A 144,179-nucleotide genomic window follows, 5' to 3' on the forward strand; every position below is an offset into this window, starting at 1 on the left:
TCTGCTATAAAGTAGAGAATTTTCAATCCTATAGGACTAAACCTATTTAAAACATACTTATGAAAACATTTATGCTCTATAACTCCACTACTGATCTGTAAACACCTTTCTCAGCTCTCAAACTATTTTTTTCTGATTTTTTAAAATCCAATCATTTTTAAAATACTTTGCAACCTGCACTCGTCAATACTATTGTAACAACACTACTGCAGCATCAAACTTATACATGTGGATTATGGATTGCCTAAGGATCTTGTAATTCCTACTTAATTAGACACCAGAAAGTGCATATTAGGTTGGCCATTTTCTTGGCTCTGAGGAACAACCATTCTGTGAAAACACACACAAAATAAACAGTTCTTATTATGTAAACAGGAAGCGTCGCAGCAGAAGACGCCAGCAAATATCCCTGAAGAGTTTTTGTAAACACAGGAGCAAAAAGCCCCTTTACATCCTGAAGTGTGGAGTGGAGTGGCAAAAAAAACGTAAACAGAAACGCAGCACTCAACATTGCAAGAGCACAGAGGGACTAACGGCCGCAGCTCAGCACCGAACACCTGAGAAGCACAAGGAGACCGGATGGACCGTGTCAACTCTGTGACCTGATTACTCTCAATTCTCCGAAACGCAGGTGTATACAACATATGCAAATGATTTAAGATCGTTTACTAATAAACATGTGTTGTTGACCTGTTATTACTAGTATGAGTATTTTGACACGGTCACAGATAAAGAATTTCTCATTTTACGGTAGTTTATGACCTTGACATTTCAGAGCAGTGATCTTGCAACCCAAACCCAATGCACTTACCATGTGTTACAAATCTATTAAACGCCAAACATGCACTTATGAGAGCACAATGGGTCGAACGGCCTCCTCTCCTTTGTAAACTTTCTTATATATGAACTAATACTAATATAATGCTGAAAATCATTTGAGAAACCTTTAAAACTACAGAAACACTATCCCTCGCTGAATAAAATATTGTATAAAATTGTATAAACATTTCTCAGTATATATATATTTAAAATGCTTCTCAAAGCTTGTGTGAGTCATCAAGGGCTTTTCAGGACACCCCTTCTTTTATAAATGCTAAGTGACAGAGCCATACAGTTTCACTGAACTTTGTAATTGCATTTTCTGAGACCATAGGCATGTTTATCAAATTCTAAGCCCTTAATGTCATATCCGTAATACTGAATGAAATGCATTTTCCAGCAAATTCACAGCAACTTTCTCATGTGGCAGTAAAATAATGAAGATATTATTAATTATCTTTACTAAATTGTTTTGTGAACTATCATTTAATTAGACTTTTTGTATTGAAAAAATACATATTGTGCTCTTTATCTGGGCTATACACCACAGGCAGAGGTGGTATATATATTTTTAAGTCAGATTTAACTTCCAATACCGACTCAACAATGTATCCTGTTCAATGTGGTTGGAAACATGAAAATTATGTTTTTGTGTCTGACATCCTAACTGACTAATTATTTTTGTCTGAAGCTGACGGTGCGTGGCATTGCTATAGTTGCTACAAACACATCTTACGGTTTGTGCTTTTAGTGGGCAAATTTTTATGCAGACTTTAAGAAAATAAGTTAACACATGTAAGTTACAATTCTCCAAAAAGACGTACAGGTTTTGCAAAGGTAATATAAATCCCAGCAATTGCTACCACCAGCAGAATATTTCCTAATACTACCTGTTAATAAATTGAGAATTAAACTTGTAATAACTACTACAATCAGTTGTGTTTTTGTCCTCGGGGAATGTTAATTATAGAAGCTATGTCATTCCAAATGACATAAAGTGTTTATATGCAATTACTCCCTCACACAACCATGTCTGCTGAAACAAAACTGGTGCTTCTAAGAGTTTATGTATTTAAAAAAAAGGAATGTCTACAAAATTGCCTAAATGATATTAAAACAAAAAAAAAAAGATAATGAAGGCTAGCAATCATTTACCCAGTCTTTCTTTCTTTTGTGTTTTATAAAAGGGAGCATAAAAGGAGTCTGATTGCCAGGAAAAAGACATTGCAATGTACAGGACTATGACTGATCTCAAGTGGGTCTAAGTGGGACCCATGAAAACCGCAGTGTGGTGGAGATCAAACCACAAAAGGTTCCTGACCCCTCCCTGGTCAATCACACTGCTGAGACCGAAGTCGTGAGGGATAATCAGAGCTCCTTCCCTGCCTTTGCAGGTTCGCCATTAATCTCACCGAGTGCAAATGAGGACAAAATCAGCAGTAAGAGTCGTAATGACAGCGAGCAGATCACGGTGATAGTTTGGAGGCTTTTGAATCACACAAGTTTTCTTTCTTTCCAGCACATTCTAGATTGAGCATGTTTCCCTTAAAAACGTACCCATGTGTGAGCAACTTTTACATGTTACCAGATAGCAGTGACATGGAATGCAAAGTGTCCTGCAAAAACATGGTCCCATCCCAAAATACAATCAGATAATACCTTAAAAAACAACAATCTTAAATCTTCTTCCAGTTGCAGGGAGAGCTAAGGGTTATTCCCCTAGAATCTTAGTCTTGATTCTAACAATCTGATGTGGTTTAACCACAAGTCATTAACACTTGGTATGTTTCCCTTTTTGAACAGTAAACCAATATTATACAGAAATTCCTTTGGATCAACAAAATTAGAGAGTCACAACAGAAGCCAATTAGAGGCGTTTTGCAGAAATGATCCAACTCCCTAAGGTGTCAGCATGTTTCTAATGATAGTGCGCTCACGTTCCCCTTCATAACAGATGCACAACACGGAGATAGGTTGGCAGTGACTCTCAGTGATACACAAGTCTCGTACAGTGTAACACACATAAACAACAATACAAGTAATATAAATCCCTGCTTATTTTGCATGATACATCCATGGCACATGCGTGGAAGACAAACTGATGGATATTCCAATGCCGACCTTAAAAGTTGCTAAAAGAATTTATAAAAGAAAGTATCTAAAAGATGGTACTTGCTTTGTAAATTAACTTAATATTTGATATAGCCTGGTAAGAGTGCTACCAATAATCACTAATTGTTTAAGGGCACTAATTGATACGCTGCACTTTTTGCTGTTACTCATTAAAGAAAATACAATAATAGTAATATATATATATATATATATATATATATACACACACACACATGTATATATATATATATATATATATATATATATAGTGTTTTATTTGGATTGATTAAGCTTAAGCATTGATTAGATATGGAAAGACTGAATACAATAAAATGAGGCTTAGATTACAAACATCTACAATGGTAAGTGAGGGGTAAAGATGAATGCCTGTAGTTTTAGGTCGTCCGGCATAATATGAATTTATAGTCAGCACTCTCTACCGTTCTGTGCTGTTTACACGTGTGAGCTTGTGGGCATACTATGCCAACTATGATCTTTTGTGCCAAGGGCAGTTAAGAGATTTGAGACATTGATCCAATTATAAGGTAGTGTGCCGGTCTCGTGAACGACAACATCTTAACGGATTGTCACCCTAATACTGCTTAACACAAAGTACTTTAGAGGAAACAAAAGCTGATCGACCTTAAAGCAATTGCTTGTCCCACTTGTTTACAATGTACATGTCTGTGTCACACAAGGCTGTAAGGTCATGTGCAGGCAAAACCCCTTTTACGTATTTGAAGCTTACACTGGAGGGACCACAAAGTCAAGCCACCATGCACCTGCATTACTGCTGTGCATGCAAAACAAGACTGCATATGCATGAGGAGATAAACACATACTCTTTATCAGCAAAACAATGCGAGTTCAAACAAAAAGCAATATACAATTTAAATCACAAACCAATGACCAATTGGGCTCAAAGTACATTTCATTTAAACATTTAATATGAAAAGACTTAAGGAAAAACCTGCAATCTGAGACAGAGAGAGTGAAATACAAAATACCAACGTGTTAACAAGACCAGTGTAACCTAATCAAAACTTTGAGCCAGCCCCAATTGCACAATAAAAGCAAAGTTTGGACAGCAGTTTCACTGGTACACTATATGCGGCTGAGATAACGACAAACATTCCTTGGCTCTCTGGCACACAAGTGACTGGCAAGCAGATGGATCCCAGAAAGCCAGGTATGAGATCAGGGCTTACAGTGACGTTACTGATCTTCAGTGAAACAGCTGCCAGGTGAAAAAGCCTTCCGACAAGATGCTCTTAGTGCTGAAGCTGTCCGATTAAAGGCAACAGCATTTTAGCTTGGTTTTGGGACACCTGAAGAGGATTATGGAGTTCAGAAGTCTCGAGTCCTCTGTCCTCTATAGCTTTGATGAAATGTTTCTCAACTGTAAATCTAGATTTGGCTTGGTTTGGAGCCCCTTCCTTTCCGAACCAGCAATTTTACACTAACTACTGATATAAACACTGTACATTGATCTAACAACAAAACAAACAAAATAACTCATCAACGCCAAGCATGTAACCTCTTATTTTCACAATGTCCAGATCTGGACAGTCCATTGAAGAAGCATAGTGTAGTAAGTGGATAATACATAGTGAGTGGATAACTGAGCTTTAATGTATTGCCTCACTCTTTTAAGGCACTATTGATTTATGGTATTTCACAAACATTGCTTTTTTATATATGAAAAATTGAACCTTTACTCCCAAAGTGTCATTTCAAATCATCTGTAACTTTCATACTATTCTTTTGTTAAATCTGTTACTGGGCTGCACACAGATGCAAGGCTTATGTGCTCTGGGCCTCAAAAATACATTAATTGTAGATATATTGAGTTTGACAGGTCCAGCTACCTTGATCTGTACAATAATATACTAAGAACATCACAAGAAGAAGCCCTGTAGGCCGCTGTGAGTATAACTGAATTACCCATACCGAATGACCATCATCCGCTCAGAGAGGCTGGTTTTAATAATAAAAAACAACATCACAAAATATCTTGGGGACACTCAACTCCTGATGGATGACCGCATTCACCCTGGTACTCTTTATACAATAATGAAACCTAAATTAGCATTTCCATCATGTCCCCTGCCAATTATTCATACTTAGTTCAGAGAAATTCGGAACACTGACAATCTGATGACTAACACTCAAATTAATGAGACGAAAGGGTGAAAGACAAATATTAAAACAAATTGAGAGTAGTTTGGGATGCCACCCCACCTCCTCATTTTTAAAAATCAATTCCTGATCTGTGCTCAGATGCGTGCGAATGGAGAAGTTTGGATAGAGAAGTGAGTTTGTGTCTACACACTGAAATGTGCAGTATGAAATGAAAGACATCTGCCAAAGCTATTTAAAAACAAAAGTTTTTTGGAGGTGGGTGGGGAAGCCTGTGTTATATTGCTTAGGGAAGTTAAACGCCAGGAAAGAGTCACTGAGTCTACACAGTGTCTCTCAGAGGGCGGGTCAGGCATCTAGTTGTTCTAAGAAATGTTGCCTGCTGTGTCCTTTCAGCCCTTTATTTACCTAGTGCTACGGTATCCGGATCTACAGGTCTTGGATTCATACACACACGTATCACGCTACACTGTACATGTAGTTCTGCCTTTTAAAAGCTGGGTGTGTCCATTAGCCCCATTGTCAATTACATTTCAAAAGCGTTGACTTCAAAATAGTACAGGAAAACAACCTACAGACAGCGGTTTTGTACTTAATAGAGTACTTCTTTTTAGTGCAAAGAAATCTATGGCATTATACACATGACACAAATAAACACAGATGATCATGTTCTGCGTAAAAGCCAATAATTGTCAGCAATAAGAAACAGTTACAGTCTACATTCAGCCATAAAATAGTTTCATAGTTAGCCAATCGGATGCAGGCCTAGGAACCTGCTGTTCTGCTGTTGACTGTTAACAAGGTAATTGTTCAGGTCAAGGAAGGCCAAAAGACAGCAGTTAAGGCATGTCCAAAATGCCCACAGCCCACACAACCGATAGCTGTTGTGTAAACAGGAATGTGGAAACTGAACAATAAGCCACAAATGTGGCAAGACATGCAAATGTGATGTCGTCTCCACAGCACCGGGTACAAACAATGAGGAAACGGATGCAAAACACCAATTTAAAGGCTGTGACTGTTTACTGTACTGGGTTACTAGGAACTAACATCAAGACTGCGCATATACTTTCATTTTCTATATTTACCAAACGGAAGAGACGCACCCACAAAACACACCAAATAAATTGTGATCATTGCAACTGTCTACCAAATATAAGCAGTGTGATTAATCAAAAGGAAAAAAATAGGTCTGTAGAAGTCTGTGCCAAATACCTATGGTAGAAAGACAGACATGACATGAAGGGGAGAGGTTTTGATGCTGAGATCTACCACTTTTATATATTTGAAAAAGTAGGATGGTTTACAAAAAGAGATTTCTGTGACTAGGATAAGACTAGTTACACACTAGTGCCTGGCAGGTGAAGGGCAGGTATATCTCTACCACAAAAAATAGAAAGCTATTGGAACAGAAATGGATCCCATGTAGTTAAGAGCTCCACCATTATGGATTCTTCTTTAAACATCTGAATTGGTAAATGGGGACAACTTCAATGGCAAATACTATATTCCTATGTAACCCCCCCCACCCCCCAAAAAAAAGTCTTCTGATTTGGTGGCTGCTGGTGACCCTGCATAGTCATTGCAGACGAGGCGTGTTTTGTAGGTGGCTATGATTTCCATAGCCAGGGATTGAGCTGTGAACCAAGTTGATTTAACAACTGGAGATTCAAAATGTTTCCAATCCAACATGGTATTTCTGTCACTATAATGAAATAGAAAAATAATTAACAGCCAGACCATTGTTTATGCTATTAGAAGGGCTGTCTATTGCTGAGCAATTGGTGGGAAGCAAGGCATCTGATAGGAGAGGCTCCAGGAACAGACACACTGGCAGATACCCCATGTGAACGGCTTGTAATCACTCACAATGGATTGAATTCCAGGCACATTCCTTACATTTTTTGAGATATATATTTTTTAAAGCCAGCTGCAATTCTTTGTTAAGAAGCAGCCACTGGAGCGGAAATATCTAAACCTATAGGATGAAATCTACAAATGACAGAATTGTATTAGTTTTCTGCTTTTTGTTGCAACACAAACAGCTCTCTGATCTTTCAAGTACTTCAACTTAAATAAATAAATAACTTTATAAAAATAAAGTATTAAAGTGGATGTCTTATTGAGTGTTGGCCTCCTGAGAATCACAAAAGTTTGCGAGGAAAAGCATTCCACTTCAGTCAGGTAGCGGGTGCACATTTCAAAGAACAAGCTTCCATTTGGGCTTGTCAGGATGCCAGGGTAAGTACTCTCACATTTCCTTTTCAAATGGAAACAGGGAGAAAAGGCATAATATTTGATCAGGAAATCAAACGGACCTACTGGACAATTTCTAAGGTATGTTGTTGATTCACTATAATGCATCTATTGTATTTCATAGCAAATTAGATGAGTTTCAAAAGGAAACACTGCCTACAAAAGAAAAAGCCCATTGCAAGTCTGTTCTCCCAGGCATAAGAAGTAACAGCACAACATGTAACCAGCATTTCAACAGACCCTGCACACGAAGGATAAACTCGTGCCTAAAAATTATTGTGAAAACTGATGTGGTCACGAATTACTGAGAACATCCTTGAGGATCTGAAGAGCACTTGTGACATTTTCTCAACAAGTACACGCATTTCCCACTCCGCAGTGGAGACTGTCAAAATGGGCTGGAAGCCTCTGCCAGCTGCCATGAGTCACTTTCATACAATTTTAAAGATGTTGGTTGGATGTTCATATTTTGGGAGGGTTAGTGCACTTTTTAATTACTTAATGAATACACAGTTTGTTAATGCATCCAAACTCATTCGCAGGACACCGGGTTTCATACTTCAAAGGAATTGGTAGCATTCTCGGTCATGCTTTTTGATTAGGCCACAGAAAACACTTGGAATCGGAGACTTAAGCAAATTGGTCACAGGTCCCACTCGGTGGATTAACTTTACACTTTGAAGACACGATGAAGACAAAAAAACAGAACAAACAAAACTAAAAAGGAGATTAAGTTGGAGAGATAGTTAAGTCATTGTTTACAAACTAATTTAAGTAGAAGATTAAACTTGTTATTTCCTGATTTGGGGGAGAGGAGAAAAGAGAATAGTTATGTTTCTCACCATCTGCTCTGATAACATCAGTTCTTTTTGTTCTGTCAAACCAATGCATTCCCAACAGGAAATCTTCTCAGGTGGCATAAAGACGTGCTCTGTATGACAGATAACCGTCTAGATCTGTTTAAACACCTTGCCCTTTGTTCATATTTATGACCGTCTACTCAGTCCAGTTCTCCCTCAGACCTATTCAGAACTAGTGGGGGAAAAACAACAGTATTAGAAATAATGTAATTGTAACAAGGAGTCTGATTTTAGTTATTGCGTCTGTGTTTGCTTTTTCGTACAACAGACACTGTACAGTACAGTAAGTGGAAAAAGCAAAAGCATGCTTCAGTGATTTGTAATACAAGTTGCTTTTAAAAATTAAATTTCACCACCAATAAAAAACAAAATCGATTTATCCTGATTTACCACTTTTGGTCTCTCAAGGAATTATTCAGGAACATTATAGGTAGCAGGATTTTTATCACTGATTGTACATTACATTATAATTTCTGTGTGGTGCTTAATTAGTTAAATTAGAGAACATCTTGTCCAAACACAAGGTACAAATAAAGCTTAAAAACTCACTCATATCCAACAAAATGTGCTTCCATTGATTACATATTGTATTTTAATTTAGTTTGGAATAATACAGCTAATGAATTGTGTCTTTAATAAATGTGTGTCCATGAACCAAGGGGATAATTAGGCAAAACTCCTCGTCTATCCAACAATATCGGTTAGCAGATATTTATCCTTGGGGATTGGATTACAAAACAGAAAGGAAACACAGGGAAAAGAAAATAAATCCTCAGGAATGCTTGTGAATTAAAAAACAACAACAACAAACTGTGCAGACGTCTTTGTTTAAAAAGTTGTCTCTCCATAATCTGAACAAAGGCAGCCCAACCTTGACTGCTGACGCTTACAGGAAGGGAAACTGGATCTTGCTCAACAACACTAAATGCTTCTATTAAAAACGGAACCGGTCCTTTGTCGGACACTTCCATGCCATATAATAAGACATAAGCGTGCTAATAATATGGCTTTGTCCCTTTCCACCTACATCTGACTTGACAAAGCAGTTTACACTCGCTTTGAACCTCTACAGCTTAAGCCGCCTGTGAGATTTTTTTTAAAAAGCTTTGAGCAAACAAAAGCCTTCCCAAACACACCCTCACTGCGAGTGCGTTTCATCTCTGCACTCATCTCCGGGCCCTGCACAGGTGTCATTAAAAACAGGATATCCGCAGGCCTCAGGTCTCAGCAGCTGAGGACAGGAGAAGCTTCAGTGAAATCCTATAGGGCAGGGCAGGCCATATTTATTCCTCCTCTGAGGCCACTTTTCCTTTGTTCTCATCCGTCTTTCTTGACTATTTCAATGAACAGGCGGCAGAAGGAGGGGGTGTGGGTTGGAGGGAATTTCCTAGGAGATTAAAACACGCATTACTGTTTCAACAGAAGCCAGTACAAAAAGAACAGGACCTCGACCACATAGAGCACACAAAGATAATGTTTACCGTTCAGGCTTGCGGTGCGAGCCGAGTGATAACGGATTTTTCAAACAGACCCAATCGTTAGAAAATACTTTCTTTGTTTGCCATTCACCCAATAACAAGTGTGGTCTGGGGTGAGCGTTATTTTTATCTTCAAAACCATCTCATAAATAAAAAAAGAATAATGTTCCCACAAAATCCTAAAAGGGAACAATCATTTCTATGTTTTTGTTCAGCACAATGGCTTTTCAAACACACCTGCAAGAACTGACTTTTTTTTATAACAGGTTTGATATAATTTCATCCTTTTTGATTTAGTATTTAGTGATGTAGTGAGGAGGTTAATATAAACAGTGTGTCAGCATGCAAGGTCTTATCAGAAAACTTTTGAAAGGAAACTAACATGAAACACTTTCCTGCAGGGCAAATTCTTACCGAAATCCTAAAGAAAACAGGTGAATCTAAATCCTAAAATAGTTGGCTTTTGCTGTCTATCCCCAGGGCTTGAGGTTGCAGATAAGATCGAGAATCTAGACCTCCCATGTGCGCTGCTACAGAGATTAACTAAACACAAGCCATGGGAATATGAAAAGAATCGTAATGGTTTTATGCCAATTCAAAAAATATTACAAAGTTTAAGTGAACCCACACATTCTTAACTAAACTACCCAATGAGACGTTACTGTACAATGAGAATACACTTTTCAGCCATAAACCAATTCAGTCACAGCTTCCCCCTTCACAGGACCCACTGTATTTATTTAACTGTTCCACTATGTACAATTACCGGTACTGGGTGTAGATCCTGGACCCAAAGAACATCCTAAACTGTCACCAGTGATTAAAGAGGAATACGCATCACATCCTCAAATAAATGCTCAGTCTTCCATGAATGTAAGATAACCGAGAACTGGATTAATTATTATCCAAGTTAAACAGCTGCCAAGAGAATTTGTGACTCTTTGGGGCAGTGAAAACTAATCATAAGGCTTATAAATGGACAGTTATGGTTTAATTTGTTTATGAAATTTGGATTTCAGTTACTTTCAGGATCTATAAAAATATCCGGAATCATATTTTTCAAAGACATGATCTATTAACTGTACAAAAACCTTGAATGTCAAAGATTATTTCCCTGGTAAACAGTCTGTTTGACAAAAGTACAATTTGTTCTTGAGATTATGGTTAAACAAAAAAAAACAAAAAAAAAGAAAGAAGCAGAATTATGTTCCTCTGCATTGAAGAGAGGAAGGATGTGGTACCTTGAAAAAGCATTTGTAAAAACACTCTTATATTTTTTTAAAGCTTCCTCTTAGCTTCTTAGATCGGAAACCCATACTTTGGTGGCTTGAGACGTGTTTGGATTCTTTCATGGGTGATAAAAGATACATGAAAACAAAAGTTGATATAGTTCTTTATTTCTTAAATAAAATATAAATTAAAAAAGGACAAGTAAATAGTCCCCAAAAACCCTGGGCAATGCAACATAAAACTGTTACACCTACACCGAGGGCTTTGTTTTAGATGCACTGTTGAAATGTGAAGAACCAGTTATACCTGCCTTTGTTTATTCCAGCCCTGACTGCTGTTTGTTTTACACCATCGGGAGAATGTTTTTGCTCGCCTGGCTACAGCCGTCTTCCGCCAGGAGTTATCTTATTGAGTTTTCACAACATTATCCCACCTCACCTCAGACAGGAATCGGGCACACTTGCTTTTCACAAAACAGCTGAGTAGGAAGATTTGTTTTTCATGATTGAAAGGAAGGAATATGCCCCCAATGGACACAAAAATAATAAAATCCTGAGTCGAGGCAATGCTAAGAGCACCAGGCAGACAGTTCAGAGGCCCAACAGCAGGAAGGGCTACAGTGAAGAGCTGTGAGATTTGATCTCTGCATCCCTCTCCTCGGCCTCTCGCACCTGCAGCACGATCCGCGCCTGATTGGCTAAACACTCCTTCAGTTTGTCCTCAGTGAGAGTCAGCCGCTGCTCCAGCACCGAAACCGTCTAGAAATGAAAAGTTTGTTTTTACAACAAGTGTAGGAAGAAAACAAAAGGAGATCGTGATATGGGGTTGAGGTTGATTGAGGCCAAATCAACATTTATAAAGTTGTACATATGGGACCACAGAAAGACTCTGAAATGTGATTTGGTTGTTAGAGGACAGGTTTCCTGCAGGGTTTGCATGAGGAAAAATAATGACTTTTAATGATTTTTCAGTGTGTTAATTACTGACTTTTTAATGATCCGGACCAAAGCGACCATTACAATTACAGTGAATTGCTCATTAAGTACGAGGCTCATGTGCAAGAGGATCATTCATTGGCATTTTACTTCTTCAAATATTATGTTACAGCAACTTTCACTGAATTATTGAAGTATATATTACTTGAATGGCAACTGAATTCAAGAGATTCTCATTAGGCTAAACAACACAATAACATAAATGGTATTGTCTCTAGTGACCAGTGGTATACATTGTCACACACACATGATCAAGTCTTGTGTAGCATGCTGACACTAGCACTAGAAATTATAATAGTGTTATGTTGAAAACTAATTTTGAAAACTTAAAAAGTAGTTGAAGCATATTTGGTGCCATCATTATGCATATCATCAAATACTAGTACTAGTCTAGTGAATCTTCTTGAGTTTTAAGGCAGTTTCCCCCATATTGCCCAGACTGTAAGTTTTCAGACAAATCATTAAAATACTAATCGTGGTGAACGCACTCGATGCAGGATGCAAACTCCTGATTGGTTAACCCATTCCTCTCGAAATTCACACTTGCTCATTGCGCATTGAATATTGATCTACTAACAAAATAATAAATTGTGCATTCCCATGATGCACTGGTCTATGGTATGCTCGGCCACAGCCACAGAATTAACAGGCCGATATTTTAGTTCAAGTGGGCAGATTATTTCAGCATTAATTGCTTTTAATGACAACCAATTGAATTTTAATTTTAATTTTAAGGGGCTTGATTTTTTTTTTTCCCAACTTGAATGATTATAATGATTTTTAATGATGTGCGGAATCACTGCAGTACTTGTGTAGCACAAAAGTAATTTCCGTCTCTTCTGTGAGATCAGTCAGTCGCACTTCTTTCAATCATAAAGATCACAGGGATCAGGGAAGCCCACAATGTAAGCATGTGTCTTACCTGGTCCTCTGCAAGAGTGATTAACCATGTGGGGCTGCAGAGATGAAAAACTTGCTCACAAGAAGTTTAACAGGGCAAGGAGATGAAAGTACCAAAGAACCGTGGTGCTGCTGCCAGTGGGGAATGTGAGTCTTCCACTGCAGTCTTTTCAACTGTGCCAGATGCTGACCAACCACTGTGTTCAAAGGATTTAGAGGCCCGGTTCAGAACCCGAGATTGAAAATGGTGGCATAGCATGTGATCCCCCTCAAAACTAAAATGGTCTGCGCCACCCACTTATACTTCCCCTCTCAGACAAACCTGTGTCAAGACATCCAGTTGTTCCACAATCTGCTCCAGAGTCCGGGCAAGTCCCGACGGGAAGCCCGTGCGCTCCTCCAAGGGAAAGGTCACGGCACACGTCTCCCCCTCTTCCTCCTGTCCTCCAGTAGACCGGTGCGGAGGTTGGAAAGTGTTACAGTCGGGCCAGCCACTAGGTCCTGGATCTCCGTTCTCACGCCTGCTTCCTCCCTGCGGCCATGGAAAAAGAGAAGGTAGACTTGAACTCCTTTTAGAGCGGAAAGGCCTGACTTAAAAGTTATATTTCCTGCTATTCTTCACTTCCCCACAGATAAATGAAAGAAAGTCAATCAGTGCTTTCCCTTGTTTTATTTTGAAATTAATTTTAGACTTCAATCCTATATAATACACTCTTCTCATACTGTGGAAAGAGGCATTAGCACATATTTTGAATAGTTGCCTTTATTAGAGCTTTCAAAAGTATTCTATGGGAAATAAATAAATAAATGTCCTTCTATTTTCAAGCCCCTTTAAAGCAATACAACTTTCTCAGTACCCACTTCAGAACTGAGCATATTTACCTTTAAACATTTGTATATTCTTTTATATTCTGTATTATAATGGGATTCATGTTTAACACAGTTGAACATACTTAATTTCAATTAACAGATTTGGGTGTATAAGTAGAAACAGGTGTACAACTTAAAACACTGCCCTCACTGCACAGCATGCATGTCCGTGATTTGCAACGCAGCTATAACTTACAAAAGGTCTGTTCACAAATCAGTGATGGTACCTCTGTACTCTTTTCTGTTTTGCAATATTGACACATATACGACCTTGGAAGAAGAGACAATTCACTTCATTTTGTTTGCATCAAATCTCAATTCATTGTTTTTCTCAGAGCAAGAAAAGACGACCTGAAACTTTCCATGGAAAGATTTACTATCTTGTGGCACACTGGTCAGACTGATTTAATAGCTCATCGCACCCATTGTGCAAAGCTGGCCTCTTTTCTCATGTTAAAATATATTGGTTTTGTTTTCAGCATGTAGTTGGTCAAAGCAACAGTTTTACAGCTTTACTTATCACACACTAAACACAACCTCAAAGGGCAAGATGAAAACAAAGCTGACCCAAGTTTAGTCTCATAGAAGAAAAGCTATATTTATATTAAACACACCAAATATTAAGGAATGTAAAAACACTGTCATCAATGACACTAAAGAATGCTTTAGATGCAAAAAGGTTGGAAAGCACTGCCTTGGGATATAAAGTTAAAAGTAGACCCTTTTGTTGATCTAGCAGTTTTTTCTTCACATAAACCCATACCTAGCTCAACGTGTACCAATCTCCTGAAAATGTAATATGTAGCATTTCTATTATAAAACAGATCTAACTTTCATTGAGGTAACTTCTCATTAAAAGGGTTATAGAATGAAGATGTGATTTATTAAATTGCAAGTAAACACCCTACCAGATGCTAGGTGAACAAACGCATAATTTTTGCAACTTGATATCAGTTCTTAATTGTTACAGAGTGGTTTTATTTAGAGGAATTTTAACTTCCTTAAAGAAAACGATTCCCTCATGCTAGAAGGGACCTTTTTACCTCTCTTATGTGGAGAGCTCTGGAAATGATGAGTCACCATCAGAATAACCCTCTGACCTGAATCCTACAATGCATATCTATCTACACGTATCTGCATGGTACACCATGTTCTTTAACCACGCTGACAATGTTTCAAAATAAATAGCATCGTAAATATGTACATTCAGACATATATGCAAGAAAATGAATTCTCCTTTGCTTCCTGTGCAATGTCCGGACTTCAAAGGCAGTTCAAACACACGCCGCAATCTGGAAAAGACCAGCTCGGAAGTGAACAAAGCTGTCAGTGTGTGAACTGGGTCTCGCTGGAGCCAACAGTTGCTGCTTTGACACACAGACCACATCTGGAAAACATCTGGTTGGGCCATTTATCGTCCATGGACCCGACCATTTGTAAGCTTTAAAATATCCCCCCCAGAAAATCATCAAATTTAAAGAGCTGTGTATCTCATGCACCATTATGACAATCACTGTTTCACCAGAAAGACATTTTAATTGTTTGTATTTGGAAAGCCATCTGAAAGGAGCTGCTGGTCATGGCCCATTAAGTTACAATCTGAGCAATCAAATAATGATCCAAATACCTGTGGTTCCGGTATGGATACTGTTTCCAAAACTTTTACATTGAGAAGGAAACATAGTGTAGATATTATTCCACTGAAATCATATAACCACATGTATTAAAACTGTGTCAATGTGTCTTTAAAACTGTTTTTTTCTTGAAGAGATTAATTCAGTGGTTTAGTCCTTAATGTATGCAAGAGAGATATGTGCAAACAATGTGGTATTGTGAACAATGACAACAAATTCTGTGATCTTTCAGAGCCTTATGAGGTTAATTTATTAATTTGAAATGTATTCAGTCAGTGACCAACCACAGCCATTGTTTTCAACCTGTTTTCAAGTAGTCACAGGCGGGTCTTTAAAAGCTTTAACGATTCAGCCCATTGAACCTTATAATGCAAGCAGGCATCAGGGCTACTAAGCATGAGCAATTAAGAATATTTATGAGCTTCTTCAGCAGTACCACACAAAATTATATAATAAAATAAAATATCTTTGAACTTTCTGTTCTCTTATTATGGTCAATGAAGTATGCAAATCAACTGTGAAGCGAGATCAGAGGGATCTCATGTCACATTTTAGGCTCCAGGAGTACTTCAGGTTGTGTACTGTAAGGGTACAAGGGCCCCTCTTATTATCACTCCAAATCACAGATCCTTGGAACGAACCATGTCCCTGAAGACACAGCACACAGGCGGGTTTCATAAAGCAAGATCAAAGTTTCCCATTAATTTCTTCTGCGTAAACACATTATGAGATTAAACCTTACCATCCCGTCTTGTGACAAAGAACCACATTTCCTCGTCACAGGATGCCATGTAATGCCATTAAGTCAGTTTTCAGTAAAAGGAAATCATTATTTCAATCAAAAGAAGCATTACTCTGATCTATTACATTAACTTTGTTGCTTCCTTTCGGTCTTGTGTTCATTACCGTGAACTGGACAGTTCTTCAGTACCTGTGTGACGCGAGACAGACCGTAATGACTCTTCTTTGTCTGTGCTATCTATCTATGTGTCTAAACCTATTGGTACGTGAGACTCAATTTTCCTAAAGAGTCGACCTTTCTAAGAAAATCTGTATAGCTTCTGGAAATGGGTTTGATTATAGTTGTGTAATTTGATTATCACGTAATTGATCAATTAATGTTCAGTTTATTCAAAATACGCCGCTGTAATCCTTAACATTTCATAAGCATGAGATTTGCCTGCTATATTTTTGCTTAATTATCATTCAAATATACACTGTACCCTTTTATATTGCAGTTTTGACATGAACTTTCATGTCAGGGTAATTCCACAATATAATTGCAATTCAACAAAACATCACTGTAGTTTTAATTCAGATTCAATGCAACTGCTCGTCTAGAATGAAAAATCCATGCAAAAGGGCGTGTTTATTTTCTATTATCTTGAACTCAGAGCATTCAGAAATGATAACAATTTAAAAACATAACCAACCAAACAAAACATGAATATATCTGGCAACATTCCAGGGGAAATTTTGCTTCTTACATAAGAGAAAGGATGAGTCATAAAACTGTAAGTTAAATCTACAGAGTCTGGAATATGCAAACACTTGGATTAAGGGTTCGGCCTTAAAAATGACCTAAAAAATACAAACGACTCATTGTACGGAATATAACTTTGCATTTAACACTAGCTTAGCCAGACATTCACAATCAATTACAAAAAACAGAGTATAGATCTAGAGGATACAAATAAAAATAGAAACAAATGAAAGAACGAAAAACACAAATTAACAAAGCTGATCTTAACTTGACTGTTATGTCATGCTTTACTACTATTTAAAATTGTCTAAAGATCCTCTCTTTTGGTTTGCTAGTAATCAAGCAAAATACTAGTTATTAATCAAACATAATCAAATTAAACTATTGATCTGCCATGAAATGTGTTATCTCCTTGTTTTTGTAGGTCACAATGATTCCCAAGTGATTGACATCTAAAAGAGTAATACATATGCAGATATTAACTTTACAAAATAACAAACTGTGATTGGCTAAATTGGATGACCAAAACAATGCATATTTATAGTGTATTATAGCATGGCTCGCATATTAATGAGTCACTTCACACTCTGAAAATCACTCCACACCACAACTCTTCAGCATTCCAGTGCAAATGTGCCTATGGACTTGAAACAAAAGATCAACCAGGTTCTGGTTTTCATATACTGAATGTCTACACATAAAAGAGACCCCATGACCAGTGTGCTGCATCACAGACCAACAATATCAATGGTCATATATTAATTTTGCCATACATTCACTAAACGAGTCTCCCTGATGCCTCCTCAACCTAACACGATTAAGATTAATATAGTGATCCAACCAAAATAAATTAGGAAGGCTATCCTAGACATGGTACAGTACAGTCTCCCATCAACATCAGCTCTGCAAGCCAAGAGACTCCAGAGCCTTTTGCAGGTCGGCTCATGATAGTAGTTCATGGCAGATACAAATTAGCAAACAGACTCCGCGTTGAATGCATCAATACAGGAAACTATTAGCATGGCATTACAAGGCGGATGTAGGGCAGAAAATTACATTTTGTAGCCTCTGAGCAAATGATGTCACAGGCCTCCTTGTCAGTAATTGATTATTATTGCTTCCTGTCATTGAGGACGAATGGGGCTGGCTGGGTGGTGAGTGGCACAGTAGCCAGTATGGAAGACAGTAATCCATTTTTCACAGTGCAGCAGAATAATAAACCCTCCTTCAAGCTTTGCTTAACTCTCTTTTACTTCCACTTTCTGACTTTTTTCTGTTTTGTTAAATTATGCATGCCCGATTTCCGGTCACAGGTCACAGCACATTTAAACTTCACTCAGTTCATGTGATGGACAGCTACTGTGGTATTAAACACCCTTCCCCATCTCACCAAAGGATTATGTGGTTAACAGTTAACAATTAATCGCCATACACAAAATGACAGCCTTATGCTAACCTTTGTGTGTATATGAGGCTAATTTCATGGTGCCTTATTGATACTTATGCTAGACTTAAAAAGATAAATGTGCAAGTTAGCAAACGACATTAGTAAACACATTCAAATCTGTGGCTGGAGACGTTTGAGATCAAATGCATCATTCAGCATATTAGTTGACCCTAATCTATAACCCCACATAGGTATGATAGTATAATTGATTTATGTCCTATCACTTTCAGAAATAATCTATGAAGAGATACACAGTTCAGAACTATCACTACCCTTGTGCTTCAGAGCGGCCCAAGGGAATCCAGGTGCCATTGTTGTTACTTTTAAAACCACATGACAAATAATAAAGCCAATACACACCATAATAGGATAATGTATGTTGCAACATATTCCAACAGTTGAGTCACACTAGAGTGCCAGGTGATATGGATGATTTTACACATGGAAATATTTGAACAGAAAACAAATCCATAATAAATGTCAGCATTAGCTGGAAATGTTTCTCAATAGACACATTCTGATACTTTTGATTGTGGTAAAAGAGTTGCAGACTTAAGAGATACTATGTATATCGTATTACTACTTCATTTTCTTGTGAAAAACATACATTTAAACCTCAAAAATATCTACACTACAAAGCTACAAACCAACAAGAAAAAAAAAGGTTACTTAATTTAAGTTAGAATTTAACAGCTGGATAACATATTTTCAGGCGTTAATATCTATATTGTTTTTGTGAATCCTAAGCCAAAAGAGTAGATATTTCTACAAGGTCCACTGAGCTATTAAACTAGATGGACACACACACACACGCACGCACACACGCACTTTGTACACTGTGAGAACATCCATTACCAGTATAGCTGGTTAATCTATAAACCGAAGACTCAACTGGCAAATAATTAACTGCTATATCAATAAATTGTTTTGGCCGCCTCAGCTTTAAAGAGAGGAAAACATGTGAAACCCGGAAAGATATTTAAGTCAACTATTTATCTGATGTGTTGTGGAAAAAAACAAGCCCCTGATTTCCCTTTGTTGTTATATTTTCATTCACTTCGGTCTTCCTATTTAATCTTCCACTTTCCCTGCAGTTATATTTCACTCCACACCTGTCAGTCCCTGAACTGTACAATACCCTTCTTGTTCCACTTCCTTTTATCACCCACTTCTTTGTTTTGCACATTGCTGTGCCTTTTCTCTTTTTTTATATTTAGACATCTGGAACTCGCTTCCCATCATTTTGTTTTTATTTTGTAACTTTCTGTTCCCTTCTTCTCATGCATTTCCGTGAATTGTGACACATTCAGCAGTCTCGCTTCCTTTTTTTCTGGGCCTTTATTTTTGTATTCCTTTCTCCGCAGAATTCTGCTTTTCTGTTCTCTAAATGTACTATTTGTGGGGTAAAGTCAGACTCAGGATGTGTATCTACTCACATTACTTAAATTATAAAAGCAAAGTGCTGAATGACAGTGGTTTGCCAGAAGACAGGAAACACACGTGACATGGGTAGTTTACTAAGATACCAATTGCTTAAATCAAACTGTACATACACATAATTGTAAACCATTCATAATTTTACTAAAATTGTTTTCTATATGACATTACATAATAATGCATAAACTAGGCCACAGGTCTGCGTGTGCATTAAATCAGGGGGGGGGGACAATGTAGGATAGAATAAGAGAGACACTTATGAGTTTCAATTATTTTTGAGTGGGATGTTTACAGACAAACAAAAAGGAAGGATGATAAGTATAATACCTGGCTGAAATGTCCCTGGGGACACGCTTTGTTTTTCAAGTGAGTCGACAGAAGAAGTGGATTCGAGAAGCACCGACGTACAGGGACAATACAGTGAAGAATTATAATGAATGTTATTAGGGGTCTGTAGATGAACCAGTTCTTCTAGTAATCCCCTTAAGGTCTTGTCCACCTTGTGTGCATTTCTCGATGATGCCACTTCAGAGGGTTCACCTCACTTAATACTGCATCAATTAAAACATATGAAGTAATTTAAATTGCAAAAGCAGCTGTTGAAGTGAATGAGGACTGACACCTGGCTCAACAATCCCAAAGGACTTTACTGTGAAATACAAGTCCCTGTACTGAAAACTAGAAGTTAGCCAATGTTTCTGTATAATGGCTGGTGTATTAATACCCAGAGAGTATACTTTTTGCAACACTGCCCTGATTCAGGGTTAGACCTCATTATGTTGGTTCCTAATTTCTCCACAAAATTCACTGTTCTGTTCACAAGTGGTCGCTAATCAGTAAATAGAAATCAACATATTCAGATACATATTACGGTCCTCAAAAGAGTTCAAAAGGAGTCTGAGGAGTTGATTATAAATGAAGAAAGGGGAAAAAAGGATTCATTCAAATATATATATATAATGTTAACCACCATCTCTTTCATAGCTGCCAGTAAGGCAAAGACAATAAAAGGCCTGTACCTTTACAAGCACTTAAATCGGTGTCACGTTGGGTTTCTGTACAGATGGCCGACCTGCACTGCGCTTACTTAATACAGAAGAAGAAAATTACACAAATGTATGATCCGCTCACAAAAACCATGTAAAAAGTGGAGATATTTACATTTGTAAAGCTTCACTGGCCGTCTTTCATTCTCCCCCAGGTGCCCCAGGAAGTTATTGAACAGCCATTAGGAGTGCTAAGTAATTCAAAGTGGTGGGAAAGTTCAGGGCATTGATTGACAGGAAGAGCATTGGGTGCTGAATGCCAAAGATCTCAAGCAGAGTTTACACCTTCCTGCACATGCAGTCATACTGACCTTTAGGGGAGCCGTGAAACTATTCACACACACACAGATGTGTCTCCGTGCATGTCCTTCCCCATTTAGTAATGTCCAGTATTTTTGGGGGGAGTTTACAGTAGATTAGCAACTCTGTGTGTAAACAAAGGACACCACTGACTGATGCCTGGAGGAAATCATGGATTTAAAAAAAAAAAAAAGGTTTTGGCAATTAAACATTTGTTGGTTCCGATTCCTATTAAATCCAAGAAGTACTACAAGACCCATAGATAGTATGAATGGCCTAAGCACAGCATTCAGCTTTTATTAAGTTCCTTTGTTGTATTAACCATGACTGACAGGTACATTCAACCAAAAGGGAAGATCTGATGAGGGTAAAAATATGGTAAATATTGTAAATACTTATTTGCTTTATGGTGCCGAAACATGGACACCCCTGAGATGCCTCAATAAAGAGCTAACAAAAGTTGAGATCGACTACCGGAGATCTTTGACATCATACAGCAATTAACTCCTTGAAGTATCTGGCATTACTTGGCTTTGAAGGCCATGTAAGTTAAAAATTCATGGAGAAGATATGCCGCCAATTTCCAAAAAGTCTACAGGTGACATACATTGACAATTTTGTATGAGTAGTCATGTTCAAGTCATACAAATTCTTTGTAAAAAGCAGCAGAGAATTTATTTGAAAAGGTGTAATAAAGTCTGGATGCTACATTTTCAAATTCACACTGAATAACACGATAGCTCTACAAAATACATATGAAAAAAAAAAAGATCTGTTAGACTCCAGTATACAAACAGTCTTCAGTAGGAGAAGGCCTCTAATTCAAGAATGTATTTTAACAGGTACTGTGAACTTTGTTTGTTGTCTGAAGTTCAAATTCAGAGAGCGATTCGGGCAAGTGAAGATCCAGGGCTCACCCACATGAAATGCGACTTAACGCCATAAATGTCGACTTTGAGAAAAGTCAAACGCCTAACCTAATGAGTCACCAGCACTGTTTTAGAAACCTGTGTTTAACCCACCCCCAAAGCCTCATCAGACGGGTTGGTTGACACCGGAAAAACAGTTTAAAAGCCCTGGGCAATCAAATATGACTGGTCTTGAAAAGGTGAGAAATTACCCCCATGGTAGGACTAATAATACGCCTGCAGGAGGGATCGGCTTCACAGACTGTCGTAAATAACCGAGATAGTAAGTAATCGACAGGAGGTGGAAAATAACAGGAAGAAGCCGACAGTAAGAGTGAGGCATCCCAGGAATGTGATAAAACATCAGCATGAAGCCTGACACACTACTCCTCAACTGACACATGGGACAGTCTGCTACCTCGGTGATTGACAAGGGAGGGAGAGAGCACTGGTCCCCGGCTATGGTTGATTTGATTCGGTTGATTCTCAAAGTAATTCCAGAAATTCTCGACAACGAGGTTTGATCTCGTTACCGCGGGGCGACAGGTTACACAAGGTAGCCTCAGAGAGCCCTGTGGGAGGAATGAAGGGGCCATGATGAGAGCAGGAAGTCGTGGTGGAATTAATTGAGCAGACTTGACAGTTGCAGAGAGGAAGGGGCTTTGTAAAGATCCACAAGATCCACTGTCTTTAAAGAAATCAAACAGAAAAACAGTTCTGCTTTTTGTTCCTCTACCTCTACTAACAGTGCACAGAGGTCAATCAGGAAATGGGCAGAAGACATTATTCAATTCTACATAGAACTGAAAAAAAGGACTACTTTCATTTTTCTCAAAATACAGGATATTTTATCACTAGGGGGCAGAGAAGGTTATTCTCTCAAATCCATAGTGGATACAGGCCTTTATTTCCTTGTAACCAGGGGACTTAAGTAATAAGTGGGTGGATTGTGGTGTGGTGTGGTGTGATACAACATTGAAAACATATTGAGGAGATCTTGAACATTGTTTTTCAGGTACAGGCAATTTAAAATCTCATTGAGTTTGAACTCAAGACACAAGCAACATGTTCTGGTAGACAGTTGGTTTCATTGCAATTTTAAATCAAAACATCTATGGTCAGAACGTGCTGAATAGAGGCTACACAGTGAGAAGAACATCCATAAAACATGACCCAATACTAGATATTAACATGCTCTTGTTTTTACATTCTCTCAGTGACCTTCCACCCAGAGATATTGAATTATGCACTGTGGGGATATATTTGCATCTTGAGAAACACTTATAGGGATTAGTAGATTGATTTTCTGAGCTTTCCAAGGTTGCATCTATGCCATAAATACAAAACCGATACTTCTACTTGCTAGAATGAAAAGATTCCAGATATAAATATATCTATGAAGTTGCAAAACTAAGTATAAATATCCCCTGTCTGAAAGTTATTCAGAAATTACCTTTTCTTCTCTCGGTTTGAAAAGGGACATGGAAGCAAGATAGTTGTGAGCATCAAGCCCATCAGATATTAAGATATTACGATATTGTACATAACATAGTAAATTCCTTAGAACTGTCTATTGACATGGTTACTTTGATTTCAGATAATCTCCCTGATGTATCTGAAGCTCAGACCATTCCAAAAAAGTCATACTTCCTGAATACAACGCCTCAAAAGTAAGTAAAGCAATGTATAGCTACATTTACACTAAGACTTTTTTTTTATTACCCTAAGAAGAATGTCCAGAAAACCACAGAGGTGTGGAATTTATACTATGCTTATTGTGGACCTCTCTCTTTTAAATTTTTTAAGGAGTAAAAGGTGTAACTTGAGTAACAGCAACTCTCGTAAACACCACCAATTGCCGGGCATCAAAAAGAAATGGCATGGCGTTCTTTTGGCTTGTAAAGGAGAAGGACTGTTAGAAACACAATCAAGCCCTGGCCAAAAAGATTAAAGATTAAAAGATTGCAAAACAACACATTAATCTCCAAACAGGATGCCAGGAACTTTGAACAGTTTATCAGTTATATTGCTGTTGAGAGGCCTCTGCTTTGGATCAGACATAAACCTAAACCTTTTGCATGTCAAGAGGTTATTTGAATTGAAGTGGTTTATGCGAAGTACACTTCTTGTCTAGACCAACTGAATAATACTGCTTTCCTCTTATGTAAAAGCTGTCGTGATTCATGGGCCTCCTGTGCTCAGAGAAACAAGCTATCGCGTTCACCAGGGCTGTGGGCTTCTGTCATTTCGTAAGTGGAATTCAACACCTACCCAAAAGATATGGGAACAGAAAAGAGTCGACAAAATCAAAACTCATTAAGGTACACAAAGGCTGGTACAAAACGAGAAAGTGCCGTGGGAGAAAGATGTCGATGAAGACTGAATTCAGACTAAACACTCTTGCCACACAAAGGCAAATTAATCTCCTATAAACCTTGAGATAAGGCCATATTTATTCTTAAGTAATGGTGGGAACTAGCTACAAACAACACTGAACACACTTACTGCATGACTGGAAGTTCACACTTCCCAGCACAGTATTTTATTTTTTTGATTTTAAGATGTAACAAACAAAAACATGTATACTCTTTAATCCAAATTACAAAAAAGGAAACCATTAAAAATCTCCAATGTAGATGTAAGGAGTCCAATATACGATTCCTGCATTTTAGAAAAAAAAAAAAGCCCTACATTAACAGTTCGCTTTTTAAGAAAATGTTATTTAAAAGCTGGCCTAGATTTTCTGAGGTCACACATCAGGACGTAGAGTATACGATTTGCTCTGTAATCAGTTTATGTCCTGAGCCTTGTAAAGAAAGTGATTATAAAGAATATTGTGTTATTTTGAAGGAAAAGTATTCAAACTCTATTAAGGCTTAGACCATATCAACCTTTTGACATACATGTGAATTAGAAATTACTAGCTTGTACCCAGTCAGAGTTTCATTTATAAGCAGTATAAATGAAAGAGGCCCCTGACAATACACTAAACTAATCAGAAATCTTAATAAGGTAGAAGTAAAATTAACTATCATAACAAACCCTGAAAAGTGCCTTGAGCTGAGAAAGTACCAGTACAGTACAATACGTTACTAAAGTCTCTAAGAACCTCTGATCTGCACTTTTAGCAATGGTGATATCAGTTGCAAAATGTGGAGCTGTCTTGCAGGGTAGAAAAACAATGCCAAAATCTGGTGGACACGAAGGGCCAATAAAAGTAGATAATTGTCTAAACTGCACAGTTCAGAAGTAAAGAGACAACTCTGGAAAATATCCTTCTGGCCTCAGCAAGAGTCTTTAGCAGGAGTCACTGTAGGGTGATTAAATCTGCTTCGGCCATTTCTAATGTATGATAATAGCAGCCATCTACAAACAAGGACTCGTGACTCCACTAGCCTCAACAATGACCTTTGCCCTCTGGAACGAAAATGACAGGAAGGAAGGGGTTGTCAGGTCATTTTGTGATGGATGTGGGATGAGAGCTATGGGCAATCCCTGCATGCCTTCCTATCAAGTGCAGGGAACAGCTGACGCCAAATGTGCTCTGATCTCAGTCGAAACAGGAAGCGCGAGGTGTGTCCGTGGGAAGCAGTGGGGACTCTCTTGAAAAAAGGAAACGGAATTACGGGTTCTCTGGCGTTGCTGGGTTCCGCTATACAGAGAACCGGAAAAGTGGCTGTAGAAATATCGAAACCAAAAACAATAACCGCAGAGAAAGCAGCCATCGCCTGCCTAGGGTATTTAATTGTAGTGCCGAACAGGTGGCCTGACTGGAACTAGACTCATATGCCTGGCCTGTTGACCTGTCCAGATCTGGTTTCTTTGGGAAAGACACTGACACCCTCTCACCAAAGAGAGTGTGGGCATATTTTCTCTTTGTTTCACTTGGATAAATATAATACAATTTGATCTGAATATTAATTTTCAAGTACATACACATACATACATATAGATTGATAGAGATATAGACGTATATATAGATGAAAGGTAGGTCACATAATCCAGAACCGATATTACATATTAATTACAGAAGTATTCAGATATGCAGAACACCAATAAAAACACAGTTCTCAACACAAACTCTTCAATACATACAGGCAAATTGGAATAGATCAACACGGCAATGTGGTGATATGAAGGCTTACATCTGGAGCTTTTTTATTGATAAACCAAGGCTAAAACTGTAGTTTACATGGGGTCATAAATTGTGGTTACAGTTTTGTATTGCTATGAATACATTTATAAAATCTTCCCTGTTATATTAGGTACCTTGGAAAAAACTGTGCTGCCTAGCAACATGACTAAAAACTACCATAACTACTTCACAGGGAAGCGGAGGGTGTCTGCTGCTACGATGCCAGGTATCAAGCAACACAACATGGTGCTGTGCTTTAGAAAGTACAAATAAGACTTGAGGTTTGGAAATCCTATGAAACAGTGGAGATATAACATTGGATGCATGAGTTGGAACTAAAGTATGGAAGGACATGCACGCTTCTCCAAAATGCAGTCAATAAAAGAAACACACAATTCACAATTGGCTTTCTGTTTGTGCTTCTTTCTGCAACTAAAAAAAGACAATGCAGTTTACAATGGATGTCACTGGATTGCTGTATGATAGAAATAATTAGTGCACAATAAAATCTACAGCAATCAAAATGGATTTATGACAGGGGCGTTTTTAGGGTGCTTTGAAACGGTGTACAGGATCGGGGTGGGGTGGTGCTGACGGTGTTTTTTTCCAGTGTCGGAGCGGGGGGGGCGGCGGGGGTGGTGGTTGCTGACAGTGTTTTGCGGAGTTACTTCTTCATTCTTGTATTATGTTGTATTATTTTTAGGGGGGCTGAGAGCAAATACAAGGGGCGGCTGACGGTGTTTTATCTGACTTTTTCACCGCAACGTTACTTCATAATTGCAATATTTGTAGGGGGGCTGAAGCGATGGCCCTGATTTATGAAGAATTACTGAAAGGGCTACAGAGACAAAGACAAAATAACAGATTTCAGCGATATTTTTACTAACTGAAATGCATTGCAATTTCATTTTTATCATCAAAATATTTAAATTTCAGTATATATGTAAGGTGCCCACTATATCTATAATTCATTGCAACCTAATTTTAAGATGCAAATCTGTATATTCAGTAAGAAAATTAATATTGAATTGCTCTTACAGCCTTACAAACAAGAGGCAGTTTCTTAGAAACCGTTTGCATAACACTGAGAAGATAAAGAAAGCACATTGTTTGCCTGTGAGGTGTCTCCTTTACCTGCAATTCACTGCAAGTGTATTTTTAGCTCCTGTGTCAACCCCCGGATAGTCTATTTTTAGCTTCTCCTGCAGCCTGTACCCTTGGAAAAAGCAAATAACCAGAAGTCTATGTTGACATTATAAAAATAGCTCTGCTTCAAAAAAATTACAGTCAAATAAATGTGGCAATGAGAGTCCTTTGAAATGGTGGTTTTGAAAACAAAAGTATTGGCTTCTTTCATTTGCAGCAATGTTATTCGCCAGTTTATTCTGTTTATGCAATCTGAACTGGGAAACTATATTTATTTATCGCTTACATTTTATCACGTATTAGAAGAGAGACCAGATGATGAAAACTGAAGGGTGCGAAACTCCTGCTATACACATAACACCATCACACCACCAGCCTGCAATGTTGACATGCGGCGTGATGGATGCATGTACTCATGATACACACGGGAAAATATTGAGCGTGAAAAACCCTGCAGCGCTGCAGTTCTTGACACATTCAAACCGGTGCACCTGCCACCTAATACCATATCCCGTTCAAAGGCACTTAAATCTCTTGTGTCAATTGTGTCAAAGCTTAAAAATCCATCTTTATCCTGTCTCATCCCCTTCATCTACACTGATCGAAGTGGATTGAACATTTATGAAACAAATTGTCGTCTGTTGCAAGAGAATACAATGAGAATGCAAGTCTACAACAAATGACAAATGACATTTCAGGGTTCTCGTCTCTACTCTTGACAATGCCTCCATCAATGACTTTGTGCAGGAACTGACTACCTCCAAGACATATACCTTCCTGTAACAAAGTATTGCACATCGAGCTTTAGCATGAAAAAGAACACCCATAGAGTTTCTATCTTTAGATATTTCCGTCGTGTCATGTCACACTAGCCCGCACTGGTACTTAAACCTGGCATCCACACCTCGAGGCCATTCAATATCCTGTACTTCACTCGGCAGGAATGGTTTCTGACCGTTTCCTTACATATGGTATTATATAAAAGGCTACTAAGTTTACCGGACAGACAGGCGAAGGCTGACCTGTGGATCACAGCCACCGACAGCTTCTGTCATGCAGGAGCCGGCCGGATTGTATATCGAGAAGTAATAAATTAGAGACCCTGTCTGAAAAGAAAGGAAATGAGTGGTTCCTGATTTCTCTCCATCATTCCAGTGCCAGATGAGAGGCAAAGGATGAGGGCCAAATCCTATTCATAAGTTATGTGAACTGATACATTCCCTTAAAGTATAGCAAGTGCATATGGAAGTATCTGATATGGAAGTAAGGTTTTTGCATTCGTTGAGAAGATATGAAGGTAGTATGGCAGATGAAAGGAATAGAGTAGTGGATCAAAAAGTGATTCTATAACACTATGTAATGCCAGCATTGAGAAAAGTCCCCACACCTGCAAGAAACAATGAAAAACAGCCTTGATTCCCTTACAAACTATCTCTGGGCTTTCAAAGTGTAGACTCAACCAAAAGATCTATAGATAAGTTGACTAAGTCTGTGTGCGTGTGTGCGTGCTTTTGTTTTGTGAAATGGAGGAATTACTAATTTCAGCGCTCAAAGGTATGAGATACAGAGAGAGGTTAAAGTAAAATAATCTCTTTAGTCTTGAGGAGACAACATTATGTGGGAATCTGATCTTTGTTTTTCTCTCCTTTGTGTCTAATGGTTTATTTATTTATGTATTATTTGTTAATTTGTTTCTTTCTTTTCAATTCGTAAAGCACTCTGTGGCTACCCTGCGAAGGGTGCTATACTAATTAAAAATGGATTAATTGATAACTTCTGTCTATAGGTACACAATTGTAGGAAATATAAAGGTGAATGTGTACCAACATAGACTTTACTGTAGGTTCTGTGTGTGCCTACTGATCATATAGATGATTTGCTAATGTAATCAGCATTATAAAAGAAAAAAAAAAAGCTGTCTTAATGGAAAGCAGCCATGAGTGACATTTGTGCCATTGGCTTAAACTTCCTTAGGCCGTGCAACACTTCATTAGTTCTCACAATTCTGGAGAAAATGCTGCCTTTGTCACATGTGGAAGACTGTCACGTCAACCCTAAGAGTAGCTGATTCATAGCAGACCCACAAAGGAAGTGAAGGCAGCTGAACACACTGAGGGAAACATGGGAGAGAAGCCCAGCAGGCAACAAACAACACGCTAATTGGTTAGCTGGCAAGTTGAAGGCAACTAAAAGCCCCTAATCAGTGTTACTGTAGTTAACTTTCACTTTAGACTCTCCTCCTGTTTTGTTCAGCCATATTCAGCATATACACTAGATTACCATAATGGACTGAATCAGAAGGGTACCAACATCATGCATCGTGACCCAATAGCAGCCACTGCTTTAAACATGCTCTCAGATTAGCTATTGCACACACTGAGAGATCTGGCTTTGGCAAATTATTACAACAGATACAACTGTTTCAAATAAAAAGTGAAACACAAAAAAAGCCATTGAAACCTGCTCTTTACATCGTGGAACTTTGAGACAGGTTTTTGTATTTAGATCTATATCCATTTGGAACAGGTTCAGGAAAACATCCAAAAACATCTCCAGAAGAGACGATGATATGTAAACAATCTATAAAAAAAGGGCAGTCAAGCAACAGTAAGAGTAACAAAAAAAAAACTTCACTTTAACTGTATTTTCTTCAGGGCAAATTTCCACCCCTGTTCATCACAAGTAAACAGCTCCCTGTAGCAAGAACACGTCTAAACCAGACATTTCTGTGCAGCTCTCGTAATGGGACGTGACAGGCTGTGGCTCTGACTGCACCAAACTAGGCTGGCCCTTACATGCACACTAGGCTGTGGAATAGGAGGCTTGCAGCTAGCATGCTTCAGGAAGCCAGCGTGTTACGGGATCTATAAATAGGAAAAGCCCCGTCTCATTATGAAGTCACTAATGCCCATTAGAGCACGTGCCGTCCTGCTCTGCTGGAGGGAATCAGCTGATTCGAGAACTGTTGAACTAGAACTTGGATTGGGTGGGGGAGAACAATATGAAGGGATTAGAGGAGACATTTGAATATTTACACTGGCATGCAATCTACTTCGGAGTCTGAGTTATACCTGCAGGTAACCCTGAAAACATTATACAGGACGCCAAGACACTACAGTGGGATTATTTGTATTATTTAGAAGGAATGTTTAATCATTATTACTATTATTATTTTGTAAATTGATCACGCTACATGCAACAGTGCTTCAGAATAGTTAGTTTCACCCACCTGAAAGGTTTGGTATAATAGGGTGCAAGTAATCGGTGCTATTTTATAGGTGAAACTGTGATAGCGTGCAATTTTTCGACTCCTCAATTGCAGCATTAGGCCTACATCACTTGTCAATCTAAACTAAAACCTACTAGCCCTCCATTTTTTTCTGGAGGGCCTAAATATAAGAATTGTATCTACAAACAGCCATATCCAAACAGGTAATTAGCAAAAGACTAGATATGAAGGGAAACACTTTTTTAATTTCATTTTTATTTTATTTTGATGAGTACTTTCTTTAGCATAGTTGTCTGACTTCTTTCAAAACAAGAATAAGTGACTACATCAGTTTTTTAGTTACATCTCTTGTTGTAAAATATTGCAGTGTGGTGTGGAGAAAGGATGGATTTGATGCCTGAGAGGATTTCCATGCCCCATCCTTTCACTGCACAGTCTGTGAGGCTTACATATCAAGACACACTATTTATTGCAACTGCTACGGACAATTCTTAATCTGAATTAGGATCGGCTTCCGTCAAGGATAAGTCAAGCCGTCGATGGTGTAATTGCTGACATGGGAGGTGGCTGTGAGCTGATTTAGAGCAGTCTGTCACAATCTGATGCTGAGGCATTACTGAATGCCTTATAATTAAAAATTGACAGTGAAGAGAGAATAGAAGAACAATCTGATATTAAATTTGATTAAAGTGAATAGAAACACTGCACTAATGCTGGGACCCATGGGTTCATGTGAAGTTTGTGTTCTATGTCAGTTTATATTAACACCGGCACGCCTCATTGGTGCCAAGCTGTTAAAACGCATTTCAATTTTGATTAAAGTTATCACTACATGTTGGGAATGGCAGGAATGGTTATATACAAAATAATTATAAGGAAAACAGTCAAAATCAGATCAACTCTTTAATGCATGAGAGTTTTCCTCTCATTTAGCTCATTTTTCACAAGTCACCAGCAGCACTGACGTTAGCTGTACATATTTAAACACTGGCTAATGCTGCCACCTGCTGAATATGGTCATGTTAGCACTATTCTGCTGGCAATACCCATTGAAGTGTTGTTGTTTTTTTTTTAATATGCCATCAATACAGCTCATTCTATAGTGTTAATATGGTTGTATATTTATTAGTATGTATCTCTTTTTTCCCAATACATTAACATTATATTAATTTAAAGTCAGAGCCAATTGATCAGAGCACACAAAAAATGTAATTTTAAATATAAAAAAAGATTGAAAGAACATTAAAAAGCATGAGGACTTGGGCATCATCTGTAAGGTTTAAAATGCACACGTTACAGGTACTAAAGGTGTTTCACAATTTTACTATTAAATACGTTTTTTGGATTTATCAGTCCAAAAGCAGATCTATCCATCTAATCTATGAATATATAGCAAAATTAGTTTTACACAGTTATGCTGCCCCCTGCTGGTGTTTCATATATTGTGACTTCAAGAAGAGCAGAAATAAAAACCAAAGACATTATGCATATATGATATTTCCCCTTTTATCCAGGACTTACCGTGTTTGAAAAGAGAGACTGCCCTAATTCAACGACCCGCGGATCTGGAGTCTGTGTATCTGCCACGAAGGGACCAATCTGGTAAAGGAGGAAAAGAATATAAAAATGATAGTAATATGTACACACAATTAAATTGTTTCAAATCTCTGTTCCACAGAAGTCAGACAATCCAGAGAGACAAACTGGAGAGCACATGAGAAAAAAAAAGAAAAATCTTGACAGTAAAACAGAAAAAATGCCTCAGAACCTGTGGTCCCAGAAATAGTCTTAGACTATAGTCTATAGACTATTTCAAGAAATAGTCACATTTTAGTCAAGTCTGAATTTCCATACATATGTGCAGATGTGACTATATTACCTCGATGCAGGCGTCGCGCGCTGTGTGCAGATGGGGCATCCGGGGGTGGATGTCGCTCAGGTGTGGGGGTGGGTCTGGATTGATACGGCTGTTGTGCTTTTTTAGAATTTCCTTGTAGTTAAACGCATCAAAGTTGGTCTTCCACAACAAAACCTGTACAAATGATTGCAATTTACACCTTGTTTTACCAGTTATAGCATAAATATAAAGAGACCGCCAGCACATTCCTAAGCTACCAAATTTCAACTTTCATAGACTGTGGCATTGTTTCTTTTAACAAAGATGACCAATGATGCACTACAGCACAATTTACCAAATGAATACATATTGTTTTTTCTGGCAGGTATTCCACTTTTTAAATAAAAAACAAAAGGTTATTAACCTGACAGTCAGCGCCTCCTGAAGCAAAGTATTCCCCTCCACTAGAAAAAGTTGCAGTAAGGACAGGACCCTGAGACAAAGAAAATAAAGTAAATTGTTCACTGACAGCAAGGTGAGAAAGAAACAGCTTTTAATGAAATTGCACAAGAACGCAAGAGGCTGAGAATGAGTGACTGAAAAACAGACCTTTACAGAAATACCTTCTGTTTGGGACAGGAGAGTACTGGTGGGTTTTTCTCAGTCATAGTTCCTCATTTGAATGCCCACAAAGACCTTTTAGGAATGTCCTATCTTATATAATGATTAATAAAAGCTGCATTTGATATTTAGTTTCTAATTGTACAACTGCAAAGATAACACACAGAGCTCTTTCTTCGTACCTGGTGCCCGTGCAGGGTGTAAATAAGCCTCCCCTCCAGCAGATCCAGGATTTTTACGGTGCCGTCACTGGATGCACTGATGAGGTAGTTACCAGAAGGGTGGAAGGAAAAGCAGTTGATCCCAGCACTGTGAACTGATTAAAGCAAATATAATGAAATCAACATACAATTGGTCTCAGCATTTCATTTCATAATGGTTTTTCCAAAGACAAAGACTTTATAACAAATGATTTTCACTAAGAATAAATATTCCTTCCCACACTTCCCAAACATCACCGTAAGTCATTATAATTCAAATATATAGATTTAGATTGATCTATATGAAACAGCCACTAGAGGAAAACAAAATACTACAATGAAGGACAACACAATTAGAGAATATTCCCAATTTCTCATTGTTGTTATTTGTCATTTCCTGCATATTACTGAATATTAAATTACAGTGCAAAAGCATTGGCCACAATTATGTTAGAGAGCCCTTCACCTTGGTAATGCTGCAGGAGCTTGTTTGTACGTATATCCCAGATTTTCAAGGTGTTATCTGACCCTGAGGAGGCTATACAGGTCCCGCTGGAATTGAAGTCCACGTAGGTTGCTGACCTAGAAAGGTTTTTAAAATGTGACAGATAAGATAAGCTTCACTTGCTAGCAGTTCAATGGTATGATTCCACTTCATAATTTTCTAATACTCCACCTTAATAATACTTTTCTAATACTCCACCTACCCCCCATAGTCCGTAAAGGTGTTGACACACTGTCTGCTTGTCGTGTCCCATACCCGTACCGACCGGTCGTCACCACAAGAGACGATGAGCCGTCCGTCTGGTGAAAACCTCAGGGAAAAGAAACACAAAGGTAAGTTCTTTAGCCCATCTTATTCCGTGATGCTTTTTAACACAATCAAGCGCACATTTGCTGCATTAGAGTATCTAACTGCGGGGGGGGGTGCTTTCTAGTGCATCCTCAATAGGTTTAGTACTAATCAATCAACACAAACTCGGAGTTGTCAAAACAGTGTACATTACATAACCTGGCACTAGGTGTAAGTTACAAAGTGGGTAATTTACTGCTATTTCACATTTCTGACTCTTAGATTACTGTGAGTATAGGTTTTCCAACTTCGTGTTTTGTTTTTTAATAAAACTATGGTTACTATGGTGAACATGAATGTCTGACTAAATTAATACAAACTAAATCTTCCACATCAGTTCTATTGATCAAAAGAATAATGTGCCATTAAACTGAGTCATCCTACAACCAAACCACGACAACATTAGACAGTTAATCAGTCTAACCTCCCTCAGGTTAAGGCCTAAAGGGAATATATCCCATTGCCTGGGGTGTCTTACCGGGCACAGCGCACCCAGTTGGTGTGCTGGTTTAAAGAGAATAGGAAGCGCTGGCGATGGACGCTCCACACCTTCACGGATTTGTCATCGGAAGCCGTCACCAACTTCTGCCCGTCCTTGGAGAAGGCAACACTGCGCACTGTAGCCATGTGAGCTTTGAACACTGTTGACTCGCCTTTACTGGACAGAAATACATACATATTCCATGGAATACATTCTCTCTCGCTCTTTAAGAAGAGTTTCAAACCTTCGAAATGTGTCATTTCAAATGATCAACAACAGAGTTCATTTTCGGTTTCTCCCCTATCAAATGATGAACCGCTTTTCCCACAACTTACATGCTGGGCGTCCAAAGCCGCACTGTTCTGTCCCGAGATCCGGAGACAACCAAGTTGCCGGATGGAGAGAACTGGACACTGGTGACAAAATCTTTATGACCCATGAAACGAAATGCTCTGGCCTTTGGTTTCAGATTCCAAATCATCAGGAATGTATCTGCTGACCCAGTCGCTTGAAAACAATTATTACAGTGATTATGCTATATGGACAACAGACAATTTACAGTGTGCATTTATTAGTCTGTAATCTTACTTTAACATTGTTGCTAAATAAACTCTTGACAGTTACAGGCTTTTAACACTTTTATTAAAACACACACAATGTAGCCACTACCATTAATATATTTAAAAGCCAGGACTGTGTGTGCACACCAAAAATGTATTAATAATAATAATACACATTTAGAAAAACTAAGCTTACCCAACTGCTTGTTAGTTGGACTGAAGTCTGCGCAGGTGACAGCATCTTTGTGACCTTTAAAATTACGATCTAGAGAAGGGTCCTCCTAAAATGAGGAGGGTTTAATGAAACATACTGCACATGAGGGGTGCGTAATAAGAGATTTAAGAGATAATAAGAGAAGGAATGCACAGTGTCTTCAATAAAAGTCTTATTTTATAATGGTATTCAAATCCTTTCACATTTATCCTTGACCTATTGACACAATGCATCGTGCTTTACAATATATTGTCAAACTCTAATATACAGACAACTCTGTTTTCCCCCTACATACAAATATGTCAAATAGTAATCGAGAATGATGTGACAAAATACAAAACAAGTCATGCAGTTTTGTGAAGGGCAACAAAGCAGAATAAATGGGAAATCACTCCTCTCAGTGCCTGGACCAGTAAGTGTTCAGACTATGAATAAAAATATTCGTATATCAAATTTGGTTGTTTATTGAAGAGCAGTATAGAGATCAGTGTCATTATGGTGACTGGATGTGTTGTATTGCCGGATAAATATATGTGTGTGTGTGTGTGTGTGTGTGTGTGTGTGTGTGTGTGTGTGTATATATGGCTGTTTAAGCGGGAACATTGCATTTTATTGCATCTTATAGGATAAGCACCGGAGTATTTTTAGTTACAAGCTGCACCATGGTCCGCATATACAGGGTCAATTATTGCAGAGTCGTGTTGTGAAAGTAAAAAGTCCACCATCAGCTGCTTAGACTGACCGAGCGCATATTTTCAGAAATAGATCAGGTTTCACTTTTGCTGTCAGCTGCTGTAGGTTACATCGTACTTTGGAAGAGCACATCCATTAACACTAGCAATGTCACATGAGAGAAACCCCACAGAAATACTTCAGTCAAGCAGCTAGCGGCTCTCAATCAGTGTTATGACAGGCCGTAGTGTACTATATTTAAAAGACAGCATTTCCAAACACGACTTCATAAATATGCTTTTCAAAGCTAGAAGTAACTTTCACGTTTCTTACCAATACAGATGCCATGGGATGGCTTGCAACCTCCTTTGTATTTCAAGAAAACACAAGTTTTATGTTGAGATAATTTAGAAAATCCCCATCCCTCCGAGCTTCCCCTGTCAAAACCACCGCGCTGGGTTTACTTTACACAGACCCTACCAACAGAGCGCCGAGCTGGGTTCACAGAGCCCACACCCTACCAACAGAGCGCCGAGCTGGATTAACATTGCCCAGACCCTACCAACAGAGCGCCGAGCTGGATTAACATTGCCCAGACCCTACCAACAGAGCGCCGAGCTGGATTAACATTGCCCAGACCCTACCAACAGAGCGCCGAGCTGGATTAACATTGCCCAGACCCTACCAACAGAGCGCCGAGCTGGATTAACATTGCCCAGACCCTACCAACAGAGCGCCGAGCTGGATTAACATTGCCCAGACCCTACCAACAGAGCGCCGAGCTGGATTAACATTGCCCAGACCCTACCAACAGAGCGCCGAGCTGGATTAACATTGCCCAGACCCTACCAACAGAGCGCCGAGCTGGATTAACATTGCCCAGACCCTACCAACAGCGAGCCTTGCTGCCTCCAGAAAATGAATTTGCTCTGGCTTTAGGTTTCCCACGTTTATGTGGTGTAGCACAACACAAATAATTTATATTTTCTTATGGTAGTAGTGACACAATTTACATAAAGTTATATATTTTTTATTATTATTATATTTTAATAATAATAATAATAATAATAATAATAATAATAATAAAAGAATATCATTGTTTGAATTGGCCTGTTTGTTTTGTGTAAATATCATGGGCCATTGTTAGTAGCCATTACCCACCATGTTGGCTAGACGTGTTGGTGAGTACCTCTTTAGACAGATTAGTTATTCAGGTGTTTTAGAGCTCTTGAACTAAGATGTATTTTACCTTGCACACCCATCTAATCAAAATTAAATGAAGAGTGAAAATGGGAGGGAATGCATTTGGAAGAAAAATATTTGATCAATGCATACTACAGTGCTCACTCATGGATGTAAAACCAGGTCATTCAATGCCAAAATGTTACAGAAACTGCGGACAACAAAAAAAGCATTATTCAGCAAATAAATTGACCTATGCCTTTTCGGTCTTCTGTAACTTGTGAAAACTGTGTGGCATAAAGCAGTGGGCTACTTATCCAGCATCATATCAATACTTCCTTGATACTTAAAGTATGCAGTCCTCACGATATCAATTATACTGGACTACTTGAGTTCTGTAAAATAAGCCATTAAAAATATAAAATCATAAAAAACACATCTACTCACTGAGGTCAGAATCACAGTCCTTGAGCCCTTCTACTGAACAACTATTAAGACTGTACCTAAAATACCTCAGTCCTCCCCTACCTGACAATATGACAAACATGATTGCACTAAATCTGCAATCACCTACTCCTCACCTTGTTGTTCCCCACTATTGCTCTTATTTTATATGTATTTATTCTTGCACTTTTAATTGCATTAATTGTAATTAATTGTCCCCACTTTTGGTACTTAGGCCTGCCTGACCCATAGTTACTAATGTAACTATTTCCACATACCAAATACTACTTCTGAACTGCCCCAGTATACAAATCTTGAACTGTATTGTTTGTAAGATACACTGTCTAGTTAGCACTATACACACACACACACAAATTATATATATATATATATATATATATATATATATATATATATATATATATATATATATATATACATACATACATACATACACACAGACTTTATGCTGTGGTGTAAAATGTTTTTCGTGTTGAATTATGTGTAAGCCTATTGTGTAAGTCACCCTGTGTAACAATCTGCTAATAAATAAATGAACAGATAAACACAACAGTGATGACTGATAAATCTTGCCTGTAACAGTCTTTTTGGGGTCCTGATAATTAATGCAACTGGAAGTGCAAATTGTCCTCAATTTGCCTGGTAAGTACAGAGGAATGCTCCTGTGGGAGTACTAATTTGCATTACTGCAGCAGTCGACCTGGCAGGATAATTGATAGTCTAAAAAGTTTTCAGAGTAGGTATGATTCAGAGGGGATGTGTGATTCATATTTTATTTATTCAAGTTCAAGCTTTCAGTTTGCAATGACTTGGAAAAATACGGTGGCCCTTAAGTGGAAAATGCAAAAAATACTTTCCCACAACAAAATAAAAACTTTTCCACAACACACAAAAAAATGTCCACAACATAAATTAGTCATGGAAAAGGCCATTCCGCCTGCTGTGACAGGCAAATGCTATTTGTCAATGTCAACCATGGCACAATGTGAACACTATTGGTGCAAAAAAATATTATAATATTGTGATTGTGAATAACAAATAAACTGAACGTTCCAGTATGATGTTTGACAAATTAATAGTGAATTTCACACTTAAGTTGAAACCTTGCATATAATTTAGAGATGCTTTATGATAAAAAATGCTGAAATGTATGGAACAATGTAAAATGTCATTTTTTTTAGAAATAGAATCCTTGGTTATACTAAAGATCACTGCTGCTGCCCTCTGCAGGATACTTTTGACTAGTATGTGAATAGAGTCACGAAGGAATTAGAAAATCAACATTGCTGAACTAATTATAATGAATATGGGCAATTTTATATTTGTCATACGGGATGCCTAGAAGGGGTTTCCTTCTTGCAAACACACAATCGCTCTGCCCTCCTAACTTTAAACATTAGTGGTGGTAGGAATTGAATGGCTGGTTAATTAAAATGAAGAATAAAGGCCAAATTAGGAAAAGACAGTCAATGTGTTGTATGGGACAAAGTACAAAATACTGTTGGAGACAATATCAGTTACATGTAGCTTCTAAAACAAGACAAATTTTGCATCCATGAACAGAACTTTACCTTACCTTAGCCAATACCTTTTATTTTGTACTTTTCTTGGGACAAATAAATACATTGCGGGGGGCTCTCTTTCTCTGTCAAACAGAAGGATGAGTTATATCCACAGACATACAAGTGGACAAGGTTTGCAATAGATTGGTATAGATGTTATTATTTCAACCAATCAGGCATCAGTACTGTGATAAGGTAGGTAGATCACCATAAGCTACATTTACATTTTATGGATTTGTTTTTTCAACTAATGTCCAGGTAAAGCAGGGACAGATTAAAGAAAAATGTTTTGAAGAAACGGTATTCACAAACTCACCACTCAAAAGCTACAAGGTAGAAAAAATTAATAAAAGTAGATTACCATGACCTGAATGATAATATCCTGAACAAATGAAGCATCTCCACTGAAGTCATCATAGGGTATACAGTTTAAAGACAGTTTAAAATATATCCCCTGGGCCATGGTGTGTCCTGATCATTAACAAGGCATGCTTTCAGAGGATTCTCACATGTCAGTGTTTAAACTCACAAATATGAATTTTTCAGTGTCAAAAAAACTGCAGTGGATTTTAACTTCACTATTGCCTATTATATATGCTGTATTTAGCTTCCATAATTCAGCACCTCCATGTAGTTTTTAAGCTTAGATTTCATGTTCCCTCTGAAAAATGTCTAAAAAAATAAACACATGATCATGTTATATATAAGAAATTAGAATTTTAATTAATTCACCTCACAAAAAGTAGAGGCAAATCTGAGACAGAGTACCATAATATTGTCATTTTGTAAGGCAAAACAATATCTATTGTGTCATTACCCAGCCTGGTGGTAGCTGAACATACAGCATTTATTCCCTTTACAAAACACAATTATGAACTTCAAGCATTTTTGTTTTTATTTTTTTCCCCCTCACATTCTGCTCAAGGGATCAAATATAGGCTGCAATTTCCATAATAACTAACTAGATGGTGCTGTGGGCCTCTAGAAAAAAAAAATCATCATCATCATGTTGGAAACAGGTCAGTATATTTTAAACCTATATCAAATTCTTCAGCAACAGAGAGACTCACCTGGTCTTCAAGATCTTCTTCCCTTAGTTAAGCAGGTATTTCAAAGTGGATTTAGGATATACATGTAAAATATTGTATTTTATGTAACAATACAATGGCTGTCAAAGTAACAATATATACAGTGAGGGGAAAAAAGTATTTGATCCCCTGCTGATTTTGTACGTTTGCCCACTGACAAAGAAATGATCAGTCTATAATTTTAATGGTACGTGTATTTTAACAGTGAGAGACAGAATAACAACAAAAAAATCCAGAAAAACGCATTTCAAAAAAGTTATACATTGATTTGCATGTTAATGAGGGAAATAAGTATTTGACCCCTTCGACTTAGTACTTGGTGGCAAAACCCTTGTTGGCAATCACAGAGGTCAGACGTTTCTTGTAGTTGGCCACCAGGTTTGCACACATCTCAGGAGGGATTTTGTCCCACTCCTCTTTGCAGATCCTCTCCAAATCATTAAGGTTTCAAGGCTGACGTTTGACAACTCGAACCTTCAGCTCCCTCCACAGATTTTCTATGGGATTAAGGTCTGGAGACTGGCTAGGCCACTCCAGGACCTTAATGTGCTTCTTCTTCAGCCACTCCTTTGTTGCCTTGGCTGTGTGTTTTGGGTCATTGTCATGCTGGAATACCCATTGAACGGAGTGCCAATTTGTAACCTTTTGGATGGTCTAAAATACACATACAGGCAGGGAACGGAGGCAAAAGGCTAAAGTATAAGCTTCTTAAGAAATCAAAAAAAGTAAGCAGATCCAATACTCCCATTTCGAGAACAAAGCGATCGGAGCACACGGATACACTGGAGGCTAAATCAGACCGAGTGGGAAAATGAAAAGCCAGTTAAGACAGGATCAGGGGCAAGTGATAAATGTAATTGGTCAACTGGTGATTGAACAATAAAGGCAGTGGAATTAAATTGGCAGATCAATGAACACATTAAGGTAAAGCTAGCTATTTCAGGCAGGAGGGTGAATCCTAACATGAGATCTGGTGCAACAGTCCCAGAGATTCCATGGTGAGGGTGCAGGATTAGCAACTATGCATCAGTGGAGTTTAGACCATGACTTATCCAGTTCTATAGTAACCAGTGACAGACCCAGGCAGCGATTGCTACTGTTCCCACACTTGCCATGAACACCTAATAAATCTCACAACGGTCAGCCAAGATTGAAACAGTCAATATCAATAACATGAAAGGGTTTGAATCAATCTATCAATATCATATGAAATAATGTTACTGACTTAAGTTCCACACATGATTCCACCGCATTCCAAAAGTTTGCATTCTGGAGCGCAATTCTAAACGATATAAAAATATAAATATGTGCCTGTAGATTTGGAGGCTATCGACACTTGCTCTTCCTGAAAGTACCAAATGACTTAAACTGTGACATTGTGAGCTCTAGTGCAGACTAATTATACAGCCCTTGAGGACAACATGCATTGTCAATTATTATTGAAGTTGAAGGACATTTGAACAAACATATTCTAATCTATTGACGCATCTGCATTGAAAGTCACATCCCATCATGCATTTGGCTCTTTCAAGGAAGAGTGTGTTGATCTCCACAGATACAAAAGGAACATTTTTACATTTTATGGGCAATTTATGGGCAACAAATCAAATCATTTGCGTATCCTGCCAAGTAAGGAAAGGTATTTCATATTATATTAGTAGGATTGAATGAGCTCTGTAACTGTAGGGTTTTTTCCACTTGTGCCCTGGGAGTGGTCATTAGGAGCGGTTAATAATGCAAAATGCAAAATCCACGACCCTACAGTTGGCTACATATTCAATTTTTTTTTTATTTTTAAAAACCATACACATTACTGGACAAGTTTCAAATGTAAATCGAATCACAATAACCATTAACATTGCTCAAGATAAACAGACATTAAGTACTTTTATTTCCAAATGTTAAGATAAAAAAACAAAAAAAACAATCCATAAAACAGATGGATAAACATTCATTCCCATAACAGGAAGATGCAAAATAAACATTTTATGGATTTTGTTTGTTTCCATTATTTTCTTTTTTTTTTTTTTTGCAATCTCAAACTATTCTTTGTAAAACAAAAGGAAAAAGTCAATCCCGAAATAAATTAGTGAGTGAGCGGACTGAAAAACGTCGCATTCCACCCCCTCTCCCCGTTCTCCGTCCCGTCACACCTCTACAGTTAACATTTGGTTTGCAAGGTGCTCAGGAGGAGGGGACAAACAATCTGCATTTGAATCCTGCTGCAACGAGAGAAGGAGAGGGGAAAAAAAGCAAAGAAAAGAAAAAAAAAAAAAAGCAACCCACATGGTTAACATGCTATTCCTCAACATAAAGAAATGTTAGTATTTTTGACTGTAGGCATATATAAACACCTGCTTCTAGAACATACTATTTGCCACCCTGAGAAAGATATTCCTATCAGAACCTGCACAAAAGGGAGACCCACCCACCCCAACCCTGCAATGCAGTTAATTTCAAAACCCAAAACTACGGTTCTGTAGGCCACATGTTAACATCTGCATTTTCATAAAAAATACAAAGGTACGTTTTACATGGTCATCTGTATCAAAGTTTCCCTAAGGGCTGTGTTATGAAATAAAGTACCTTGTGCAGCGATACCAGTGTATACCTGTCAATTCTTTAAATTTCATCTGTCAAATATTTAGTGTTTCCAGTATATCAGGTGCCAAACTATCCACACACAAACACACACACGAAAGAAATGCAGCAACGTTTTGTCGGTAAGGGGAGTCTTTTATGGACTAAATATTAAGATGAAGACAAAAATGCAAACTGTTTTTTTTTGTTTTTTTTGTTAATTATAAATGTCAACAAGCCTAAAATCTCACGGGGGGGGGGGGGGAAGTTTAACGGGGGAGGAAAAAAATGTAATATTAATAAATTAGAAAAAAAAAAAAAATCACTCACTTTTTGACCAAGACAATACACTATCTAAAGACAGAACAAAAAAACAAAAAAAACTAAGACTAATATGCTTAATTCTGGGATTGTATATATACATTATCTGCTTCTAAGCCTGAGGTTTAAAAAAAAAAAAAAAAGTATATATTGTATATTGGCAGGGACTGATCCTTCGAGTGAAAGTGGGAATAATCATGTTATAGTCTTTTCCAATTGAATAAGATTGCCTCTCGATCGACTTTACCACGACCAGCAAAATCCCTCCACTGCAATAGTACACTAATATTTGGGAATGGAACAGAGGACAACCAATATTTAGATCACTGCATCCATTTGTCCTGGATTACAGAATCGACCTCCCCCCACTCAACTTGGAGAAAAAACAAACTAAAACAAACAAGAAATTACGCAATCATTGGTTTCCCAGGAACTCGAGAAACAACTTCAAAAAGGTTTTATGCAGTTAAGTAGTAAATATTTATAGAAATGTAATTGGACAGAGGCCTGTGCCCCCTCCCCTCCCCTCCCTCCCTCCCACCCTGCCCCAACGTACTACAACACCTCTGCTCATTGCTATACAAGCCTTAGTGTTATCTATTTGGCTATAAGTATTAGCTATTTATCTACAAATATTTAACAAATAAAACTTGCAGGCAAAATAGTACAGTTTCAATAGAAACACCCTTTTTTTCCTGAAAATACAGCAGTATCTGAACGATTACTTTCATTCCATTTATTTATCTGCATGACGTGTCGGAAAGCTTTTCATCTACGAACAGAAATAAGTATCTACAAACCTTGTAAACAGATCTGCTTTTCTTAAGAACATAAATAATTCAAAATATTAACAGCCAATAGCAGAAATTAAAGTATTCAAATGAGCAAGGGCCAAGAAATCAAATATATAACAATTCAGATTATGAGCAACCAAAGGTTCTGTCATTTCAGTTTTTCCTTTATTCCTGCTGAACTCCAGTACTAAGGAAAATTCCCCACAAAAAAAACAGGTCACTTTTAATCTGCATTGATAAACCCCCCTCTTTTGCCATTAAAGTTTTATTGGGGAGGAAGGGGCAGAAATAAAGAGCCTCCTTTATTTTCTGGAGGGGGACAAAAAAAAAAAAAATCAAAACAAAACAGCAAAACCAAACTACATTCTCATGAATGTTTGCTTCTGTTTCAGTCCAACACATGCTATGCATACAGAGGAAATTGCTATCTAGTTTCCCTTCAAATACCACATTTATTTTTCCCTCTGAAACAAGCTTCGTTATGTGTATTAAAAAAAAAAAAAAAGAAAGGAAAAAAAGTTGCTGCATTTGTGCTCCAATCAAAGGGAAGTTTCCAGACTGTGTAAAGGGCTTCCTGGGGATGACGAGGTAGCCGACTTGCTCGTGTCAAGGGCGAGGTGGATTCCGCTGTCGACAGCGTTATTGTTTGTATTGGGTGAAGGTGGGGGGGAGGAGTTGCGTGGGGGGGTGGAGTTGCGCGGGGGCGTGGAGTTGCGCGGTGACGAGGAGTTGCGCTTGGTGGGGGCATCGTCCTCCGCGTCGGTGTCATCGATGAGGGGGATGTGGGGCTCAGAGTCCTCTATCCGGAACTCGGGGTGGGTCATGAAGTTGTGGATGGAGCTCCGGGATTCGGGTTTTTCCAAACCTTCATACAGGGAACTGCGGAATGCATTCACTACCCGGATCTGTGGTGAAGGGGGACGAACAGGGCGGAACAAAAATATAAGTTAGCACCATACTAGAAAATGTATGTATTCCAATATATAGAGCTGACAGTAAACAGAGGGAAATAACTCTGCAATTTTAGACAGATGGTTCACTTTAAATCGATGAATTAGAGTATTCAGACTTTAAAAACAAACAAACACGTGAATTTCAAAATCGTGCAGTATGCAATGAACACTCGGGGCACAAAAACTGGAAGAGACTTGCACAAAACCAGTTGTTTAAAGTCTAGCACTAAAAATACAAATAGGGAAACCCTAAAGGCCTGTACTGTGAAACAAGGACTGGACAGACAATTCAAGTCACTTACCATAAGCTCATGTAAAATAACAGTACCATACACACTTGCTTCAGTCATTTACGAACATATATTCAAGGCACCATTTAGCGGCTTTAACAAGACAAGTCCCAAAATGCAAAAATAAAAATGTTGAACACACAAGGTTATTTGTTTATCATGCTCGGAGATCAAATCAGTCACCGACTAGGATGTGGGGGAACAACTGAGAAGCCAGGCAAATCTAAGCTTTACTGCACAACGAACTCACACGACCAGAAACTGAACTCATGCACAGCATCACTACCTTTAACAGAACTGTAAACCTTTGAGTATAGCCCATTGTAAATTTCACAGAATCTCAGATAAGGAATGTGTCCAAATCAAGATTGAAATACTTGGGAATAGAAGTAAAGATGGGTGAGATGCTTGCATTAAACAGCTACTGTCAATGCAGCCAAAAGATACTGCCAATCAAATTTGTTTGGTTTGAATTAGGCAAGCATCTTCCCCATATAACACTCCTGAATCCGCTGAACTTTGTTTAAACAGTTTACCAAAATCATTTTACGTTGAAGAATCACATGTAAATTGCATGTACCCAGACTATATTTGAAGGTCACCTGTATGGATAAAGATTATAAATTAAAATGTTTTGCTGACCTAGAAAGAGAAGTTCACGTTTTAGTGAATTTAACCTAACTTATTAATTCAACACTCATTTCATAACTTATCTCCAGTGTTACCTAGGCCCGGCGACAGATGTTTTAGTATCAATATGCTGTTGAGGAACTTACAATGGTGGTCAGGGCGTTCTGAAATTCTTTATTTAGCAAGACTATTCAAATTTACTTTCCAATATATTGTAGCGAACCTGGCACCTCGCTAAGAGGGCTGGGTCTTTTAGTGATGGGATAAGGTCACTGTACTGTGTCGTGGGGGACGAGGGTTTGAATCCCACCGTGGCTGGAACCCCGGAGTATGTTGCAATATTAACAAATACACACTAATAGAATAAAATAAAGATTTAAAAGAATGATGTTCAAATGACAACATTGCTTTATCATCATCTCATCATTTTAAGTGTTATAAAGTTGCTGACTTAAAATTCCAACTTTAAAAGGAGCATTTGAAATACACTTTTTAGATTCAAATATATTTAAAAGAACAATGTGTAAATGACTTCGTTGCTATGTTTTACATACATGTGGAGGTTCTGTGCCAAATATACAAACATATTGACTTGGTCAGGCTTTAACGACGATCGCAGAGGAGTTGCAATGTTCCGGTATTCGTCTTAAAAACATTCTTGAATGGAAGCCTAATTCCCAATCACATCGAAGTATTGGACTGGAGCTAAAAAAACATCCAGTCCTTTCATAACAATACTAAAACTAAACTAAAATAGCCTACAGTGTCAAAAATAAGATGACTATAATAGGAAAAGAAATGCCCAAATGTATTTTCCTGTTTAATGGCCTATGAGGAGTCGCACTTCGAATGACACTATTCTCACAGCACTTGCTCGCAGAATGATCGTAATTACACATCTGTTTATTTGACAGAGAAAGCTGTGCCCATATAAGTTTCATATATTTTTCAATATCTAGAATAAGTAGTAGCAGCACCTAGTCATTGTCCGCAACTCAATGTTTTAGAAAATGGCAATGTAAAAGAATCGTGGGAGAATTTATTAGACTATTAGAAGAAACCGCGGCTTGGTAACTGTAGACGCCGACTCTTAATGGCCATAAAGAATGACTGACAGGCATCTTGTGCTCCTGCAGATAAAGACACCGCTTTTGCTCGTCGCGAGTTGACGGCAGGCACACGGCGTCTTCAAACAGGTCCGCCCAAAGACCGTTGTTATGGAAATGTGTTGATGCTACCACAAATGGGTTTAGTTCTATCGCAGCTGCATGTTATCAAGCACTGCTTTATATTATATACAACTTATTTTATTTTAATCGCCGGTATTGACAATAAATTGTCGGCATACCATTTACCAGTCCTACCCTGAACAAAAGATTACCAGATGGTTAAGACACACAAAGCAAAGATAAACCAGTATACTGAATATATTTTCTCAACTTTTGTGTGAAAAGGAAAATATTTCTTAACTTCTTAAGGCGACCTAAAATATTATTTATTCTGTAAAATGTGTTTGCTCTCCAACCAACATTGTTAAACCTGTAAAAGTAAGTATTAGAAATGACTGGATCAGATAGCCCTTTATTCCTGGAGAAGAAACATAAATATTAAGTTAATGTGAGAAAAACGTAAGTGAATATGTAATACAATATTACATGAAAGTGGATCCAAATCCATGGACTTCACTTGACACCTCCACAGACAACACTTATAAATGCACAACAGCACTAAAGTCCTTTTAGTTTCTGACAGCACCTTAAGAGACTGTCTAAAGGAAACCTCAGTTTTGAAGAGGCACAAAAGTGTAAATCATTAGTACAAATGTACCGAAATAAAAGCACAATGTTATTCATAGGAGATTAACAATTTAAAAAATGCAACAGCATTTTCTTTCAGGTTTCAAATCAGATTACTGTGAACATGGGCATATACTCAAACAATTTACACACGACTAGAAGCCTGCTTGCCATGACTAGGTGCACAACTCCCACGCACATGGGCCCTGAGGTACAGCAGCTGCAGACATACAAGACTTTTTGCCAAAACCATTTTTTTGCTGCATCTGCTCCAGCACTTCCTTTGAGAAAATGAGCCAAAGCAAAACGCACGACCGAAATAATAATAATAATAATAATAATAAACAGAATATAGCAAAAACCTTGAATACTTTTATGACCTTGTGAAAAAACATACAGATATATATATATATATATACACACACACACCAGTATGTGTAAAGCATTATGGAAGATGTTTTTTTTATTAACATTTATATATTTTGTTGAAGAAAAAAAAAAAAAAAAAAGGGAAATTAGGAAAGAATGAGAAACGTTAGGCGAGTGGATCAGGAAATGTTAATTACATGCACTAAGAAACACGCACTCACACCCCACAGTAGTAGAAGCAGTGGTGGCGGTATCAGTAGAAGAAGTAAACACTACATGTGTAGGGCTAGAAACATTTGTTACATCATGATGTTGGCTGGCGATGGAGGGTTGCCGCCTTAGAGCGCCCTGAAAGGAACTTCCACTCTGGAAAGCATTCACTACATCCATCTGCAAGGAATCAGAAATTGTAACAGCTTGCTCAGCAAAAGAGAGAAAGCACAAGAGAAAGGCCCACCTCATGTACAATACATCAATAGCAAAAGAAAGAGAAGGCACTTTAAAATTAAGATGTTTTTAAGGCAAAAAATGAGTTTTTTTCCACCCTAGCAGTACCCTAAGGCTGACGTAACCCATCTGTAAATCACGGTGAACTAATGAGAGTTGGATTTCCCCACCTGTGCCTCTAATGCTCAGCGTAGGACTGTTGAACATTTTAAACCAGTCTAAAAGTCCCATTTCTAGGGACAAAAACCATTGGTTAAACCCTTTTGACGATTACATGATACAAACTGAAAGCATACGAATCTTGCAAACAAACTACTAACTGATCCACAAGGAACGCTACATGGAAATTGTACTGGGCACTGCTAGGGTTCAAAGCAGAGAGTCAGAATACTTAGAAAGAGCTTATGGCACAAGTCTCTCAAAAGATGAAGCTGCAAAAGAGTAGATAAATAGGATAAAAATAGATTTGAGTCACTAAAGTGGTGAGTGCAGCTGTGCCATGTTTGGAGGGCCCGTGTTTGTGGCAAGACGTTACCTGGGTCTGGATTCTGTTGAGCCCTCGGAACCACAGTATCTGCCCGCGGCGCAGCTCCCTCTCTGCGTGGTCAATCTCCTCCATGTCCATGTCCTCGAATTCCTCATCCGGGATCTCTTCCTTCTGAGTGCCATGGCCAGCTTCCTTCAGGAACTTCAGTCGACTTGTAGGAATGCTAGCGATTAACTGTGAAACAGAGGTAGTAGGTTATATATCAAAGGAAAACTATCAATAGGTGGAAAAATGCCACCCATAGGGGCAAGTAACAAGTTAATCAATAAATAAAAATCAATACAGAAGTGCTTACCTGGCCCCAAAGAAGTGCGCCAAGGCCCAGGAAGATGCACCATAACCACTGATCAATAGTGAGCCCAATGCAGCTGAATGGTTTCCCGCCAAATTGGACAATAACTATCTAAAGAGAAATGACATGCATTTAAGTAAAACTAAAAAAACTCTCACTGTATATTTCACAGAAAAAGTGCAGTGCAATGTTCTTTAGGTATTCTTTTCAGGGAAATATCAGAATAAATTCAGATGCATGAAACAAACACCCAAAATTATTACAGTGACAAAATTTGTTACCAATATTGCATAATCTTTACTATTCTCCATCTCTACAAAACTAAAAGGACCACAATCAAAACACCCTAAAACACTACAAAGTGTTGTACAATCATGGACACTTACTTGTATAACAAACGTTCCAAACACAATGCTACAGAAGATCAAGTTGTTAAAGATTCCTTCGAATACATTTCTCTCCCCGTGAATTTTACGAGCATTGATTTCATTGAACAGCTGCATCATGACGAAGGTGTTGAAGACGATGGTGTAGTGCTCGGACGGCGGGGCGTGGAGGGGTGCATTTCGTCCGCTGTCAATGTCAAAAATCTTCTCTCCTGGGAACGGTGTGGAAAAACATTGTCAGCTCCTTATGGAGAAAGCTTATGTGAAAGTTCAAACTAGAAAGATGCCTGAAATGTTCCCTAAAAGTGCATGGGAACCAGTTTACAATGCAGAGAGAAACTAACGATACTAACAATGTCATAAACTACAGGTAGACATGGGAAACTAGCACTGAAATACTAAACCACCTGAACTTACCAGCAAACAGCAGAGTGAAAATAATCGTCAGCTGATACACGCCGTGCCCGAGGATGTTCTTCATCATGGTTCGAGAGATGAGAGGCTTATTTCTGCCATAAGGTCGTCTCAGAAGGAGTGACTCTGTGGGTGGTTCAGTGGCCAAAGCCAAAGAGGCAAATGTGTCCATGATGAGATTTACCCACAACATCTGCACAGCTTTTAGGGGAGAATCCTATAACCAAAATAAAATTACTTCAATATACATTCGCAGATAAAAAAAAAAAAATCAATTTAAATTTTTCTTTGCCGTTTCCCATCTACCCAATACATCATGACAATTCACCCACAGAGGAGCCCTATCTTACCTGTGTGATGCAGGCACCAGTGAAAGCAACAATTACGGCCACAATATTGACAGTAAGCTGGAACTGAAGAAACTTGGAGATGCTGTCATATACGTTTCTTCCCCACATGACAGCTTTGACAATGCTGCTGAAGTTGTCATCTGTGAGGATGATATCGGAGGCTTCTTTTGCAACATCTGTGCCAGCAATGCCCTGTTAAAACAACCACATATATTATTATTAACACAACGATTTGTATATTATTAATAATTAATGAAGTTCCGGCGCATCAAAATATCCGAGATTCAGGGTGCCTTGTCCTTGGGGAAACATTTACACTAAAACTAGTGATAGTGAAAGCAGAAGGACAGCAACTGACAATTCAATGACAGTTCATATTTACAAAGCGTTCCAAATTAATATAGTATGTTTATTAAATACTTTTAAAATTATTTATTTTCACAGTAGGCAGAGGAGGAGCTCCACCTGTGGTCTTCTTCAGAGCATAGTCTATACATTTTCACAGTGCATATTAATTTTAACTGCAGTATGTGGTTTGAATTGTCACTTAAATGTTGGGGAAGTGTAAAGCTAAAATGGTTTAATTACGACTTAGTAGAAAAGCAGTACAAACATACCATAGCAAAGCCAACATCTGCTTTCTTCAGCGCTGGTCCATCATTTGTACCATCTCCTGTCACGGCAACAACTTGCCTTTGTTCTACTACCGTGCTGTCAATGATACCTGTAATAAAGGTTATAGTCTGCTCAAAGAAATGTAATGAGATCAAATCATAGTTAATACCCGTGTTCTACCCACTACTCATGACATTTAATTATCTGTCTATAACAGACATGTACTACTCAATACGCTGGAGGTGCAAATTCTTCTGATTTGCCATTGTATTTAAGCCCAGAGGTTTTATCAAATTGAGGTCAGGACTCTTCAGCACACTATTCTCCATCAACCACTGTCTGGCACTCAAAACCTTGTGACATTGTGTGGTATTGTGTTATCAAATGCACAGAAGCTCAGTATAAAATCCCAAGTATTCAAGAGGCACTAGACGGTTTTCTGAAGTCTCACAATACCTAATGGCAGGCAAGGATTACTTCTCAAAGAAAATGTCCCTGGTTGAAACCTTGAGATAGAGACCCACACTATCACACTGCAATAACTACATGTGCAGTTTAGGACCTTCAAACCTATTTACTGTTATATGAAGGTTATAATCCACATAGCATTATAATAATCATGCATACATTTGAAAGTACCTTTTACTAGTGTGTGTTTGTCAGTAGGAGAAGATCTTGCTAGCACTCGGAGCTTAGGCCAGATCTTATCAATGCGCTCCTGCTCGATCTGGAAAGAGCATAGAGTTAATCATTTAAAGATATCGACACAAATAAAAATGGCTAATTACATGACAACACACACACCAAAACAACAACTCACCTCTCCCTTCTCATTTCGTATCCGCCTGTTGAATTCCTTGCCTTCCAAGCACAAAAAGTCATCCCCAGGATTCAGAATCCCACATTTTGTGGCGATCGCACGGGCTGTGTTTATGTTGTCCCCTGTCACCATACGAACTGTGATGCCTGCACGCTGACACTTCTTTATAGCATCTGGAACCTGATATATGAAAAATGGGAGATTACAATAAGCTTTACGGAAACTGCCTCAAACAAAAATGTTGACTACATCGCTTGCCTGTTCCGTTTAGTTGTTATTAACAGCAGGACTACAGTAATGCATCTACACAAGCACAGGCCCAGAAAATCACAATCTGATATTCAGTTGCTTGGTTACACTATGTAGACTTAAGTGGAAGTCACCCTGCCATATTTCTTATACTCCCTTTGCACCCTCTGCTCTGGTTCCCAACTGCTAAAGAATTGGGAAGGTATAACCCGTACCATGTCTCGCACCCTTACCTCAGGTCTGACTGGGTCCTCAATCCCCACGACACAAATGCAGGTCAGACTGGTTAAGATGTCGTTCTCGTTGTCCCATTCGGGCTCCGATTCTCCCGCTGGGAAATCTCTATATGCCAAGCAAATAGTTCTCAGTCCTTCTGAGGCCATAGGCTCAATAACTTTCTTCACCATATCATCCCGATCCCTGGGCCTAAAAACTTTGGCTTCGCCGTTCGCATTGATAATCTTATAACACCTACAGAGGAACAGATGGAAAAAAACACTTAGGGACACATTGAAATAGTTTGTTTTGATCAAGAAGTTACCGATATAATTATATTTTTCCTGGTAAAGATCAAATATTTAATTAAAAATGAGCAAGTGGAACTGCTGTATGACCTCCAACCAATATATATTTCTGATGGAAGCTCGTTTACGACTCCCGTGAATTCAAATGCAGCGGGCAGATAAACTACAGAAGACTTTGAAGTTTCCATACTTCTTCAGGAGGATCTCTGAGGCCCCTTTGCTGAACATGCGGTAGCTTCCATCCGAGTTCTTCAGCACTGTGCTCATGGACTTCCTGACCGAGTTAAAAGTGTAGACTTTGTAGAGCTTTTCTTCAGGGATTTCATTCCGTACGGCCTGGTAGTCTCTCTTTAAATCAAGGGTGAACCACAGCAAGGCACATTCAGTTTTGTTCCCTACATGGCGTGGCAGACCACCTTCCTTCTCGGGAGGCTGATGATAAGAAGCATGTGTTTCGATCAATCAAGCAATTGCATTTTTATAAAACAAGTGCATTAAAAAGCATTCTATAACTTGAGAAACTTTATAATACTGCCCTGAAGGCTAAAAACAAACAAATTACAATAGATTTCTCTGCCCTGAACAACTGATACAATTTTTCCATCCTGAAATAAAATTTAAATTAATATTTGAGTATTAAAAGTATTAAAAACACTATTCATTAATATAAATACTCAATTTGATTTCATACACATTACTGTAGTCCTTAAGAGGTTATGAGTTCATTTACCTTCAGGTTTGTAAGCATTATGGGTGTCGAAATAAAAAGCCTGTGATCAAATACTAGCCGATTTTTTATAGCAATTTTAAAGGTTTTGACCTGTATAAGAGCTACCATTACTGGTTACATGACTGGTTATTTAATGTGTATGAAAACCCAAAAATAAATATGGGGATACAGGGATAGCTTTACTGTTGAGAGGAAAACATTCAATTACAAAAAAATGACTCCCCAAATATCCAGTTAATACCTTCTCACTGTAAACAGAACATATTAATTAGTTCATAATTACCAGGATTTTAGTAGTGTAAGCACAGTTAACCCCAATCCCTGTAACAAGGAGGTCCATTATGAACTCAGGAATAGAACCTGGTTCAGGGATCTGTCTGTAATGTCTGTCCCCAATGAATGCTTGAACAACAGTCATTCTGTTCATGGTTAGAGTTCCAGTTTTGTCAGAACAGATCGCAGTCGCATTTCCCATGGTTTCACAGGCATCGAGATGTCTGACCAGATTATTGTCTTTCATCATTTTCTGAAAGAGAGAAAAAAAAAACAAAAAAAAAAACTTTAGTCTCAGACTGCAACAGTGACCTCTGTGCCTTATAGGGCACCTGTGAGGTCATACTGTTATCAGTGAGAGACACATTAGTCCTTCTTACAATAGTATAGGACTGCTGTCTGGACTCACAGTGAGAAAAGAAGCAGATGGCCTGAGAATGCATTAGTATGAGGGTTGTTTTCAGGAAGACAAATTGATTTACAACTTGTGGAGCAGGGATGAAAAGAAGGAAAGCTAGAAAGAAAAAATAGTCCAACTGGAAAAATGCCAGCTAGGGTTAAAACTATTTTATTCATATAAAATAATATTCTTTAGCATGGAGAGATCTGTCTGTGGTTTTATTTATTTTGTAATCAATAGACGCTAAAGTTATTAACGTTGTTTGTATGCGAGTGTCACCTACTTTGACAGAGTAAGCCAGAGAAATAGTAACTGCAAGCGGAAGACCCTCAGGTACTGCAACAACCAATACAGTGACACCAATGATGAAGAACTTCACAAAATACTGGATATAAATGGGTGTGCACTCCTTGAGCCACGGAATGCCCTGGATCCAGAAGGTGTCGATGACGAAAAACAACACAAGAATGATGACGGTAATGGCAGACATCACCAGCCCTGAGGAAGAGGGGGAAACATATCAATGTTGTATATTATTGTAATGCATAAAAGAGATTAGACAATAATAAATTAAACTGTGCAGATTAAAGGGAACGGTGTCCTGCTTGACGTCTCACCTGCTTTGCCAATTTGGACTGCTAGTTTAGTAAGCTTCCCTTGAAGAACAGATTTCTCTTTCTTTGGCATATTGGATTTTCTTTTTTCCTTGTCATCTCCATCTCCTCCATCCTCACTCTTCAGCGGCTGCATCTCCATGGCAGCTCCATCCTGAGCTTTAGCTGAGAGGGAAGATACAACGCACTTAAAATCCATTCATACTGCAATGCTAACCTTAAAGTTACAAAAAGCATTTGTAAACCTTTGCATGATGTTTAATGTTTATGAAATGTTTATGGAAATGTGCAGTCCTGAGCCACAGTATTACCAACTGCACAACGTTAACTAATGGGGACCAAATATTATATAATAGATTAAGTTTACATGCACATTATCACTTAGCAACAGCTATCAATACAACAAAATGTACATGGTGTACACGTATTTAAGCAGCTTGACACTTATTTTCCAGCAGTTTTTATATTGAATATGAAAGTTACACTGACTGTTACAATTAGAAAACCAGCATTTTCCATCAAGATTTAGCTTAAATTAGTAAGCGTGTCTTCTTCCACTTCATTTACTATAAGGTTTAATACTTAATAGTTTACTTGGAAGAGTCACCAGCTATTCCACACACCATGTTCAACATTTCAGGGCATACCTTTGTTGCGGTTTTCAGTCGTTCCATCTTGTTTCTTGCCTGAAAGGAATTTGGATCAGAAAAATTACATTATTCATGAAGATCACCAAAGACCGATTATATTCTCAATGTTTATAGAGGATTTAGACTAACACTAACAGCATAATAAAACAATATTTTGAGGACATCCTTGTTAAAGTTACAAGGAATAAAATGTAAAAGTCAAATTAAATGGATGAAGGCAAAATTGCAGAGCAAAAGACATCTTTGCTGGAGCTGCAATATTGCTACATATTTCTATTACAACAAAAACTGCCATTTAAATAGTTTCTGGTATACATATTGTAGATGTATTGGGAAGATGTACAAAAATAATACATAATGTAAAAATAATTATATGTAATTATATGGTGGTGCTGTAATATTTATTCCCCTTGGACAAATGTGCTAGAGACTGCATTTTGAAGTGATCATAGTAAGCAACAAATCTAACAGGAATAAATATCGGCCTATATACATATATCAATAAAAAAAAAAGCTGCCGAACGTACAGGATTTAAAGGTAGATTATTCTGAAATAAACAATCAAACTACTGAATCTAATGGGAACCTAGCTTCCCCAAGCTCAATATCCTTGCCTGAAAATACTTTGTATTATTGTAGTAATCCTGACTTTTCTACCTGTCTCCTGTATCTGACTTTCCTCAAGACTTGCATTTAAAAAAATAAAATTGAAATATCAAATTGTTGATAGACTAGACATATAATGCTCAAATACAGTCTAATTTAATCTTCAATATCATGTAAGTCTAAGAAATCAGTAGTTTTCATGTTGACTATGGACAGACAGGTTGTGTAACTCTTACATACTTTTCTTGTCTTTTTTCTTGTCCTTTTCTTCCTTTTCCTTGTCTTTTTCATCATCTTCTCCTGCCCCAAGTAAAGTGAAGATTATTCCAGTTTGTGAGTTCACTCCTACAGCTGTGACAACCATCTTCCCAGATCCCTCCATTACATGGGTACCTGAAAACAAGAAAATAAAACCATTTCTACCAAACCTGAAAATGTGTCATTCAACTTGCCACACAAAGTGATGGAAGGCATTCTCATATCCTTTGCATAACCTAAGTACAATAACTCAGTTTTGAATTGTCTGGGTTTCATTTTCAGACTTCAGTTTTATGCTCTGATGGAAAGCAACGTACAAGACAACATTTGATTTAAAGACCTGTATTTCAATTTTGTGTATTTCTAGATTTATGATTTATTGTAACAGCATTCAGGCAGCAGCTGATAAAGGTATTAGAAAAGCCCATTCAAGCTGCAGTTAAAATGGAGAGAACAGATGAAAGGATAGGGGATTATCAACATTGACATATCTCATTCTTGCATCTGCACCAATAATTGCATAATATCTATTTGCACTGAATAAAGCACATAAAAAAGGCCTTCTGGTATAGAAGGAGACCAGTAGCTCCCAAAGACAATTAAATATCTTGGGTATAACAGTGGAGCCCTGAAAAGCCTATATTCACCTTATGTGGCATTTGATGGCAAACATTCCCCTTTTCACTTCATCAGTATCCTTGGCCATCAGATGGCAGCAAATCTACTGATCCAAGTCAGAGCAATACATGCCAAAAACAGTACAGCACTTAAAAATATGAGCCCTTCTAACACACTGTCTCACATGCACAATAGAACCCTTGGAAATTATTCCACTAAGGACTTGCTTAGTGGTTATATCATTACACTCTTCATCAAAATGCAGCTTTCAATGGGGTTCTGATTCAGGGCATTTTAGTACTACCTAAAACTGCAAATGTATTCCACAAACTGGGATTAAACACAACCAGTCATTTATGGGTACTAAACATTTGCATGCAGTGTGGAAATACAATCTCAGTGTCAGCCACCAAAGGAGGGAAGATTCCAATAATGACATTAACAAAACACACACAATTACATGACATCAACTCATAAACAACATGACAAACACAGTTTATTATTTGAAATGTATTAAAAGGTAAAACAAACAATCATTAAAAATAAGTGTAACTAGATCATCCAGTTTGAACATTTTACTAGTCAAATACCAGCTTGGTAAATATTTTGATTTTAGATTGCCTGTAAGAGTTTGAAATACCTGACAAAAGCAACGGATCCTTTTCTAAATTTTTCTTGACATGGTCAGACTCCCCGGTGAGCGAGCTTTCGTCGATTTTAAGATCATTGCCTTGAATTAGAACACCGTCTGCAGGTAGGAGGTCACCTGGAACAAGAGATGTGTATGTTAATAAATAGATCAAACATCTTCCCTATTAGTAAGTATGATTTTTTTTTTAATAAAGAAGTTTATGGATACAATAAGTGTCAGAGAGGTTGTAATCTGCCCTTGTTTTTCCCCCTTAACCCACTACACAACCGGTGCACAGAGCAAGGATGTTAATTACACATCTATTGCAAAAATTGCTGACAATTTAAATTACTCGTATAGCATTCTGCACCACCACACAGGATATCTAAAACATGCAATCAGATATAAATGTAGTCTGACTCTGCAAACCTATACATTTTCCAGTTTAATTTCAACAAGTTTTTTCTCCTCAAAAGGTACAAATGACAATACGGCTTCCAAATGCATAAAATCATACCATATTTGACTTGAGCAATGTCACCAACAACAATTTCTGACACAGGAATCTGGATGACTTGGCCGCCTCTGACCACCGTAAATTTCTGTTCTTGTTCAATTCGGCTTTGTAATCCACGGAACTGTTTCTCTTTACTCCAGTCATTGAAAGCGGTTACTAGTACCACACAGATCACAGACAGGAGAATGGCCACCCCTTCGATCCATCCCGCTTCCGATTCCCCTTCGTCCTCCACCCCTCCAGCTGCTGTGCCACAGACTGTGGAAAGGAATATGAAGCACAGTCACATCTCAGCACTAACGGTCATTACATTTACACAAATCCCAGACGTACAGTGATGCATGGAATTACTGCATCATTCTCACTTTGACTAGATTTGTGTCTGTCCAATGGTGGATCTACATTTCCACCATACAACATCAACAAGGCAGACCCGATATACTTTTGGTTTGGCTCCGATGGATGAATGATGGGTGTGGATAATGTCTATAAGAAAGGCTGTTACAGTTTTGGGGTGTAGTGCAGCTCCAGGTGTTGTAAAAGGCTAATCACAATCAGTGCTTCTACACAACTTTCATTTTGGGTGAGAAAGGCAACCAAGGTTCAAGTCTGATTTGTTCCAAAAGCTTCTGGTATTTGACAGATGGGGGTACAATATCACAATGAATAAAGCAGTACATTACATATGCTAATTCTCGCTTCATATGCAGCACAGCAGCAGATTAATAAATCAAACTATACAAGGATATGCTGCTGATGCACAAAATGATACATTCAGTTTTTTTTTTTCCCCCATGAGACAAGCTTGCATGAAGAATGAAAGGATGCAAAAAAATCCATGTAGTTTATACCATACATGAAAGATAAGCCCATAATATATGTGAACTGAGCACGAGCTACATTTTTCTTATTGTAAGCCCTACTGGAGTTCAGATTTGGTATTTCCATGTTACAGTAAAGTCCAAAATATCTGTCAATTAGGTTATCCCAACACTATTAAAGCATAAAGTTTAAATCAAATTTGAATTAAATGAGTTATTGAACAAGTACACAGTAGTTGTGGCACCATATTGCATATTTTCTTTCCCCTGTTTAATTCGTATATATAGGCCCATTTCCAGTCAGAATAATTCATTTAGGATAAAGAACCAATTCTGTATTGCTGGCCTCTGATGAACACATACTCCCCCAACTCATTAAAAGTGATACATTTGTGTCTTACCTTCCGAGTCGCCACCTGGAGGGTGATAAAAAGAAAGGCCTAATGAAACTATGGCTGCAACTTCTAGAATAATTAATGTTACGTCTTGCAAGGCTTCCCATACTAATTGTAGAAATGTTTTTGGCTTCTTTGGAGGTATAAAGTTCTGTCCAAACACTGCTTGCCTTCTTTCAATGTCTGCAGTATTTCCGCTTAAACCTAAAAAACAAGGAATAAATGAATGGGTCAGACCAATGTAAAACACAAACCAAACATTCAGATTATTGAAAAAGGGTACTTCATGTAAATTAATTTCAAGACTTACATAGATTGGATAAAAGGTGCCAGTTATTTTATCAGTAAACGGACAGATCAATACAATAACAAATGCACTACACAAGTGTTTCATTAGCTAGTATTTGCACAAGGTTTACAGTTTTTCATGAAATCAAATTAGACCATATTGATAGTTTGCATATTAGGAGGAATTTATGGCAATATCTCACAGTGATATTCCAGGTCATATTGCATTGGTATAAGGCAGAAGGCGCCAGCAAAAGCAGTTATCTGAACAAAGCAAACGAACAGCCTCCCAATTCTGAGAGGGTCAGTTTACTGAGTCACATTGGAGGATTTGAACTCCACAGAACACAAGCTGTGATCATCGACTGTAATTGGGGAAGGGGAGGGATATACTCTTCCCTGAGGAGATGAAGCCGCAATGACTCATTCTTATCACTAAACCAAAGGGCAAAGGTTTATCCCGCAATGCTTCAGTAGTGTTCTCCGTTGTTTACTTTGATTCCCAACAGTTCGTATGAAAACATGCTGACAGCAAAGTGCTATTTAATTTTTAAGGAGCATTCCATCATCAATTTGCTTTTAAATGGAATAGCTCACCATGGGCAAGAAGCCAGGAATATACGGCACATTTCTGTATATAAGGTAAAGGGCTTTGACAATGCCAATGATTAGTGTGTTGTATTTGGCGAGTATTCTATTTAGGTTATAATCACCAATAGTTTGCTTCCTCCAAGATCATATGTATGCATTAGGTATAAATAAGTATGTATGGAACTAGTCATGAGGGGCAGGTAGATTTTATTTCAGGTAGTAACATTTTTTGTGTAATCAACATGGAGTATGATTGCCATGGATAACCCCTAAGTATTACTGTATTATTACATTAACATGCATCCCCATACCACCATGATGTACAATCACACAGTATACCGAAGGAAAGAATCATGTACACACAAATATGGTAATGTAACGTTTACTTGTATATGCTATATATCTTAGATTTTCCTTTACTGGAAGTTAGTCACTTGACCCTGTCCCATCATCAGCATCATTATCTATCAGTATTTGTTTAAATCACTGTATATATTTGAACATTTGTTTGAACATAGTTTGAAATACGTAGTAAACTAAAATACTGGAAAAGTGCATAGTTCACAGATTTTATTTCCACATGATGCATTAACACCAGCATCAAACACAAAAAACTTAACTGTCTGCTATGGAGTCTCTCAGAGCTAATTATAAGTTTATCACTCATTTCGAAGTACAATGGACATGTGAAAAAGAAACCTCGCCAACACAGAAGTGATTCACAGTACTGTGCAGAAGTTTTAGGCAGGTGTGAAAAAATGCTGTAAAGTAAGAATGATTTCAAAAATAGACATGATAATAGGTTATATTTATCAATTAACTACATGCAAAGTGAGTGAACAGAAGACAAATCTAAATCAAATCCATATTTGGTGTGACCACACTTTGCCTTCAAAACAGCATCAATTCTTCTAGGTACATTTGCACACAGTTTTTGAAGGAACTCAGCAGGTAGGTTGGCCCAAACATCTTGGAGAACTAACCACAGTTCTTCTGTGGATTTAGGCAGCCTCAGTTGCTTCTCTCTCCATGTAATCCCAGACAGACTCGATGATGTTGAGATCAGGACTCTGTGTGGGCCATACCATCACATCACATTTGGGGCCAATCAGATGCCTCCCTGATGGTATTGGATGATGGATAAGTATCTGCCTGTACTTCTCAGCATTGAGGAGACAATTAATTCTGACCAAATCCACAACTCCATTCGCACAAATGCAGCCCCAAACTTGCAAGGAACCTCCACCATGCTTCACTGTTGCCTGCAGACACTCATTCGTGTACCGCTCTCCAGCCCTTCAGGAACAAACTGCCTTCTGCTACAGCCAAATATTTCACATTTTGACTCATCAGTCCAGAGCACCTGCTGCCATTTTTCTGCACCCCAGTTCCTGTGTTTTTGTGCACAGCTGAGTCCCTTGGCCTTGTTTCCACGTCGGAGGTATGGCTTTTTGGCTGCAAGTCTTCCATGAAGGCCACACCTGACCAGACTTCTCCGGATAGTAGATGGGTGTACCAGGGTCCCACTGTTTTCTGCCAATTCTGAGCTGATGGCACTGCTGGACATCTTCTGATTGCGGAAGGGAAGGGAAGTAAGCATGATGTGTCTTTCATCTGCTGCAGTAAGTTTCTTTGGCAGACCACTGCGTCTACGGTCCTCCACATTGCCCGTTTCTTTGTGCTTCTTCAAAAGAGCTTGGACAGCACATCTGGAAACCCCTGTCTTTGTTTCAACCTACATATTGAATTGATGATCTTTAGCATCTGTTTGGTATAATTGTTTAATCATACACCTGACTATATGCCTACAAAATCCCTGACTGTGTGCAAGTGTACCTAGAAGAATTGATGCTGTTTTGAAGGCAAAGGGTGGTCACACCAAATATGGATTTGATTTAGATTTTTCTTCTGTTCACTCACTTTGCATTTAGTTAATTTATATATATATATATATATATATATATATATATATATATATATATATATATATATATATATATATATAATCTATTAACATGTCTATTTTTGAAAGCATTTTCACACCTGCCTAAAACTTTTGCACAGTACTATACATTAAGTATTATTACCTAGAACTCCACTTTTCATTAAATCATATTCTACCATTTCCCCAATCACTGGCTGGGGGCACACTGACACTTATTTCAATTAAATAGGTTCCTGAAAGCTTCACTTTATATAGGCCTAATTAACACAACACACAAATAATAACCAGAATCTTTAATCTGAACTGAGATACTGGACTGCAGTGACAAATGGAAATAAGTGACAATACAACATGATTTACAATATTCATGTTATAATATCTAATATCTAATATAAATTTAACCCCCAACCATAGCCAAACACAACAATTTCAAGATTTACTTTACATTTACTTTACTGGAGATTCAAAGCCAAACCCTAGCAAGGACTAAAATATAACCTTAATATGATCGCTGAATTTAATTGTAATGCATATTTCAGATACATTTGTAAAAATATTTCTCTTAACAACTAATCTTTAACAGTTAGATAATAGCCATCATCATTATCACCATACCTAATTACAACATACACTCACCTAAAGGATTATTAGGAACACCATACTAATACTGTGTTTGACCTCCTTTCACCTTCAGAACTGCCTTAATTCTACGTGGCATTGATTCAACAAGGTGCTGAAAGCATTCTTTAGAAATGTTGGCCCATATTGATAGGATAGCATCTTGCAGTTGATGGAGATTTGTGGGATGCACATCCAGGGCACGAAGCTCCCGTTCCACCACATCCCAAAGATGCTCTATTGGGTTGAGATCTGGTGACTGTGGGGGCCAGTTTAGTACAGTGAACTCATTGTCATGTTCAAGAAATCAATTTGAAATGATTCGACCTTTGTGACATGGTGCATTATCCTGCTGGAAGTAGCCATCAGAGGATGGGTACATGGTGGTCATAAAGGGATGGACATGGTCAGAAACAATGCTCAGGTAGGCCGTGGCATTTAAACGATGCCCAATTGGCACTAAGGGGCCTAAAGTGTGCCAAGAAAACATCCCCCACACCATTACACCACCACCACCAGCCTGCACAGTGGTAACAAGGCATGATGGATCCATGTTCTCATTCTGTTTACGCCAAATTCTGACTCTACCATCTGAATGTCTCAACAGAAATCGAGACTCATCAGACCAGGCAACATTTTTCCAGTCTTCAACTGTCCAATTTTGGTGAGCTTGTGCAAATTGTAGCCTCTTTTTCCTATTTGTAGTGGAGATGAGTGGTACCCGGTGAGGTCTTCTGCTGTTGTAGCCCATCCGCCTCAAGGTTGTACGTGTTGTGGCTTCACAAATGCTTTGCTGCATACCTCGGTTGTAACGAGTGGTTATTTCAGTCAAAGTTGCTCTCCTATCAGCTTGAATCAGTCGGCCCATTCTCCTCTGACCTCTAGCATCAAAAAGGCATTTTCGCCCACAGGACTGCCGCATACTGGATGTTTTTCCCTTTTCACACCATTCTTTGTAAACCCTAGAAATGGTTGTGCGTGAAAATCCCAGTAACTGAGCAGATTGTGAAATACTCAGACCGGCCCGTCTGGCACCAACAACCATGCCACGCTCTAAATTGCTTAAATCACCTTTCTTTCCCATTCAGACATTCAGTTTGGAGTTCAGGAGATTGTCTTGACCAGGACCACACCCCTAAATGCATTGAAGCAACTGCCATGTGATTGGTTGGTTAGATAATTGCATTAATGAGAAATTGAACAGGTGTTCCTAATAATCCTTTAGGTGAGTGTATATTGGGCAATATTCTAATTTTGGCTCTTCCTTTGTTTTTCATCTATTTTTTCTTCTTCTTCTTAAACATCCAAATCTTCAGTTAATACAGATAGGGCAATTAGTCTAACAACTCTAAAACATTCATAATAATTATTATGAACTTTAATACTGCATTGCTGGGTCTAATGAAGGGTTCATTACATTATACAACATTGTATTATAAAACTGTAATTTCGATTACCATTGTTAAATGTTCTAATTTTAGTTCTACCACAGAATTTTGGAAAAGACAAGGAAATTAAATAATTCCTACTAGATTTACAAAACTGTAACAATTTCAGGACAATCTCATGATTCTCACTGAAAGAAGGTTTTGCTTTAAAGTTGATAATGCAGTGGATGATGGATCTTTGGACTTGAAAGGTTTTCTTGTAGGTTTGTTTCTCCTCATATCTACATGAGATGTGGGACAGCATGCTATACCATTTACACTTTTGGACTAAATGATCTCTGAAACAGAGGTGACAGTTACAACTGCCTTTTGATGGAGAGCGCATATTGCACCAAACCAAGTTTCTGGTAGCCTGTGTGGAAACTTCACAAGTTGCCGTTTCAGAGAATCACAGAGATGTTAAAATGAAGGGATTTTCAACACATTTTTAACACGCTTCCTGAAAGACCACTGTCCCTTCTTATTTTAGTTTCAACTTAATAGAATACTCTGATATAGCTATTGGCTTTGGATCATTGTGCATTTATTTAATTGTGGTTAAGAAACCTAGACAACCCAAACCTGCTCAGTCTGCTTTGTGCACGTTTAATACATTGTTGTGGCATAGCAGTCTAAATTAAACTCTTCCACATCATTAATTGGCAAGCAATTAGGAGTGTTTAGAAAAATTATTTTGGGGGCGGAATTTCTTCCAATGTTCATATTTATTTGGTGATTTTTCTTGCAAAAAACATCAGTTTCAAAGACAACTGGGGTTGATATACTTCTTGACTACAGCTCACACCTTCTCAACCTTGTGGCAAAGCAGTACCAAGAGGAGCTGGGCCGTGGGAGTTAAATTCCCAGCACTAACTACCTGTGTGCTCCTGTGTTGCAATATCAACACAATGTCTATTAAATGTAGTAAATCTCTGTCGCTTCTCAATATCAAGATATCACTCAACTATGCAGTCCTGGAGTGGTTTCAAGCAAATCTATGGTGTGTAAAATGCAGGTCTAGCTGCTACAAGATCCAAAAGATTAGCTAAGGATTTTCTTATGAATGTATACAAATCTTGCCAATTAGATATCCCTTTTCATTTTTAAATCCATTTAATATCCTGAATTACCTAAATGCAAAAGGCTTTTTAGAAAGTATGTATGAATGCATGCTTAAACTTTATATATTAATTTTTGCTTAAATGCCTGCCATCTATTGCTATTGCAAAGCACTAATGCACCAAACAGCTTCTGTGAACTGTTTGCAAGGAACAGCAGATTTCTAAGGAATACAGTATCAGTGGGAGGGGGTACATAAATATGTAGGCCTACACCTTTAATTCAAGGTGAAAATGTATACAACAGTCAATTACTCTGTCATTCTCTAAATGATTTGGTTGTTTGAATAACTTAATTCTAAACATGCAGCTTCTTTGGAAAAATGCTCTTTGGATACAAGGATGACAAATACACCATTGAACCTTTGTCATTGTGTCAAATCACAATGGAAATTAAAACGTATGACAGTACACACAGGCAGTCCATAGTTAAAAGACTAACGCATTGTAAATGTGCAGATCTCTAATCACATTTGTTTTTCACTGTATAAGGTTATATGTCAATGGTCTACATAGATCTGTACAGAAACAAAATGAAAATTGTGAAGACATAACAGCTTTAATGTAAAATTAATTAAGTGCTACATTCAGCTATTATAGTAATCATTACAGAAAGGATTGAACTTTGTGATTACTGTAATGTGCATAAAAATTCTGAGCACTGACCATTTATCCTGGACAGAGTTGAACTTATTGACCAACAAATAATTATTTTATTTACATTAATTAAACACAGCTTCACTTTGCATTACTCTTGACATACATATATAGTAAATTCATGTTTTGAGGAAAGTATGTATAGTGAGGTACTACACTAAGCTGATGATAACTTAAAACTTAATATCTTGGAAGTATTGACCTAAATGACAAAAATCTGTAGAAATGTGCAGAATACTAGCTTGCTTTGTACATTTTGAAATAAATGCTAGACTTACCCTTTCACAAAAGTATATTGTTTACAAATACAAACATCCTACCTCACCAGCATCTATTAAATATATCTATTTTGTAAAACCATGTTGTGCCTGCAAACTGCAACAGTGGATACATTATATAAATTTAAAATTCCTCAGCCATGTCCTTATAAAGCACATTACTAAAGTGAATGTACCAGTTCTGGTAAAGGGACACTTTAACACTCAACAGCTCTGTCACTTTCTTGGAATTTTAACAATTTTATATTAAATACCGAATTCAATTAGAAAATCAGTATATGGATACATGTTTGTTCTTCAAAACAATTATCACCCACAAACCAAACTCCTTTTTAGTATAATCCTTAAAAGTATTTTACCAATGAAGACTTCACATGGCTTTTGTTAAATGACAGCACTAACTGTTTTTATTGATTAGAACATATTAATACTGGCAAACTTAATTCAGACAACTTTCAGTGTATTACTTCGCATAGGAGCACTCTTCAATTCACATTGCTGTCAGAATCAGGACAAAAAATTACACTGGGCATTCCCCAAAACCACATTAAAATAAGTTAATGGGTATTAATTAATGATTAGTCAATGTTGCTTTACTTGAAACCATCACAGTAACATTTAGGAATAAACTTGTCTTAGCCATAATGTTTCGAAGAGATTGTCTCCAAGAAACTCCAAGAGGCAACCCAATGGATACAATGTTGGAAATGTAGGTATTTGTTGCACTTAAGTCTTCAAGGACCAAGTGGTTCAGTCCCTGAAGAGGTAAAGCACATGTATAAGGGAGCTTATATACGTGCAATAACTATGGTCTGTGTATATTAGTAATATCTGGAGGTAGAATGTCAGGATCAAAATCAGATTACCAGTTTTTGTTCTGCAATAATGTGCAATGAGGAGATATTTACATTTTTAGTCAGTTATTGCATGGCCAGTGGCATTAGCAAGTTGTTAGCAGCCCCTATCAATCACTGTTGATCAGGCTGTCATCTCAATATGAGCGCGGAATAAGTGAGTCAAGGCAGAAAGACTTGTCGACATGTAGTATAGTTGTAAATTATACAGTAAACTTCAGTGCTCATTTAAAACCTAATAAATAAAATTATATGTATTCAGGACATCACCAGTCAGTTTGATTTTATTGCATTGCAAATCCTCATGCAATTGAACTCACACTTGGAGAGAAAAACACATTGCACTACCCCCATCATAATCAATTCAAGAGCTTTTAAGGTGAATACTAGTCCCCTTTTATGACATTTCACACCTTCTACAACAAACTGCATTCTAGTGTGAATTAGCCTCTCCAAACAAACTAGGTGTGAAGCATCCCTTCACATGGATTGTAGATGTATTCCATGTGAATGCAAGCAAAATGTTTGGGGTCTAGCAGGCTTCCACAGAGCACAGCCTGGGTGCATGCCATGCCGTTACAGGTGAGAGGGAGCTGGTCTAGCATCCCGCCTGTGACATTGAGTGTTTGGTTTGTTTCCAGGGGGGGTGCTTGGATAACTGTGCTCTCCAATAGTAACATGACCCCCTGTGGACTCTTAGTTGCCTTCAGGGTCAGGGTTTTAAGCGGTTCCATCTACAGGAAATCCACCCACCGATATGAAAGGTGGACAGTACACATTTATGGCTTGCAGTGCAAAGAACAGTGGAAGGCTTTGATGGCCTGTGGAGGGCATTCCTCCTGAAACAGGAGTTCTAGTGGTGAATTACTGGGTACTCCAAACCAGGGTGAAAAACAGTATAAAAACAATTGGACAACCTTAATTTATACACACAAAAAATACAGTATTTATATATATATATATATATATATATATATATATATATATATATATATATATATATATATATATATACACACACACACACACACATACATACATACATACATACATACACTCACCTAAAGGATTATTAGGAACACCATACTAATACAGTGTTTGACCCCCTTTCACCTTCAGAACTGCCTTAATTCTACGTGGCATTGATTCAACAAGGTGCTGAAAGCATTCTTTAGAAATGTTGGCCCATATTGATAGGATAGCATCTTGCAGTTGATGGAGATTTGTGGGATGCACATCCAGGGCACGAAGCTCCCGTTCCACCACATCCCAAAGATGCTCTATTGGGTTGAGATCTGGTGACTGTGGGGGCCAGTTTAGTACAGTGAACTCATTGTCATGTTCAAGAAACCAATTTGAAATGATTGGACCTTTGTGACATGGTGCATTATCCTGCTGGAAGTAGCCATCAGAGGATGGGTACATGGTGGTCATAAAGGGATGGACATGGTCAGAAACAATGCTCAGGTAGGCCGTGGCATTTAAACGATGCCCAATTGGCACTAAGGGGCCTAAAGTGTGCCAAGAAAACATCCCCCACACCATTACACCACCACCACCAGCCTGCACAGTGGTAACAAGGCATGATGGATCCATGTTCTCATTCTGTTTACGCCAAATTCTGACTCTACCATCTGAATGTCTCAACAGAAATCGAGACTCATCAGACCAGGCAACATTTTTCCAGTCTTCAACTGTCCAATTTTGGTGAGCTTGTGCAAATTGTAGCCTCTTTTTCCTATTTGTAGTGGAGAGGAGTGGTACCCGGTGGGGTCTTCTGCTGTTGTAGCCCATCCGCCTCAAGGTTGTACGTGTTGTGGCTTCACAAATGCTTTGCTGCATACCTCGGTTGTAACGAGTGGTTATTTCAGTCAAAGTTGCTCTTCTATCAGCTTGAATCAGTCGGCCCATTCTCCTCTGACCTCTAGCATCAACAAGGCATTTTCGCCCACAGGACTGCCGCATACTGGATGTTTTTCCCTTTTCACACCATTCTTTGTAAACCCTAGAAATGGTTGTGTGTGAAAATCCCAGTAACTGAGCAGATTGTGAAATACTCAGACCGGCCCGTCTGGCACCAACAACCATGCCACATGCCATAATCCTTTAGGTGAGTGTACACACACACACACACACACATATATACACAGTTGCTTTTACAGCCGTTGTAGGTTAGCATGATTGACAGAAAGGGAAGCAATTAGTGATGTTTAGGCCTCTTCTACCTATGGAATTTCAATTTCAGAGAAACAGATAATGTCTAATTACATCAAATGAACGATCAATGTCAGTATCCCATTATATACAGTCTTTAAAAATAGAAGCAAAGTCTTCCCATAAGCTAATTATGTCATGTTGATCCTTTAGATGTTTAATCAAATGCACTGCAACAAAACAGCTGGGGGAAAAGCCATATACACTACAGTCACCTCTGCTTTAATTGAATTTAATGTTTTTCTGCAAGACAAAGATCATCACGGATCAATCTTACAAATACAATGGTGTTAGATTAGCAATGCTTATGTAAAATGCCGCAATGCACATTTTCTGCCGTTAAAAAATCTACACACTGGTACAGCTGGTAAGTCACAAAGTAATACAATAGACAGTACAGTAAGGTGTTTTGCTTACCATCCATCTGTGAACAAGTAACAAACATGTTTGTATTAATTAGTATAGCTATTACTTGTGTGCAGTATAATATTTTCTTAACCCACAAATTGTTGAAATTTAATTGCAACTGTTTAATATTTGCATATCCTCTGTAAATGTAAAATATGCAACCTTTTCATAACAATCAGAATTATGTGATACAAGTTGATAGCTTAATATACAATTATTAACTAAAGTTTCTTAATTGTTAAATATTTCTAATCATTGCTGTTCCTTAGGGATTATTTGCAAATGCCCAGAATTCAATTGTACATAATTGTAAAATGTTTGCATTATTTTAGGGAAATTACTACATTTTATGAGATCATTTGTTGTCAAGTTGCAGGATTTCACATTTGAATGTGAAGTTAAGGTACCAATAAGGCTTTTTCATCTCCAAAATGTTTGTTCTAGAATCCATTATATCATGTCTGACACAATGTTTTATCATTCTCATTGGAATAAATTAAATTAGTTTTTGCATTGAATTATTCATTGAAATGGAACATATCAGTACAGTTTCACTGAACAACATGTTGCTCTATATTTGTTGGTTCATGACCCACATCCCAAATGTATAAGGAATTGTGAAACAATACAAGAACTCCTCTGCAGAAATGGTCCAGTTTTAATCTGGGATCAAACCGAAATCCCCCCTTCAGCATCAAGTTCAGCCAGGGGCATGACAGCGATTAACTGAAACGTCTATATAGAGATGCTTGAACAGCAGCATGTTTCATACAAGACATTCTACACAAGACTCAGAAAATGAACTTATTAAATTGAGTTAGTCAGCAGACAATATTTGGGTGGGCAGATAAACAGCTGAATTTACTAACCAAGAAGAAAACGTATTAGATGCAAAGTCAACCCCCAAAATATACATGCAACAACTGATGTAATTTAATATGAATGATTCTATAATGCTGATATCCCAGATCAGATTATCTTCTAAATTATGCATGCGCTGCCTTCTTGATACTCAAGGAAATAGTGAGGCTGACAGCTATGTAAACTGAACCATGTTACTTTATCTATAGAGAGTAAGACAAGGATGTACAATCCTGGCAGACAAAGTAACATTGCTTGACCCAAGTAAAGTTAAGCCCAATCAATTTTAGGGAAACTGTTAATTAGCCTACTGTTGAAGAACCAATAACTGATGAGCAACAGACTAATATTTACTACCTTCAAATATACACTAAGTCACAATATGATATGAATCAGTATTTCAGTGATGACATCATGGGCTGGATTCACAGACCCAAATTTGCATTTTGAATGGTTACTGACTGTTCTGTCTATATTGTTTTTACTGTCATTCTGTATCTACCTCAAAATATTAATCAGGGAAACTGTAATGGAGTGACCGTCTAAGTACGCCACACATGCATTGTGTGTCTCATAAATCTTGTGCACAGACACACAATCTTAACAGTTACGGACTATTATTTAAATAATTATGTAATGGTGTGCATCTAAGAAAATCATGTCATTGTCAATGCATGCAATACCCCTGGGGAAAGCAACACCATGAGCTGAACTCAGCAGCAGCAGTGCAGTGTAACAGGTTGCTCAGGCAAATTAGATTAATCACTCTTGTTCTCGATGTAAGACAGTGAGCAACTCTCTTGTGGAGCTAACAGGTAATCAGGAGAAAAGTATTTTTCTTCAGAATACAAGCTCTTTATTGAAATAAATTACATTTGCTATATGCAGATAACTAAAGTAACACAAATTAAATTATATGAAAGAGTGCAAAATAACATCCAATTTAAATGTAATTCATTTGAGTTATTAAAAATGATTGACTAGTATGAAAATTATAAATTTGATTATTAAACATGCTATACATATTATAATTTTTATTTGCTGTAGTTGTTGCATGCCTTGGTAAATATATGTCATGCCACTGAAAAACATTTTTTGTCAAGACAGGCACACACTTGTGTATATAAAAACACACACATACACACACCCCACCATCAGCCTAAATTGATCCAATTTTGGATGAAGGGCTTCCCAAAATGTTTCACATGATTGAATGTACTTTCACAACTGCAAAGTTTACAGTTTATTCTTCCCATCTTTTATGTGGTCGCCTTCTAGTTCTTTTTGTCATCTCTTGGTATGCAATCAGTAGCTTCTGTAGTCGTAGTGTAGTGTAGTTTGTTTTGTAATGTGTCCGGCCTACTGCCATCTTAACATTTTCACTCAATGATGTCACATATTTTGGCTTGTTCTCGGATCCATTCATTTATTTTTCTCTGTCTTCTTGTTATTGCAACCATACATGTTTCCATACTTCTTTGTGACATCTGCAATTTCTGTATCAGTTCTGCATTAAGGGACCAGATTTCACAGCCAATAAGTGAGCACTGGTAGTGTGCATTGATCAAATACTTCTCTCTACAGGCAAATGGGCAGATTTCCTTACAACACTACGTAGATTATTCCCAAGATCTCCATCTGCACTGATTTGTTGTCTAAGGTAGACATAACTTTTGACTTAAGAGTATATGTTGATCTACTTAAATTCTTAGATTTAACAAAGCTGTTAAACATGACTTTTGTTTTACTCCGTTTCATTTTAAGTCCAGTTTTCTTGCTGCTTAAAGTCCAAGAACTTCAGATGCAAGCAGGTCTTCAGGTGTTTTTGCAAATATGCCAATGTCATCTGCAAATTGTAAGTTGTTCAAATAAGCCCTGTTTAACTTTTACCATTTTCTTCCCAGTGCAACACTTCTTCAAGAGTTGACGTGAAGAGTTTGTGTCTCCTTGACGTACTCCTTTACAAATCTTGATCTGATATATACGCACACACATACACGCCATTGCTTATTTCAAATTGCTTGAAATTACTGCTGAGAATAGCAAAGCAGGATTCAACAACATTTGCCGCTATTCTTTTAAATATAAAACAGACAAAAATATCAACATTTAATTATTCTCCATGAATATTACAATGTAAAAAAGGATCTCCAGAGAGGACTAATTCTTGACAAAAAATGTAATCGGGTAACCGAGTGTCTTTCATATGGAGTACCATAACAAGAAAGTCTAAATGAATACATTTTCAAGAAGACCAATCCAAAAACTGATAAAGGATATCAGATTGCTGGATCATCGAAAAAGTATGTAGTTCTGTGGCCGTAAGTTTTCTAATCTTGAATGATCAATAACAAAAGAGGGACTGCTGTGAGATCTGTCCTGATATTTCTATTTTACAAGCAGTGCACAACTGAAAACTCAAAAGTATTATTTACCTATGCAAATATTGCTCCTGTTTCTCACAAAATTCAAAACAAGATCCATAAAATTATTACCAGTACAACAGTATGACCTCTACATTGTCAAGAATTACAAGAATGACAGACAGACAGACAGACAGACAGACATGGTTCCAGATGAAAAAAATACTTACCTTCAACCGGTGATGTTTTCAATCTTACACAAAGACCTTTAGCATCTCCATAACAATCCTGTATTTTATGTAATCCCTCAGCGGCCCGCAGTTCCATAAGAGCCCGTAAGTCTTTAACTGTGCATCCAAACTCCCCGTCATGGTTGGCTTCTGCCATTGAGTTCTTCACCCCACTGTACGCCACAGAATTATTCGCCATGGCTCCAGCACTCTGTACAACTGCAGCTAGGATGAGAAGTGACTCCGCAATGAAGAAATCCTTACTGATCAGACCAGATACTTCCCACAAACTGATGCAATCCTTCAAAGATGTACAAAATCAGATGCAAGGATGCATAATGTTAAAACCTTAAAAGCCATTTTATTGCGATGGTATCATGGCTATTCTTTCATGTTGACAGATGCATATCGACTCTACTGTGCAAAAACCTGTAAGGAAAAACATGAAAAAATTAAAAGGCAGGAAACAAAAATACTTTAATATTTACATAAAATCCATACCATAACCCACCTCATATTCTAATCTCTTTTGAGAATAGATTAGTAATTTGTTTATGACAATTAATGATGATTACAAGCAATAAAATGGCTGTATTGTATACAAATTATGCTTGAGCAGGTACATTCACTCCAACACATCACATATATAATGATTATACTAAAACTAGTAACTCTATAACATGTACACAAACATCAGGTGAAAATAGTATGTTAGGAAGCAAAACAACCTATCACTCAGATCTGAAAATAGCTTAGATATGAACTAGTAGACACTGGCAAAGGTTCAATATGAAATATTATACTTTTGAAGAACTATGAAATATAAGAACTAATTTGAGGACCACTGTGGGAACTAGGGTATCATCACTGCATCTAAATTACAGTATGCCCATTAACACAGAAGAAGAAAAAAATAAGTGTTCAAATGAAATCAGTTCTCCAAAAGTTCTGTGTTCTGAATTTAGTTACCAAAGAGATTTCTCATAATTCAATAAAAAGACAGTAAGTCACAGTTTGTAAGGATATTTTGACCTGGTTTAGGTTATACAGCAACCATAAAGTAGATTTAAACCCTGCACTGAAGGGGAAATGCTGCTCAACATTCATGAGCAACTTGACTGCTCAAAAGGTCACCTCACACATCACGGTTAAATCGGATACATTGATTTACTTCAGTGTTTAGATGTATGCATTATCCTTTTGACAAATGAGAAATAATTTAATGTATTGAGGAACAATTTAAACTATCATTCATATTCAAAAGGATGTTTTCTATGCAGCTGGTGCAACTGCCTCATATACAATAAAACAAGGTATATAAAAACTGACAGATTTCATAAAATAAAAATAATTTCAGATAATTTTAAACTGGTCTTAACAACTGTGCAGTTGCCTTCAACAATTTACCACTACTGCTCTAGTCAGAGAAGCTACATGTAAAAAAAAAACATATACAAAAAACAAAAAACGATTTTATAGTTATTTACAACATTTTTTATTCATGTTATTAGAAGTCACAAACACACAATCTGAACAGACTGATTTACATGAGCTTGTGCAAAAGGAATTCAACAAGGACTTCAAAAAGGTAGAGAATCTGAAAGCTGTGCGGCAAATGCTAAAGTATATACTTACATAAAAGCACACAGCTTCCTTCTCCTTTGCAATCAGAGGGAAAATCCGGTAAAACAGGGTCATGAAATACAGTACTCCTAACATACCTCCATGAGCAGATCCGTCACGTTCATAATTTGTACTGGCTATTAGAGTAAAGACCAAAATGGGCCGCAACTTTGAGAGTTAAACTCCTATTGATGTTCTTCCTTTAAAAAGCATTTGACCTTCAACGCACGCTCACAAATGTCTGCTTCATTATGGGAAAAGGCTCGCTAAATGATTATCTCAGGAAAGCCTCTCGCTTAATCTAATTAGACAATCTGAGGCTTCAGAAAAGATCTACAGTTCATGTTGAGCTCCATGCACTCAAACATACAAGAGAACACAGGGGATTTTACTGCAGAGAAAAAATAAAAAACAAACAAAATAAAAAAGGGGAAAATATAAATCCTCAAACACGACCTACGTCCACTCCGTTGTACCCTTTCTACATTTCAAATGAATCAAATCTCCAGTATAAAGCACAACAGTTGTCATCCTGTATAAGGAGGATTCCGTTTGATGAATTTCTTGGAATCACCACCAAGGAATGTACCACTTTAAAATGGTGATGGGTGGTAGGAGACAGGTAAGAAACATACACAACGTAATGCACAATGATGTGAAATCAGTAAATGTTTGTTTCCTGCAGCTATATTTTCAAACAGCAGAGAGAAAGTGAAAATGATGTTTCTGCTGGCAACTCTCCAGGACCAAACCACTGTACAAACCATAATACATTTCTTACTCTGACAGAAAGATTGGGACTTACTCTGAGAAACCAACAATTAGCTAATGTTACAGAAATTAATACGGCTTCAAATGTCAAGTGTGAACACATCTGATGAGGAATTAAATCTTAATTTGTTTAATAATTACATTAAATTGTGTTCAACAGATTTTTGCAAATTAGTCAATACAACATTGGACTATTAGAAATTCCAAAAAAGCTGAGTGTGAGTATGTTCACAACAAACAAACCTAACGCTCCAAATCCTATATGAAGAACAGTGGAAAACATTTGTTTGGTAAATAATGATGAGTTACATAATAGTGTAGTATGTTAAGGTGGTCTGTACTTTTATCAAATTGACGGAAACAATTATACACAATTATTAATTCAGGTTTTGCAGAGCCAGACTGGATACATTATTCTTTCATATTTTCTTCAAAATATATGGATCAAATTGTTAATTGTGTTACACGAAAATGCAGTGCAAATTCTGACTTCTAAGCCTCCTAGTAAAGATATAGCCAATATACAAATTAAGGTAAATTACTAGTTTATACCATTACGTTTTAATGGTTAAACTAACAACTAACATACATTGATTTCTATTTGCACAGAATGTAAATTTGTATTAGATTTTAATGATTCCAAAACCAAGTTTACCGTTTAAATGGACACTTGTTTGACCAGGAATACAAAATGCATTTGATTTATGTAGCACACGGTGCTTGACTCCTGTGCCAGCAGTACTACATCAGACAACAAAACATTTATCACAACTTGACTGGCAGAAACAACTGAGGAGTCACAGATAGAGCAGTAGTTTGTTTCGGACAAGGGAATTGATCAACTCCCATCAAGGTATAAATACTCAGCAAATTCTGCTCTCTGAAAGGATTTAGTTCAAAGTAATGAATCTGTGCTGCTCTTTTCCCCTCCACATTACAAGCATTTCTAATGGAAGCGCCCAAACAGAAGGCAAAGGAAAAGCTAACATTTGCTATAAAGCGACAGTTTCAGGTTGTGGAACAGGTCACTTGTCATAACAGAGGAAAATCATTGTGATCAGATTGTAGGACACACAGCTGACATAGTATTGTACTATGGGGGGTGAAAAACTATTTTCTCTGTAAAGGACAACTCTTATCAAATTCAGGTGCCTAAAGGCATTTTAAACACTAATTTAATGTGGCAGTAGAATGTCTATTAACAAGAGACTTGTATTTACATATAAAAAACTTTATTAAACCAAGTATTCTATATTTTAAACTAAAATGGATTGCCTTATTGGTCTACATTATTTAACAATGTAAATACAAATCTACTGCTTTAAGAATACAGACTCCATCAGAATCAGAAGGCATAGTAAGTACATATTGTAAAAGACACCAGGACACAAAGAAAAACGACATTACTACAATACCTATTTCCCCATACCCCTTTGTTCTGTTAAAGGAAACGCTCCTGGTAAAGGCTGGCAAACATTCTTCCCTTGCATGCCAAGACTTACTCAATGCAAGTCAAGGACAGCAATTCAAGGGATCCCTCATTGCTCGGCTGCGAATGGCTGTTTATTTTTAGCAGCCCCTGTGTCACAGTCAGTCCCCCCACTACTTCCCCATCCCCCACTCTGGCAGAGCTCGTAACAATGTTCTGTGAATATGTCATGCCATGTAAATGTAAATGGTACAAAGCATGAAGCTCTGTTGTAACCTATTCAAACAACATAATTCAGGGACGACTAGCTTCCATTTAGATAAAATGGTAGTATAAAAGAGTGGGCACTTTATCCAGCAATTCTATTTACAATAAATATATAAATTGTTTCATTATAATTTTGTTTGTTTATTAAACAAAATACGAGATGATCTTTACAATACAGTGAATCCTTTAAAATGTATTTGGCTGAAAATATGAATAATCAGTATTCAACTTGGAGATTAAAAATCTGAATACAAAAATATAAATTATATTTCCGATTTTAGCAGTTCAGCTCAACATTAGAACAGTTAAAGAAAAAATCTTTGAGAACTTCTGTAATACATAAACATTTTCTTTTTCTAGCATAGTATATACAAATAGAAGGTCCTACATGTTTTGCATCTTTGTAGAATTGGATTTTTAGGAACCACTCAAAATTCAAAAACTAAAAACAATTGAAAAGAAAAGCTCTAGTTTTGCAAGGGAGCCGTTACCGAATGTATAATAATCATATTCTGGGATGATACTTAAATACACATTTTCTTATAATGCTTCCTTTAGAAATCCCAGGTCAGTCTAGAGCTCTTCATTTTGACTGTAATCATATCATTACTTATCTGATCCCCCCCCCCACCCACCCCAAGCTTAAAATCCTGACAAAACAAATAAGATGCAACTAATGTAGGAAATCACAGACCCTAAATGGAAGGCATTGCCAGTAATGTTATTTTATTTATTTCATTTTAAACTTTCATAAAATAATTTACAGTGAAGGCTAATGTCTCAAGTGCAGTAAAACTCACTAAAGGATCTCAGACTACACTGTTTACACTAGCCTTCACTGTAAATACACAAATATGAGTGTGCAATTTCCATGATTACATAACATGATAGTGATAGCTGTAACAGATAGTGAATGCATATACTTACATTTCACTATTTGCAATTAAATTCTGATCTAGGAGCTTAACTTATGGCTTTTAAAGTCATGACATACATACTTCTCACCTGTACAGTATCTTAGTTACCTACACTTAATATTGTCATATTTCAGCAAACCCGATACCCAGCTGTGAACAGACACCCCCTTGAAACTGTTAAATTGCACAATAGTGATTGCTCTCACAATGCCAGAAAGTCATTTCAACTACCAATCAACAAAGAGGTTCATGTAAAATTCATTGAGGAGTCCAGATGGAAATAGAATAGGTTCAATAGCGGATGTTACAACGGCACCTTTAAGGAATTAAAAAAACAAACACAGAAAGAACACAATGTGCTGGTTTCACAGACCTTGATTAGCACTAGTCTTGGACAATGCATGTTATTTTAGATAAGAGCAGTCCAAGACTATTGCTAATCAAGGTCTGTGAAACCAGCTGTATGCACTAGCATTTGTTGAATATTAATGAGACACGATAAAACTGATGTCCTAATTAATCCTTAATATGGACATCTTTTAGGAACTGTTCAGATATTTTCCCCACTCTTCTGTTCCACTAAACTGGGGACCATGTCCAGTCATATATTTCACAAAACCTTGGTAAATACCCCCACAGCAAATGGAAGTTGTGCCTAAAATTCAATGAAATGCAATGTTTAATCTGTGAAAATGTAATGTTTCTATTCTGAATGTGAAGCCCCTTTCAGACTACTTATGGCATTTGAGGCTCTGTGACCTGCCTGTACTGCCAGAGCCCCCTGTCATTTTAAAATGGACATTGATCTGAACCACAGACCTACGCAGGTTATAGTGGCAATATAAGCAAACATTCCCAATTGACTGTATGGTGTACTGTATTGAATAAGTGGCATTGTCATGTCAATTAAACTACAAATATCCAGGACTTAAACCTACAAACATCGTTTAACATTGAGTTATGTTAATGAATGAGACATTTATCTTTAATCTTACCGCATTTGCCGATTTAAAATAAAAATACGTACAGTTTATTTATTAAAATTAAAGAATTCATTGGAGTCCAGGAGAAGTTAAGGAATTAATTTTATGGGATGCCAAGGAAGAGCTAAACTTACTTTTTCTTTTAATGTCACTGTAGTGCTTTTTTTGATGCAAAGTGCACAAACTAGCCTATCTTCTGTCTGAAGCTCCTGCCATTTAACACTTGCATGCTTTTACGTTGTACAATGTTATCGATCGATCGATGTTCTTTGACACAACACAGTGCAGTTTGTAAATTATTTTGTGTTTTAGCTTTCTTTGCCAAAGAACAATCTGTAAAATGACAGGTGCTCACATGAGCTCTTTGGCTGTGTGAAAGGGTTACAAAAGTATTAAAGGTTGCACAATTGAATGCTGTGTAAATGTGGTTATTTTATTTCTGAATGTCTCAGACAGGTTCTATTATTAACTACATTGAAGATTGGGCTTGAATTCACCTAAAAGACAAAAATCAGAGGCTAATGCCAAACCCTCCCTGTTTTGGAGCATAGGTGGTTAGGTTGTTTTTCTCTAGCATGCATATAATGACTTACAATTAAAGCACAGCTTGACTTTGCATGTAATCAAGATAATTGCACTTCATGGTTTCCCTAAAGACGCTATGGTCATCTATGACTAGGCCTATACTTTTTTTTTTCCCCGATGACCTGGGGAAATGGAACTGTACACCTCTAACTAAAATAAAACCCCGAGAACTAGGTTTAAGTGAAACACTGGAGCATTAGTAAACTGAGGAAGTATCAGAAAATACCAGTTTCTCAAATCATACAGAAAGGAAAACAAAGTTCAATATATTTACTTGAAACTTGGTGGTGACTGGTGAATATGCAATTAAATTCTTAATGCTTAAGATTTCTCTACACTATTGTCAACCTAACTTCTCAATTTGCCCATCTGACAGCATTTGTGGAAGGTAGACGTTACAATAGTTTATAGAGAGACGTGATACTTTAGCATGTTAATGCTCAAATCGTACAGTACCATCACTTCCTTAGCAACAGAGGACTGGCACTAATACACACACAAACACACATAAATATGCTTCATTTTCAGAGAAGCACTTTCATATTTAGAGAATCTATAAATGAGCATCTCTGTTGAAGTGAAAATAGTGGGCTTGGCCGGATAGTAAGTCCTGTGGTTGCATTTTCTCACCTCCTCTCTCTGTGGTTTAAATCACAAAAGAAAAAAATATTATATGCTCAAGTAGTGATGTTTAGCACAGAAGCTCAAACTAGTATTGCAATAAGATTACTTAATACCCATGTTACATACCCAACATGTATTTTACATAGGTTTAGTAAATAATTAATAATACAAAGTCACTGCTGATGAATAAATGGAAATCATGGTTTTTAAATAAACTACTTCAAATTAAACGTCACCAGACTTCTGTACTTTGTTAAAACTGATTGCTAAAACCTGAACAAGCCTCATAAGTAATTCAAGGGTGTCTTGAAATAACATAAGTAGTGCCTTTTGTGTTTCTGTTAAAGATTCCTTAGTAAAACATCTCAACTGAAGACCAAGTAAACTGACATCATTATCCATGTGTTGGCGATCTACACTGCATCAGTAAGCATGCTAAAATCAATGTTTAAGATTGTATTCTTCACATATAAGGCCTTAAATGGCTTAGCAACTAGTTAAGTAAGTTACTGATCTTGTATGCTCCTAATCTCTCTCTTAGATCACTACATTTGAGGCTGCTCTATATTCGTTCTGTGAAAATAAAACCATACAAGGAAGAACCTATTGCTATTACTGCACAGGAATATGGAATTGTCCACTATGATGATGATGATGATGATGATGATGATGATGATGATGATGGCTACTTTGACAGGAAATGGAAGATGTTTACACACATTGTTTTTGTTTTATTGCTCTCATAATTACTTAATTCATGATTGTATTTAACATAAAAACTCACACGTTTCCATGACAATAAGTCTGCATATCTAAAAACCACTGGACAGCACAACCTTTGTACGTAACTGTACAGTTGAGAAGGTGGTGTTGTTAAGGGTTTTGTTTTCCTTAAGCACATTCACAGATGGGCAGCATTGCAAAAACCAATGAAGTGATAGAATGTTGTAATTAAAGAAAGTTTTCGACCTGAAGTTGAGGACAATATTTGTCGATGCCCTAATCAGTCTAAGGAATCGCAGTATGTTTGAATTAGACAATTAGATGGGAGCTTAAAGCATTAATATCAATATCACAACCACTATAAATGTCTGCAGTTTGGAGACCAAGTTCAGCTGAAGATTGATTACCTATTGAGTGCGACTGATATTACTTGGGTAATGCTTCTTAGTCAAGGTACCTGTGCAACTCACTGAAACTTATTTTATTTTAACAATTGGGAGCAAAACCAAACACAAATTATACTCCAGTGCACATAATCAGCACAAAAAGTCAATTTCCTTTTGAATGTCAGTGAGGTTATGCCCAGGCAGGCCACATTGATTTATTTTGTTCAAGTTTATCTACTAAAGCAAAGTTTACACTCGTCTCATTTCTAGATAATATTCATGAGACACATTAAGTGTTCAGACACTATGAGAGATGCAGGACTTAACTAACAATAAACAAATGATAAACAGTTATCAGAAATATTGTTGGTTTTCCATAAAAGAATACCATTGTTTGGAAATATTAGTAACAACTATAATAATAACTGCCCCTTCAAAGCATTTAGTGTTGCAATTGTGACTAAACTGACAGCCCCATTATGACTGTTTGTAGCATTTAAATTCCTGTACACGTTCCTTATTTCTTAAAATACCTACAGGTTGATTTATCTACAAGAGACAGTGGTTATTGTCCTACATGACATGTCAATTGCCAAATAAATAAATACATATTAACAGTACATATACACAATGCAGAAGAGATAAACATACAGTTAAACAATACGGATACACAGTGTAACTATTGATATGACATGACATTGTAAAGTTTGTTTTACAATGCACTGCTCAGATAGATTTCCATTACATAATCCAATTTTAGATCACATTACGCAGTAAATAAAACAATATTTGAAGCTGGGGACATGGTGAGAAGGCAAATGCAGGCGGTTTCAGAAGTAACTAGCAGTCTCACTGGATCTGTTCAATGTAACAATATCTCACACTGCAAATTCTCACTACAAGACCTAACTTGAAGGATTTCTGTTGCAAGGATGAAGCTGATAAATCCTCATTGGATTGGGACAGATTCAAACCTCTTCATTCAGATAACAAAAATATATTTTGGATTCCAGTCAGTGACAGACTTGCAAGAAAAATATTCAAAACAATTGCTTTCAATTAATAAGAATGTTTAATCAAAACTGCGTAATTATATACAAAATCAATCACTTATTACTGGAATGTTAAGGTGCGTTAAAAACAAGTTCTAATCAAAGACTGAAGAACTAAGCATTTTGACAGCTAACCTTAAAATGAGTTGTGGGGGCATCTCTCTCTCTCTCCCTCTCCCCATTTAGGCCTACTTATTAAAAAATATATACAACAATGATATTTAAGGAAGAAAGGTCTAAGACAGTGCCACTTTCCTTTAATAACTTTGAATTGTTTTAATGGTTGCCAAGGTGCTGGTAATGAGTTTGGCATTGAAGAATATTGGTCATCTTTCAACTGACATCTCTTAAGAACCATTAATTAACAGCCCTGCAAAATACATAACGAAATATATGCAGTTTGAGTTTGTCCTCTGAGATTCTGTACATTTCTACCTAAAAATGTAGTTATTTGTATTAATTGCCGTCCTACTAAAAACAACACAAATTGCACAGAAGGATAGCATTGATAATGTTCAGAATTGGTGAAATGACTGCTTTATTATTGTAAAATCAGATGAAATCTATCAAGATGGCATTGGCTCCTGCTTTTGAGCAATCAGGCCACAAGCGAAATTAGTTCTAGTCCAAAGGCCTCAGTAACCTCATTTGGCATGCAGTCAAAGGTTATTTTATTTGATGGATGAGGTAATCATTAATGAAAATGTCTTTCAAAAATAGAAATGTTTGAGATAGAGGAGAGGAAAACGTTAAAAAATTAATCAAACTATAAAAATGGTCTATTGCAGTTGATCACATTTGTGTACAGTTACCTATGGCAGTACTTTGGCTTATTACTTAGGGTAAGTAAACAAATGCTACATAAACACTACAGAACATTGGCAGGTGTTGCAGTTCATATTAAAAGGGTGCATATAACATTGCATGAAGTTTAATGAGGCATTGGCACAGGATTGTTTTTGCTTTTGCTTTTAACGCATACCAATATTTCTCAAGTGCTTCATATGACAATCATTATCATTGGACGAGGGTTGACATCCCCGCATAAAAGATACATCTTTCAGCAGTAAAGTCTCTTAAACAGCTATATTTGGCGCGTTGAGTCACTTGGCTTGATGATAACACGACTGCCACTGTCAAATTGCCTTATTATAACAATTATAGCGTTTTACACGTGTCTTTATGTATGACTGAACTGACATATCGGCTTCTAGCTTCAGGTATTGCTACTCTGCTACTTCAACATAACACTTATTTAGTATATTTATTATCTATATCCATGATGTGTCGTGAAAATAATGATTTACATTTACTTCTAAACAAAATGAAATTGAGAAGATACAAACGATATAGCAACAGATTAAAGGTGTCCTTCAACGGGAATGACAAAATAAGCTGTAAATTGATTGAAACCGCATGCAATTAAAACAAATTGCTGTCAAGGATAAACTAATACGAAATTGCACAAATTGCATAGCTCTCTCCCTTGCAAACTCAACACGGACCATGCGAGCAGTTTAACTACACTGTATCCTTAGCCCTTAAAATGGGAGATCAAACTGCTACACATTATGTTGTGTACATTGAACAAATCCGTCATAAAAGAGCTTTCAGGCAGTTTTTACTCAAGGTCAAACTGTTTTTTCTCATATTGAAAAACAAATCCATAAGACCGCAGCTCCGCACGAACACAAACACGCAGCGCAATTGTGTTTTGCTGTATTAATATTATTTGCTCAGCTGAATAGCGGCAGACGAGTCCATCCCACAGACACTGACAGTATAAATGCATGTTGTTTTCTCCATTTATCTACGTACATTACACTTGATTTCACGTTTTATTTACGTCACTTCCAAAAAAAAAATCCACAGATAGCTCGGAAGTCAATCAATATGTGGTTGTTTTATTACATTTAAAAGAATTGTACCGCTGTGTATCCAGACCCCCTGGCCTATGAACCCTAGGAGACCATGCATGTTGCTCTACAGACCCTAAAAGCTACGTTGCATGACGTACAACATGCATGCATGCATTTGACAGAAGCAGTGCCATGTTAATGCCAACAAACGGTTAATAATCTCCCAGTGAGCACAGGTAGGTCCGGCGATGCTATAACCGGAGATGAATCGCAGCGGGCTAACAGTAGTCGCAACAGCAATTGTGCACATTTTGAAAGTGAAACATCGTGCTGCTCTGACACAAAAATGCAAAGGCCCCTGAATAAATCCCGTTAAGAGAGGTTAACCTTGTAAGTAAAGATCTGCCAAATGCTTACCTGCGCTGAATCCGGCGCAAAGTGCGAAAAACACGCAACAAAACTGCGTGACAGCCGACAGGAGGCTTCCGTTGGAGGCGTATATTATTGGTAACACGTTTTTTGTCTCTATATAGGACTTAGTGGGGACTTTTATTCCTTATTGACCGATCATGCCTTCTCTTGCCGGACTCCCTCTGGCGTGCGTGAGTGCCCGAGCAGGGGGCTGAAAAAGCAGTATATTTACTCTATTAAAAAAGCTGCTTCTGTCCAGATCACGTCCTCGCCGGAGCAGCTCGACAGATGGATCAACAAGCCTCTGCTCGGTGCGATGGCAGAAGAAACCGAGCCCCCAGCCAGAAAAGACAGCAGTTTTCAGTTGCTGTCTGCTCCACTCCGTGTACTGTTATGTTGCTGGAGGATCTGCACACACACACACACACACCCCGCAAAAAAAAGATGAATCATAAAAACGAGCCCCCACCTGCAGCGCATCAGCCCTCCCAGACACTTTTCAAAATAAGCAGCAACTTTCCAGCGTGCCGCCCTGCTCCCTGTCCCCCCCTGTGTGCACACTTTGCTCCACACACCGCACAGCCTCCTGCTACTGAACCGGCCTCCTCAGACACTCCCCTCGTCTTTAACCCACCAAACGCCGGAGCCCCGCACTGCCCCGTCGTCCTTCTTTTTTTATTCCCAGGAAACACACTTGTGCATCGGCAAATGAATGAGGCGACAAGGTGGTGTGTGTCTCTCACGCCGGCGCGGTGAGGAGTGTGTGGGGGGGGGGGGGGTAGGGAGGCACAGATAAGGACTTGGAAGTGCTGTCTACTGAATGACGGAAAGAAAACAAAAGAAAAAAAAACGGACACAAAAGAAAGCGGGGGAATAACACTCACTCTCCGCTCTCCGCTGCGCGCCGGCTGCCTCGGCTGCCCGTCCCTCTCCGCCGCTCTGCCGCAGGCCCCGCCCCCGGGCTCGGACGTCGCTGGGGGCACGTGACGCGCGTAAGGGGGGCGGGCTCTACTCTTGACTCCGCCGCTGCCTATTGGCTGAAGTCAATACAAAATCGCTGCCTATTGGCTACAGCACACACACACACACAAAAAAAACCAGTCGCCTGTGGAAACGGTGACGTCACCAGGCGCATACCCGGATGGAGATCCTCTCTCTCTCTCTCTCTCTCTCTCTCTCTCTCTCTCTCTCTCTCTCTCTCTCTCCTCCCGCTGGCCGCTGATGGAGCTCCGCGCCCGGCTCAAGGCTGTGCTCAATCCGCATGCTTGTGCGCTGTCGGCCCGTCTGGAACAAAGTCTTTCCCGGGCGGCTAATGACACCTGACGTCACTCTTTCCATGACGTCGCGCTTCTGCCCCCTCTGTGTTTGTGAGCTGCAGCCTCTTTGCTCCGAGTGAACTTTTAATTCTCACCCGTCCATTTGACCGGGAGGAGCTGTCCGTTATAGACAGTGTCAGCCTAGTGGATATTTGGATACAAAAAAGCCCTGTGTGTTTGATTAACGTTCACCAGGAGGAATAATGCATTGACTAAACATTTGCAGAGCAGTGGAATACATGTTTATTTATGTATATGGGGGGTTAGGTGCTCATAGATTGGATGCTCTTTACATTGTATAATCCTAGTATGTGAAGAATATCCTCTTTATTTAGTTTTCAATACATGCATCACATAAAATAACACTAAAATATTAAAGAACACTAAAGGACTGGGTAGCATAAACGGTATGTATCCTATGACACTTTTCACTGGTATATATTGCTTTATTCCTTCGTTTTCAATTAAACACAACACCTGTATCGTCTACAATCTAATAATCAATTTATTTCTGTATTTCTTTAAATACATGGCTATAAATATCCCCTGTTCGTTATTATAACAAATAAAATATTCAGTATTATCACTAACCCAAACCAAATTTAAATGTAATTCATTATAAGGCTACTGTAGTAAAATTATATATTGATACTGTATTTGTAATGTATTGTTTTAGTAGATTTACTTATTTTTATCTTTTAATATTCTTTATATTATGTTAATATATTCATTTTATATTGCATATTCTAGAATAACTTTGCTGTATTATAATAAATACATAATATTTATTTGATCATGATCTGAAATCAGATCATTCATATTATTTAATTATACAGTAACTCAATGTGTCATGTGTGCTCTTCAAGAGTACTTAAATAAAGAAAATAAAAAGTTATATATTTTTTTTAATGTAAACTGCTGTAGATCTTGTTCTTTATCTAAGACTTCCTCTTCTCAAAAGCTATATCCTGTTTAAAGGCGGAAAGCTTTATAGCATGATAAAGGCTAGCCTGAATACAGTGAAAAATAAATATCCAGAAAGCAGATCAGATGAAAGACACAAAACCAAATGATGGAATATTTCAACATTTTAGTGCAAAATTATTTTGTTGCAGATTTTAGGAAATATTTTCTATGGTATCAAAAAACTTCAAATGGGTGTGTTGCATTCCAGATCGATTTCATTTTGTTAATTTCACAAGAGCTTTTGTTTCCTGATTATGCATATTAAAAACGTCCTGTGGAAAACGGGCTATTATAAAGAAGATGCATTCTCAGTATTGATCTGTATGGAACTTGAAGCATGCCTTATATCTCATGTCTTATAAACTGTAACAGGGAAATGTTGCATTAATGTGTGTACTGTAATAGGCAAAGCTTGCTAGAAATACCCTTTGCATAACAAATTAATCAGTCAAGCATGAGCATGTGCCTTTACATAGAGCTCATAAGGACAAAGTATGCTACTTTTTGCAGGTGTTTCCATTAGCTTTGTTTTATGTCATACCCAAGTATTCCTGCTCCAACCACTAAATTATTAAGACTACTTTTGAACATTCCATTCATCTGATAAAGCAACTAAATGTACCATAGAGCAATGGCCCACACACACAATTTTTACGTGCAACATACAACTACAAACATGCACACATTTTCTGTCAAACCAAAATATATCAGCTAGTGAACAATTTGTGTGACACTCAGTTAGGCACTAGTGGTTTTACTGACTTGCAGCAGTATCTAAGTGTCAAAAAAGTGACAGAAGTGAAGTTGGTGACCTGGCAGATCAAAATCTTTTCACTTCCTCAGGCTAGAGTTCAACTACAGCTTAGGTTACAATTGAGATTCATTTTCTCTACTGTGTACAAAGGGGACATTAGTCCACATGACATAAAACATGCAGGATATGGAAAGGTTGGAATTCCGTTTCTAGACAGTTTGTACTAAGTTGTGGTGACATTCCTCCCTTCATGTTTCCTTGTCCTCATGCAATATAACCAGCCCTAATTTGTACTGCAGAGACACTTGATTTTATGTTTGTGTATCTCCACCATTTAAACCTCAACTTGCATCAATTTGCATAATTTAGACTGTGCACGTAGGTAAACTCATCTTTCCAAATGTATTATTATTACTACTGGAAGGTGTTCAGGGACTGTGTGGTCCTGACTTTGGTGGGTAGGTCGTTCCACCACTTAGGTGGCGAGGGTGGAAAAGGAGCGGGCTCTGGAGGAGTCTTCTGGCATAGGAAAACCGGAGTAGTTTGTAGAGAATGAAATACCGTTTCCCCTGTCTATGCTTAGGTGCACCTCAGCCTGTCTGTGTCATACCCATACACCTATACATGGCTGTCTGTGTTTGCATTGCATTTTCATTAGGTATAACTGCCCCAGGAAGCGAATGTGAGACACCAAAGGCCAAACAGCATTCTGGAACACTCGGCATTCTGGGATTCTGTAGAGAACTACTTCTACAGTTACCATTTGTGGTATCAGTATTGAAGTCCAATGCAGTCCTTTTTGCAGCAGGATTTTTGCGATCTTTTCAAACACTTTTAATTTCTTACTCCTCCAAGCAATTGATCCTATATCGCATTTTCCGACCCCACATTAATAACTGCGCTCATTTCTTCATCTTCCCAAGGTAAACACACATATCCTTTCTTATGAAAAGTCTCAATCGCATCTCTCGTATCGATAGCAGCCGCCATTTTTGTAGTTACAATTTCAAAATGCTGTGACATTGAGCCTGGCATCGTAAAGGCACGTAACGGTGCTTCTGCCTAGACCAGTTTGGAACTCAGCGTTCAAACAACATTCTGAATTTCCTTTGCCTTCCAAGTTCCTTCCTTCCAATGAATGGCCTGTAGTTGTGGAAATTTCAAGACTGATATAGTGTGAGTGAAATATTTAAGTGCATTTGCTTTGTAAGGCACTTGTATACGGCCTGGTGGTGTAAATGTTTAGGCAATGAGAAACAGGGTCAACCTTCCTGTTGGAGAATCCTAGCATGTAGATGGCTAGGTTTGTTTTTGGCCTAAACACCAGTAATGTTTTCTCAGAAAAATCAAATCTTCTGTTTATCATGGACTGGTAAACAGGCTAAAGGTTGTTTTTGTAATTGCATGTAATTTGAAATTGAGTCTGCAAATGTTTAATTTATTTGGTAACTGTGTCTCACTTGGTGAGAGCAGATGTGATAACATTGTGTGTGAGGAAAATCTAGTGCATGATAATGAAAAATATATGTAGAAAAATATGTAAATGGACTTACTGCACTGTTCACTCTCCATCGGTAATTTGCTTATATAAATCTGAACTGATGTTGCTTCTGTTTTTCTGATTATTTGTATAATGCTTAAGATTCATTTACTTTTTATTTAAACTGGTAAATAATTGATGTATTAATAGTACCCTTTTGTTATAGATAATTGTGAATCCAGTGTGTAGATTTAATCATATTTTAAATGTTATTCTCCGTTTATTTGCTATCCACTGTTAAATATGTTATGAAGTATCACCTTTTATATTCTGAAAACAGAAATTTAAATGATGGTCCATTTCTTGTTGAAGAGGGCCCACTGGGTGTGTTTTAGAGATCTAGGGCTGGATTAAATCAAAATATTGACCCACCCGCTAATAGCAAACTACAAACCTGTTCATCATAGCGGTTACATTTATGATTAGAAGAAAGTGGCATCTAACTAAAAATGAAGCCACAACTGAGTACAGTTCTGTAGCTTTCTATTAGCGGGTGGGTCAAAGTTTTGATTGAATTTGGCCCCTAGACTTTACAGAGCCAACTAATAAATTTCCTTTAAAATTTCAAAAACCTAATAAGAAAGCTAGACTCAGCCTGTTTCACATCTCCTAGTTTCCCATTTCAGATTTAATTTCTGATCCTAAAATGATTCTAAAATGTTTGAAAGCATTTCCACCACCCCTAGCAGTGCTGCTTTTCAGGGTCATAGGTCACGCTGTTTCACTGGCCCATGTATGATGCTTTGCAGTCAAGTACTTTATATTAAACTAATATAAAATCGATCATATAATATTGGCTTTTGAGAACATATAATGCACTCCACGTATAATATCTGCTAAAACCACTTCCAAGAATGACCTAATTATGTCTTTAATATTATACTCAAAAAAGAAGCAAGACAATGTAGATACAAAAATGTATTGCATGGCACATACTGAATTAACAATAGTTTGTCTGACACTGACATTTGTATCGAGAGAATGAGATTGTGTAGTGAGGACAGTTTTGGCCTAATTAAGTATTATTCTGAATCTCATCATTGGGATCACTTGTTTCAGGGGATTTTCATTTTGAATACACCGAATCTTTGGTACACAGGCTCATTTCAAAATCCAAGGCATAAAAGAATTGCACATTAGTCACTTCAGCTATAAATAATGTGAGGACAGCTGGAAACAGCTAACCTCGTTTTCCACACTTCTGTTTTGCAGGTCACATGAGCATTTTTTTTTAACCATTACACAGCGGGGCTCTTTTTACTTCTCCTCAGAATCGTTCTTTCCCCGGCCAAAAGAAAGATGTGTGCTGTTATGGAGGACAGACTGTGTTGCCGTTCATGTCTGGAGGGAGAACTCAAAACAAAGCACAAGCCTAGAAACAGCAATTCACCCAGAACCTGATGCAGATTAGTGAAGTGCTTTGAGCCCATTGTACCATCAAATGCAGCTCAGGAGACTTGGTGACATTGCATAAGAAACCAAACACAGTCAGTCTGCTTCTGCCTTCGACGTCTATTTATGTTTTATGAGTGACTGGCGATAAAACTGATGGAGAGCAGAGTTATAAAGTCATAAACTCACCATACAGGCAGTTAGCATGTAGATTGTAAGCTTCTCTCACACATATACAGCTATGGTTTCACCTTGGTGAGCATTGTGAAGATCTGTATTAACAGTTTTGAATCGGTTAATGGACACAAGGGGTAGAGAGTTTAAGAGTTCATGCAAAATAAGTTCCAGTTTTATATTATGTGCTCTTACCACAGTGAAACAGGCTGTGACATTGTATTACATTCTTAGTGTGGAAACAAATCTACCAACACAAAGGAATTAGGAAGGAAGACATTAAGGGGCCTCACATTTAGTAATTTCCGTAAAACACTGAGAATAATACAAGAGAATAAATGCAACAAACCAAGGCACTTTTGCATTAGCCAGGATGTTTTTCATTTATAATACAGTCAAGTACAATGACTGATATAATGATCTCAGAGCTGACAGAGCTTTTCAATATTTTCAAGTGATTTGATCTGTATCAGTGACCTTTCCATCCCAATTGTATGTTGATCTACATGCATCTCATGGACTTTTAATGTCATGAAAAAGTCCCCACAATTATCTGCAGCATATACTCGCCATGTATAATACATACATAAACCACAGCAGAGCCCTTCATTATGAAATTAGATCATCTTGCTCTGAGTTGTTATGGCAACTATTTCAGGCAAAAAATAATAATGTAATTATCACTTTAGCTAAAGTGGCATTTAATTTCAGAGAACCCAATAATCAAGTATTTGCTGCGGTTAAGTTTGAAATGTTTCTCAGTCACTGAACACCTACAAAGTAACAGCATCACCTAGCATATCAAGTATATATGAAGGGAAATATACTGGGAACGCTAAAGTCCTCTACAGATTAGTTGTTTTTTTCTCTTTTAATAGCATGGGGCATTCTGACCTTGTTCTTGCACAACTGGTGGAAAACACATTCTTTACAACAATGCAACAATCTGAACAGCACCAGACAAACGCCAAAAGGAGTTACTTAGAAAGACAGCCATCCTTGACATTTTCTCAGGGTTCACACCTTTGAAGAAAAATAAGCTTGGAGAACATAAGCTTGTGTGTATGAAGTCACAATACACTGGAGAACACAGTGCATGAAGCAATTGAGATTCATTACAAATTCATGGTGTCTGCCTGTGAACTGTGTAGGCAGGTGTCCAGGCAGAAATTCTGGCACATATTTCTGTATAATGGTACCCCAGGTAGGCTTCTATGATACATTTGCTCTTTTAACAGTAAAGTTCACACAAAATTGCCCATTTTCCATTGAGTGTCAAGTCCACAGAAGACATTTTGAAGAACAGCTTGTTAATAGCTATCTGTTACCTGCAAATACAGTGTTCCTCTGCTTTACTGAATAATGGAGAGCCTTCTTTACAAATACTGCAGATTGCCTACAATACGATACATACAAAAATACTAATGATGATAAAATACAGTATAATGTATTATAATACTCGGTGTTATCAGTAGGAAGGACAGAAAGACAACTTTGTTCAATCTGTGTTATATTCCAGGTGTTTTTACAACCAGCAATTCAGTTATACAGTGTTGTGTGCTGAGTTTCTGTGCAGTGAGTTTCCCAGGTAGTAAGATAATCCAAATCAGTTGTTTTTTTCTGAATATGGTTGTCCTAAAATGTATAATCTAGCCATAGGTTGCATTGCCTTTAATGAATAAGGACGCTTACTTTTACTACGTAGATGTTACATAATAATCTGAAATATAATCCATTTAATCATTTTTATAAAGAGGAATGTTTGATCATCCCCAAATGCATTTGGAATTAGTGCCACATTGTAATGAAGCTAAATGGAACTTACTGTAAGCATGTTAAAACCTGTGAGCATTTATAAGCAAGCCTTTTTAGCCAAGTCACAAGGCCTGTTAATGTATTAGGTAAATATTATATATAGCATTCCTCCATTGTGCTGGGTTTACAGTGTATGAAGATCATGGAAGGATTTGCCTTGAATAAAATGTTAATGGCACATTTTACTTGTATTTGTTTATTGAAGGCCCTTAAAAAGGCTGCCTACAGGTTATCACCATGTTCATGCATTACCTACTATCAAATCCCGAAATCTCTGTTTCAGAAAATACCTTCCATGTTGAATGCAATGTTTTTACGATCTATATACTATATAATAAAGCTTAATTACCCATGCTGTACTATATAGGCTATATTTTCATTGGTCATAAAGTTTACAGTTAAACACACTGACAAAATATCTGAACACCAGTAAGTATTTACTTTAATAATAATAAAAAAAACTTTTATACTGCATTTATAATCTATAATGCATTTATTTATTTAAACAAATAAGGCAAGGCCACGGTGAATTTCTTTTCAAACAAGGAAGGCTAGTCAATGAAATTCACAGACCATTCAGGCAAAAACTATCTCAAGGAAATTCTTTGTTTAGCATCACTATCATTGTTCAGTGTGTATTTCACCTGTACAAAAACGAAAAGCAGTTGCAGAACAGGGAAGTAAACACGAGGATCTGAAAACCTTTTCACAGTGAACAAGTCATTTTAAAGTAGGACAGGTGCATTCAGAGTAGAAACCTTTTTCTTTAAAGTAAGTTCCCTTTTCACAGTGACTGACAACCGAGTGTTCATATCTGGAATCCACTGAGGATCCACAGCATCTGGTTTGCTATGAAGAAAATGTGTGAATCCGGCAGTACGATTAGCTCTCAGCTGCCGCACTGTTTGGTATGCTACACATCGAAATATCTTCCCAATATCATGAGATCATGCCTCCTTCTGGTTGGCAGATACTTGCTTATTGATTATTTTATGGTGTAAGTTACCAGTCTAGGTATCAGACACAGCTGTCTCAGTTACTCATATTTCTATTTCCAAAGCAATTCCTTAAAAGGTTGTGTGTAAAATTCATAACAAATATTGCATTTACCTAATTTGTGTATTGAGGCATTTTTAGTGCATGCCATAAGACTGATTTTTGTTATTAAACAGCATAATGTGATTAAAAATTAAACATTCTGTTTTCCAAGCATGTTAAGATGTGTTTTCCTTTTAGTTAGTGATTAAACAAGAAATCCTTTCAGTTCCCCCCCAATTATAATAACCAGTGTGTCTATTCATCTTGTTTGTTAAAGCCATCTTTATAACGTTGGCGGTGATATTTAAAAATATCGGTTTACACATTTCTAGAGTGACAATGAAAAGGATATTTTCTTACAAGTCTGACGAGTCAGTCATTTACAACAGCAAAACTAACAACAGCGCCTGTGCAAGCATCTGAAGGAAAATATTACTTTGGAGAGTTTCAAAATGTGCTTTAATAGAGCTGCCAAAGTGGATTATTTGACCAAGTGGTCAGCTAGGCAACTATAAAAGGTTGTGCGGAATTGGCGAAGTGCCACAGATTGGGGTGGAATTTGTTAGGGCATCCCTGTTGCCGGCTGCGTGTGTGCGGGCCTGGATCTCGTCAATAGGCGCTGATAAAACTCTCTTGTTAGCATTCGGCAATCACAGTGTGAACACAAGTGGCTGGCATGGCAATGTCCCTCTCTCTAGGGATATGATTATGTGGTCTTTGGTTCCCGTGGGTGAGCGCAGAGCTGGAGTCGAGTCCAGTGACCATTTTAATTGATTCTAAACTTGGACAAGGAAGTGGCTCATGTGTGTTAATGCCGTTGTCACGACAGATCTCAGCCTGTTTAGTTGCTGGTCCTAAAATCCATTGTGTATTCAGCTTTAACTCACAATTCTCTCTGTTCATTAGATTCGGTATTTATAAATGGCACTCACAGCATGGCCCGCTGTTTGTGGGTCTTTTGATAATCCGTGACTAAATAATTCACTTCAGCATTTGTAACACGAATGGATAACTACTGAGTCAGGGTGGGACTGCTGTTTTATTGGCCATTTTTACAGCGGCAGTGATTGGCCTCGTAAATGGCAGCCTCTGTTCTCAAGTGCAAATACTAGGTTTAGGTTGTCTCACTCTCTCAGTTTCCTTCAGGTGCTACTTCATGTGTAAAACATAGCTCATTCCTAAATATTACACTGTATTACACTGAATATAGCCTTTGCAAGGACAGACAGGGAGGATGCTTTACATGGCATTAAAACACCTACATGAAAATCTAATTTAATAAGAGGACAGTTTTCTCCGTTACTATAGCTTTCCATGTCTGGTATGTTAAATGTTAAACAGGGAAAGAAATGACTCCATAAATCATTAGTTTGGTGTGAAAGAACACATTAAAGAGATAACAAGTGGAGGGGTCTCCCACAAGCAATCCACCCCATACATATTGGTGACCATTTTATTACCTTGTAAAAAAAAAACACAAAAATGCACAAAACATAATGCAATAAACAGCACTCCCACTGGAAACATGTTTGGAGGGGTGTTAAAGGCAGCAGCACTTAAAGCACTAATTATGACCAGCATTAATTAAAACATTAACTGTTACCAGAGTCCAGAGATATCCTGGACTAGCTTACAGACTTCTGTGCCTAAGAATGAATTTATGTTCAAAAAGCTGACTCTGAATTTGTATTGGCTTTCATTTTTCTGCTACTGTTGCAATCCCAGTAAGAAACCAAGGAAAGAAGCACAGAAAGCCCACAGCTAGGCAAGAGCTAAGAGTGAATATGGTTTCTGATTTTTGTCGTATGTTCATATTTGGGTAATTTTGTCTTCAACAGTTGTCGAGACTATTAAAACAACTCATATGTCAACAAAATGCATTAACACATAGCTCCAATGAAAGCAATGCCTTTCTCTTTCAGTGGCAGTCACTAACATGATGAGACCTGACCTTTTTATGTATGCTGAACGAGCTCAGTGGCCAAGCCAGGTCATGGGCACTCACACCCAGATACTTATTAGACTATCCTGGGCACCTGACTGACCTCTAAGGAAGCACAATGCAAACTTGCATCCTATGTTCCCCGCTGAGCATGACCAGATCACACCACAAGCCCACAACTCACACAATGCCCACCGTTATGCTTCTCCTGTCACAACAATAACATCTGGACAACAGCTCCTCATTGCACTTACTCCCTCTCAGTCCCACACCTAAGGTTGTGTGAAAAGCTACACTGCACAGGCCCGGCTGAATCATCCCAATCCATTCAGCGGACTGCAAAAATCACATGCCTCCATGAATTCCTGCTTCTTTGGGAGAATGCAATCTGTCTCTTTTGCAACTAAAAGGGAACACACATATACACACACACACACTATATATATATATATATATTTTTTTTTTTACAAGCTGTCCCTAATACATATCTCTAGTATAGCCCATGGATATTCAGCTCATAATATATTACTGGTAAAAAAACAACAACAAAGACCTATGCATTTTAACCCATATTGACTTTCCATTAACTTGATCCTTACAAGTATGACCTGCTTTGTTAAAGAGAGATTCTTCCAGCCTGTTAAATTATGTATTCAGGTCATATTTATGTTCATAGAGCCTGGAATGATTCCCAGAGTACCAACACAGCCGAATATAACAAAGAAAAACAGAATTTGATTACCACTTTTTTGGTTGCTGTTGAAATTGGAGTACCGCTATATAATGAATTAACCTTTAACACTGATCTGTATGTCCCCCTAGTGCCTTTAATTAAAAGTGAGTTTAAAGACATTTATTTGTGCTCTTCACAAGGCTTGAACATTAATATAAAACAGTGCAAATCCAGTAGAAAGAAGAGTCCATGGATTATGGATGCAAATGCGCAGGGTTGTGGAAATATGTAAATGGACAGACACTATTCCATCGCAACAATCGGGTTGTGGTTTACACATAATTAACATGCACACACTGAAAATCATGTAATTATACAGTTGCATAGCTGTGTAATTATCATTGTCAAAACCATATAACTACCGTTTAATAGAATGTGGGAGTACGTATCTATATCCTGTAAATGTCTACCCTTTGGTTCAGCTGATTATATGTGCATGGAAGCATTTAAACAAGATATCTATTGACCATAAACTGAAAATGAATAACTGTATGATAATGCATTTGTAGTTCGAACGTTATCTGTGAAATACAGTTCCAGAAGTGGACATTTAATCGCTTTTCTTGCTGTAACCGTGACATTTTATAATATAATACAAAATAACAAAACCTCCCGATTTTTACGCACAGATCATTCTACACCTCCACCAGACGTATTTAAGTGTATTTTCCATTAACTGTATGTTTCCCAAATCATGTTGGATTAATCAAGCTGAAATTCTGGAAATATACCATTTCAGCTGCCTTGCATTCCAAACACCTGGAGTGGACTGCAAACCTTAACGTGCCATTTCAAGCAATTGTCATTAAGTCTTGTGACTAGTGATTGATCTTGAGCAATTTTAAAGCACAAATGTAGTAATCAGTCAGTTATCAGAAGATAAGACACATTTCACAAGAGAGGGTTTTCCGTATTGGTAAGTTGTACTTTCTGTGGTCACAGATCTTCCCATGATTCAGCATAGCATTGTTTCCATCTGAAAAAATGACCAAAGGGTAAACAAAGGTAAGAGAAATCACAATGTTTGAATGTTGATCTATCATGCAACAGCACAGTCATCAACGGAGATTACAGAACAGAATCAAACTCTTGGTCTGTGAACAATACCATTTTTTTTAGTTTTCTTTTAAAACATAATTAAGAAATGCCGATTATATTTTCCTTTTAAATCCCCCCACTTTGAAATTGACATCTATTAACCAGTTACACTATTAATCTTGTGCTAGATTACATGAAGACAAACACACTTTTTCTTCACAGTAAAAATCCACAGCAGGAAAACAACAGAGCCATAGCATCATATGGACTAGTCACTGATAACACTGTGGACTCACGAGACTCCAGTAAATAACAGAGGTTACTGTTGCAGGGCAAACCAAGCGATCCCTATTCAACTTAAAGCCCTGACAGCCCTTGCCGTGCTCAGCCAGCTGTGGGACATCCTGTGTGGCATCCCAGCCACAGTCAGTTGGAGAAAAGCATAGATTCAAATCAGTAATGTCTGGACTATAGGCCTCAATCTGTGCTCTGAGCAGAGGCTTTTATTGGTTGTGCCATTTGGGTGCCCAGACATGCTGTGTTTAACTTGTGGTTTCTTTTAAGCTGCAGAGAACTTAATCAAAGATTCTTGGTACACCAACCATATTATCAAGCTGACATAATTACAATCATTTGATTTTCCTGAAATCCATTTGCTTTACGCTGCGTTAAGACTCCCCACTTAAAGGCTGTGATCAAGTTTGATACTGTGCTGACATATGGCAAAAGGCACAACAGCCCTACTATAAGAAACTGTATGGAAGAAGGATTAAGGTCTCCTTCCCTTCACACAAAGGCCTTTCACAAGACTGAAATAGAAAAAGAACCATTAGCTCGGCAGAAATTGGGTAGGGTCACATTCTGAGAAGCTGGGCCAGGGGTGTTTGTGTTTCCAGTTATTCCAGGAATTTACCACTATAGTTGGCGAGGGAAGAGTCTTGAGATGAACAGCTCTGCAGCAGGAAAGCTCTTGTGCTTCAACTGAGCACCACTGCACTTACTCAGCACTTACACAGGCTTTTATCAGGCCAAGTTTCCGTTCACAAACAATAATTCAGCTCAAGTACCTACTGTATTTATAAAAGGGGGCACTCCCTGCATTCTGACCACAGCTACAGGGAAAGTATTGACTATGAACCACGCAGGGCATTTTTCTTTCCAGTAACGGACCCTTTGTAGGAGGGCTTTGTTATTTTTTTTATCAACAGTGATATGTTTTCATTTGATTTGATTTGATCACATGTTTTGTTGGCCCCTTGTATTTGCACAATAGCCAAATAACTAATTTAAGTTATTATATGAAAAGGTGTCTCTTCACAATAGTAAAAGAGAAAGCAAAAGAAGATCTAATCATAGAAACTGTACATGTTTAATTTTAAAGAGTATGACCCCATATTGTATGCGCAGGGTTGGGAGGGTTAGTTTTAAAAAGTATTCTGTTACAGAATACTGATTACCTTGTTTTGAAAATAATCTGTAATCTAATCCAATACATTACTCCAAATCAGTAATGTAATCAGAATACTTTTAGATTACTTTTGGAATACTTTTTTTCCCTTTATTAAAAAAAACAAAAGCAGTGAAACAAAATGTACTACACATTCTAATATTGATGACTTTATTTTTATCCACAGTACAAACCGTTAAAATGGTAATTAAGATTTTCATCTGTTTCATTTTCTATCATATTTATATTTTGCATTTTGTAGTAGTGCATGCATTTCTAAACAAGTGAAATTGCATTTTGATACCCTTTACAGACATATCAATAATGCGTTAATGTCAAAGGTGTATGTCACTCACCGTCATTTTAATGCAGACGCATGGTTTGTTTTCTGCTAATCAGTGATATGTGAAACGCATTTTCTTGAAAACTTAAACAGGTATCTTCTCTAAATTGTAACTACGTTAAATGCTTACAAAGTCTACAGTTTATTTAGTTCTACCTATGAAGATACATGGATCAAGCAACTTGCTATAACAATGGGGATTTAAATATATTGCATTTTTCTATCCATGAGAAACGCAGTCACAAGTGTCAAATCACCTGGCACCGAAAACACACATTGAAATCAATGTGATTAAGGTGGTATTTTTTAAGTATCAATGAATGTTATGCATCTTGTTTGTGCAATGAACACATTATTGATGTCTTACCTTCTTTTAAGCGATATCTATCGGTTTGTAAAATTTAAAGGTTTGAAATTTTGACACGGCAGTTTATTCAGTTTGTGTGATTTATTTTGTTTGACTATTAACACGTTGTATGTTGTTATTTTGGTATTATATTAAGTCTTTCATTGTTAAGGTCACAGTACCAGCTAGGATGCACAGGAATTACTATTCCATGTAACCAACGTTTTTGGTTATACTATGCCTGTGCTGCCGTTTTGCTTATTATTATAATTTCATTAAATCCTATTTATTATAATTTTTATAAAAATGCGTATTTTCTACTCGCATGTCAAGGATAATTCTATTAAGGTTGCACACATTTAAAAAATAAAATCTTACCTCCAGATGTTTTTATTTAATTGTATTTGAAGTTGGGTGCTTTATAGCAGACAGCACATTGTCCCGTGGAAGGCACATCTTGCACTTTAATATTTGATCAATTTTCTTTCTTTGAAAGTGAATAATTGCTTGTACTTCAATAAGTTAAATCCCTGCTAACACACAATGTTGCCACAACATTGTAGAAACATAATTTACATTGGCACAACGTGGTAGAACTGTGTGTTACTTCCATTCTGCTGCCTGTTGTAGAATGGGCCAAGTAAAATCAATACTGCAAAAATACTACACATGGGCACCTTCAGATTTGCCAAATTTCCTTACACTTGTACACTTTCAAGTAAATTAACTAGAAGTAATCAGTAATCTCTTACTCTTTTAAAAAGTATCGTTAATCAGAATAATCATCTGACAGGAGTAACTGTAACCGAAATACAAGCATCACAATTCTGTAATCTGATTACATAACGCCACTACTTGTATTCAGTTCCTCCCCAGCCCTGTGTATGTGTCAGTAGCAGTACTTACTGTTTTAGCAGTGATGAGTTAACACAGGCAGAGAAAGGGAGATGTGTGTCTGGAGGGCAGCGCAGCGTGTCAAGAGTGTTAACTGCACTCAGCACGGGTGTGCCCTGCGTTGGGTGGATCACTAGACATCACTAGAAAAAACTTTATTACTCAGCCAACACAGAGGAAGGGGTGAGGTGACTGCGATCTCAGCACAGATGGTAAATTAGCAGAAAGTTTCCACCACATTCATCACAATTCTCTTTACACTGCCACAGCTGAATAACAACAAAGAGCTAAAAACTCAATTCTCCTCTTATGATGTTTCATTTTCAGAGCCAGATTAATCACCTTAACCATCAAAAAGAATTTCCCCTGAGTTTCAAAATGTTGTCACCTACTGTCTACATTTTTGGTATCCAAGAAACCATATCAAACAGAAGATAATAAAGCAAATGATGTATGAGCTGTGTAAAAAAAAGTGCCTTGATCTTTGAGAAGATATAGTTGTATACTTCTCGATATGTAGGTTTCCTGCATTTCATAATGAATTTCCTGGAATACTTATTAAAGCCTGAAAAATGTACATGTCTGCATTATTTACATGCACTTTGGTAGAGTTGAGCATGGATAACACTTGGAATAAAAAGTTGTCAGCATATTAACTATGGCAAAAAATGAAATGTTATGTGTTAAATGGATGTTACAGCTGCAGAAACCCTATATCTGAACCCCCTTGATTGTGCTGTTCTGTCTGACCTAAACCTCTGATTAGACCAGAATTCTGCTTAACTTGAAATGACGCATGTATTCCTTTTTTCGGGACAGAATGTAAGTATTCGCTTTTACTTCTTCCATTATTTTTCTTTACTTGAATTCGCCAATAACATTTTCTTTATCTGAACACACTAATGGGAACCAGGTGACCTTTCCTCCCTGACTTTTCCCTTTCACACGTCCCCCTGGAACCAGAGGGCAACCGAGGGAAGAACATAAGCAAGCTAATAACCTAGCGCTTTCCTTCCTGAATGCTATCGGACGAATCCCAGGGTACACAAGCACGACATGAAACAGGTAATGACAATGGCCTTTACCAGAGGCCAGCATTACCCACACACCCACCTCCAAAGCGCTGAAGCACTGACTTTCTTTGAACTTTCCCTCGTAGATGCATAGGTTGCCACATAATTCTACACCTTCGCTCTCTAAATCACAGCGCTGCAAAGGTTATTCATAGCGTTTTAGGTGATGCATCTGCAACAGGAAAATAAGGTAAGTTATATATAGTACACCTCTGTCTGAGCTCCACATTATCTATAAAGAAAGTCAAATACAAATTCCCAAGTTGAACAAAAATAACACAAATCATTTCACAGCTGTTAGAATTTGTATTGTAATAATAGATATAAAGATAGTAATATTGGTCATCAATTCACAGTGAACATCTAATTTGAAGGGTTAATCTTCTTTTTGGAGCGAGAGAGATATGAATCACTTACATTTTTAATAATAAGTGATGTTCCATTTTCTACATATTCACACACCTCCGTCTATGACATTCATATTAATATATATGAATATTCATGAATAGCAACAAATACCTAATGGATAAAACACTTTCAAGACCTTAATACATAATTTGGAAGTGTTAATACATATAATGCTGGGATTCGACTTCTCTGCTAAATGGTTCTCTTACTTTTCTTTTATTTGCAATAGAAACAAAGGGATATATATTTTATTTATTTATTTATTATTTTAAAATGGGTGTTAAATAATTGAAAAAAAAAAAATCACAAAGATCTCGTTTCCCCCGTATCGATCTTCTCTTCACTTGTTTTAAGGGCTGACCACAGAATGATAATTAGAACTGTGGGGATACCTGGATGTTTCACTACAAATCCAATTATTTGTTCTTGGTCTGTTGAAAATCATACTCCTGGGATGAGGAGATACAAGCATCTAAGAGACACTGACATTCCTTTTTTACCATGAACTAATGGTTGCATAATTGCAATTTTGGGACCAGTCTATCGTACTCCTGACATTTTTGTATAAAGACATATTTCCTCAGTTTCAGTTTTGAAAGCTTCTTTGTCAAATCTGCCACACTTCCTACCAGCAGCAGTCTGATATATGTGTAACACCTTCAACACTAGGGGTGAAAAGGAATAAGAGAGAACATAGTACGTACTGTAATCTAACAATTCAACACTGTAACACAGAATAAATTCATAAAAAACCTCTGGGTCTTTTATTCAGATAGCAGATAACTGAAAGAACAGAGTCTAGACAAAATACCAAAAAAAGTTAGTCAGTTCAAAACTCCATTCTCAGTTGAGCATTAGAATAAATACTCTTAACTGATTTACTTGACTTAGTTGCATATCTCCTAACATCCCATATGGAGTTCTCCCTCCTGCACAAATAAACATAATAAATTAATAATAACCATGAAATTCAAAAGCAGGCCTTCCCATTTTATATGCCGATGCATAAAAGCAACCAATAATCCAATCAGTTATCAGACAATGTGTACAAATTCAAACACATAATTAAACTTGAATTAAATGCGCTAACGCAAAGGGGTATATCTGACCCAATTACATACACTATGGTAATGTTCTGGATGTTGACACAGTTTTTAATGCACAACACTGTAATTATTGGCCAATGAATAATACATGTAGGGAGCCCTTTAGAGTGTACGCTAGAGAAAACACATTAGAGGGGCTATTCAGATACAAATATACAGGGGAGGCCAACCCTGTTCCTGGACAATCCGCCAGGTTTTCCAGGTCTCTCTAAATCACCAATCACTGGATACCTTGAACACAGGGACACTGTGCCTGAATAAGACCCAGAATTGGCTCAATTAAGCGGTTAACGATCTGGAGAGAACAAAAACCTGTAGGCCCGGCGTCTCTCCAGGACCAGGGTCGGCCACCTCCAATTTACCTTGGATATCGTTACCATGGAAACCTAGAATGGCCATCATGGCTGATCTGCTCCAGGGGAAGTGTCACCATTTCTGCACAGAAAAACAAAAGAAAAGCAGTTTCACATCCACAGGGAATGAAACCAAAGGACATTGATGTGCAGTCCTGGGCTGATACACTGTAAAGAGGATTGCATTCACTTGAAATCCTTCAACATCAAGCTCAGCAGTTTTTAAACAAGTCATTCTTTCTGCCACTTCATTTGTGAAGTCAAAGCAGAGAGCAGTGAGTGTGTTATGGTCATTTGATGGCTGCTCAGGTTAATTCAGTTGTTAAATACATTGTTCATTAAAATTACATTAGACGCAGAAAAACTTTCTGGCCATCAAACCTCTCCCTGGGCTGCTTTGACAATGTTAAAATGTAGTTCGTCTTCGAAATCGAATTGATGAAGATAAACTGCAGATTAAGTATAGTAAATTCACAAAAGTCACATTCATAGAGCAATTGCTCAGAGGTCAGACTGGGTTGTCTTACTCCACTATGGCTTAAGTTCAAATGCTATTATGTTGAGCTTCAAACTGTAGTTACAGTGCAATTGAACGTTGTATAAAGCCAAAAGCCCGAGATGTAGGAAAGTCTGTCTACATTTGATACTTTTCAGGATACATACATACATACATGCATATATATCACATGACCCATTCTTATAATATTTTGGTACCTTTAGACAACAATAACCTGGCATCATTGCCATCAGACAACTTAACTGGAAACTGTATTTATTTCCACTAGCAAGAAATTCCAGACCTTCAGGCCAAAACCTGCTTAGCTTGGGTAAGTGTGTAGCCTTTTTAGTGACCTACGGATATTCAGGCAAGCAGTATTATTTACACCCTGTTAGATAGAGTGTCTCTTCACCGCACTGTTCGTCGCGCTGGCACACAGCCCTTTATTTAATACACAGAGTGTTGCTGTCCAATGTGATCTGTGTTGTGGAAAGTTTCTTTTCAGACGTCATGTCAAGGGCAGCGTTGCCTTTTCGAACCAATCTCATTTTGGCAAGGTTGCTTTTGGCATTGTTATAGAAAGCAGAGGATGTTTTGAAACTTCCTTCTGTTCACTTCCTTTATTGGACATGATGCTCAGGCCTAAGGGAAGAGCTTTGAATACACTAACAGCCAAAACATGTTTTATCTGACTGTTTGTTGGCATGGCAAATTTAGGTTAAGCAGGGGGGAGAATACTTTGTGGTTAATCAATGAAAAAAAAAAAAGGCCTTCCGATTTCATATGCAGCAACCAATAATCCAACCAGTTATCAGACAGTGTGTACAAAATCAAAAACATAATTAAACTTGAATACAATGTGATATAGTAAGAGGGTATATCTGACCCTATTACATACAGTATGGTAACGGTCTGGATCTTGACACAATTTTTAATAACACTGTAATTATTGGGCAATGAATAATACATGCAGGGAGCCCTTTAGTGTGTAAGCTGGAGAAAACACATTAGCAGGTATATTCAGACATACAAATATAAACAGCAGTGGTGTTTAGAGATGAATGTCACAGCTGGGCAAAATGTCACAGAAGTCTTCTTATGTATTTAAGACTTGATAACTGTATTACACATAAGAGCAATTATCAAGTTGTATGCTAGTTTCTTTTATAAGAGTTTGGCAAGTACTGGGGAGTGTTGATTCACCTCAAATCACATTATATAAGCTGCACACACAGTGCATGGTAGGAGTGGTGTAGGCTTGACACAAACCACCACTTTTCTACTGACCTAAATACTCACATGCCTGGCACTCTACTTACAGGCTTACAATTTTACTGTGGGTTATAATACCCTATTATAGCCTGTCTGATTGAATATGCCTTATTACATTTAATTCCCCAGTATCAACACTCATCAAAGGAGAAAAATATTCTTACTATATGATTACTCCATTATTTCAAATTAACAAAGCAAAAATTATCAGATTTCAACATATGAAGTGTCATGGACATGTGCTAAGTGAATCTGTAGAGATAGAGATGCACAAAATGTAAATATGATTTTTTTGAAATACTCTTTTGTGCATTCATTAAAATCGATGTTTAAGGCTTGTTTTTATGTAAGAGCTTGTAATACAGTTTCCGTACTTTATTCGATTCTGTTATCTTTCTTGGAAGGCACATTTACAATAGCTTTTTTACCATCAGTTCATTGTGTATATTGCAGTTGTCCTTCAATGTCTCTGATGCCTATAGAGTGGGTTCCAGTGAGTTAAATATGTATTGAAATCAATGTTTTTAGCTTTCTGATGTCTGGGCAGTTTCTGTGTAATACATTCCCATCTTAGAGGCATGTGACTTTGAAGGGCCCCACCTTAAACAAAAAACATCCTGTCTGAGTTGCTACCATGTTCAGAGGGTTTACACCTCAGTAACAAACTATGAGCAACGTAACATCTGCCCACATTTACCAAATCAAAATTGAATGAAAGCATATCTCCATTGGTAAACACTCACATAATTTCCTGTGTGCAAAACTGTTGACCAAATCAGTTTATATTGTGAGATAACAGGCGACAGAAGACAGGTGATACCTTGTCCAGAGCCTTCTAAAAGTTAAAAATTATTACCAAAAATAACCTACTTAAAAGGGTGGATGGAACAGGAAAGATTTCAAATAGGGATTGTTAGTTATTTAAGTCAAAAACACCAACTGCTGAATGACATTAACAGCAGATGGAGGGCAATTGTTTGAAACACAAAAAGTGATTCCTCCCAGTGTTTTGTTGTTTTACTTGACACAACAACAACAAAATTAGAATCAAATATATATTCCAGGCTACTTTCATTGGCACAAAGACCTACGCCCTATTAAATGGAAACACAATACAAAATGTAGTTGTTTAGTTTCTGTTTGTGCTATCTTACGGAGTGAATGACTAAGAGAGAACTGCACTGTTGTGGACTGCATTAGGAGTCAAAATTAAATACCTGATATATCTTTATTGACATATTTGTCTTTTTTGGAATACAGTTAGATATTCCTTTTGTCAGTGTACTGAATAAATAAATTCTCTGTCTTTTCTTTTCTAGGTAGGAATGACACAACTCTGGGATATTCATCTAAGATCCAAGGAAATGGTTCCTAGAGCTACCTGTATAAAGCCGTCATAAATATTAAATGAAGGGAGAAATAATTGATGACTACTGTAACCTGATAATGTGGAGGGAAACAGAAGTTAATAGCTTTACCTCTTTTTTCTCACTACAAGTTCTCTAATTAGCCACCCACTCCAAGAAACAAACAAGCCAGAGAACATAAAACAAAACCCAGCAAAAATATGAAGCAAAACAACATAAAACAAAATACATTTACTGTTGGAAAAACATATTTAAATTAAACCCTTTATACAGTTGAATTCCTACTGTACAACACTCGGGTATTGACAATCTTGATGCATGTTTGTCATGGATTAATTGATCAATAAATAATTGAGAAACATTATATAATTGTATTTTCAAAGGTCTTCAACTTGGGTCTATTCTGTTTCAGTAAGGGCTGGTTCTTAAATACCACAGTTCAAGGTTAAACCTCAGAAGACGAGTTCAGTCATCTTTGCCTCTGCGGTGTGGCATTGTCAAGACACACTTGTCTTGCGTAGCTCTATTTATTTAATTAAATGTCTACATTTCAGAAGGCATATCGACTTTAGCTTAAAAGCAATGTCATTATCAAGTGTCTCTCTAGGGGAATAGAAAAAAAAGATTTCAGTGGCACTTCTCGTGATTATGTGATGTTGCACTTGCCATACATAAACACATTATATAATAGCATGGGGCACTGATGGGGAGACTGTATACATGAACTGACACATCTACAGCTCAGTGGAAGTTCTGTGGATGTCATTTAATCTCTGATAATATCTGTAATGGGTGAACTTCAAAGGAAAAAGATCAGAAAAAAGGTTTGTGGAAACACATGCTGGATGCGCGATCTGAAAGGTCAGCAAAAAACACGCTGTGTGTTAAATCCACATGAGTCAATGTCTGTGACACTTCAGGGGCTTGTTTAAAAGTCTGGCAATAAGCTGGCGATGAGGTTGCGATGTCACAGGGGCCGTGGCTGTGTGGGTTTCACAAAGCCTTTATAAGTGCTGTTGCTTGCAATCACTCTTTTGTGATCTGCGATGAGTGAAATCAGTGAGTTGGAAATTAGCTTTAAAGCACCTCCAATGGTGGGTATCTAAGGCAAAGCTCACATCTCAGAGCAAGATTAATGAGTAAAAAACTGTGAGGAATGGAAGTGGCACAGTGGACTGGTCCTGAGCCAAATGGGGAGATAACAATAGTGCACCGGCTCTAAATAACCATGACTCAGAGCTAAGTAAACACTTATCCATCTCAATTAACAATAATTTCAATACAGAACATTGTATATAGTACAATAATTAATGAAGCACATTATTTTTATTAAAAAATATTATTTTAAGAATGTTATTATTCATATACTGCGTATGAGTTTGACTAAAGACTACAATTTGTGTGCACTATAAGACAGCATAATTAAGCCCATTATGTGCTGCTTATAACATGTTTGTTCTAAAAATATATTAGAATGAGCAACATGGTATCTCCTAACGTAGGATCTATGATTAAAATGATAATTTTGGGTGCTCTCTAGCAATCGCAGGTTTCAGATCAAGACCTCTGATTTTGTGGGCTTGTGAAAGTTTTTTGGCGCTCGATTTAAGAATTACAAGAGGCTTGTGACTGTGATTCATCTCAATTTGCTTTTATGAAATGGGCCCAGGGTAAAAAAATACTGTTAATTTATGGAAAAATCTGTGCATGTGAAGTTTTGAATCGTGAAAAAATATTTTCAAGCATAGCAGCTTAACCTGATTCAAAACTAGGTAAGAGTGGTTAGGTGGAATTACCTAACAATACACTTAAGAAATAACTTCGCACGATGGTGATAAAGATTTATGACTTTATCTATATGTATTTATAATGATATGATATATTTTATAAGGAATTACCATATATATGTAGTGAAATGTTTGGAACACCTTTTATTTTTTGACAAAGTTTATAAATTACTTACAGTATTCAAATATAATTGCTTAACATGGTGATGTTATTATAAACACATGAGAAAAAGATGACCAGACATGTATTAATACATGTTAAATTTAGAGTGTCCCCTCAGTTTAAAATATGATATGTAAAATGCTGCTCTATAAGGTAAACACTATCTAGTTGTTGAAGCAAAAGACTTTCCATTTCCTGGAGGATAAAGGCATCTTCTAGATTTAAATTCGGTGCACTGGAAACAAAATGCGGACAAATCTTGTATCTGTCACCATCTTGGTAATGTCTGACAGTCACACTTGTACATTTATAAAAATGCTCCACGCCTTGGATCAAAACTAGATTTATTACATGGAAGCGATTGTAGTGCATGTTATCAAGTTGTGAAACCGGAACTGCTACTGTTCTTTTGTCATCGTGAACTTTCCATTGAACTGGGTCAGTAGCCACGCAGCTCCTTGACTCTTTTGGAAACTCTACATCCACTTAGAGCCCACTTATCACTGAACAAAGCTAGTTGCAAACAGAGTCTGCTGAGAGAAGAATAAAGCAACAGCGAAATGGAAGAAGCCCCCCAAAAACATTACAAACAATTCCCAGAAACGGTCAGCTGGTGATTTTCAGGTCAAAGACAATAGGTGGTTGTTGGAAGATCCAAGGAAATGACAAACCAGCTACACAAAAAGGCTGGACCGCTGACATGGGTGCTTTGAATGCTCTAGGAAATCTAGGGGAATGACAATGAGTGAATGACGCAACAAGGCCTGTGACATTTGCATTGCTTCAGTTTTTAATTATAGGTTTCCTCTGTGGTTGGAGAAGGATTGTTGAATTGTCACCTTAACTGCCAGTTTTCCTTTCTGCTCTTCTGTATAGGTTATGAAGTTCTTAGCAACTGGGAGTAACAAGACAGTTTATGGAAAGTCACCGACAATTTGTATATAACATGTGGACAGTGCTTTAGCTTTCACCCAAAGAAATTCTCTACCATATAAGGACAACTGCCTCACTGATATAAACAGAAAGATCTGGTCAGTGTCTCAGGTCTAAAGCAGATATCAAGGAAAGTAATCAATCTCTCTACTCTTCAAATTAAATGAGTCATAATTATCTGATTGGAGGGCAAGGACAGAGGAACAGAATTTGAGATTAAATCTGTACTGAGTCATCTTATATTTACTGCTTCTGCCAATAATATATGCATTGTTTGTTTTTGCATTCATTTAAAAAAGAAAAATATAGGATTAAACACCCTGCATTAGTTATGCATTTTATATTTTGCAACTTGCTATAAAAAAGTCAAAACAAGCCACATAATCAAGTACAATTTTGCAATGTTTTTAGCTTACAGAACAAATTAAAATAACATCAACCAAAAGTGATATTATTTTTTTATACAATGAATATGTCTTTGAATGCGTATATCATAGTTTGGTTACATTAAACTACATTTCTTCATAGAATCAAGCTGTGGTTAAAATACTTAAATGAGATTTAGGTTTCATCAGCTACACAACCATATTTGAATACCTAGAAAAAAGTGCATTAAACAAGTCCTTTTCCTATCTTAAATTATCTTTGGAATTAATTAGTATTGGCAGTAAATGTTAACTGGATTTGCACGTATTTTCATATCCTAAACTTGTATTATAATGGTAAAAATGTTCTACAATGATTAAAACCTTTAACTATAATGAGGATTATTGTAAATGCTGAATGTTTAATAGTTAAACAGCTTTTTAGTGAACTGGGCAATGTTTTTAGCAAGCTAAGAAGTTCAAAGAATAGAAAACCAGCTTACTTTATAATTATAGTCCAAAGGTTAATGATAATGAAACCCGAGACCATAGGAAAAAATTAGTCAGCATTATAGTTGATCTTTAATCTCCAAACTAACTGGGATCTGAATGTTTTTTTGAGCACCTCATGAATATGTTATATATACACATTTCATGTCTACTATCATACGTACCTAGCATGTCTAGGAGCTTGAATAAAGAAATATAGGTACAATTTTAATAATCACAAATCTGTTTAAAGTGTGAAATGCAGACTAGTTAATCCTTAATCCTGCTGTGACATAGTTTTACTTTATTTGTTCAAACAAAAAGGCAAACAGTACAGTATTTTTTTCTCTATAAAGAAATTCAAGCTTGATGCTATTGGACTTCATAACAATCAGAAGCATCTATGGCCAAATAGTTAAAGAGACACAAAATCAATGTATTTGATTAGCCATCACAATCTCCAGACCTCATTAGTGGATTTGTGTTGAACTGATCTGAGAAAAGCAGTCCACCAGCACGAACCACAAAACCTGGAGGATCTGACAAGCTTGTGAATGGAGGAATGCCTTTTTTCCTTCAGTGAGGAATGTGTGACAGGTTCAACCTACATATGAGTTAGGCTGGGGAAGAGAAAATAAGTGACAGTTCCTGATACCATGCTTTTGCAAAGATATATGAACTTAATGGAGATCTGATCTGAATTCTATCTGGCCACACCTGGCACCTAGTCTTGTTATGACTCTGAAACTGTGAAATAATCTTTGAAAGCTCTGTTCTGTGCGGTAATGCCAGAGCTTGAACTGGATCTTGGAAGGGTAGGAACTCAAACAAGTGACCTTTGGAATATATTATTTTTCTTATATTATTTTTCTTAAACTTTAATGAGGACAGCCACTCGGAGCCGAGCATTACATACAGCTGGGGAAGGAACAAATCGGCCCAGCGCTCCTATTAGATTTACTGGCATAACCGAGATACAAGCTAACCTTTCATAAAATAATGTGCCATTTTATAATGATGCCAGGTGAAAGACATGTTTTGCAGCTTAACAATGTCTAAGAATCAGACAAATGCCACAGTTGGGTGTTTTGTTTCGCTTGTCTATGTCTCTGAACACAAGGCTATCTGTCTGGCTGGAGAACTGATCCTTGTACTTGGCGAGTCAGCAGACCTCCAAGTGGAAATCATTTTCAGGCAGTGGTGCCTCATGAATTGAATCCTGATGCTTCATTATTGGATGTTTAAGCATCGGGCAGGGAAAGTGCTCTGGGTCATAATAAGGTTGCTGAGTCACTACTGATCCTGGATCTGTGAGCAGAAGGAAGGAGACAGAAGGATCATGGGACTAAAAGTGACATTGAAGGACTTGAGAAAGTATCTTCATCTGAGAAAAAGAGGCTATTAATGAGGAAATCAAAAATATCCCAGGCTCTGTTTCTTGTATTTATTTCCTCATAAATGTGTTTGCACAAGGTTTATACTGCAGTTAGTAAAATGTTTTGTGTAGCTACAGTATACACTCACCTAAAGGATTATTAGGAACACCTGTTCAATTTCTCATTAATGCAATTATCTAACCAACCAATCACATGGCAGTTGCTTCAATGCATTTAGGGGTGTGGTCCTGGTCAAGACAATCTCCTGAACTCCAAACTGAATGTCTGAATGGGAAAGAAAGGTGATTTAAGCAATTTTGAGCGTGGCATGGTTGTTGGTGCCAGACGGGCCGGTCTGAGTATTTCACAATCTGCTCAGTTACTGGGATTTTCACGCACAACCATTTCTAGGGTTTACAAAGAATGGTGTGAAAAGGGAAAAACATCCAGTATGCGGCAGTCCTGTGGGCGAAAATGCCTTGTTGATGCTAGAGGTCAGAGGAGAATGGGCCGACTGATTCAAGCTGATAGAAGAGCAACTTTGACTGAAATAACCACTCGTTACAACCGAGGTATGCAGCAAAGCATTTGTGAAGCCACAACACGTACAACCTTGAGGCGGATGGGCTACAACAGCAGAAGACCCCACCGGGTACCACTCATCTCCACTACAAATAGGAAAAAGTGGCTACAATTTGCACAAGCTCACCAAAATTGGACAGTTGAAGACTGGAAAAATGTTGCCTGGTCTGATGAGTCTCGATTTCTGTTGAGACATTCAGATGGTAGAGTCAGAATTTGGTGTAAACAGAATGAGAACATGGATCCATCATGCCTTGTTACCACTGTGCAGGCTGGTGGTGGTGGTGTAATGGTGTGGGGGATGTTTTCTTGGCACACTTTAGGCCCCTTAGTGCCAATTGGGCATCGTTTAAATGCCACGGCCTACCTGAGCATTGTTTCTGACCATGTCCATCCCTTTATGACCACCATGTACCCATTCTCTGATGGCTACTTCCAGCAGGATAATGCACCATGTCACAAAGGTCCAATCATTTCAAATTGGTTTCTTGAACATGACAATGAGTTCACTGTACTAAACTGGCCCCCACAGTCACCAGATCTCAACCCAATAGAGCATCATTGGGATGTGGTGGAACGGGAGCTTCGTGCCCTGGATGTGCATCCCACAAATCTCCATCAACTGCAAGATGCTATCCTATCAATATGGGCCAACATTTCTAAAGAATGCTTTCAGCACCTTGTTGAATCAATGCCACGTAGAATTAAGGCAGTTCTGAAGGCGAAAGGGGGTCAAACACAGTATTAGTATGGTGTTCCTAATAATCCTTTAGGTGAGTGTATATTGTAGCTTGTCAGAGGGGTATCCCCCCTTGACTAGTACTATGTGCGGAGTTATAGGGCAAGCCGTACAGGATTAGTTTAATTCCTCTTGCATACTGTGTCTTGAGAGTCTTTATTGAATGTTTCTTACCATATATTCTGCTTTAAGGGTATATTAAACTTTGAATGTCCACTGATTAACTTAAAATGTAAATTTAAGTTCGTATGCAATTGGTATACAGAGTCATATCTAAATATAGATCTATCTGGGTGGGGTACTTGTTTTCGATACTGAAAAGGGAAGTTCTCCACTTTCTGTCTAAGCGAGAATGTATACCATTTTTTATTTTTCTTATTTAGAGGCATTTGAAACGACACGCCCAGGTTTTTTTTAAAGACTCTGAACACATAGCTCACTCTATAGGACTTAGTTTACCAGCAAAGGGAAACAATTGTAATAGATATATAGATATATAATAGATATATAGAAATTGGTAATAACTCTTTTTATTTGTTTACTCTGTGGACACGATTGCAGTGCTGGGTGTTCTGGGATACATTCTCAGGGATGTGCTGACGACTCATGATTTCCAGACTTTGTGTTTCAATCTTAGGTCACATGAGATGAGACATAATTTTCCATATCCTCACATGTAACATTTACCCAATACATTGCCAATGCAATTTAACACAACATAGTACCTCTCTGAAATCCTCTTTACAATTTTATGTTGGGTTTATCCCCTTCACATGTTCCAGAAATGTATTGGAATTGTCTCTCTGCACACTTATTAAATGTTTATATTAGCACCTAATGGGAGTTAGATTAGGTAATGGGTAGATTGAGGCCTGTAAAATACTGAATTGATGTGAACCTACAATCTGCAATATGCAACATCATTAAAAATCATGAAGCCTCTCCCATTAATCAGACATGACAGGGTACAGGCAAGGTCTTCACATAAAATACTCACCTGACAGAAAGACTGAAATAAATCATCATCAAATGTACATTGACAAGTGAGTTGCCCTTGGGTTTTGATAGTTTTGAATTATAATAATAAAACATCAGGCCTTTGGACCTTTACAGTAACCTCCTGTTGAAAGTGGGGATTCTAATATGAGTTCAAAACTGGACTCAAGGGTGTGATATATCCTCTTTGACAGACAATTAAATGAACCTAAATAGAAGCGTGGATTGGTTACTGAAACCCAAATACAGAATCATTACACTTTACAGGAAACCAATGACGCTTGTAAAGGTCATGTTTCTGTTCACACAGTTGAATAATCTTGAAATCCTTGTTTTTCTGACAGAACTTTCAAGTATATTTCAATGTCAGCGGATGGAAGCATTAAAATCAGTGCCTATTCTTCATCCAGATTTAATACTGCTTTAATGTTGCATACATTTTAATGTGATAATTACTTTAACAACATAGTAGGAGACGAAGATCAAAAATTGCTCTCATCAAATAAAATACCAACATGCTGATGTGGATGGTGCTGAAAATATTTTTATTCATAAACTGGGGATAGAAATATGGGTTTTCCTTTTAGATAAAAGCCCCCCAAATAATTTGTAATAAATACATTTGTAATTTCAAGTCCCAATATATCTTTAAGTCAGCTTTCTGTATTCAATTGTATCTTGAGATCTTGTAAAATAACCCTTGAGGATATTGACCTACTTTTCAATATGGCAATCCTGGCAAATGCTAAAACTGCTCCAAATTTGCAGAATGGATGTCCTGGACCGTCCATCTGGTGACTTTTTGTTCTTCACAGAGAGGTGTGTTGATATTATGTGGAATGTGAAATAACAGGCCTCTTGGTCACTGGGTATATATTTGTGTGCTCACATGTAAATTATTTTAAATGCCTTTGAATATTTTTACTAACTAAAAACTGAATTCGATCTTTCCAAACAAAAAGGGATAAGTCAGCTTAATCACCCTTTTTCAATATATATATATTTTTGCATATAATTATGCATCACAGGCAAACAAATAAATAAAAATGCATTCTCCTTGAATCTTGAGTTAGACCTATATATGCACTTCAGGCTAAGCTTTATTTCTTAAAATATTGCACGGCTCATGCTATGCTTCTCACGCAGAGATATAATATATATATATATATATATATATAAATATAATTAAAGGCTGAAATGTCAGTGTGAAACATTTTGAGTTGTTTTGAATATAGGTGTTTGACTGTCCCATCCTGGGGCGTATCTGGGGGGGGGGGCTGGGGTGGCCACAGATACCCCCCCCCCGAAACGAGGTTGCCCTCCCCAGCGGCCCCCTCTACGAACGCTGTCAACCCCCACCACTAGTGTGAACGAAACACCGTCAGCACCCAACACCCCCCCACCCCCACCCCAAGCGTGAAAGAAACACCATCAACACATCCCCCCCGACCCCTTCCCCTCAATAGGATGGCCCCCCTCAATTTGCCCTATGCCCCCACTCGGCCACCCCATTGAACATTTTCTGGACACGCCACTGGTCCCATCATTCATCAACCATTAACTATTTAAAGCAGGTATATTTACCTAGAGGCCAGGCATTTCCATTTCTGTTCTTAAAAAAGAGTTGTGGAAAGACCACGGATACTAGGCTACAAGATATCAGATTATTCAGTTTGAATAACAAATCACCTGGTCAATAAGTGTGAGCTTTTAAAAGCATATGTGTACAATCTATAGCTCCCAACATCTTTGGGAAACATGTACTTCATGTACTTTTTAAGGCATGTAGGTCAAGCATGCTATAGGGAAAAATAGGAATTCATGCATTCGTCTCAAAATTAAAAGCATTATTCACTCATTATCTAACACTCAAACGTAAGCTGGAAAGCACAAAATGCATGTACAGGAAGTAAGCCTGCAAAAGGAAGTGAACCATTTCCAGTTTCAATAAAGAACTGTCTTTGCTGTACAAATATGTTTGAAAGGTTTCAATTGAACTACTACCAAATGCTTGGGGTAGCCAGTGGGAACAACACAGCAGAAATAGTATGTAACAGGAGAAAGCATTATAGCTGTGTGCACTTGCTGGTAATAGAGACCCGGCTTTAAGCCCCACAACATGAGTAAGATTCTTGAAATAGATGTGTGAGATAGTGACATTTCCTCTTGCAGTATAGGAGGGCATTGACACATTACACTGAGGGACTTCATTTGGTATTATTACAGTAGTGGCATCAATATCAAACACAAAGGTTCCCATGTGTTATTAGAAATAACCTTTCGCAGCACGAATTTCTGTAACCTAAGCAGACCTACAAATGTCATATAGGCAGAAAATAATTATGACGGCAAAACCAGAGGAAGGCTTATTATTCAAATTCAACAGGAACTTAGCTTTTAATTATATAGTAGAGGAAATTATGGGGTTCAAATACGACCTGTAAACAAATACTATAAATCATTTTGCTTTAAACACTTACTTATCAGGAATCAGATTGTCATATGATACCCAAAAAATTACATTACCAAAGAAAAATAACCACAGAATGGGTTTAACTTCAATCTATACATCTCTCTCTCTCTCTCTCTCTCTCTCCCTATGTATATCAAATTGCGTCAATTAAGGTTCTGCACCTATAACATTAAAAGTAGCGACAGATGTTCGACAGGACTGCTCACAGGTTTTGGTGGCAGCTCCTTATTGTAATGAGCCACAAGGGAGTGAAACAGAGAAGATTAAGCAACAAATTAAATGTGCTCAGGCTGTACTTCAGAGGAAGATATGTGGTTTATAACCTCTCAGGAAACAGTCCATGAAACCACTGTTGCAGAAAAAAAATAATGTTGAAAGAAATTATGAATATATACATATATATCGAGAGACTTGAACACGGGGTTGATAGCAGTGCTTGGTGCCTCTGAGTTGATTGTGTCAGAATTGTGCAGCTGAATATGAAAGCTGATCCAATTACAACTATACTTTATTTTTCTCTCTCCACGGTACATGTTAATTTACTGCTATTTTACAGGTTTAAATTGAAATATGATTTGCTCTGGGGTTCCTGGGTAGCTTCTCTGCTGTAAGCCTGACTGAGAGAGCAGCACGAGTCCTACAGAGACACCAGATTATGATTTGTGGGGTGCTGGCAGTGCCTGTACCTGCAGCAGCTGGTACTATTAGAGGAAGTGGGACTTGCCTTCCAATTATATTGTATGGTGCATCATTTTTCATTTCCGAACATCCATTTGATGACTCCGACCAATTTAGATTAAGTGTGATGAATTAATTTATCCATCAATTACAACAGTGTGTTAGAATATTGCACTGCAGAGACGAGAACCTTGTTGATATTGCTGAATAGAGATACAGGCCTACTCCTTGATTATCAGAGTAAGACCCAAACCCCAACTCCCTGAAATGAATCAAGACATAAATCTGCCTTTACGAAACAATGAGAATCCGCTGGGATTACTGTTTTGGCAAATGTCTCCACAAAACACTGTTTGAATTGAGAAAGTGTGTTCTCAGCTAGCCAACTGTTCTAGTGACCAACAGATTGAAGGCCTTAATTTAAGTGTTTTTGTTTTTCAAATTGCTTGAATTTGTTGAACTTAGAAAAGGGGAACTGAAAGTTTCAGTTTAAGTGTTTGTGTCAGCTTTGCTTCATTTGTTCCTGCTGAGCTAACACATACTATCCCTTGTTTGTATATTTTGCCTTATATATATATTAATAAATGTGCCAGACACCTGCATTCTGATATCAAATGAAGAAACACTTTTGACAAACTATCAAATGCTAAAGGGAGTTTTAAAACAACACGTTGTGAAGAGGAAAAGCCCTTCGATATTTTATAGACTTTGAACTGGAAGTTTAATCCTTCAGACTGACCAAGTATTTAATGTAGTGTCTGTTTCTTGAGGGCCCGAGCACCTCTGCTTTTGAATCCACTTGAACTCCTAATTAGTTAACGGCACAAATTATTCACTTAACTGAATGAATTGTCTGCTGGATTCTCACCCTCAGGGACTAGATGTGAAAGAAAATGTAAAAAAAAACCACATAAATACATTCAAAAGTAAGGTGGGGGAAAATAACAGCTTTACGGAGACACTGCACATGTCAAGCAGTGACGCAAAATGTTATAACGTAAGCAGCATCAGTGCTGTGCTTCTCATTAAAGCACCTTCTTTTAATTCTCTGCATGTTCAAGTATATTAAGATAACATAAATCAAGCAAAATAAATTATGGAGAATGCTGGTAAAAAATCCAACAACACAGGCTTGAAGGGGACAGAATGTTTCCACACATGTTAAGGAGGCAGGGATGCCAAACGAGGGAGTGAGTTGAGTGTGAGAGCCAAGTACATAAAGTGTGATGAATGTACAGACCACATCCAGGGTATGTTTTAATGGTCTGTAGGAGCCTCTGCATGATTTAGCAGAACTATGTTTACAGCATTTAATTATCCAATACTGTACAATAAAAGGAACAACTATGATGCTAAAGCTATCTGAGATAACGGCAAAAATAAGGGAATATTTATAAAACAAATGTCAAATCTAGGGTATATGATAAAGCACCTGCAGAAACAACTATGCATTGCCACTAAGAGCTCTGAACTACAATCAGCACAGACTGGATTCAGACCAGCAACCTCCAGGCTTCTGAATACACCCTGTGTGTGTGTGTGTGTTTAGATACTGATACAAGTCTTTTATTTGCAAATCCTGTGGTGGAATGAGTCACCATCTGTACATTGAGCAATTGATATGAGTATTGTCTTAGTACACGATTCATTTTCCACAACAAACTGTTGTTGTCAGTATTGGCATGATAAGTATTAGGGATTTGTCAGTGTGTGTCTGCAACTGCTTCAGGATGTGCGTTGCACTTTTTAATGTGGCCCGTTCAGTGCAGGATTCATTAATCGTCTCACTGCATGTATTGAAGGTAATGGGACTTGCAACCTGAACCTGTGTTTTGTGTAAAACAAAACCGAAACACAAGAAAAAAAACTGGTGCAACAAATCATTCAGCGGGGGAATTCCCTTTACTATGACAGTTGAGATTGTATGAATCTTTGAAATGTTACTTTTTTATAGATAGCCTCATTTGAAAGCTAGTGCAGATCCTCTCATATTACCTACAGTGCTTAAGATGTAGGGAAAGTCCTGGCTTATTTATACCCTCACTTTTTCTCATTGCTAATTTGTCCACATGTTCTCTTGAAAATGGATAAAGCCAAAGTCCAAGTGTTATAGGGTTGAATGTTTAGCTCAGAAGGGTTTTTTTTTTAGATTAGAAGAAAAAGGAGTGATTATACCCAGAAGATAAAGATAAAGTACAGAGGTCAAAATACAGGCTTCAGTTTATCCCATTACTAAGGGGTACCAATACAAATGTTACAAAATATTTTAGGTTAATGGCCATTAGTTCCATTAGTTACTTCAGATTATTTCTATAAAGTATGAGAGTTCATCCCATTCTTTTTTTTCTCCAATGGAAAAAATGCTTAAAAATATGTGGCAAGAAAACACAAAAACAAGACTTTTGAGAGTCAGAGTGAATGGAAAATTAATAGTTTTTTCAGCTGGATTTCCCAACTCCTGTCATCTGTGCAGTACAGCTGAGCATGTGCTGTATTTTCCATGATGATTCATCATCTGTGTACATCTACACAGCCACAAAACATGCTTAGGTGCAAAAGACAAAGCGTTGTTTCTCCTGTGGCTGTGTTTTTGCATGTGTAGTGTATAGGGTCAGGCTCCAGGACTGTAAAGCCACAATTGAGCAACAAAGTTACTTTACCATAAGACCAGTACCTCTGCAGGCTGAATATGTACGCTTTTTAAACCACTGGTAACAGTTTGGTTACTTTACCATAACACACTAAAATCAATGAGTTTTGTTACAATTAAGACATAAGGTTGCTGGAGAATCCTGTTATGAGTCGTCAGTGAAAATATTTTTTGCATTGTTTGAGACCCTGGCAGAACGCATTTATTTCCACTGAAAGGAAATAAGGATATTTCTGTAATAACTTCTTAGTGTGGAGTAGTGGTCAGGGCTCTGGGTCCGTGGGTTCAATCCCAGGTAGGGGACACTGCTGATAGCTAGATACCTCGATTGCTCCAGTAAATGCCCAGATGTATAAATGGGTAAAATGTAAAAATAATGTCATATACTGTAATAATTGTAAGTCACCCTAGATAAGGGTGTCTGCTAAGAAATCAAATATTTACAATTATTTGGATGTCTCTAGTTAAGAAATCCCTGAAGATTGTATGTATATCTAATACATTCTTAAACAAGATCCCTGATTTGCTTGCAATGTATCCAAACTATTATTACTTGAACAAATTCACTCTTTGAAAAATGTCACACATTTCTCCTCAGATCTGTTATTTTATTTTATGAATAAAAATAAATGTTATTCCAAGCATGCATTTTGCCATACTTATTTGTGTGATTTGGAGTTGCTGTGTTTAATGATTTTGATGTCATAAGTCAGCATTGGTAGAATGTATTGATCAAATACTGTTCTCTTAATTCAAATGGGCAGATTTCATTTCAATTCTGTACTGTACTTCAAAATTAACTTGATCACATATTTCCTTTGGTAAGCTCTCCATCTGTACTGACTTGTTGTCCAGGATAGACATGTGTTTATTGTTGTTTCTGATTGTTTTGTTTTAAATCATGTCTGAAAGTTTCAAATTAGAAGACAGCAGACTTAACCATAATGTACAGGTACATGATTATAAAAATCTTATAATGGCTGCAGGTGTACGGTTTCACACTAGTAAAACTAACAGTTCATGTGCATGCAACTACCGAGATAATTATTTTCCTCTCACTGTATTTAAAAATATACATCAATAAATACCCATACATGGACATATTTAAAATTGTATGACATTAAAAGTACAACCACTAAATTATAAAGAACATGAAAATTAATTGCAAGGCATTCAAATTAAATACAAACTCTCTGTGCTTGTGTTTCAGTGATATCTATTTGTAACGTTAAATGTGATAATCAATGTTTTTCTTTGTCAATGTTGAGTGTCTGTATTCACAACCAAACTGTAATGAATAGATTCTGAAAGTAATTCTGTGTCTGCCTTGTGGCCTACATTTGATTTCACCGTTTAGCCCTGTTTCTTGTGAGGAAGGTCTTGGACACAGAGTGTGCTAATGGTATGTATCTCGTGACATATTACATAATAATTAATCATCTCATAGTCATCAGTGGGCAATTTGCAGCATGCAGTCTTGTAGTAAGTACAGCAAAACACAATGATTGTATCTAAGCACTGACATTTAAACAAAAAAGTGATTGATATTAAAGGCGGAGACCCACCGTATCACACGATGATTAGTTACACTTGAAAGTCCTTCTGTTTAATCAGTAAGGGTGTTGATTTGCTCAGTGAGGAGCCGAGGGCCGGACTAAAATGTTTTTCCGACTTACAGTAATGACAATTTGCTTCCACTGGACATTTCCCTTTGAAAGCTTTGAGAATACTTTCCAGAAGTTGAGTTTAATGGAACAGCACATGCCAGTGGAAAACAAAAAAAGTCAAGAGCACATTAGAAACGTATACAAAACATATTGGAAGACAAGAAACCAGTGAGAAGTGCCAGGACACTGCGGATAACATAAACAGACCCTTTAAATAACATTTCAGAGAGGAATTGCAGTTTTGTTGCTTTGCTTCGGAGATGTTTTTAATACAGTGGTTAAGCATCTTACTATTGCTTTCTCCACATAAACTATTCAGATTAATTTAAGATGATTTTCGGCGGTTGATCAAGATGTAATAAGTAAATATCTGCTATCCTCTACAGCAGCAGGGAGCCATCCCACCCCCTCTCAATTCTCCGTCTCCTTCGTGACCATTCAGAGCCACAGAAAGATGTCAAGGAGCTTGTAGTTTCCAACATTATGTCAGAGGCCTCCCTTTTTTAGGGGACTCGAGCTATGTTATCTCTGTCCCATTTCTTCGATGCACATCAGCAGCTTTTGTTCTGACTGGCAGGGCCATTATCAAGCATCACTCAGCGATCTGTGTCTGTGAAGACCCGGGGCAGACAGCGAGATGAGTCACTCGAGCAGAAATGCCAAGGAAGCAATGCACCCGCTTCTTCAAGGGCAAACTATCTGAGCGGTTGTGCGATAAACACTAGAGCTTGGGTGTAGATATTTGCTATCCCTTTTGTAGTCTGGGTGTTTAACTAGAGGGAGCATGCATTTCATAAGAACAGAAAACAAAGCATGAAAGTAGCTGCATTCAAAAGAAAAAGAAAACAAATTAAACAGTAATTTATTAATGACAGAATAACAGTAATTTTTCTATTACATCTTGACACCTATTCTGCTTTTCCAGGCCATTCCAACATCCATGGATCATTTTCTATAAAAAAAAGCTACAGAGTGATCTGTTAAATCTATGCTAGGCTAAGGCCATTAACTATAGCATATACACCGATCAGCCATAACATTATGACCACTGACAGGTGAAGTGAATAACACTGATAATCTCGTCAGTGGGTGGGATATATTAGGCAGCAAGTGAACATTTTGTCCTCAAAGTTGATGTGTTAGAAGCAGGAAAAATGGGCAAGCGTAAGGATCTGAGCGACTTTGACAAGGGCCAAATTGTGATGGCTAGACGACTGGGTCAGAGCATCTCCAAAACTGCAGCTCTTGTGGGGTGTTCCCGGTCTGCAGTGGTCAGTACCTATCAAAAGTGGTCAAAGGAAGGAAAAGCGGTGAACCGGCGACAGGGTCATGGGTGGCCAAGGCTCATTGATGCACGTGGGGAGCGAAGGCTGGCCCGTGTGGTCCGATCCAACAGACAAGCTACTGTAGCTCAAATTGCTGAAAAAGTGAATGCTGGTTCTGATAGAAAGGTGTCAGAACACACAGTGCATCGCAGTTTGTTGCATATGGGGCTGCGCAGCTGCAGACCAGTCAGGGTGCCCATCCTGACCCCTGTCCACTGCCGAAAGCGACTACAATGGGCACGTGAGCATCAGAACTGGACCACGGAGCAATGGAAGAAGGTGGCCTGGTCTGATGAATCATGAGTTCAAGGTGTTGACTTGGCCTCAATCTCAATCCAATCGAGCATCTGTGGGATGTGCTGGACAAACAAGTCCGATCCATGGAGGCCCCACCTCGCAACTTACAGGACTTAAAGGATCTGCTGCTAACGTCTTGGTGCCAGATACCACAGCACACCTTCAGAGGTCTAGTGGAGTCCATGCCTCGACGGATCAGGGCTGTTTTGGTGGCAAAAGTGGGACCTACACAATATTAGGCAGGTGTCATAATGTTATGGCTGATCGGTGTATTCTGTATATTTACAGAATCTTCTCCATACAGATTCCATTCTGGGGAACTATTCTTATGTTTCGGTCAGTTTTTAAATCTCAAATGTTTTCTAATCCAAGAGGTTTAAAAACACAAACAAACATTGATTTCTACACTCTGAGGTTCAACACCTATTTTTTCACGCCACTTTGCTAATCACCGCGAAGCACTGCTGTCCAAGAAATCCATTTACGCACTTTACACGGAAGCAGGGACGATGTTTTCTCTCCTGTAGCTTGCTAATCAATAAATGCATCCTCTGTAGAATGTGATTAATTGGAAATGAGTTGTAATTTAAGAGACGGGCGAGAGGTATATTTGGACTCAGAAGCCTCACAATGTTTCAGCAGCTAAATTGGAAAATTCTGTGGAATGCAAAACTCACAAGCAGGGGAAACAATTTTACAGTAATGATATTAAGTTCATATGACCCATTAATTCATGATGTAAACATGATGTAAGGCTGTTAACAATATCATATATATATATATATATATATATATATATACACTCACCTAAAGGATTATTAGGAACACCATACTAATACTGTGTTTGACCCCCTTTCGCCTTCAGAACTGCCTTAATTCTATGTGGCATTGATTCAACAAGGTGCTGAAAGCATTCTTTAGACATGTTGGCCCATATTGATAGGATAGCATCTTGCAGTTGATGGAGATTTGTGGGATGCACATCCAGGGCACGAAGCTCCCGTTCCACCACATCCCAAAGATGCTCTATTGGGTTGAGATCTGGTGACTGTGGGGGCCAGTTTAGTACAGTGAACTCATTGTCATGTTCAAGAAACCAATTTGAAATGATTGGACCTTTGTGACATGGTGCATTATCCTGCTGGAAGTAGCCATCAGAGGATGGGTACATGGTGGTCATAAAGGGATGGACATGGTCAGAAGCAATGCTCAGGTAGGCCGTGGCATTTAAACGATGCCCAATTGGCACTAAGGGGCCTAAAGTGTGCCAAGAAAACACCCCCCACACCATTACACCACCACCACCAGCCTGCACAGTGGTAACAAGGCATGATGGATCCATGTTCTCATTCTGTTTACGCCAAATTCTGACTCTACCATCTGAATGTCTCAAGAGAAATCGAGACTCATCAGACCAGGCAACATTTTTCCAGTCTTCAACTGTCCAATTTTGGTGAGCTTGTGCAAATTGTAGCCTCTTTTTCCTATTTGTAGTGGAGGTGAGTGGTACCCGGTGGGGTCTTCTGCTGTTGTAGCCCATCCGCCTCAAGGTTGTACGTGTTGTGGCTTCACAAATGCTTTGCTGCATACCTCGGTTGTAATGAGTGGTTATTTCAGTCAAAGTTGCTCTTCTATCAGCTTGAATCAGTCGGCCCATTCTCCTCTGACCTCTAGCATCAACAAGGCATTTTGGCCCACAGGACTGCCGCATACTGGATGTTTTTCCCTTTTCACACCATTCTTTGTAAACCCTAGAAATGGTTGTGCGTGAAAATCCCAGTAACTGAGCAGATTGTGAAATACTCAGACCGGCCCGTCTGGCACCAACAACCATGCCACGCTCAAAATTGCTTAAATCACCTTTCTTTCCCATTAAGACATTCAGTTTGGAGTTCAGGAGATTGTCTTGACCAGGACCACACCCCTAAATGCATTGAAGCAACTGCCATGTGATTGGTTGGTTAGATAATTGCATTAATGAGAAATTGAACAGGTGTTCCTAATAATCCTTTAGGTGAGTGTATAATAAGCTATAACCAGCCTAGTTGTGCTGGGTAAGTTCAGCTTTGCTTTGAAGTAACCACTGCAAACTGATTTGTAGGGGCACGGGTGTCAAAAAGACAGGTTAGTTAAGTCCTCTTAGGTCCTCTTGTCAGGGAAATACATTAAATGAACAGATAATATGGAAAAGTTTGTGATTTTCTTGTTTATGCATAATAGACTTTAGTGCACAGCAGGGTCTTTTTACCATTTCATTCTACAAGAGACTGAAGAACATCTGTAAAGTTCAATTCACATGCAGCATCCTGCTTAAATTAGTGCATTACTCAATTGAACCCATTAACTTTGTTAGAAGGAGTATTTGTCAGTCAGGCTCAAGGTGATTTCAAAACCCATAATTGATTTGCTAGCCAGAAGTTTCTGAATAGCAACTGATCAGAGCTATTTCACAGAATTAGAATCACCTCACGGGTAAGAATATATTGAAGATATAACATGTTCAATTTAACCCGTCACATTTAATCTACTTAAATTTCAACTGGATTCAAGGTATGTATATTAACGTTGCATAGATCATAGCAAAGTGGTCTGGCACCAATCTTATTCCTAACATTTATGTGCTTTTAGATTGAGATATATTTATTTCCACATATTTATACAAATACTTATTGCACAACAACACATTATAATTTCAAGTAAGCGTCACTGTAGCGGTTTGTGCAGATACACAAGTTACCCATTATCTGTTGCCAGAATTATCCAGAAACTGAGCAGATTAAAACATCTGGCAACCTTTTTACTTTGGGTGTACGTTTAACATTGTACTGATACAAAAAGCAATCTCGTTTTAATTTAGTGTTGTGTCTCTTATTGTTTGCTTGTTGGTTTACACACTGAGTATGCTTGGTTTTTGAAAGGGATCATTTTTAAGGTCAAAGCCAAGTCAAATGAGAGAGATTCCTGGGTTTCTGTGAAATGAAGAGACACAACAGATTGACAGCATTTGCACAGCTCAGCACTTACTAAACCAAATTTATTTTCTTTCGTTCTGTTTTTTCATTTGCCCAGCTATGTAAACAGTGTCAGGAATACATTTTCTGAAACTGAAAGCTTAGGCAGCAAAATTTAATAGCTAATGAAAATATCACTGATTAGATATCCGTGACATATCTGATAATGAAATAAACATACAACATTGAGGCTAATATTTGTAAGAAATTACAATAATATGCTGAAATTATGTAACTTGTTATGTATTAAAAATGACTCATGTTCCAGTTGCCTTGCTTATTGACATTTCCTATTTTGCCTCTGTACTTTGCCTGTTTTTGAAGAGTAATTAAAATCTGAACATCTCCTGGAACATGTCTTTCGAAATACAGAGAGCTCATTTTGCGTCAGTTCTGACAGTGCAATGTCCTGAGGAGGAAGTGAAACATAACTCAAGTAATCAGCACTTTGCAATTATTACAAAACCTTAGTTACATAAATGCTTTTTTTCCATTGTCTCTATAAACTATGAAATATATTTTGTTTTCTATTCCCAAAATAGCGAAATGGTGAAAATGTTAAAATGGCAATGGTCTAGACACATTGTAAGAGGAACAGATCAGAGGTGGACACAGGAAGCTATCGAATGGATCCCAAGAGACCTAGAAGACGACCACATAAAAGATGGGAAAATGAAATCATAAACTTTGCAGGTGTGACATGGAAAAGGGAAGCTATAAATCGAAGCAAGTGGAAAAATCTTGGGGAGGCTTTCATCCAGCAGTGGATCGATATGGGCTGACGATGATGTACATCATCATCAGCAGAAGCAGCAGCCTTTATCGATTTGCAGTTGAGTCTGGATTATAAACATGTATGTCATATACAACCTTTTACTGCTGCACATTGCTTATATACTTGTGAGCACTAAAACCTGTATAGATTCTGATTTCCCAGCTGGTTTTATTTTTATTCTGTTAAAGTACACAGTACATGGTAGTATAGCTTGGTATTTCTTAAATTGGATTGCCTTTTCAGCTGGTGGTTTAGCATCTTCACAGGACAGGTACTCTAGTTAACAGGAAGCTTGCAGGAGACTTCTGACAGAGTAGTAGAGCAGAGTTCAGCTTCATAGGAATCCCCACTTTACAGGAACACCTCTGCACAGTGTGTTGTGGTTTGTGCAGTTTCAGTTTCATCAATGTATTATTTTAGACATATTGGTATTGTTAAACATGGTAATTCGACTGTGTGCTTTGTTTCCACACAATCTTAAGAACATGCAGCTGATATGTCAAATGCTATTTGTAAGACTATGTCAATGACAGTTTAACCCTTGACTACAGGAGACCACCTACAGGTCATTTTGGGTGATACTGTCCTTGCCATGAAGTACAGAAGCATATACATCAAGACAGATGTCCAGAACAGATGAATGTCTGACAGATGTCAATTAAAAAAGAAAAGTTGATGAATAGCAGCTTAGAAGCCAGAGGCAAGTGACACGAAATTCTGAAAAGAAACTACAGCAGGCTTTAATCCTTGTGCTTAAGAATTATTCTCACAGTTGCAAATTTGTCATCTTTACCTGGGTTATTGCCTTTATTACTTGTTGTATGTACTATATATAATAAACTCAATTTACCATGCGGTATGAAAGCACAATATACAAGGGAATAGCAATGACTGGAGCGCCATCTGTTTGGCATAAAACAATGCATTTTATGTGGTTATAAGTACCTGCAATAATGAATAAGAACAACATACTTTGCTTTATTGACTTGATATAATACACTTAAGAAACTCAAATTGATTTTGTGGTGTCTTGCTGGCCTCATACAGCTCCTTGCATTCTATTTTTAATCTTGTGGAAAATTTTAAGATGCTAGTCTGTCACGCTATATAGGTGGTCTTATAAATGCTGCTGGGATACATTTTTTCCCTTAGTCCTTTATTCCAAAAACATGTGCATTACTGTTACACCCCTGGAAAAAATAAAAGCTGTGTTCAGCAGTTCAAATAAAAATATATGAGATTCTTCGCTCACTTCACAGTAACTGTTTTGTGAGGGGTCATTCATGATGCCCTGAGTATTATGGATCAAGGCTTATTAACTGGAGTGGCATTTGTCAAGGCATTGAAAGCCTTTTTGACATGAAAACCCATTCAGTTGTGTTACAGCTGCTCATTTGTATAAGTGCAATCATAACGTTACTGTGCTGATACTTTCTTTTAGCCAACAATGTATTGCTAAGTAGCTTGAAAAGGCAATGATACATTTTGCTTATTTATTACACTTCATACAAGCACATGTGGTAATCGTTTTATTTTTAACATTTCAGTCAGAATTACAGACATACATTCTCTTTCAATGTATAGTTATGTACATTTAGGTAGTTTGTTCTATCTGAAGGTGCTGTATTCCAATTAAATCGTTTGAATGAATGTACTTGTTTTGGAAGATGTTAAACAAGCATTTATGTACAGTGGGCTCCAAAATTACTGGCACCCCTGACTAGCAATGCACAAACAATACTTAAAAAAAATATAAACAATATAATTATAGAGATGGGCAGCACGGTGGCGCAGTGGTTAGCGCTCCTCACAGCTCCAGGGGTCCTGGGTTTGAGTCCCGGCTCAGGGTGCCTGTCTGTGTGGTGTTTGCTTGTTCTCCCCATGTCTGCGTGGGTTTCCTCCGGGCACTCCGGTTTTGTCCAAAGACATGCGGGTTAGGTTGATTGGCCACGCTAAATTGCCCTGATGGTTATATGTGTGTGTGTGTTGCGCACCGATGGCCTGGCGTCCCATCCTGGGTGTATTTCTGCCTTGTGCCCTATGCCTGCCGGGATCGGCTCTGGCTTCCCCACGACCCTCGCCAGGATAAGTGGTTTTGAAAATGGATGGATGGATGGAATTATAGAGATAAACTCAAAATACAAACATGTGAGAAATACTGTACTATATTAATGTTCCAATGGAACCCACCAAATTCATGTATTGATTTAATTAAAAATCAATGTCCTCCAAATCAAGGTTTCATAATTAATGGCACCCTTAAAGATTATTGTAAATAACATCTACCAAAATTAAACCAGGAATTATATACCACTTATTTAAGTTGATCTAAGTCTTAAGGAACTATATTGACCCATTACATCACTTCCTGTTTCACCAGGGTATAAAAATGAGGTAGCACGCATCCCTTTGTCATCCAACACCATGGAGAAAACAAAAGAACTGGCAGTTCAAAAGAGATAGATGGTCGTAGACCTTCATAAATCTGGTACTGGCTACAAGAAGATCCACAAACGACTGAATATACCACTAAGCACTGTCAGGGCAATTGTTAACAAAATCAAAGGATATGGAACAGTTGAAAACCTCACCGGTAGAGGACTCAAATGCATTTTGCCCCCCAGGATAGGAAGGAGGATGGTGAGAGAAGCAACAAAATCCCCCAAAATCACTGTGAAAGAATTGCAGGTCTTGGTGGCGTCTTGGTCACCAGGTTTAGAAAAGCACCATCAGATGCCACCTCAACAACCAGAGGCTCTTTGGAAGGGTTTCCAGAAGAAAGCCCTTTCTGACCCCAAGACACAGACTTGGAGTTTGTCAAACGTCATTTAAATTATGACTGGAAGAAGATGCTCTGGTCAGATGAGACCAAAATGGAACGTTTTGGTCAGATACAGCATCGGCATGTTTGGTGTTAAAACAGAGATACATACAAGGAGAGGTACCTCATACCCACGGTGAAATATGGTGGTGGGTCTGTGATGTTCTGGGGCTGTTTTAATTCCAGAGGTCCAGGGGCACTGGTTAAGATGGCATAATGAATTCCACCAACTATCAGGCAATTTTGGCTGACAATCTGGTTGCCTCTGCCAGAAGGCTGGGACTTGGCCGTAGGTGTACTTTCCAACAAGACAAAGGCTGGGATTAAATCAAAACTTTGACCCACCCGCTAATAGAAATCTACGGAACTGTACTCAGTTGTGGCTTCATTTTTAGTAAGATGCCACTTTCTTCTAATCATAAATATAACCACTATAATGTACAGGTTTGTAGTTTGCTATTAGCGGGTGGGTCAAAGTTTTGATTTAATCTTGCCCAATGACTCAAAACATACCTCAAGATTCACACAGAAATGGTTCTGTGACAACAAAATCAATGTTCTGCCAAGGCCATCTCAGTCGCTGGACCTCAATCCAATCGAAAACCTGTAGGCTGAGTTGAAGAGGGCAGTTGATAAGTGCAAACCCAAGAATGTGAAGAATCTTGAAAGGATCTGCATAGAGGAATGGTCCAAAATCCCTCCAAATGTGTTCCTTAACCTTGTCAAATATTACAGGAAAAGACGCCATGCTATTATCCTAGCCAGAGGTGATTGCACTAAGTACTAAATGAGGAGTGCCAATAATTATGAAACCTTCACCTTTTGGTGAAATTTCTTTTGTATTAAATAATTGTATGGTTTTGGTTGGTTCCATTGGAACATTAATAAAGTACAGTATTTCACACATGTTGGTATTTTGAGTTTCTCTCTATAATTATATTGTTTATATTTTTTTGTGCATAGCATTGTTTGTGCATTGTCAGTCAGGGGTGCCGGTAATTGTGGAGCCCACTGTATATTGTGCAGCATAAATTGATGTTGTACCGACGTGTAACATATTGCAGTATGCACTGGCCAGGATAAAACAAAAGATATGCGTTTTGTTTACAAGACATTTTGAACTCGCTTACAACGTAGCATCAAAACACAAAATATTTAAAAATAAATGTACTGTTGTATAAATGTATAAAACCAAGAAAAAAAAAAGCTATTTCTGACTGCTGCCTTTGTAAATAACCCATGATAAACATACTATATAATGACTCACTTATATTATAACAGAAGGAAACAATGAAAGGCCAAATCAATCTTAATGAATGAATATAGTCAAATATATCCAATGAAATATGCTTTAAATTGATTTCTAAAGCTTGTTGCTTTTCGGAAACTGCTTTAGTGCCAAAACTCCTGTTAAAAAAACAATATTGACCAATGATAATTACAGAAAGATGAGAGCTTAGTTGCATATATGTTTTTCTAATTTAAACAGAAGCTTTTATTTACAGGACACCTGGACCTCTGTGAGAAGGAAGTGTAAATAATTGCATCAAAGAGTAACAGCACATCAAGGTTGGATTTATCCCATGTGAATGAAACTACTGAGGTTTAACCAACATTTATTGTTCTTCGACATCTTAGCTGAAACCAGAAATGCATATTTTTTCTGCTCAATACATTTACTTGTATTGTTTGGCTGCTACTGTTTGCATTTTAATACACGGTGATGGCAACATACTATTGAAATAATGTGTTTGTTGTAATGTTGAGTTGTGTTAATAATATACATTAGATATTAGAATTGTTTATTGAAAATAATTATTTAATTTGTTTATGTTTGCAGTGAACTCAAATAACTTGACATTTTGATAGAAAGCTTTGGATTCTGCTCCTGGTTATTGACACACGCCTGTAAAAAAAAAAGTGACTGACAGAAGTCTACAGCAGTAGGCATCATCCTACACACGTATTTGGATTGAGCTTGAGGACATGACACGGATCAAAACAGTGTGTGTACTTAAATTGCTATTGACATGTGTTGGGAGCATTGTCAAGTGTTCAATAACTACTTACGCTCCTCCTGTAAGGAAAGTGGTTTGCAGTAATTATCAGACAATGACATTCACAGATGAAGTCAACAGAGTTCTGCGGGTTACTGAGGCTTTCCTACGACTCTGAAGGCACAGTGTCAGACAGGTGAGGAAAGGCCACAGAGCAACCTGAAAATTAGACGAATAACATCAGTAGCATGGACATTCAAAGGTCAGGGAGAAGTCTGACTAAGCACGGTGCTGCTGAATGTAACAAAAGCAAAACAAAATTGTTGTTTATGCACACATGCGAAATGTAAAAAGGCAGTGCTGGTGGTGCGGTACTTTGACAATGACTGAGAGAGCAGGCAGTCAGACTAACACTGAGTTGATAAAGCCATGGAGGTAAAATGGCCATGATTTCAGTGCGAGTCACGCTGCTGGAAGAGACGGGGGTGTCGAGGCTGGGCAGGGTCTGACAGAAGAACAATGTGAGGCAAATGAGAGGAGAAGATGTCTGACCGAGAGATGAATGGCGGAGCTGAGTGACACAGTGGAAACTCTGTCAGCAGGGCTGGAAAGGAGACCACAGTGGTGATAGATAGAGCTGGTTCCCTTCGACCATTTCCCCAGTTCACCCATTCACACTCACACAAACCTACTCACTGTTTGTTCTATGTTGATAAAGACTGGGGACTGTATTTATATTTATTTAGCTCTGAAATCTTCAAGTCGGTCTCTATGTTTAGAATTATTGGAATTTTATTGTTTTAATATAAAATCATGATAAAAATTACTTAAAAGTGACTTAATTCAAATCAGAGTCCTAAAAAGAAGCCAAAATGAAGCCAAAATCTGAGCAGAGCAGAAAATATGACACCAAACTGTCTGGGTCAGATGTATGAAGGTCTTTATACCCAAATTTAATTTGCTGCATATTTTTCAATAGGAAAATAAAGCTGTTAAAATGTTATTTACTGGAAAAGTGCATATTTAATTTCAGATCTTAATAGAGTATTTACAGTCCTGGTATAATTAGTTTAATATTGACAAAAAAAAATTAATCGATCCATGCATATTTTCATTACAAAGGTTGAACAATTATCAACAAAACACACACATTATATATATTGTATACAGTACATATAGAAAGTCACCTTTTCACCTTTTGTTGCCTTATAGCCCGAAATTAAAATGCATTAAAGTGTTTTTATTATTATAATTATAATTATTATTATTATTATTATTATTATTTATCTACACTGTATTTGACCATTATTTATTTAAATATTTTTGAAAATACAAAATAAAATAAGTTTGGTTGGATAAATTTCCACCCCCCTTGCAATAGCAATCGATAGGTTATTAACAAAATCCTGGTTCCCTGAAAAAGACAGCCATTACCTAATGGGAAGAGCCTTCTGACCTGCCAATCATTGAAAGCATGTAACAAAGCTGCCCAATACGGGCCCTGCTGGCAGGAGGAAGACCCGCCCCCGGCGTCTGTGAAAAGTCTCCTCCTGACACAGCTCCCTGCCATTTCTTCATCAGGAAGGTTGTCTGGTCGAGCGACCACTGAAGAGTAATGGCTGTCTTCCTTTTTCAGGGAATCTATCGTTCCCTTCCAATTCGAAAAGCCAGCCATTACCTAATGGGAAGACTATACCAGAGCTGTCGCGAGTCCTGACACCTGACTAAGCCTAAACCCACAATGACAAGGATAGCAGAGCCTCACGGCACCTGAGGGCTGGCAGTTTGAAGTACCTAGGAGCATCTCGCACCTTTCAAAAACTAGACAGCCAGGAAATGTGCTCCTGGAGAGGCCTGGCCGATTGCAGTGTTTCCATGACATTAACAGGCAGCCCCAGAGACATCAGGCGGTGCCTTTCAGGGACCAAACCCACAACTACAGCTGTGCCTGGGTTAGGGTGCTACAACAGTCCCTCTGCTTGGCTCAGCAAGTCCCGTTGAAGTGGAAGCTGCCATGGATCCAAGCTGAAACGTCTGTGCCAGCGTCGTGAACTACAATTGTTTTGGCCACCAGGGGGTGATCAGGAGAACTTGAGCTCCATCCTGGTGAATCCTCTCCAGTGTCAGTGGAAGAAGTGGCAGTGAGGGAAGGCATACAGCAGTTCCTGCGGCCATGGGTGAGCAAAAGCGTCTACACCCAGGGGACCCCTCCCATCTCCAGGGAGAACCACAGAGGACAGTGGGTCGTTGCCTGTGTAGCAAAGAGGTCAACTCGAGCTCATCCCAGCCTCTTCCAGATCTGGTCCACGACCTTAGGATTCAGTCTCCACTCTGAGCTCTCCGGACCTCCCCTGGAGAGAATGTCCGCTGCTGTATTGGACACGCCCGGCAGGTGTATTGCCCGTATGGAGCAGAGATTGTCTTGCGCCTACAGGAGAAGTCTGCATGCCACACGATGTAGTCTGGGGGAGTGTAAGCCTCCCTGGTGGTTAATGTAGGCCACCACTGACATGTTGTCCGTCTGAACTAGGACATGTCTTGTCTGCCAGACCATGGCAAAAATGGTACAGCGCCAGTCACACTGCTTGCAGCTCCTGTATGTTGATGTGAGTGGCTGACCAGAGGCCACTCCACACTCCTTGTACTCCCGACCCATTCCAGACAGCGCCCCAGCCTGTTCCGGAGGCATCTGTGGTGATGACTTCCCGTCTATATGGGCATCCGAGGGGGGGAGCCGAGGCGCAGATTGTTTCCGATTTCTCTACCAGGACAGTGCCTGCCAGCACGTTGAGGTCACTGTCAATTGGTGGTGTTTGTGTCTCATAGGGTGTAGCTTGTGGGCGTTTACCCAGCGTTGCAATGGGCGCATGTGCATAAGGCCCAATGGAAGAATATTTGAGGCGGCCACCATCAGCCCCAGCAGTTTTTGGAAGTTGACCAGAAGGAGTGTTGATGCCCTTCTGAATGATACCTGTTTTTCCCTCTCGCCTGCAGCTGGCTTCTGCGGCGCTGCTCAGGCTGCGAGCCACTAGACTATTGTGGCCTGGATGGAGGTTTCCCTAGCTTTGGCCATGGCCTGTTGGGTTGTTGGGAGCCCCATAGGCGTTGCTGTGGCTGCCGTCTAACCTGTTAGAGATCACCATATTTTGACACTGTCTCCTTCGCCTTCGCTGACTGTTCGATAGAGAGGTCCACCGTCTCTCCGAATGTCTGACCCGGGTTGATGGGAGCATCGATGAGGATGGACTTCTTGTCCTGGAGCTTCGCCTGCGTCAGCCACAGATGGCGTCAAACATCTGCAAGAAATCTCCCCATGGCCTTCGCCTCTTCTCGCAGCAAGTCAGTCATATAAGCATTGACTAGCTCCATTTCCTCCACATCTGCCATAGACTGGTGTTCCCTCAGGTGTCCCGTCAGGTGACCCATGTACAGAATCAAGATGGCCTGTGCGTTATTGGCCTGGACCGCTGAAGTCTCTGCAGAATAAGCTTTCTTCAGCATAGCGTCCGTGGTTCTGCATTGTTTATTAGGGCAAAGCGGCCACCTCGGTCTCCTCCATAAAAGATGGAGGGTCTGATATGTTCGAGCTTGACGCCACATGGGACTGCACTTATTCCGGTGGTGGTGGTAATGGAGATGGCAGCTGAGGGAGATGGTGAGCGTCCTCTTCCGCCGGAAGTCACACCACCACAGAGTTCAGCATCTGCCCAACCCGGTTAATCAGTGTTGCAATCCCTTCCGCTTCCTGACTTCTGTGGTGTGGAGGAGTCCGCGGATGGATGATCTGGAGTGGGATCGTCTCGCTCTTGGCGACCTTTGTCTAGGGGAGTGCGCTCTCCTCCTGGGAGAGCGCCTGCGAGGAGGCGGAGAGGGGGAGATAGACTGCATCCTCGCTGGTGAAGCTCAAGAGGAAGACAGTAAGTAAATCAAAAGCTCTTGAGCCATGTGGACTTTGTTGAATTCCTCCGCTCTGATACTGTCCCCCTTGGTGTTTATGTCCAGGTTGTCGAAGTCGAGGTCCAAGAGGTCGACACAGGCGTCCAGAAGTCGAGAGCAGGTTGATATGATGATTTCGCCGAGAGGTCGATGGAGCATGAGCAGTCTTCAAGGTCAGTTGAGGTTGACACAGGATGACGAGGGGTGGAATTCCACAATAAATGTCGACAGAGAGGTCAAGGGATCGATAGGGTTGGTCGATATCGATAGAAGGGTTGAGGGATCAACACGTTGGTCAAAGTCAATGTGGTGGTCAAGGTCAACAGAGTTGTTTTGTTGAGCGCCGCTGACAGAGGTCAAGAGAATCCGGAGGAACAGAGCGGGATGGTCGCTGACCAGCCGCGGGGAGGCTGCTCCAGTGGAGTAGTCTCCTTCCTCTTTCCTCTCCTTATGCCACTCGAATCTGTAAGAGAAGAATATATGGTACAGGAGGTAAAATCGTTCAGCAGATCTCAGTGGAGGGACCGAGGCTGGCTCCGATCGAGACTCCCCCACACACTTACCTCTGGAGAGTAGCAATAATAATAATAAATAGACTGTAGTCTGAGCTCTGAAGAGGCAAGAAGTTATAATAATAATACTCTCAAAACAAACGAAAGGCAATAAAGCACATTCACAGGCAGGTGAAAGAAGAAATGTCAGGAGCTGCGTCAGGAGACTTTTCACAGACGTCGTGGGCGGGTGTTCCTCCTGCCAGCAGGGCCCCTATTGGGGAGCTTTGGTAAATGCTTTCAATGGTTGGCAGGTCAGAAGGCTCTTCCCGTTAGGTAGTGGCTGTCTTTCAATTTGAAAGGGAACCTTAATTAGCTCAGATGTAACCAATTGTCTTCAGAATCACACACCAAGTTAAGTCGCCTCCACCTGTGTTAAACTGTAGTGATTCCCATGATTTCAGGATAGATTCAGCAGTTCTGTAGGTTCTCTCTGCTGGGCCGTACATTTCAAAGCAAAGACTCAACTATGAGCACCAATGAGCTTTCAAAAGAACTCTGGGATAAAGTTATTGAAAGGCACAGATCAGGGGATGGGTCACATAGTATATATACACTGGCTATAGGAAGTATTCACCCACACTTGGACTTCACATTTAGTTCACCTGACATTTTGATGGATTTAAATGGGATTTTTTTCCTTTTCGATTCATACAATCTACTCAACACTTTGAAGTTGTTAAACAACAGTCAATGAAAAAAAAAACCTGAAATGTCTAGGTTAGAGAAGTTTTCACCCCCCTGTGTCAATACTTTGTAAAACCATCTTTGGCAGCAATTACAGTTCTGAGTCTTTGGGGTATGTCTCTACCAGGTTTGCAAATCTGTACTGTGCAAAATTCGCCCCTTCTTCTAGGCAAAATTGTTTAAGCTCTACCAAGTTAAATGGGGATCGTTAGTGGACAGCAACGTTCAATCTTGCAATGTCCCAGTCTTATGTCTTTTGCAGACTGAAGCAGGTTTTCCTCAAGAATTTGCCTGTAATCAGTTCCATCCAGTTTGCCCTCTACCCTGACAAGCTTCCCAGCCTCTGCTGATGCAAAGCATCCCCATAACATGATGCTGCACCACCATGCTTCACACTACAGATGGTGTTACTTGGGTGATGTGCGGTGTTGGGTTTGTGCCAGACATAATACTTTGCATTAAGGACAAATTGTTACATTTACAAAGATTATACAGATGCTGCGGATGACACGAAGAAGCATGGAAAGATCTCTGCTTAGAATAACAAGAAGAGATAGAAAATTAAATGAGTGGATCTGAGAACAAATTAAAATATGTGACATCATTGAAAGAGTAGAAATGTTAAAATGGCAATGGGCCGGACACACTGCAAGAAGAACAGATCAAAGATGGACAGAGGAAGCTATTGAATGGATCCCAAGAGATGAAAAAAGATGACCACATAAAAGATGGGAAGATGAAATAAACTTTGCAGGTGTGTCATGGAAAGAAACGCTGTTGAAGTGGAAACATCTTCATCTTAGGGAGGCCGTCATCTAGCAGTGGATCGATATTGGTTGATGATGATATATATATATATATTTATATATATGAAATGTATATTATTTGAAAGATGCATTGTTTACACACTGTAAAATATGTGTAGGTATGTAGCTCCTAGACACGCTTTGCTTTTCAAAAGAAATTTACATTTATAAAATGTATTTTTTAATGGTTGTAGATAGCAGGACAATAAATAACCTCAGTCTGAACTTCTTAAACCAACTATTCCGCAGAATCTGACCATACAACAGTACACAGAAATACATGCCTGACCCTAGTTAGTCACTTGAGGGTTAACTTGTTCCTACCTAAAATATATTTTATAAGTAAAATCAGATCTGCAAGCCACATTAAAAGTTTGTACAGGACACATTCAGATGTACATGAAAACACTTTAGAATGCAGTTTGATATTTCCCAGTAACGGCTAAGATATTTTATATTACTGAAAAGAACAATTTTCCGTATTGGCAAAGTTTTGCCATAAGCCTTGGGCTCAGTTCAAGCCAAGTATATTAAAACCATACCCCAATATGGCTAATTTTAGAATGAAAGTGACCTAACAGACCCACTGCTATCCTGCTTCATAATGTACTATGCCACAATGCTTGCGAGTAATAAAAAACATATTTCTCTCAGTTTCTAAGAGCTTTTCTGTTCTAGAGGGGAAAATAAGTCCTGCTTATTAAAAAAGTAAAATGAAATCATAATTAATAATAATGATAATGATAATACAGTTATTTCTGTTGCTGAAATTCTTTTTATGCAGTTATTAAACCATTCCTAATATGTAGGAATTTTTGGAGGATGCTAAACAAGTTATTTATTATGTCAGATTTTATTATTATAATTCTTTTAAGCATTGCATTGAGTGCCATATTTGATTAAAGTCAAAAAGCTCAAAACACTTCCCACACATTCAAGTTCTGTACAAATATGCTTAGTTTATTTAAATTAAATTTCAATAGGCAAACAATGGTTATGATAAACAACTTGAAGTAATTATTATTGATTTTGCAGTTTTCAAGGCTGTATAACATATGCAGTCAGACCCTGAGAGTGCCAGATCCACAGACCACGCTACACTACACCTAGTCCCCTGGGGTTTTTATACTCTTCAAATCTGAGGTGAGAGGGGAGGGATCAATGTAACAGCCTTGGCCCTTGAGTACACAATGGCTGGGTTTACATGCATTTAAAAATCACATCCCCAGTCATGACTTTGTGGCATTCCTCAAGATAAAGCAAAAGCACCTCCTTCAAGTCAGCATCAATCACTTTCTCCTGGTTATCAAAGCTTGAAAATGCATGTTAACTGAACAGGAGTCATACATGGGTCTCGTGAGATTCGTTACTCCCCAGCGTTGAAGCTGTTCCAAAACACACACACACACACACACACACACAATCACCACAGAAGCTACAATCTGCATGACAATGCATGAAGCCCTTCTCATGATATTACAAGTTGTTTACGTCTAAATTAGTAGACATGCACACGTACAGTTTGGTATGGATTGTCATCAAATATGTAAACAGACCTGTAATCTGATTATTCCTCCTGTGCAGCTGAGAATGTGACTACTTGCGTACGAGTGACTCAAGAATACATCTCAAATGTCAAGGAGAAATGGCATGTGTGGAAAAAAGCATCGTGAGGTAGAAAAAGGAGGATTAGAGGGGAAACAAATGATCTGTTCTACTTAAAGAATATGTAGAATTTGACCATGTATGTGAATATTTGTCCATATAATCATAATCCTTTAAAAGACAAAAATAACATTACCAAACCCAAGCTTGTTATTATTTTGACCTCAGCTATGCTGAACATTACTGCTATTCTATTTATCGGCCTTTTCAGAGTCAGGCCTACTCTACGTCAAAAGGAGTGAATTCAGTCATACTTCTCAAATCATTCCATGTTAAAAGCACACAGCTATATTTCTAGGGACTGCTGATTATAGTATTTCAGACACTCATTTTTATACTGCAGAGCTGTGCATAAAGTCAGCACACTGCTTGCAAAGTACACATTTTTATATCTGTGACAAAAAAGGTGATTGTGATTCAAACAAAACATCATTAAAAGAAAAAGCAAATCAACAAAACTGTCAGTGCATATTACACCGAGAAGTCACTGATTCTTAGTTTTTGTGAAATAATAATAAACAAAAAGGTTAAGTAAGCTGTAAAGGGTGTGAAACCAATTATCCATGCTTGAAAAAAATACTTTTTGGAGTTACAGGTACACAGTTTGTGGTATTATCTACACTGGCAATCCAAGCAGTTCTTTACGTGCCAGATTAATTAGGAATGATCTGTCTGCAGCTACAAGTAAAATAGATCCATACATTCCAATTACTGCATGTTGTGTAACTGGATGTAGGGTTGCATTGAGTGACCTGGCTTGACTGTGCACTCTGCACTCGGTGAGAGAAACACTATGGCAGTTATATCACAGGCCGACCCTTTCAATTTCAAATCAGCAGCCGTGTGGGTTTAAGGTGATTTTCTGATCCTAAGCAGAGAACAATATGGCTGTCATATCAGGCCATGCTCAAGAGAATGCTGTTTTCATTCGAGTTGTGCACTCTGTTGAACATCTTTATTTATAGATTAGGTTAATAACCCACTACAGGTTCCAGTACAAATATCGTGAATCCTCAAACCCACTTTTTTCATTAACCATAGACCACTGTAAAGACAGAATTTTATAATAAAACACAGTGAAATTGATTAAATCAGAAATCAGCTCCAATCCAGTACTGCCTAAACCACAGGATCGTGCTGATAAGTTATAGCTCCAGAAAATTCCCAGGCGACTCTTTGCCAGCTGCACATCTTGTGTTTTTACCATTATACAGCCTTTTCTTGCTCAGGAGGGACCATATCTATAATATAATTTTTGAATAACACATACTAAGATAGTCATTATACCACTGGGAAATGTTCCAAAGATATTAAGACATTAATAATTGATAATTAAGCCATTGTTTCTTCCCCTATGCACGTGGCATGTATGTCCTGTTCTCAATTCCATCTATATTGGGAAGTGGGCTTTAGCTATCTCTATTAAAAAGAGGTTTTGATGCAGCAATTACATTTATTACAGTAACATAAGCAATACAAATTTGCCTTATAATCTGCATTGTGTAGTCACAGCAGCACACTTCAATGATCAAACTAAATCAAGAAAGAATTGAAATTATTTCAACAATACTTCAAAAGTCAAAAGTCAATTATTGCATTTGACGTGCAAGACTCATATGCTGTTATTTTGCTACAGTTTTTGATTACTTGGCAAAAGACAGACGGATGCAATACAATTGTAATGATGTCCCTCCGGGCGTTTGTTTTCTGCCTCTCTCTGGACAATTAGAGAATCCAGGGTTGCAAGCAAAAAGAGAGCCAATCACCTCTAAAGGCCGCACTTCCTGTTCACATGATGCACAGGCATGAAAAGAAACTTAGTGAGTCAAAATGATCTTATCAGAAGTAGCCTGATTGAAAATGCAATCCCCTCAATGGAATTCCTCCATTCAAAAGAATTAGATGATTCCATTGGCGTGTGCTGGGGGGGTGGGTGCCGAGTGTGCCTGGTCATAATGTGGGAGCTGGAGTACAGACTATTTATTATATCAGTCCTAATAAGGCTTGAGATGCCTTGTAATCTTGTGTTATAGTGGTTTACAAGTCTGTTTTATCTGTTGTCCCGCACATGAGCGAAGGGAGGTATTGCTGTAGGTCCATCTTAGGGACAGTTGAAAGCACAACCTTACTAAAATAGGATTACCTATAAATAGCAGCCCATATCCGCCTCATTGTAACGTGGCAGTGCTCAGCTGGTGACAGGAACAGCCTTGCTTGCTCTCTGTTAAATCGCTAAACCGATTCGACTGTGCTGCGAGGGGGCTGTCGTTCAGGCATGGAAAGCGAGTGCAAAGAATGCGGTGATCCCCCCGATGGATCAGGCCAAGCAGCATCCTTCCCAGCCTGCCACTCATAGAAAACAAAGCTCTGCCCCCCTGTGTTCACACTCGGAGCCCTCCACACGAACGCACATCCCCCAGCACACTTCTGACCATCAGCAGACACATCCCCCCCCCACAACATGCTCACTCACAAACACAGTGGGATTAAAGTAATGCGCTGTGCCATTTCAGACTGGTGACAGGCATAGGCCAATTCACAACGGTTTTCTAGGTAAATCTAAGGACAATTGACAAGAATCACAGGACATTCGGTGATCCTTTAAAGTAGAGTTTGCGGAGGGTGAACACAGTGTCTCAGTTTTGCTCTTGGGGTAGGTAGGTAACACAGGAAGCACATAAACTCTCACAAATACAAAGTTAAAAAATGTCATCCTTATATACACGATTTGCAGAATTACTACACTGCCCAAAGCAACAATAAAATAAAGCAATTTGATGCCCCATAAATATGCTTCAGCTAGGTAGCATTTGGTTGGGAATTTTTGTGTCCTTGATATCAATTACGCAAATATACTGGATGTTATATGTGTTTCATAGGCAGTGGGTTTAGATAAGTGTCAATGCACTTGTAATCTCTTTCATGCACAGTACTGTTATCAGTTTAATTCAAACCATGTCTTTTGCAAAGCGTTACATTTAAATGTGTTTTAATAACAGTGCACTGTATATGTATGAATCACTATGATGTTAACTTAGCACCATCATTTGTAAAAATATGGGAGTAGGAAGGTGGATTTGCTTGTGTCAGCAGAATGTCATACTAAAGAACACTGATTTGGGTATGTAAAGCATTATGCAATATATTTTAATTGCCATCAGTTGAGCCTATATTATCACTTTTTATATGCTTATATGTATTTTCACCTATGTGCACAATTTTGTTTTTTCTTGTATAGTTTTCTATGTCCAGTAATTCAGAGAGAGTGTTTTATCATTTATCTGCTACTCTCAGTGAACACAGTGGAGACATTGGTTGCCTCTTTTGGGATTCGATTGAAAAATGCAGAATAAGGTAATTGCAGTCAATCTCAACACTGATGTAAACAGTTGCATATTTTAAATGTATATAGAATACCACACTCTCATTGTATGTCTGGATATTGTGTATTGAATTGCATTTGATTATAGTTCAGCTTTGTGCACTTATGTTAGGTGAACAATTAAATTGTATCATAAGCCTTGTAAAGCCAAATAATTTTGTTTGCCTGTTCTTAACATTAAAAAGCTGCTTTATATTTCTCTACAGCCTATTTTTAACTATTGAGTAAGGAACGTTTATGTTGCTAAATGGTGCTCTTTCAACTGTTGCAGAAGCCACACATCAATGTAAATTGCAATATATAGTTTCTATATATTTTAAGATCTGAAATCAAGTTTTTATTTGGTGTGAAATGCTGGCATACAAATGTGACTCACTTCTTCTGTGTCGTGCAACCTGCTTCATCCCAGTGATTCTCTGTGCCATATGGCTCTGATATCTGTACGGGTATATGTAGAACAAAAAGTCCCTGCTGAGGAGGTAGAACATCATTTGAGGAAATAAAAATATCTTTCAAATTATTCCTTAAGCATAACTAAACCGCTCATCAAAAGTTATGAAGCTTTCTAAAACAATGTTCACCGGGGATGTGGAAGTATCTGTGTCTGCCTCTGAGGAGCTATCTGCCACTTTAAATGAATTAATTAGTCTGACTGAGCTATATATAAGCTGTGGTGCAGTGTTAGACACTAAAACTTGCAGAACACTGTGCAGGGGATGACTCCTGGCATTGCATTAGGTGCCAGACCACTAGTGTTAATGTCTTACTCATTATTAATAATAATAATAATAATAATAATAATAATAATAATAATAATAATACATGAAAAGGTCACAAAAACAAATTAATTTATGTATTATATTGTAATATGTTTGGCGCTCAGACTGTTCTTATTCATACAATTTTCCTAAGATGTCATATGACTCAGATTCGTCTTTGCCAAGTCCCTGACCATTTTACACACTGAAACATGACTTTTTCTATCTTACTGCCTCTTCCTTTACAGGTCTGTCCTACATGGTAACCAGACATATACTAAGAATGAAAACAATAATAATACTGGTGTGTATCCATGGATTCATATTCTTAAAAAACAAACAAACCAAAAAAATCTGTTTCCATTATAAAATGCCGTTCTGTGAAAGTGTATGTCATTAGTAATGAGACTATATTTGGGTGAGTTATAAGCAACTGTAATTTAAATGTATTTACCATATCTGCATTCCACGTAAACAGAAATTATATAATTTGGGGGCAAAGCAATTATTTCCACACATGACACTTGGCCAGAAGGGAAGAGCTTCTATATATCTGGGGATGGAAAAGGGTATTTTGTAAACTTAGCAGCTTCCGAATCTAGTGAAATGTAAATAACAAATGATTTTAACATATAATCAAATTGCCAGACTTCTGGAAGAGGAAGCAGGTATGTCACTGTCATTTATGAGAGTATCCTGTACAAATAACATACACACACATTAATGCATGACACACGTACACATTAAATGCATATCCGCATAATATACACTATACAGTTGACAAGCAATAATTATGATCTCTGTTGTTGGAAAGGAGAAAATAATTATTCTTAACTGTTTTTCCCACAGCCACTCTCACCTATTGTGATTAAATAATTATTTAATTAATTTAAAAGAATTTCTGATACACAACTATGCTTACT

General features: G+C 38.0%; 2 protein-coding genes across 5 annotated transcripts; both read right to left on the reverse strand.

Moving 5' to 3' along the window:
* Window positions 1-11,045: 11,045 nt before the first annotated feature.
* On the reverse strand, window positions 11,046-36,352 carry poc1b (POC1 centriolar protein B). Its single transcript, XM_066724266.1, has 12 exons — window positions 36,196-36,352; window positions 35,173-35,257; window positions 34,752-34,923; window positions 34,414-34,593; window positions 33,790-33,897; window positions 33,549-33,664; window positions 33,065-33,198; window positions 32,686-32,754; window positions 32,304-32,456; window positions 31,946-32,023; window positions 13,112-13,321; window positions 11,046-11,652 (listed from the first exon to the last, which is right to left on the reverse strand). Exons 1-12 carry the CDS (start codon window positions 36,208-36,210, stop codon window positions 11,509-11,511), a joined length of 1,464 nt encoding a protein of 487 aa, XP_066580363.1. The 5' UTR covers window positions 36,211-36,352; the 3' UTR covers window positions 11,046-11,508.
* Window positions 36,353-41,928: 5,576 nt separating this feature from the next.
* atp2b1a (ATPase plasma membrane Ca2+ transporting 1a) lies at window positions 41,929-85,477 on the reverse strand. 4 transcript variants are annotated; one of them, XM_066723605.1, is made up of 23 exons: window positions 85,416-85,477; window positions 84,538-84,939; window positions 72,902-73,330; window positions 59,056-59,253; window positions 57,834-58,091; window positions 57,326-57,451; window positions 56,050-56,202; window positions 55,201-55,239; window positions 54,557-54,718; window positions 54,223-54,437; window positions 53,550-53,792; window positions 52,727-52,968; window positions 52,246-52,483; window positions 51,764-51,943; window positions 51,583-51,670; window positions 50,946-51,052; window positions 50,329-50,520; window positions 49,982-50,195; window positions 49,565-49,776; window positions 49,182-49,289; window positions 48,875-49,060; window positions 48,196-48,282; window positions 41,929-44,759 (listed from the first exon to the last, which is right to left on the reverse strand). In XM_066723605.1, the coding sequence occupies exons 3-23, from the start codon at window positions 73,098-73,100 to the stop codon at window positions 44,394-44,396; spliced, it is 3,813 nt and encodes a 1,270-aa protein (XP_066579702.1). In that variant the 5' UTR covers window positions 73,101-73,330; window positions 84,538-84,939; window positions 85,416-85,477; the 3' UTR covers window positions 41,929-44,393. The 4 variants fall into 4 exon arrangements, with proteins under 4 accessions (XP_066579702.1, XP_066579703.1, XP_066579704.1 ...); XM_066723606.1 differs by lacking the exon at window positions 84,538-84,939; XM_066723608.1 differs by lacking the exon at window positions 85,416-85,477 and having other exon boundaries at window positions 44,574-44,759; window positions 48,114-48,282; window positions 84,538-85,286.
* Between the last annotated feature and the right edge of the window lie 58,702 nt (window positions 85,478-144,179).

This window comes from Amia ocellicauda, chromosome 15, assembly GCF_036373705.1.
Source record: "Amia ocellicauda isolate fAmiCal2 chromosome 15, fAmiCal2.hap1, whole genome shotgun sequence".
In the NCBI taxonomy this organism is placed as follows: Eukaryota; Metazoa; Chordata; class Actinopteri; order Amiiformes; family Amiidae; genus Amia; species Amia ocellicauda.

Coding starts and splice junctions, on each gene's coding strand:
- atp2b1a (XM_066723606.1), bottom strand. CDS start 73,100: ATGGCGAATAATTCTGTGGCGTACAGTGGGGTGAAGAACTCAATGGCA. Junction 51,671..51,763: donor TACGAAATGAGAAGGGAGAG/GTGAGTTGTTGT, acceptor TGCTCTTTCCAG/ATCGAGCAGGAGCGCATTGA. Junction 51,053..51,582: donor CAAACACACACTAGTAAAAG/GTACTTTCAAAT, acceptor CCTTTATTACAG/GTATCATTGACAGCACGGTA.
- poc1b (XM_066724266.1), bottom strand. Junction 32,024..32,303: donor CGCGCGACGCCTGCATCGAG/GTAATATAGTCA, acceptor CTCCTTTACCAG/ATTGGTCCCTTCGTGGCAGA. Junction 11,653..13,111: donor AACTGGATGTCTTGACACAG/GTTTGTCTGAGA, acceptor TTTCATTTCTAG/ACGGTTTCGGTGCTGGAGCA.